This window comes from Labeo rohita, chromosome 6 (assembly GCF_022985175.1).
Source record: "Labeo rohita strain BAU-BD-2019 chromosome 6, IGBB_LRoh.1.0, whole genome shotgun sequence".
In the NCBI taxonomy this organism is placed as follows: Eukaryota; Metazoa; Chordata; class Actinopteri; order Cypriniformes; family Cyprinidae; genus Labeo; species Labeo rohita.
Window position 1 is genome coordinate 17,400,499 of NC_066874.1, and position 115,632 is coordinate 17,516,130.

Sequence of the window (115,632 nt, forward strand, 5' to 3'; positions counted from 1 at the left end):
TGCTTGTTTTAGCAGGCTTCCCAGGCTCCCCAAATATCAGTGGAACCATCAGGGTCTTAGTCCATTCCAGAAACATCTGCAATTCGAAAATGTAAAAGCGTTGAAGACATCTGCAGTTTCTTCAGATGAACTTGTAATGCAATTCTATTGCTACAAGTGGTGTTCAGGGGTTGTCATAATGAATAATGTGGTTTATGGTGTCAGGCGATAAGTGACAGTTGACCCAAAAATGAAAATTCTATCATTACCCTTGTGTCATTCCAAAACTATCTCACTTACTTTCTTCTGTGGAACATATTCTAAGAAATCAATACACTGGAGGCCAGTGGGCTCCAACGTTCTTTAAAATATCTTCTTTTGTGTCCCGCAGAAGAATGAAATGCATTCATGCTTTCTCTTTACGTGATTAAGTATGATAGTCATCATGAAAATGGCTCCCTTCAGTGTTCAAAATAGTTTTTTCCAGTGATGCCCTTACTGACTCAGCAAATGAAAAGCACATTGTTAATACTGGCCTTTACACGTTCCAAAGATCTTAGTAACATGTTCTTGGTCAGCGACCTTAGTAACATACCTAGAAAAACAATTTAATAAGTCAAATGTTGTGTTTTCCATCAGTATCCATAGAGACTCACTGAGATTCCAAAACCTCCAGGCGTGTGGATGGAATAAATTTCCCTCACCGGCTCTTTCCCCTTTCCTTTCCAAAGAAGGTTATGGCTGTCTAATTTTGAAGGGGCCATATTATGCCTCTTTTACAAGACGTAATATAAGTCTCAGGTGACCCCAGAATGTGTCTGTGAAGTTTCAGCTCATAATACCCCACAGATCATTTATTATATTCTCTGATTGGTGAAATTTCTATACAGCATCATGGGTAATGTAGTTTTCACCACGTATTCTGCTTTTAAAGACAATTATTTTAAAGGTTCTACCGACCCAGAAAACATGAAAAAGGTTAACCCAGTAATTGTTTTGGTAAGCTTTTTTTCTGCAAGTAATTTCCCATGATTTTTTTTTTGTAAGCGACAGTGGTGTACCAGTTCTAACACCATGGCAAAAATTCGAGCGAAGCATGCTAACTGTTCTGTCGTTGGCTGCGCAGACGAGCACAGAACACTATTTAGAGTCCCAGCCTCAGAGGAGACAAGAAAGCAGTGGATTTATTGATTTATTTACTGTATATTACGCTGCTGTCACCCAGATCTAAATTAAACATGCGATTTCTTTCCCTGTCGTGTACTGTAACAGACATATCCGACTGTTTTTGTAACTCGTGTTTTTGACATAAACTTGTGTATTTGACAATTTAAGCCAGGGGTGTCAAACTCTGGTCCTGGAGGGCCACAGCTCTGCAGAGTTTAGATGCAACCCTAATTAAACACACCTGATCCAACTAATTAAGTCCTTCAGGCTTAATTGAAATCTGCATACTATGTGTGTTGGTGTAAGGTTGTAACAAAACTCTGCAGGGCTGCGGCCCTCCAGGAACTGAGTTTGACACCCCTGGTTTAAGCGCATGACAGAGAACTTACTTTAATACTCACGTGCCAGATGACGGCTGTTTTCTGTGTGCATGCTTCGGATGTGTGCGATCAGAAAATTCTAAAATAAGAAGTTTAAACAAATATGGTTTAAAAGGCGTGATTTCAGCATGATAGACATGATAATCAAAACCAAACAGATGTATTTAGCACAGTATCTGAGGTACGAGCTGTAAAGGCACAGTCCAATTCTGCAAAAGGTAGGGAACAGCAGCTTATTTGCAATTAAAGAGACATGCACGAAAACTGTGTGTTTCTGCTTTTACTCAAAATGTGCATTTTCAAAATGATATAGGCCTAATAAAAGTAATAAAACAGTTAAATTACTGTGAACGAGCTCAACAAAAGCATATAGAATCGAATAACAACCTCAGAGCTCACAACAGGGCTGTCTTTAAAGAGTTTATCAGTTACTGTTTAAAATCAAGATCCCTGTGGAGAAAATGTATGCAGTTTTATTTCTGGAACCAGACTGTCGCACTTTATAGCTCATGCTCTATACAGCAACAACAAATCTGTAGCTACTTTTTATTCTCAAACGCTTGTCTTGCCTTGCAGTCCTTGAACTCTGTGTATTCTGGCTCAAGACAGTTAGGGTATGTTGAAAAACTCCAATCGTATTTTCTCCCTCAACTTCATATACCTCAAATACCTCAAAAATCATTTCAAAATCATCCTAAATCATTGCAGAAATTCCAACCGAGTTTTTGCAAAGTGAACATGCAAAAAAGATCAAACACCTTTAACAAAAAAGGTAAAACAGCGATATAGGGCGATTTTGAAGTTGAGGGAGAACATGGGATGGGGGTTTTTGACATACCCTAACTGTCATGAAAGGGAACAAAAACAGTCCAGCCAGAGTAAGACAAGACGAGCGTTTGGCGTTAAAAAGTATATAAATTGTATTATTTTTATTAAAATAACTGATTGTTACACTAGATAAGACCCTTCTTCCTCAGCTGGGATTGTTTACAACCGCATTTGGGATCGTTTGAAGCCGCATTTAAACTGCATTTAGGTTCAAAATCGGGGCACTGTATCAGTCCATTATATGGGGGAAAATGGTGAAATGTTTTCCTCAAAAAAAAAACAAAAGAAAGAAAGAAAGACCTGAACATCGTGGATGACAAGGGGGTGAGTAAATTATTTGTAAATTGTTGTTCTGGAAGTGGAGTTCTTCTTTAATTATGTCACATAATTTACCGGTACACTGTAAAAAACAATTTGTTGAGTCAACTTAAAATAATTTGTAATCTGGCTGCCTTAAAATTTTAAGTTCAGTCAACTCAAAAAAAGTTTATTCAACTTGGAATGTTAAATTATACTAAATGACAACTTAGATATTTGAGCTGGATCAACTTAAAATTTTAAGGCAGCTGGGTTACTTACCCATCTGTTAAGTTTAGCAAACACAAATATCTAAGTTGTTAACTAGTACAACTTAACATTTCAAGTTGACTAAACTTATTTTAGTTGACTGAACTTAAAATTTTAAGGCAGCGGGGTAACACATTATTTTAAGCTGACTCAACAAATTGTGTTTTTTATTTTTTACAGTGAGTGATGTGTGAATGGGGTTTTACCAGTAAAAAGATGGCACACTGTTGCCTGTGTGTACAGCGCATTTTTGTATTTACTGGTAAAGTTGTGCCAGTAATTTTACAGCAATTTACTGGTATTACTGTATGAAAGGGGCTTTTGCCAACAGTTTGAAGCCCATCTATAATGAATCAGAAATCACATAAATGTACCGTTTAACAAAATGTAAAATAATTTCAACTTAAATACAGCTGAACAACCGAAACTAAGAGGGTGTAAAATTCATTCATAGAAATTGAAATTAGAAAGCTAACATACCAAATCTGCCTTGAAAGCAATTAGGCTTTTGACCAACCTGACAGCACAAAAGGGCACCACAAATGGAGGGTGTGGTGTTACTGAGTCAGGATAATCTTTTCAGACAGATACATCTCTCCTATCTGCTATTTGAAGGTGAGGGCTGAAGGTGGAGCAACAGGAAGTGGCAAAAGTATCATCTTCCTGTCGTAGGGATCTGAATCTGACACCCAGCTGTTTCATCATGTTTAATGCAATGTTCAGCTCAGAATGGAAAATCTTATTAGTCAGAGTGAGGTGTATTAGGGTGAGGTAAGTTTCTGTGCAGTCAGCTGTGATTAAAAATCTTTATGTATTAGGTTTATCAGGTGTAAGTGAAATTACTTATGAGTCAAATTATGAACATTTCAACCCCAAAAGAAAAAACAAAACATAAATACAAAATGTCATATCCACAGTCTCCTTTGGATACCTTAAACACCTTAATTTTTTCATAGTGCGGAGTTTGATCAAATTACAGCTGCTTTATTGGAAATGGTGCACAATATTCTCATTACTCAAGTGATGTTTACCTTGATTTTGTCTTCTTTTTTCCCCCCCACACATTACATTTCACAGAACATACTTTTATCTCTGGCATGTTCTTTAATGACAGGTTGACAAAGACGAGGCCTTACGTAAGATGGACTCAAGACTAGATGAGGCAAATTCTGATCTCTGTGACTGTGACTTTATTCTAAAGATAGCCTAATTATGATCTGTTATTGTGCCTCTAGTCTAGAGAACATCCAGCGACTTACATCAAGAGCTCCACAGGAAGGTCAGACATGCCTGATGGATGCCAGAGTGATGAAGTGTTCAAATTACCTGGCAAAAGACTTAAAGCTTCTATGTTGCAGCATTGCAAATATGAATCAGTCATTGCAACGTATCCGTCACCTGTATTTACGTCCATGCCTGTGTGTTATGAAATGGCTCATGAAATAGCAATCGGTTTTCAAATGTTTTCGTGTTTGTCAACAACCTCTTTGGAATTCCATGCTTTCACTGAAACATGTTTATTCACAGATACGGTTTGATTTACCCAGCATGTGATGATTTTTTTCCCAGTAACGCATACCGTGTTAACCCAGATAAGGCCCTTGCACTGCTATGTAATGCATGCTGTAGACAGGAATGTTCACTATGCTGTTTCACAAGAGCTCAATCCCAGTCACACACTGACAGGTGAGGATGGACAGTGTCACTTATTTAGTAATGCACATGTTCTCGTCTCATGTTTGAGCATGGCATGGACAGAAAATGTGGAGAAATGGTTGTTTCTAAGTGCCCTCTCAGTTTAACCTTTGGTATGAACACATTAGAAGGCACATGCACGTGTTGGCAGGAGTTGGATGGATATTTATGTCTTGTTGCCTGTTTGCTTCATATGAGCCCGTATGAGCCACAACAGATGATTCTAGAATGTTCTGTTGGTGGAAAAAATTGTTGTTTTCATATTTATATGTATATAAATAAGTGTTCATATTTAAGTGGCTTAAAACCACTTAGCCTTTTCAAATAATGTCCCCTTGCCTGTTTTGTATTAATTTCGGCAGTGCTACAAAAGTCACAGAGTTTCATTCCGATTAAAGGCACAGGGTTGCCAGGTTTTCACAATAAAATCCACCCTGAGCTGAAGCGAACTCCGCGACAGACTTCTGCCTGAGAGTCAAAGCAGCATTATGTCACAAAAGAGTGGGCTCAGAGGAGGATGCAAGGGTTTAGGGTGCAATTTGGGACAGGGCCATTTTAGCTTTTCAAAAGAGTGCTTGCGAGCGCCCCCTTTGTGGCCGCTATGCACCCTCGATGCCCACTACTGCCGAGCCTGCGCTGATGCGACCTCTGCGGCAGACTTCTAGCTGAGAGTCAAAGCAGCATTACATCATGAATGTGTGGACTCAGAGGAAGACCACGAGAGTTTAGGGTGCAATTTGGGACAGGGCCATTTTACCTTTCAGAAGGGTGCTCCCCCTTTGCGGCCGCTATGCGCCCTTGATGCGCACTTCTGCCAATCCCAAACTAAAGCAAACTCCGCGGCAGACTTCTACCCAAGAATCAAAGTGGCATTACATCACAAAAGAGTGGACTCAGAGGAGGACCGCAAGGATTTAGGGTGTGATTTGGGACAGGGCCATTTTAGGTTTCACAAAGGTGCTCACGAACGCCCCTTTTACAGCTGCTACGCACCCTTGATGCACACTGCTGCCGAGCCCACACCGAAGCGAGCTCTGCGGAACTGCGGACTTCTACCCAAGAGTCAAAGTGGCATTACATCATAAAAGTGTGGACTCAGAGGAAGACTGGAAGGGTTTAGGGTCATTATAGCTTTCAGAAGGGTGCTCACAAGTTCCCCCTTTGTGGCCACTATGTGCCCTCAATGCGCACTTCTGTCGAGCCTGCAATGAAGCGAACTCCATGGCAGACTTCTACTCGAGAGTCAAAGCGGCATTACGTCACAAAAGTGTGGACCCTGAAGAAGACCGCAAGGGTTTAGGGTGAAATTTGAGACAGGGTCATTTTAGTTTCAGAAGGGTGCTTGGGAGCGGCCCCTTTGCAGCCGCTATGCATCCTTGATGCGCACTCCTGCCGAACCCACACTGAAGCAAGCTCCGTGGAAGACTTATACCCAAGATTCAAAGCGGCATTGCGTCACAAAAGTGTGGACTCAGAGCAAGACTGCGTAGGTTTAGGGTGTGATTTGGGACAGGGCCATTTGAGCTTTCAGAGGGGTGCTTGCAAACACCCCTTTTGTGGGCACTATGCGCCCTCAGTGCGCACTTTTGTCGAGCCCGCAATGAAGCAAATGCCATGGCAGACTTCTACCCGAGAGTCAAAGCAGCATTACATCACGAAAGTGTGAACTTAGAGAAAGACAGCAAGAGTTTAGGGTACGATTTGGGCCAGGACCATTTTAGCTTTCAGAAGGGTGCTCGCGAGCGCCCCCTTTGTGGCTACAACGTGCCCTCATTGCGCGCTTCTGCTGAGCCTGCACTGAAGCAAAGTCCACAGCAGACTTCTACTCGAGAGTCAAAGCAGCACTACGTCACAAAAGTGTGGTCTCAACGAAAGACTGCAAGGGTTTAGGGTGTGATTTGGGACAGGGCCTGAGTCCACACTTTCAAGACTTTCTGTTGCTTGAGTGCGGGCTCGTCAGAGGTGTGCATTGAAGAGCGCATAGCAGCTGCAAACAGGATACTCCCGGGCACCCTTCTGAAAGCTAAAATGGCCCTGTCCCAAATCGCACCCTGAACCCTCGCAGTCTTACTCTGAGTTCACACTTTTGTGACGCAATGCCACTTTGACTCTCTGGTAAAAGTCTGCTGCGGAGCTCGCTTCAGTGTGGGCTTGGCAGAAGTGCGCATCAAGGGCACATTGCAGCCACAAAGGAGGTGCTCGGGAGCACCCTTCTGAAAGCTAAAATGACGAATGGGACACCCTTGTGGACTTAACAGATACATGTACGTAATGCCATTGTAAGTCCGCAAGAGCACAAGTGCACATGAAGTGTGCCATTCGGGACAAGGCCGCACAGACCAAAACTCAACAGACATTCCGCACGGAATACACATTTGAAAGTAGAATAACTGGCTCTAGCGTTGTGTTTTGGAAAAACAAATTAGTGCGCTTAGCATGTTTTCTAAATACCTGTGAATGTGTTATGGTGTTTTTATGCTTTGGTACAGTCAGAAAATTACATACAGCACCTTTAAATAAAAACAATGTAAGAAATCAAGATGTAAATGCCCATAAACTACACAAGGGTTAATTTAGTAATAACTAAATGACACAAGTTCTTTTTTTGATATATCATACAATGCATAAAGTAAACAACACTTGGTCACACATTCTTCTAATGCATGTTTTGCTTCTTACTAAAGTAATGAAAGCAATGTGCAATCTTGATTTCTGCAGCTGCCAGAATTCTTAGAACCCAAGAACAAACAGAGACAAAGATTTTGTGATATCATCCCTTTTCTGACGTTGATTCCGAACACATTGCCATTGTAAACAGATGAGGAAGACAGAGCTCATCAACTATAATTTCTCCTGACAGAGCATTTATGAATCCCTATACAAAAGCTGCTTTTTAAGATCAGATATACTTTGTTTTTATCTCAGGGTTATGTACGTTTTAAACCTGTTAGAAAATAAATGATTTTACTCTTGCATAACCTCTGGGAAAGTTTGCACTCTAGCATGTGTAATGCATAACCTAACCCCCCCTGTCCTCACTCCATGCTTGCATATTTTAGATTGTGATTTTTGCCTTCTCCAGGCCTGTTTAGAAAAGTAATTGAATTCATTAATACAGTACCTTCACCCCTGATAACAAAAGGGCAAATTAAGTCATGAATGTTTCAGTAGTGACACAACAGTTTTTAACGGTTTAATTGTGCAGGATCTTAGTGGATTTTTTATGCAATCAAGTTTTGCGCAAAAGGCAGACATTAAGCAACACTACCAGCAGGAGCTTAGATAATAATTCATTCATAGATACTTAAACACAGCCAGTAACCTCCCTTTTTGGCTATTTTGCTGCAGCTTTAATGTAAAGGTCATGGAAAAATCCAGAGATTACACCCCGATGGGAAACTGTGTGAATGCTTCAATCTGAATGTGAAGCTGGTTATTTGACCTAGTAGTTTTAAATGGCAAATCAGTTTTTTTTTAGATTAAGAGAAGGAGATTCCATTGATCCACATATAGTCCCAACACATGCCTGAGATTTTGCAATAAGCACCTTAGTTGACTGACAGAAATAGCCTAGGTCTCATCCAGGAAAACCGTTTGAGAGCCGAGCAGTGTTGCCAAACATCCTGGGTATCCTGTGATGTAATGCCCCATATGTGTGCTAGTAACATGAAGCTAAAGCCATGGGATTGTTATCCATGCGCTGAGACTTTTCAGGTCTAAAACAGGCTGTTATACCCCCTAAACCCCATCCTGGGCATTTGCTCATGAAGACTTTATTGCCTCTTTCTAAGGAGGATAAAATAACATGAGGCATCGCTAGAGCCTCAGACAAATATATCAAGAGATTATAGCATGAACAGTTCAGATGGGGCAAACAGCTTTAAGTTCACTCCACAACTGTTAAATTGCATGAGGTAAAAAGTGACATATCTAAGCTTTAGGATTCAAAGGTTTAAAATTTGTTGTGTTTTAGGTCCATAAATTTAACAGATAATGTCCTAGCAGAAAATTTGCCAATACTCCATTTTTTTCTTGAGTAACTCATATGCAAACAGTAAGAACATGTAACTGCAAAATATCTGCTCTGTTGCAGTTTGAATATTGTATCCTAAAGTCTGCTGAATAAAGACTAATCATAAGCAATTACATTTAGGCCACATTAAAGAACAATAGTATTTTATATAGAGTTTAAGTGGCCCTCTTGATAGTTTATACATGGCATAACCCCTTTTGTTGCAATACTTGATGCCAAAATCAGACTTCATTACCAAAAAAATATCTGCATATCTTGTAAGTTGTACTGGAAAGACTCTGGCTGCACAGAAAAATAAAAGCTTGGGGAGAAAAAACAGATAATAGTTGTTTAATCTGTTTATTTTGTAATATCCTTCTAAGGGAACAGTGAATAATTTCAAGAAAACCAGCAGAAGTGTAGCAGCATGTGTTGCTGTTTGTCAGTCTTATGCTTTGTTACACCTGTTTTTTCATAAATGAAATAAATGGCTGATGTGGTTTTATTCTGAAAGGTTGTTGGAAATTTTTTTTTTTTTTTTTTGAACTGGGGCCAGACAGGAAACCTGAAGCATTTGTTTGTCTGCTCCAAATTTTCATCACTGACATTTTTGGAACACTGAACATTACTAGTGTGCCAATGACACTCACATGTAAACATGTAAACATGTAAAACAAACAAACAAACAAACAAACAAACACACACACTAAGTCAAAATAGAGGTTAATTTTATGGAGTAAATCTAAAATGAAAGTCTTTCAGTTTGAAAGTTTGTTTAGAAATTGCGCAATATGTAATGGTTTATGTAATCTGTAAGGTAAAAAAAAAAATTCTTTTTAGCTTGTTTTGACATTGTTATTGAAATGACATAAACAGGGTCATTTACTGCTGAATTTTAATTACCTCACAAATTTCAATCTGCACTGTTTACTTCTGCAGAGTGAGTTCAAGCATTTATTTTCTTCTGAATGCACAGTTGTGTTTTTTTTAAATATATATGGTATATAGATCTATGTATGTATGTGATTTTAATGATCTTGATGTTTGTAGATGTTTAAATGTAGTGTTGAGTAATTTTTGATTATTCAGTTTAGTTGTGCCCTCTAGTGGACAGCATAAAACCACTTTCCACGAATAGTGGTCGTACATTGGCCTTAAAATAGGGCCTAAATATACAGTTGAGGACTTTTTACATACACCTTGCAGAATCTGCAAAATGTTAATTATTTTACCAAAATAAGAGGGATCATACAAAATGCTTGTTATTTTTTATTTTTTTATTTATTACTGACCTGAATAAGATATTTCACATAAAAGATGTTTACATATAGCCCACAAGAGAAAATAATAGTTCAGTTTATAAAAATGACCCTCTTCAAAAGTTTACATACACTTGATTCTTAATACTGTGCTGTTATTTGAATGATCCACAGCTGTGTTTTTTTTTTTTTTGTGATAGCTGTTCATAAGTCCCTTACAAATTCTTAGTTTTTTCAGCATATTTGTGTATTTAAGTCACTGATGCTTCAGAAGGAAAAACAATTGCATTAAGAGCTGGAGGGTGGAAACTTTTTGAGTTTAAAGATCAGGGTAAATTTAACTTATTTTAGCTTCTGGGAAACATGTACATATCTTTTGTAGCTTCTGAAGGGCAGTACTAAATGAAAAAAATAAATGATATTTAGGCAAAATAAGAAAAATGTACACATCTTCATTTTGTTCAAAAGTTTTCACCCCCTGGCTCTTAATGCGTCATTTTTCCTTCTGCAGTATCAGTGAGCATTTAAACCTTCTGCAATAGTGCACATGAGCACATGAGTCCCTCAGTTGTCCTCAGTGTGAAAACATGGATCTCAAAGTCATACAGTCATTGTTGGAAAGGATTTGTGGGACTTGAAGGATTTTCTGAAGAACAACAGGCATAAAAATGGGAAAGCAGAAAAAACGCAGGTATGAATCATTCAGGTAACAATAGTATTAAGAATCAAGTGTATGTAAACTTTTGAACAGGGTCATTTTTATAAATTCAGCTATTATTTTCTTTTGTGGACTATATGAAAACATCTTTTGTGAAAAAAATCTTATTCAGGTCAGTACTAAATAAAAAAACAACATGCATTTTGTGTGATCCCTTGTATTTTGGTAAAATACTTAACATTTTGCAGATTCCGCAAGGTGTATGTAAACTTTTGACCTCAACTGTATGTGAAGCAGACAGCTGTGATCATCAGCTTGTCAGTTTGTACAAGAACACTACTTTACTTTACTTCCATTGCTTTTGATAATAACATTTGTACCTATACAAAGTCACTGTAAGACTGAGTTTGCGCTTTGTGATTGCTAAAATTAAACACAGTTAAACTGCCTAGGTGTTTGTTGTTGGCTGCTTTGTTGTCCTGGACCACATGGCCTTTTGTTTTGATGGCTCGCCATGTGCTCTGCTGTTATCGTGGTGTCTAACATCAAAATATGTGACATTTAAGATGATGTGCTGCTCTCCTGTTTCATCTCTGATTAGTGTCTCTGTGTGTGTGCAAAAACAAATGCCTTGTGAACAGCGCATGACATATACAAACATATCACAGACATATTATTATATGTATTGTATTACACAAATTCAAAATGGGAGAGAATCACATAAACACCACATAAACATCTATAGCAACATCAGTTTTAACTGCTATTCATTTCCAGAGTGTTTGTTCATCTTGTGCTCTGTTTATGCTTATTAAGAAAATTCACTGATTAAAATAATGAAATTGTTGCATTTGCAGTCAGATGGCATTTGACTTCCAGATTTTGCTTTATATTGGCTTTGATAATGTAAATGCATTTGTGTGTTTTTTGTTTGTTTCACACATCTTCACTGTCTTACCTTGTTTTCTTCTCCTTTTCTTGCTCTTTGAAGCTCATTTTGTCATGTTCTCTCTCTTTGGTTCTGCAGAATATGGCTGTCTATATCGGTTGTCCTGGTTTCCGACTGGTGTTTGATGTCAGCAGCACTCTGCAGGAGTCTGTACATCTGAACAAAAGGATCTTCAGCTGTTTAAATCCTGACCCAGTTACACCCTGCTTTCACTGTGAAAACTGTAAAAGCCTGCTGCCAAAAATGATTTAAAACAAGTACTTAATCTGGCTCTGTACAAAATTAAGCATGCAAATCAGACATTTTGACCTTGAAGTACACTGGTGTGATTTGTCAATATAACCTATGCAAAAAGCTGGTGACGGCCTGTGTTCAATCGTGCACTTGCAGTTCTCAAGTCAAGCAAGAGGAATCACAGGGAATTAAATGACCACACCTTTAGATTTATCGAAAGACAAAAGAACTTGTAGTGTTCATTTACACTCAAACAATGAATGATCCATGGTTTTCAGTCTCAGAGCAGCTAATATGCAAATCCTGCTCCACACAAACTCCATCTCTGTAAGTGCTGTGATTGTGGGTTACGTGCGTATGAACAAACGAACCAAGTACCAGCTTCACAAATTTGTAATACGAATCGTTTAAAAAATGTTGTCACAATATACACATAATATGTTTAAGGTTTTTCTCCTGTTAGCAAATGTTTGAAAACTAAAAAATGAATAGAGCCATGAATATTAATGTTGTCTTTTTACTTTTCTGAAGGGAAAAAAAAAAACTATAGATATATAAAATAATCATTTATTATTTTCACAAAAAAATCTGTGTTCTTTGTTGTTTTATGTAACTCAACTATTGCTTAACTATTGCTTTATTAATATGGTCAATAAATGAACATTATTGATAAGTTAAATCAATAATAATTAAATAATGAAGTTTTTTAATATATATATATATATTTAGTTCTAATTAATAAATGTGCACCTTTTAATTATTGCTGATGCCTCTTGTAATTATTTCACTGATTTTTAATTTACAACCTATTTTGGGATTTTTTTTTGTAAGCCAGCCATATAATAATATTTAAACAATAGTGGAGTTAAATAAAACTACCCAGTAGGTTGGGTTAAACATTTAACCCAACTGCTGGGTCAAAACAACCAGTTGCTGGGTTTGTCCATATTTCCCCAAGCATTTTTTAGAGTGTGGAGATTCTATATTTGAAGAGTTTATTTGCAAAAACAGATAACTCAGTTTTTAACAATTTTCAAAAATGATGTTTTTTTTTTTTTTTTTAGTTATGCATTCCAATTAATCTCAATTAAACTGCAATTGGTTTATTTTGATACAAATTGTACAAATAACATAATAGGCTACAGCTAACTAACACAATAAAACACAATGACATCATAACAAACATGATTTTTTTTTATAATTCAACTTTTTTATTGTTCAACAGTCAAAACTTTGTACATTGTCACAGTATTCAATATTCCCCTTCCCAATCAATTAGCCACTAGTCACCCTCAATAAAACAAAACAAAAATAAAAGTACATGGAAATTAAACAGTGGGGGTCCTGATCATTACACCATTTTTATACGCTGCCAAAAATTATCCCATGCTTTCTTAATTCCTCCCTCATTTTGCAGTCTTCCCAACATGCACTCATATGACGCAATTTCAATCATCCCATCAGTCCAATCTTTCAAATCAGGGGTTTTGGGGCATTTCCAATTTCGTAAAATCATCCTGGCAGCTGTGATGCAACCAATCTTAATAAGGGTAAATGTGTTTTTGTCTACATTAGGTACAACTGATTTATCTCCAAGAAGGCATAATTGTGGTTCTACAGGTATATTAAAGCCCAAACACTCTTCAAGTATTCTCACAATTTTATGCCAGAATTGCTGAACAAAGGAGCATTCCCAAATCATATGTAAATAAGTGCCCTCTTCTTCCTTACATTTCCAACATAGACTATTTCCAGCTATCCCCATCCTGTAAAGTCTAGATGGTGTATAACAAACATGATTTGTTAAAAAATGTAAAAAACAGTTTTTAAACTCTTCATTTCTATTTGTCTTTAATAATTCGTTTATTCGTGCAATTGTTCTTATTTTTCCCCTAAAGTTGTGCAAGAAGCTAATAAGAGAAAGAGAAAAATGAAATAAATAAAATATTTTTATTTATAAGAAATGATTGGAAAAAAAATAAAAAAATAAAATATGGAATTAAAAATGAACTTGCCTATCCCCAAACTCATTCAAACTTCATTCATTCATTTCCTTACACGTTTCATTATTTATATTCATGTAGAACATTGTAGATGTATGTATTATTTTGTCGTGGAATTGTGTTTCTTTCTTTCCTTTTTTTTTTTTTTTTTTTTTTTTTTTTAGAAAGACAAAAAATGTGCCAAGAAAAATGAAGACAAAAACATCTGCGAGAAAAACAATAATTTGAATACTGTGGCATACATGGAGCTTTTATTTTGAAATCGTTTGCGCCGGTCCGCCATTTCGGGCTTTTTGGTTGATGCACTGTTCACACTATGGAGTGGGAATAGCTTCAGAGAGAGATACGGTAGTATTTACAATGTTTCTTATCTTTTTTGTGAAAGGTTCTGTTTGTGTTTGTAGTACTTTCCATATTGTTGTCTTGCAAGAACCCCCATACTTCCTGCATATAACCTGCACTTCATAAACAGATTCACATTAGCTTTTGCCAACCAGCAATAACGCCTCTGTTTTGATCTGTAATATGTACTCTGTTATCATGGCTTGTTGATTGTTGTATGATTTACTCTCGCAGCCGTTTAATTCCGTTTATTGAGGTAAACATGAATGCACCAAAAGTGACAGGTATTGCCATCAGCTAACGTTAGTGCTTATCGCGCCTTAATAAGAATATTTAAAGTGTTGGTAGATATTACTTGGTAAAAGAGAGCGAATGGACATTAATGTGTGGTTTGTTCAGTGCATCGATCGTAATTTGCTTTGGTTTGGTTCGATCATGTGCTTTGTTTACAAATAATCCGTGGCTAAACATTATCATACATGTGCCATTTTGAACTGAGCTGGGGTCTCAAACCCTAACGTTACTCCTTAAAGGGGCCACCATCGTGCATTTTACATTTAGCCCTTAAGTTAATGTGGTTAGACGCACCATAATCATCTATTCTAAATCTCTGTGGTTGCTGGAAAAGTACAGATCAGCGTACAGTTGTAAGTAAACTCTGCTGCACAGTGGCCAGAAGCAGGATTTCACAGACTTCTGCTCTAAAGTAGTCTGCTCTCCATTTATTTTTGAAATGTGGTATTTATCTTTGCACTTCAGTATAGTAAGATATTAAAACTGTTTAACTGTAATTGATCTTTTTTCACAGATAAAAGACACAAGATGAGTTCTCAGCAGTTTTCCAGGGCTGCACTGCCTCCTTCTGGAGCTGGACCGGGTCAGACGCCTACTGACAGCAGCGGTCTGGGCACACAGTCAGGTACGAGTGTGATACCACCAGTCTAGACTGTTTAGTTACAGATGGGGTTGTCACTATCAATATCAAAGATCCAGTACCTGATAACATAGCCAAAACTTACAATTATTATTAACTAATGCTGTTGACCAACCCCCTTGTTACAAGGAATCCATAACATCTTTAGTTACCATGAAAAAAAGTTTTTTTTTTTTCCTAATAAAAGTTGCTGTTGCAATTTAAAATACATAAATCAGTACGAAAGTTAAGGTTATGGCTGTAAAATAATACAATAATTATTACTCAATAAAAATATATTTAAAAAAATACTAAATAAAAACAAAAGAAGTATTAATATTGTAGCATTTCACTGCAAAATAAAATGAAGTGTTTAAGAAAAAGTACATTAAAAATTACAATAATGATATGTACCATCAAAGTTTTTTTCACTGTAAACTCCAGAGCTCTTAAAGCTTCTTTTTGTTAATAAGTGCTTCTCATTGTAAGTGTATGAGAAGATGGTTGGCACATATTGCATAGCCAAATGTGTTTTAAAGTGACCCAAACTGAGAGCACATATATAGATTGAGCAAATTTAAGTCCCGTCCCACTATAAAGCTTTCATTCAGACATTTTTCAAATTAGAAAAGATAATTGGCTTTATATAGTTATATATAAAAATGGTTTCTTAGTTAATTTTTTCTTTTGTCTTGTTTTTTTTTTTTTTCTGTGGCGCAATATTTTTCCATTCTGTCTGTTTTTATGTACATACTGTGTATGCATGTCATAATTTTATTTTATTTATTTATTTATTTATTTTTTGAGCATCGAACAAGTCCACATAAAATCATAATCGACTGTTTTGGCCTTTTGTCTTGGCCGTGGAAGCAAGCAGCGGGCTTTGTCTTGAACGCACTTCAATCCACGAATGGTTTATTCATTATTTTTGTGTATTTGATAGATAATTTACCAACAAAAATTATATTAAAATTAAGTTTCCAATTATACCAATTGAAAAGAAGGAATTCAACGAAAAACAAAACGCATGAAGTGGTCAAAAAATTATATCTATCCCACTCCCTTTCTTCCGGCGTACTGCCGTCCAATTTTCCACGCCCTTATGACGCTTACAATTTTCTTTCTTAATCAACAAATTGAACTAAACCAAACATAAGTAATAATATAATATAAAAACGCTTTCTTAAATGGCTCCAACATCAACTCTTTTTACTTTGTTAGCACACATTACTAGTCTTGTTGTGAACAGTTATTCTGGGCAAGTTAATCCATCCACAAAAAATGGGTTGTCTTTGTAATCTTCAGTCAAAATATGAACATTTGCTTCCTGCTGTAACTGGTTTAATTTTAATATAAGCTTGGTACTGAAGTACCTGTACTTTTTGACATCTCAGGTATGGACATGACATATTGATGGCTGATGAAATGTGATAAATAATGCTTTGCAGCAAGTAGTGAGGACAGCAGCCGTGAAGTGGATCACTCTCAGGATCCTTCTGGCAGTGGCAGTGCAGGTGGAACTGCATCGTTCCGTGATGATAAACAGGAGACGGTGGTGGTCAGGCCCTACCCACAGGTCCAGGCTCTCGGCCAGCCTCCTGCTCTGCCCCAGCATGTGGCTATCCAGCCCAGCCCTCCAGTAACTGTGCCCACCCCATCAGTACAACTACTGCAGGGCCAGCAGTCTAGCGTCAGCGAGGGTTCAGTTAAGGTAACTTCATTTCACTTTCTACGCTCCTGGGATTTTGTTGGAATATGAATTATTTATGTGTTTGCCTAAAGCAGTACGGGTGTGTATCAACAGTTGCATTGATTAAGAAGTAGGGATGGGGACAAAGTTAATTCTGCTAATGAAATTACAATCCACATGCATATTGTCACATTTATGAATCGTGATATATTGTGGTGTGGTTAATTTTCCAGGCTACCCTGAAGTCACCTATGTCCAGTCGTCTTATAGCACCCGCTCCGGCTGTTAGCCAAGGGCATATTTCTGTTCCAGCCAAAGTGCCTGGACATATCACGGTTCCCCTTGAGAGCAGCATTGCTCCAGCGTCTATACCGGTGGCAACCATCAGCGGTCAACAGGTATGGACACTCTTACAGCTATGAGCTACTTTTGGACCTGTTTCTTTAGATTACACAGTGTACGTATTGCAACAAACATTATGCATTTGAATAATATTTCTCCAGGGACAGAGTAACCTGCATCAGCTAATGGCCACTAACGTGCAGATCTTCAGGGGCAGCGCACCTGCGCTACAAATTGGATCTGCTGCTCCTCCCCACACTTTCACCTCCCATCTGCCCAGAGGTCAGCAATTTCTTTAATACACAACTGACACTATTGTATAAAGGGATAGTTCACCCAAAATGAAAATTGGTACATCATTTACTCCACCTCTTGTCGTTTCATACCCGTATGACACAAAAGAAGGTATGTAAAGATGTGATACCAGCATTCAAAACATCTTTTGTATTTTGCAGGATAAAGTAAGTCATACATGAAGATGAGTAAATGATGACAGAATTTTCTGAAGGAATTTCGTGTTTATTTAAAATATCACTTGCTTATTTTACATTTACATGTAGAATCTAGAAGGAATGTGCATGACTAGTCGAATACTGGTACTGCTCATGCTGATTGTCATTTTCTTTTTTTCTTTTCTTTTTTACAAAATTGTATTAATATTTTTATTATTAATGAATTAAAAAAACAAAAAACTTTAGAAAAATGTATTATTACATTAAGCAATACATTTAGTCAATATAAAACATATTCAGTTCACTCACCAAGAGAGAAAGAGATTGTGAAAACACATGGAAGTTTTTACTATGTAAAGATTGTAATTGTTTAATAAAAATTGAGGTGTTCCTTGTTGTTTTTCGGTCAAAATGACAAAGTGTTCTGAATTTCAGTACTTCTTAATTTGGTTAATGTTGCAAATTTTTCAGTTTACCCAACCTCTGGTTATAATATATTGACTATTGTATTTACAATAGGCTATTAATTTTGCTCCTATATGAGCTGACTATTCATTCAGGGTTTTTTTAGTGAATGTGACTCTATTGGCTAACACTGACTCGTGTTTTATATGACAGTCTAATGTACAATGATTAAAATGCATTGCAAACAAGTCGCAAGTATATGACCTGTTTTTCAGCTGTATTTAGCATTAAATTTGGCTTTTGAAATACCTGACTGTGTATTATTATAATGGATTTCCTACTTTTACAATAATTGACTAGTCTATTACAAAATGTCCTTTTAAACATCAGTAAAACTAGTTGCTAATTCACATCGCTATGCTAAATGGGATTACATCACAAGTTGCTTTTATGCAAAAATAGATTCCAGATGCTATTTTTGCACTTGTTTGGCACTATAAATGACACGTGTCACCTTTATGGGGTGAATTTGAATTTCTGGTGTGTTTGTGTTTGTTTGACATGAACTTTAGTCTACTGTAATAGTGTAATATTTGTGCCTGTGTTTGGCGTTTTAGGCGCAGCTGCTGCAGCTGTCATGTCCAGCACTAAAGGCCCTACTGTTCTCAGACCAGCCGGAGGAGGAAACACAGGCCCTAGCCAACCTGCAGCTGTGCAGCACATTATACATCAGCCTATTCAGGTGCAGAGACTTCACAACTTAGGCTACGTTTACACAACAACGGTGTATTCCCATGCAATTTTAAAAACGGTTTCAAAACAGTTTACGTTTACACACATCCGCAAAAACTGCCAAAAAACACTGTATTACATATGCCAGCCCAGTAGTTGGTGCACTGTTTGTTTGCTCTTGCCATTAAAATTGACATGTACTGCGTATGTCTACATACCTAGCATGTACTACTCACGCATGACGTTACCGTTTTCAAAGGTTCCCGTATTGGGTGTTGCACTTTGAAACCTGTTTTCAAAATTATGCGTTTTCAGTCCCCAAAACGCTGTTGCTGTGTAAAAGTACATACAAAATGCGTAAAAAGTTTCCCGTTTATGGCTGAAAACTTTGTTGTTTAAGCAGCCCCTAGCTAATCACATACAACTAGACACAACAGTCTGCTCAGATCTAAACAGCACTTAAAGTAAATGTCATGTTTAGAGCAGTGACCTTTTGGACTTCAAAGCCCCCCTTTGACCACAACAATATTCAAAGGCCCCTTTGACTATTACAGTTGTTCAAAACATATTGAATAATATATATATATATATATATATATATATATATATATATATAAACTTTAACTATTAACTAATCACACATTTTTTTTCTGAATTAATCGCAATTAATTTTTATCTGACATTCAATCTTCAAATTAATATAGAAACAACATATTGTATATTTTTCATGTTTGTTTAATGCCATCTTTTTTATGACTGAAGGCAAGCATCACTGATACCAACTGATGTCTCTGTGATTTTTTTTTTTTTTTTTTGTTTTTTTTTTTCCTCCCCTATTATTTAACCATTGACTACAGCCATTCAACATTACAGTCTAATTTAAGTGAACTTAAAAAAAAAAAAATCTTCAAATAAACCCATTATAATAAATGTCATATAGGCCTAGCTACCTGTGCCTTTCAGCAAGAAAATATAGCCTAATGTAATAAAGTTATCAAACACTAAATTCTAAATTACATAAAGATGAAGCTTAAAATCACAGAATTTATTGATTTCATCTCATTTTAATTAGTTCTTTGATTAACAGACATCACAGCAGCTGGTTATTAGGGTATTTTGGCTGCTGTTACTTTAAAAGCTACCGCTGATGAACTTGCGGATCTGATACTGCTTTAAATGTGACTCATAAATGATAAATACTTACATGCACAGTTTTAAGGCAGCTTTAATCGCTTTTTTGTAACTTCTTGACTTAACTGATGGCATAGCTACTACATTGCATCCTCGTAGTATCATTTGGGTTTATAATACAGCACTTTAATATAGCCTAATACAGTACGCGCCGGCACATTTGTTTGTGCACTTGAAGAGCATGCGCTATGAGCACAGTATTATGCCTGACAGGAGAGGAAGATCCGTTTTTACTGACTTATGGCCTGACAGCATTTCATCTGAATGCAGTTCCCTCTTGTTCTACTGAAGTCACTATTGTTTCGGTATCGGTATTGTTTCCACGCTCTTTTGACTCATGGCCGGCGTTGATGTGAAGTGCGTGTCTGAAATGTCTCCTCCGTTTGATGCTCTCGTAAAGACATTCCACGTCTAAATAAAATTGAGATATATATAGTGCCAAAAACATGTACAAGGAGGTCCTATTGTTTAGTAGGTTAACTGTTGCTGCCTGTTTGAAGTTGTTAAACGGATATTCAAAAACTCTGGTTTATAGATTTGGAACATGTATTGTTTGTATTGTATTGATCTGCAGCATGTGTCTGTATTCACAGTCTCGACCTTTGGTAACCACCTCCACGGCTGTTCTGCCCACTATGGTGGCTCCCATCCCAGCTGCTAGAACCCAGTCCCCAGTCATTAACACCCCTGTCACACATGCTGCAGAGATGGTTCATGGGTAAATTACTGTATCCATCTCTTTGCTCTTAACTCATAATACCGTAATATTGTTTGGTGTTAATTTTATGAGCTTGAATTTGCGTTTTTAGGCGACCAGTAACCATTCAACCAACCACCATCAACATCCAGCGTCCCCCCACACCGCGGGACACTGCCACACGCATCACCCTTCCCTCCCACCCAGCTATAGGAGCCCAGAAGGCCCAGCCGCCTCACACTGTCACACCGGTCAGTCCAACTATAAGCCTATTGATCTAAAGTTATTTATGTAAATAGGCTTAGGTCGCTCAATATTCATTAAACAATACATGGTAGACGGCGGTATGTGCTACTTCATCTGACAGTCAACCGAAGAAGAATTTTTTTTTTTTTTTTTTTTTTTTTAAAAAAAAAAAAAAAAAAATTATATTTTTTAATATTTATTAGATCAAGGTGTATGCCATGCTTCCAAGCCTTCTTATTCGTTTTGCTAATAAACGTTCTACGTTTCTTTTTTATTTGGTTACAGTGTTTAATGATTTTCAGTTTTGTGTACCTATTTAAACTGTGTAAGTTATTTTATATTAGGCATATAACATGGTGTATTTTTATTAGTTTTGTTAATAAAAGTTATTATAAAAGTTATTATAACATAATGTTAATGCCGCTAATTTAAAAGTGAAAGTAAAATGCACACAACGCTTTTACAAGCTACTTAAAACCGAAGGAAAGTGAAGAAAAGAGGGAAAACTCAAACTAAAAACTGATGCCGAATTGCCGCTAATTTGAAAGTGAAAGTAAAATGTGCATGGCGCTTTTACCAAAGGAAAGCGAGGAAAAGAGGGAAAACTAAAACTACCTAAAAACAAACAATTGCTAGATGCTGAATTGCTTCTAATTTGAAAGTGAAAATAAAACTCGAACTATATTTGGATAACATTGCTTTCCCGTCATTTTTTTTTTCCCTTAAATTTTTTTAAGTTGGTCTTAAAAAAAAAAAAAAAGTCTTAAATTTGCCCTCATAAAACCTGCAGAAGCCCTGTATAAATGCAGCTACATATTGGGTCAAGTATATACATATTTTTATACTGTATTAGAAAAGATATAAGGCATGATATTATGAAGACAGCATTTTTTTTTGTTCAAAAATTAAATATTATTATAGTAAGTAGAGTAATGAAATATAACTCTTTAAAATAAAAACAGTACATTTGGTACTTTTGGTAAAAATGATTGTTAAACGTTTTTAATTAATGTCTTAACATGTTAACTTTCTCATTCTTAACGCATTTTGGAAAAAAAAAAATATTGCATGAACCCTCTTGTGGCCAGGTCTTGTGGAGGTCCCTGGTCTCCTGTCTTAACATATTTCTAGAATCCGTTAGTTCTGTATGTCCAGATTATATTTTAGCCGAATATTCAAAGCTTTTTTATTAGAAGATTATAGAGTGTTGTTTCTGTAATATAATGCCGCAAACTTTCTTTTATTCATTTATGAACTTCTGGGGTTTGTTTTGTCTGCAGAAATCGATCTTCAGCGCTGTGACTCCTGTTGCGGCTGCCACCGTAGCTCCTATCTTAGCTACCAACACTGCTACTTCAGCCACCACTACAGGTAACTTTTCTTCCCAAGGTTTATTCACAGAGACAAAATGTTTCATTGCGTTTCATAACTTTGTGTAAACCGTGTGTACCCCAAAACAGGCTCTTCACCACATACCCAAATGACGAGTAGCACTATTGTCACAATGACAATGGCCTCGCACTCCTCCCATGCTACAGCTGTGACCACCTCTGCCATCCCTGTCGGTAAGCACAACCTGTGCTTATAGCATGCAACAACAACAGGTGCTCACATTGACAAGTGCTTGTGAGTGAGAGGGTCCAAGAAAGCTCAGCTTTGGTTTAAAATGGTTTAATAAATAGTTATCATCAGTCATAACCTATAGGAGAATATAGAGCAGACACTGGACATGGATGAAGCTTTCTAGAGCGCATGAGTCGACCATCCACGTTTGCACACATCAAATGGAGTATGCTTTGAAAGACTACGTGTTCGGCTGTACACATACGCTAGCGTACGCATACAAAAGCGAAGTATACATTGGGCTTTAGCGGGCAGCCCTTGTCAGTTATTGTAGTGAGGCAAATGTGATACCGATTTAAAGGATTAGGTTATTCCAGAATAAAAGTTCCTGATAATTTACTCACCCCTGTCATTCAAGATGTTCATCTCTGTCTTTCTTCAGTCAAAAAAATTAAGGTTTTTGAGGAAAACATTCCAGGATTTTTCTTCATACAGTGGATTTCAGTGGGAATCAGCGGGTTGAAGGTCCAAATTGCAGTTTCAATGCAGCTTCAAAGGGCTCTACATGATTCCAGCTGAGGAATAAGAGTCTTATCAAGTGAAACGATTGGTCATTTTCTAAAAAAAAATGTATATGCTTTTTTGCACCCAGTGTTTACAAAGCAAAGGTGCAAAGAAAGTCAAACACTCTACAAAAAAAGGTAAAACAACAATGTCGGATGTTTTTGAAGTTGGAAAAATCCTGGATTTTTTTTTTTTTTCCCTTAAACCTACTTTTTTTTTTTGACTGAAGAAAGGAAGGCATGAACATCTTGGATACATGGGGGTGAGTAAATTATCAGGAAATTTTAATTCAGGAGTGAACTAATCCTTTAATTCGTAGTTGATGAGTTGATAGTTTGTTTAAATGTGTTGATGGGTTGATAGTTTGTTTAGATAGATGGATTCATTCGTTCAGTCTAAGATTAGAATCTTGGGTAGATTAGAACTGACTCTGTTTTTCATTCTTGTTTAATGTTTCTGGCCGCTCCAGCTAAAGTGGTTCCTCAACCAATTGCCCACACTTCCCCACGCATCCAGCCAGAGTACCCAGGGGAAAGAACCAACCTGATTCCCATCTCAGGTCATCGCTCTTCTCCAAACCCTGTCACCATGGAGGCTCGCAGCGATAACAGGTGAAACTGCTCTTAAAATCTCTCTTGTGATGGTAAAGCTCTAGCAGTCAATCGTGAATAAAGTCCATGGTGTCCAATCCTGCTTCTGGAGGACCACTGTTCTGCAGAGTATAGCTCCAGTAAAGGTCTTCAGGAAAATTGTGCAGGATGTTGGACCTCCAGGAGCAGGATTGGACACCCCAAATAAAGGAGAAGTCCACTTCCAGAACAGCTATTTACAGATAATGTACTCACCCCCTTGTCATCCAAGATGTTCATTTCTTTCTTTCTTCAGTCGTAAAGAAATTGTGTTTTTTGAGGAAAACATTTCAGGATTTTTCTCCATATAATGGGCTGATATGGTGCCCCGAGTATGAACTTCCAAAATGCAGCTTAAATGCGGCTTCAAATGATCCCAAATGCAGTTGTAAACCCAGCCAAGGAAGAAGGGTCTTCCTTGGCTGGAAGACCCTAACATTGTTTCTTTACGACTTAACATTATTTCTTTACGACTGAAGAAAGACAGACATGAACATCTTGAAATGACAAGGGGGTGAGTACATTATCTGTAAATTGTTCTGGAAGTGGACGTTTCCTTCAATCCAACTAAAGCAATCAGTGAATTGAAGCTTGTCATTTTAACCATTTGTGTTCTTCTGCAGGCCGTCAGTGCCAGTGCAGTTTCAGTACTTCTTACCCACATACCCCTCATCCCCATATCCTCTGACCCACACCTACACCCCCATTACCAGCTCGGTCTCCACCATCCGCCCTTACCCAGGTAAACACAAGACACCCGAACCTCTCCTTTAATATCTAAATGTTTCTTAGACCTCCAACCTAAACTCTGTGCTTTATTCATCAGTCACGGCTCCAGCTCAGAGCTCAGCTCTTCCTGCTCAGGCTGGTGTTGGTGTGGCCACCACTGTGCACTTGAACCCCATGCTGATGGCAGTGGATCGCATCGGCCTCCAATCTGCCCAGATCAGCACTCAAAACATCCAGCCAGCCTCTATGACCGCTCAGGGTATTCAACCTGCACCAATAGGAGTTCAGGGGCTGCATGCCACTGCACCAATCAGCACCCAGAGTGTACAGCAGGCTCCGGTTGCTACACAACAGCCACAATCAGAAGCAAAACCAGCGGGTACGTTTAGCACATTCCTTTCAGAGATATTCAATAATTTTGATTGGAAAATACTCATTGTGCCTTATGAAATCTGTTTTGTTATAAAGGTGTCGTTTTGGCTGAAAGTCCTGCTTTTGTCACTAATCCAATCGGGAGCACTTTTAGTGGCACGCAGCCCGTCACTACGATGGTGCAGACACACCCCCAGGGGGCGGTTACAGGTGCACCCACACTTGTCTCCTCCCCCCGTCCTAGCATCCTTCGCAAAAAGCCTGTGAACGAGGGGTGAGTCAACTTTCACTCCACAGCCTGTATTAATGTTTCATAGCATATGTATTTATAGTATGGTAACTAGGCTGAGGAGCCAAACTATCTACTACTAATTCAGTCGCTTAGTAAATCAGTATAGTGTGCTTGCCTCTTTAAAAACAGAGATGTTGATAAAGTAGTGTAAGACCACTTTTGGGGTGTATTTCTAGGGCAGTGCGTAAAAGTCTGATCCCAGCGCAGCCAAGTGAGCATAACGCTGGCCGAGTGGATAGTGGGATAAGGCTCTCGGGATCCCCTCGCCCAGCGGGGTAAGCCCTGCCTGAAAATCCTTCGTTATTCTAATCAAAATAGGACAAAAGACAATGTTCCTGACACAGGGTTCCCACAGTCCTGGATAATGTGGAAATAACTGGGTTAAAGTGTGATTTTAAGGCCTGAGAATGTTAAAGAAATGAATAAAAAAATCTTTAAGATGGCATGGAATGAAAATTCACCCCATTTATTTTCCAAATGCATGTTATAAATCTTGTTAATGATTAATCCATGTGTATTTTTAACATGTTTTGACTTCTTAATTTTTAATTTCAGTAAAATTACACACTTTCCCATGAAATATACATAGGGCCCTATGATTTCCGCGATACTGAAAATGCAGACGGAATCCACTCATAAAAATGGAATTTACTGTAAAACATGGAATGGGCCAAATTTTGAATGAATAAATCAAAAGTAGGTCAGTACTCTTAAATCAAAGCACGATATGGACTAGTGCCTGAATATTACAATAAAACATGAAAATATGAATTTCATTTACTAGACACTTTATTTTTCGGCCTCTGATGCCTCAGTATATCAGTACATGAACGCATAAACATAATCTCTAAAAGTGCTCTTTTTGGACCATTCTTTTAAAAAACAAACAAAAAAAAACAACAATAAAAAAAAACAGTCATCATATACAAACAGGTCTTTTGTCAAACAGCAACACGTCAAAATAAAAGTTAGGTTTAACTTGAAACTATGACAGAAATATATTCCTTAATGCAGTTATAGTACTACTACTAATAAAATGATTGTTAAAACATTATTTTGAAGTATATTTACCAAAAAAAAAAAAAAAATTAGAGATGCTTTTGATTATTAAAAATTATGAAACCATAAAATGGAATCCAAAAAATTAATGGAAAAGTCAAATTTTGGTAAAAATAAAATGTATGTAATAGGGCCTTAATCCAGTTTTTGTTAAAATTTTAATAAATTGCTGTTAAATTGTGTAAGTTTCATTATTTCAATTAATTAGACATGCTTTGTGATTTAATGTGTTTTTTTTGTTTTGTTTTTAACCATTAGTTTGTAGAAAAATGAAAACAGAAAAAAATGGAATCCAGAAAAATTTAAATGGAAAAAAATTGAATTTGGAAAAACATAAAATGGAATTTGGAGAAAATAAAATGATTTCATAGGCCCTTAAAATGTCATTTTTGTTTAACTTTTAATAGATTGCTGTTTAATTGAGTAAGTTTCATGATTTCAATTAATTTGACATGCTCTTTGATTCATATATATATATAATTTTTTTTTTTTTTTTTTTTTTTTTTTTTTTTTTTTTTAATATAGCAATATTGGAAATGGAGTGTCGAAAAATGTAAACAGAAAAAAATTAATTTAGAAAAACACTAAACGGAATTTAGAGAAAACAAGATTTCATAGGCCCTTAAAAATGTAATTTTTGTTTAACTTTTAATAAATCGCTGTTGAATTAAAACAAAAAAAGAAAAGTGCCTTAAAAATGAACTCTTAATAAACTGCTGTTAAATTGTGTACGTTTTTATTATTTCAATTAATTAGACATGCTTTTTGATTAATGTTTTTTACTTTAACCATTAAAACAGTTAGAAAAATCAAAACAGAATAAAATAAAATCCAGAAATATTAAAACTGAATTTAAGAAAAAATAAAACTTATTTAATAGGGCCTTCAAAATTAAATTTTTGTTAAACTTTTAATAAACTGCTGTTAAATTGTGTTAGTTTCATGATCTCAATTAACTAGACATGCTTTTTGATGAATGTTTTTTTACTTTAACCATTAAAACGGAATAAAATAAAATCCAGAAAAAATTTAAACGGGGGGGGAAAAAATGAATTTGGAAAAAAATAAAACTGAATTTAAGATAAAATAAAACTTACTTAATAGGGCTTTCAAAATGTTTAATAAATTGCTGTTAAGTTTCACGATTTCAATTAATTAGACATGCGTTCTGATTAATGTTTTTTTTTTTTTTTTTTAACTATTAAAACAGAGTTGAGAAAAATTAAAACAGAAAAAAAAAAAATTAAAAACAATTATAGGCCTTTAAAAATGTAATTTTTGTTAAACTTTTAATAAATTGCTATTAAATTGTGTGAGTTTCATGATATCAATTAATTAGACATGCTCTTTGATTAATGTTTTTAATTTAACCGTTTAAACAGAGTATAGAAAAGTTCAAACGGAAAATAAAAAATAGAAATGGAAAATAAAATGGAATCTGAGGGAAATAAAATTGTTTTATAGGGCCCTGTATACAGGACGTTCCCAATTGTTTAGTCTGCTTAAACCCCATCCCTGCAAACATTCATCTGCCTGTTTTTGAGTGCAACAACCCACACCTCAAAAATGTAGGAAGTGGCCACCCTACGTGTTTTTTCCCCCCTTTTTTCATCAATCTGTCAAATTCTGTTGTGATTTAAATGATCTTTGAAATTCCTGCTGGAAAAACCAAATGTGGGAACCCTGTTTGCATGCATGTGATCTGATTGCGTAAATCTGGTTTTGCACATTCAGATCTGAGTGTGTAACGTATTTCTGCTCTTTCTGTAACTAGAGTGAAGCCCAAATCTGACGTTCATGTAGCTATGGCGCCCCCAGTCATGGCAGCCGTGGAGGCTCTTCCGAGTCACGGAGGTGAGCAGCAGACGCTGTCCACTCCTGCCCAGCATCATTCACAGGCCATTCCCACCCTTCTGGCTCCCCCAGCTCCAACACCTCCCTCTCAGCCCACTGCCGTTCTTTCAGCCCTGCCGGCAGCCATGGCTGTCACTCCCCCTGTTCCTGCTTCCATGGCCAATGCAGTGGCTTCTCCCACTCAGCCAGCGGCCACCAGCACTGCTTCCCTGAGCTCCACCCTTCCAGAGGTTAAAGTGAAACAAGAAACTGAGCCAATGGACACTTCACAAGCAGGTGGGTGTGCTTGTCAAAACGGGAGTCTACATATTCCTATACTGTCATGACAGCTATAAACAAATGACTTTAAGACATGCTTTATTTAACCATGCCTGCTGCTTTTTAAGGGTGGGTACTGCCAACAACTTGGTGGGTAGCAACAGCAAGGCTATGCAGCTCAGCAGTTTAAATAGCTATTCAGGTTGTTAGTCATTTATCAGAATGAGGTCGATTCTATATCCAGTTCAAGTAATGTGTTAGCACATCAGCTGTTTTACAATATCTTTGAACATGTTAAACGATAAGATAAGGCTGGAGTTTGGGTACTCCGTATGTTTATGAGTTCATTTTTCCAGTGCCCTTAGCTCCTTCTTCAGCGGGTCCAGCTCCATCCCTCTCCTCCCAGGCCTCCACCCTGGCCATATCTTCTCAGCCCGGAGACCTCCTGCCCGGAGCCTCTCCAAGAAAGAAACCCCGCAAACAGCAACATGTGATCTCCACTGAGGAAACTGAGATGGTGGAAACCAACAGCACAGATGAAGAGAGAGCTAGCAGCCGAACTCCAGGAAACAGGCCTGAAAGACATGAATCTCCACCTAGGGAATATGTTGGTGAGATTATCCATGGATATATAGCTTTTGGAAATGCAGAAAGTCTGCACCACACAACAAAAGTCAGAAAACTAGTTGTCGTCAATGTCAGAATCATAAAAATAACTGATTATGTAAAACTCCAATAAACAGTTAATCCTTTCTGATAAATGAAATGGTAACACTTTACAATAAGGTATCATCTGTTAACATTAATGGACGGAAAAATTAACAATACATTTATTACACTATTTATTAGTCTTTGTTAATGTTAGTTAATAAAAATACAGTTGTTCGTTGTTTGTTCATGTTAATTCACAGAGCATTAACTAATGTTAAGTTGAGATTTTAATAATGCATTAGTAAATGCTGAAATTAACGTGAACTAAGATTAATAAATGCTGCAATAGTATTGTTTATTGTTAGTTCATGTTAACTAATGAACCTTGTTTCCAGTGAAAAACTGTTAATCGTTAATAGTAATTATCAAACCAATTTAAGTCATCATGATTAATTGCACCTGACAGTAAAGGATTTTGAAAATAACAGTTGACTATGTTTACATAGACATCAGTAATCTAATTACAGTTCCGCCCAATAATATTGGCACCCTTGGTAAATATGAGCAAAGGTGGCTGTGAAAATAAATCCGCATTGTTTATTGTTCATTGTTAAGCTTCATTTTGTGCTCAGTGACACATTTTTGTGTTGATTTTGATCACTGTCTTCAAACATGGTCCATTATAAGATTTCTTACAAAGGCAGTGAGGTTTTGATTTTTTTTTTTTTTTTTGATCTGTTGATATTTGATAGAATCCATGATTCCATGTATCTGAACAAGACGTCCAGGACCTCCGGCAGAAAAATAGGCCCACGGCATTAAAGATCAATGGGCACGGGGTGCTTTTTATCCTTGTTTGCACCAAACCCATCTGGTGGGTTTGCTGCTTGAAAGCTCATTTTTATGTTTCATCTGACCATAGAACCAGTCCTAATTGAAGTTTCAGTCATGTCTGACAACTGAGTATGCTGGAGTTGTTTTTGGATGAGCCAGGAGTTTTTTTTTTCTTGAAAACTATTGGAACAACATGTGGTGATGTAGGGGCTGTTTGATATTTTTTTAGGTTTTCTGAACCCAAGATTCACTAATCTTTGCAGTTCTCCAGCTGTGATCCTTGGAGGGTCTTCGGCCACTCAAACTCTCCTTCTCCTGCTTTAGAACAATATAGACACATCCTCTTCCAGGCAGATTGGTAACATCTTTAGTTGACTGGAACTTTAGTTGAAAGGAGAAGTCTACTTCCAAAACAACAATTTACAAAATAATTTACTCACCTCCTTGTCATCCAAGATGTTCATGTCTTTCTGTCTTCAGTCGTAAAGAAATTATGGTTTTTGAGGAAAGCATTTCAGGATTTTTCTTTATATAATGGACTTTAATTGTGCCCCCAATTTTGAACTTCCGAAATGTAGTTTAAATGCAGCTTCAGAGGAATTTAAACAATCCCAGCTGAGGAAGAAGGGTCTTATCTAGCAAAACGATCTGACATTGTTTTTGAAAAATAAAAATTTGTATACTTTTTAAGTACAAAAGCTTGCGTAGCACAGGCTCTCGGATGCGCGTCCACGGGTCGTTCTTGAATGATTCGTTCATTATGAATGAATCTTTAAAGTGACTCATGAAGAATGAGTCATCTCGGAGAGTGATTCGTTCAGTCGCGCATGTGCAACACCCTATTAGGTTCTGTACTGGAATTAGTTCGCCTGTTTCGAGTCTTTGGGTTTTCCGAGACGTTCGTTCATCATATGGGGCTGTCACGTGATGCTGATTTTGCTGAAAAAGTATACAAATTTTTATTTAAAAAAAGGCAGATCGTTTCGCTAGATAAGACCCTTCTTCCTTGGCTGGGATCATATAGAGTCCTTTGAAGCTGCATTTAAACTACATTTTGGAAGTTCAAAATCAGGGGCACAATTGGGGGGGCATTATATGAAGAAAAATCCTGAAATGTTTTCCTCAAAAACCATAATTTCTTTCCGACTGAAGACAGAAAGACATGAACATCTTGGATGACAAGGGGGTGACTAAATTATTTGTAAATTGTTGTTTTGGAAGTGGACTTCTTTAATTATTGCTCTGATGGTGGAAATTGGGATTTTCAATGCTTTAGCTATTTTCTTACAGCCACTTTCTATTTTGTGAATCTCAACAATCTTGTTCTGTACATCAGAATTATGTTCTTTGGTTTTACTCCTTGTGATAGCTGATCTGAAGGGAATTTGACCTTTGTGTTCCTCATATTTATAATCCTGTGGAACAGGAAGTAATGGCTGGACAATTTCAGTCACCCTGGTGTACTACAAAATGTAATAATGAGTGAATATAATTAAGAGATATTTTACTCATAAGAATTTCTAGGGGTGCCAATAATGGTAGCCAATATGCATTGGAGAAAAACATTTATTTCATAATGCGAGTCCCCCCACTTCAATTGTTCAACTTCAAAGAAAGTTTAGAATTATGTGGATTTTTTTGAATGAAAGATCAAAAACACAAATGATGCGGTTTTATTTTCATATTAGTGGGCAGCACTATATTTAGTGCTTAATTTAGAATAAATTCACTGTATTTGTTTACATGTAATGCTTTTAGAATGCTTTTTTTTTTTTTTTTTTTTTCAAAAAAAAAAAAACTTTGTCTCACAATTCTGAACTATTTTCTTGGAATTGCATGATATAAACTCAGGATTGCAAGTTAGAAGGTCAGAATTGCGTGGTATAAACTTGCAACTGCGAGTTCTAAAGTCAGAATTGCAAGATATAAACTCAAAATTTTTACTTTTTTTTTTTTTTTTTCTCAGATTTGCGTGATATAAACTTAGTTGTAGGAAATAATGACTGTTTCTTGCAAATGCAAGTTTGTATCTCTCCAATTCTGACTTTTTTGTCATAAATCTGACCTTTTTTATCAGAATTGTGAGATAAATTAGCATTTGTGAGTTATAAAGTCCAATTTTGAGGGGAAAAAGACTGTTCCCAGAATTGCGGGTTTACGGTATATCTCACAATTCTGACCTAAGTCCAAGTTGCATGCTATAAAATCAGAACTGCAAGATGTAAACTCGCAATTCTGAGTGGAAAAAAAGTCAACTGATTTTTATATCACAATCCTGACTTTATAACTCTCAATAGCGAGTTTGTCTCACAATTTTGACTTCATTTCTCAGAATGGCAAGTTTATATCTCACAGTTCTGACTTTATAACTCACAATTGCGAGTTTATATTTCACAATTCTGAGAAAAAAGTCAGAAATGCAAGATGTAAACCTTTTTTATGTTTTATTCACTGGTGGAAATGGGCTTTCATATTTTTTCCATATTTTTTTTTAAACAAAGCTGTTAACATGAACATGTTATTTAATGTATGATCTGTCTACTTTAGCATTAGACATGGCTTATAAATATGTCACAATTTGGACTGCTGTCAAAAATCATAAATGAGACCCACTATTTCCTTCCGAATGTTTACTTGCAACAAACATTTATTTGTATGTTGTGTTATTTTTGTGCTTATTTTCAGTTATCTTATGATATTGGTTAGCAACGTACATTTGTAATACCCCCCAAAATAGTTATACACTTGTTCAGTTGTGGCATTGATTGTGTTAATGCAGATGAGGATGGTGTTCGTTACGTACCGGTCCGCCCAAGACCTCCCCTCACTCTGCTGCGCCAGTACCGTAACCCATGGAAGGCTGCCTATCACCACTTCCAGAGGTACAGTGACATCAGAGTCAAAGGTAAGTAACTTTTGAACATTGTCTGCTTGCTCAGTTTTTTCCTCTTTTTTTCAGTATGATTATAGTATTGATTATAACCATATGAGTCAAAACCCTCTTGCTTCTGTCTCCTCAGAGGAGAAGAAAGGAAGCCTTCAGGACATGGCCAATCAGAGAGGAGTAGCATGTCGAGCTCAGGGCTGGAAAGTGCACCTGTGTGCTGCACAGCTGCTGCAGCTGGTGGGTTTTGCAGCTGATGGTGTCATTTCCACCAGAAGTCTCTACAGTGGCTTACTTAGTTTCACTGTGTTTTATATAAAATATATTATGCTCACAGCCTGTTATTGAGGCAGTTTAATGAATAGGTAACATTTTAATTAATTCCTTTTTTTTTGTTTGATTACAGACTAACTTGGAGCATGACGTGTACAGCCGGCTGACCACTCTGCAGGAAGGCCTCATCCCAAAGAAGAGAGCTGGAGCTGACGACGACTTGCACCGCATCAATGAGCTCATACAGGTTAGCATCTCGTCTAGGGCTGCCATGATTCCTCGATTCAGTTAGAGTACTCAATTTTAAAATATCCTCGATTGCATTATGCCCGTGTTGAGTAATCGGCAAAATACCGGAAATGTACCAAGAATCCATGAAACGCATTATTAGACAATTTTCCAAGGCTGCATGATATATTAAACCCATTTAAAATTCATAACTCCGTTCACAGTAAATGCTGCTCCACACAAACTATTATCATTTACATGTGTTGAGCATCTCAAACTCCATCTCTGCATATTGCTGTGAGTTGGGGTTTATTATAACGTTTATCTGGAAATGCAGCGTGTGCCATTTCATCAGATTTGTAAGAAAAACATAATCACCTTAAAACATAAGTCATTTATAAACCTACACAAACACAGGAGAATACATCAATATCTTCCTCTATATGCTAACTGTTCATCGCAATTTCAAAATACTTTGAGTTTACACGTTTTGATTTCCTCATATTCTAGAAATTGCAGTGGCTGTAACATCTCTGTAATACAGAAATGGCCAAATATTAAAGATTAAGTGGACATTTGAATTAAATGTTCTTTAGTCAATATTAAACAAGGATTAGATCGCACAGTAAAATCGTTAGGCTATTGGCGCCCCCTGCAGTCATTTGTTATAATGCGTAATGTACATTAGTTTTGTTGTTTAAAATGCATTATGTATTTTAACAGTTTAGTTCAATAAAACCTTATGATTACTTGCTTTTGATACTTTATTTGAACTAATTATTACTATCTCATTGCTATTATATATAGGGATGCACCAAAATGAAAATTCTTGGCCGAAGCTGAAACTGAACAAAAGGAAACACTAGATCAAAAGCCGATTACTGAACACGGGTTTTCGTGTGTTTTTTTTTTTTTTTTTTTTTTTCCCCATGTATTTTTAATTTTTTTTCATTATTGCATAAATTAAATAGCCAAAATGTGCTTTTTACAGTTTTGTCTTGCTTTTCAAATAAAAAAATCAATTACAAAAAAACTATTTAAAAATATTTACTTAACACTGAACATTTTTAACATTCTAGTAGACATTATAGGCTACCAACAAAGTTCAATTTAACTTAAAATTAAGTTAGTAAAACAATATTATTCAGCCATTTTAAGACCCCCTTCTTGAATCAGGCATGTGTTTTTTTTAATTTACAAATAAATGCAGCCTTGATGAGCTGAAGAAACTTCTTTTAAAACATTAGAAAATATTACAGATCACAGTTTAAACACTGTTTTATCTTTACAGAACAACAGTAAAATTACAATACTTTTATTTTGGCGGAAACCCGCAAGAAGACCTCAGTACCTCTTTTTGTTGACAGCAGCAGATTTATGAATGACTCTCATTACGCTGTTTTGGCGCAGATTTTCCTCGCCCTTTGAACTTTGAACTCTGGCTAATGAGCTTGTGCAGCGCTGTCAGAATACATACATAATAATAGTAATAAAAAAATAAATAAAAAAAGGAGAAGTCCCAAATATGGTTGTAAACAATCCCAGCCAAGGAAGAAGGGTCTTACCTAGTGAAACGATCGGCTCTTTTCATAAAAATAATACAATTTATATACTTTTTAATGTCAAACGCTCGTTTTGACTTGCTCTGCCTGAACTCTGTTTTTTACGGTTCAAGACAGTTAGGTTATATCGATTAAACTCCCATCTCATGTTCTCCCTCAACCCCTATATCGCTGTTTTACCTTATTTGTTAAGGGTGTTTGTTGTTCTTTGCATGTTCACTTTGCAAAGACTGGGTCGTTAAGACCCTTCTTCCTTGGCTGCATTTTGGAAGTTCAAACTCGGGGCACCATGGCAGTCCATTATATGGAGAAAAATCCTAAAATGTTTTCCTCAAAAAACATAATTTTTTTACGACTGAAGACAGAAAGATATGAACGTCTTGGGTGACAAGGGGGTGAGTATATTATCTGTAAATTTTTGTTCTGGAAGTGGACTTCTCCTTTAAGTATGGCTTAATGTAACATAAATGATGTCTCTTACTAAAATACGTAGTAGAAAACCCATGAAAGATTTATGTTATTTAAATAATCCACATCTTTGTATACATATTTTGGACTATGGAGGGCGCCATTATTCAGATGACGTGAAATGGTTGCATTCGGTGAGATTCTGGCGGTACCTGTTCCTATTTTTACCGCAATACAACTCGGGGAAATATACTAATACGATGCCATATTGTGCGGCTTTTGGTTGTAATTTTCAGTTGAAGGGCAACAAGAGAAGCAATGTAAGTCTTCACTGCTTTCCTAGCAATAAGAAGAGAAGAAAAGAATGGGAAGATGCCTGTGGACAAATAAAACTTCATAAAGACTCGCCTCTTTGTTCTTTCTAATTTAGCGCTGATGCCTTTGAGGCTTGTAGTAGACCACAGTAGACTGAAAGAGCTTACAAACGGCTGTGGTCATCGTATTGGTATTTTATTTTCAGAGTTGTGTATAGAGTTGTGTTATGGTAAAAATACCAACAGACAGCACCAATAGCTCACTGAGTGCAACCATTTTGCGTCAACAAAATAATGCCCCCCCCTCCGTAGTCCAGAGTATGTATAAAACGATGTGTATTTTTTTTTTTTTTTTAATTATGTATTTTTCTACTATCTACTATCTTTTCTACTATCATTTACATTATATTAAGCCATACAAGTCTTAATAACCAGGGTACTCTTTAAATAAAAAATTAAATTTAGGTTTGTTTCTTACCAAACCAAACCCCCAAGCCCTATCATATACCCCAAGAACAGCTGGGATTTCTGCCATGTGTCGCATGAGGCCATTCTGTGATACTTGAATATACATTCATGACCTTTTGATTTGACTCTGTCCAGGGCAATATGCAGCGCTGCAAGCTTGTGATGGATCAGGTGACTGAAGCCCGAGACACCATGATGAAAGTACTGGACCATAAGGACAGAGTCCTGAAGCTGCTCAACAAGAACGGAACTCCCAAGAAGAGCTCCAAGTTAAAGCGCAAGGAGCGGGCGTAGATGCCACTCTATGGTCTTAATCTTTGTCCTTCAGAATAGTCAAACACAGGAATGCTCTTCAAAAGCTGGACCTGTAACGGTTTTTCAGGTTGCTGTGCACAATCATCTACTTTCTTTTACAGTCTCAAAGAGAGAGACAGTCATAAACCATTAAACTGTTTTTTTTTGGAACTGCTGCTTACTGTGGACCGTCAGACTGTCCATTGGGTATGAGGCAGCCTGGTTAACCAATCCTATTTGGTTTTCCCACTAAAGAATTTCTTGAAGTATTTCATTTAGAAGAAACATTTTGTTTAGTTGTAGAGGCAATGCTTTTGCTGTAATGGACTTTAAAGATCTCAAAGGTTATGTTTGCTAGATGTAACACCTGTATTTAGTTTGATTCACACCAAGTACTCACTGCACACATGCTCGTACGTGTGTGTTAACTTTCCATGTTTTGGTGCCTTGTAACATGAGTGAAACTGTGGGATTTTTTTTTATTATTTTTTGGAAGTTAATCACTCCCAGATTAGTCAAAAATTAAGTCCACAATGAAAATATAATAGTCTTGTACTAACCAGATATAAAGCCGTCTAACTTTTTTCCATCACTGTAAACATTCAAGCGCTATAGTGCTTTCAAAGCAGTGAAATGTGTACTTGAAAGAATCAGTATAATTATGTGAATTTATATTATAAGAATGTGTGGATTGTTTTATGTTTCAGTGTAAGAAAACTGTTCTTAATGGAAGTGATGTGGTTTTCACGGAGTCATTTTTGTGCCGTTTTACAGATATGTTGTTCTGCGTTTGAATAATAATTTGGCTATTTTGTACATTTTGTTTTATTCTTTCTTATTTTTCTGTGTGTGTACTCTATTATGTGCTATTGCAGTAAAACTGGATACATTTACAAAGCATCTTGTTTAGCAAGTACATTTGGTCCTGAATGCACATCACAAGACTTTGCAAGTGAAAGAACTCAAAAGGAGTTATATTTTAGATTTTTGTTTTTATATTTGATCTACAGGAAGTTGTTGGGGATCTTTCTTCAACGGAACTAATGAAAGAAACAAATACGGTTCTAGTTGTGCAAATACGTGTTTCAAATGTGAAGATGCTAGTAAAATGTCTACCATTTTCATAATTCAGAATTGACTAGTAGTCTTTATAAATTACTCTTAAGCTAGCAAGGTGTTTGCAGACAGATTTGATGTTTTAAACTAGCTTAAAATAGCTTAGTAGTATTTTAATTTTGTTTTGTAAAATTAGTATTTGTTACAAAAATAAATTGTCACTCTAATGCTTTGAATTTTATTCTGTGAACATACTTAAATGTTCTTAATCTTTGTCCCTAGAGTTAAAAAAACAAAGCAAATTGATGTATAATCGATGTAATGTTTAACTAATTAATGACCTTTATGGTGTGTGAAAAAAATTACTGTAAGCAGTCCTGCGTTAATTGTTAGTCCAACAATTTTATCTCCTCTTGTTCTTGTAGGTTAAGGTCAAATGTTTCCATTTGATAAGGATATGCATTTTTTTAAATTTATGTAAGGTTTATTCTATAACTCTGTTGAGGGAAACTGTTCTGTAAACTCCCTGTAACCTGGAAACACCACACCGTACCACATAAACTCTGACCATTGTGAGTTCTCGCAAATTAAGTTTAGTATTGCCCGATGCAAATATGACTTTCCAGAATGGCTCCACCCTGGGTAACTATGACACTATGCTATTTACGACTTGATTGCCCCCTCATGATCAGAGCTCAACCCTCCATATGTTGTCACGCGGGTCCAAAGTTTCAGAGTATTACTGTTAAAAGGAAAGAAACCTTATGTAAAACAAAAAATGTTCAAATCAATAATATTGTATTTATTATTTATCTGTCTTAATTTTGTTCTGTAGATTGATATTTACATCACTGGTGCGTCTTTGCAGGTCCACACTGCCGTTCTATTGCAATTTTATTGTAAAAGACGCTTTATTTTGAAGCCCTATTATCTTAATATTCTCTAGTGTGCTTTGTGGTATTTATAATGTAGTAATAACTGTTTTTTTCTTACTGTTCTTGATTTGTTGGACGTAGCTTCCTTGTGTTTATCATTATGGATGTGGTCAGGGTGCAAAGTCAAAGTATCATAAACACCTGTTGTTCCCGAGCAGGCACCTAAGGACATTTCTTTTGACTGAACACTCTGCGGGGATCTGTTCTGGCCTCAAAGAAGAGCGACAAAACCTACTTATAGATCAGGAGACTTCAAAAAAAGATATCCACCGGTTAAGGTAACTCACAATGGATTTGTTATGGTTGATTTTTATTATTTTTTTAATTTCGTTGGTTTGGTTTTGTTATTTAGTACTTAAATGGATGAAACTGTTGTATGATTTACTTTAGTATATATGTTCTTCATTAACTCCGCTAATTAATTTTTTCTTGGCAGTTTTTGATTATAACATTTGTCCTTTTCCTCTAACGTTCAGGCTGGGGGACAGAAGGACTCAGTCATGGTGGTTTTGAGGAAGGTAAATTACTTGAAGTATCTCTTGAGACTTTCACCGTACAGGAATTTTTATAAATTTATCTAATCATGTTTTGTCCTTTAGTTTATGGTCGAGCGACATGTTTTATATATATCAAAGTACACGTGTATATATACATTCAGACAGTACCGTGATTGTTTAGTACATGCATGTATAAATAAATAAAGTTGCTTCAAAGGAAAACCAGTCTAAAAGGTGAAGTCCACTTCCAGAACAAAAAAATGCAGATAGTGTACTCACCCACTTGTCATCCAAGATGTTCATGTTTTTCTTTCTTCAGCCATAAAGAAATTGTGTTTTTTGAGGGGAAACAGTTCAGGATTTTTCTCCATATAATGGGCTGGTATGGTGCCCCAACTTTGAACTTCCAAAATGCAGTTTAAATGCGGCTTCAAACGGCCCCAAATGCAGTTGTAAAGGATCCCAGCTAAGGAAGAAGGGTCTTATCTAGCGAAACGATCGGTTATTTTAATAAAAAAATACAATTTAAATACTTTTTGATCTCAAACGCTCGTCTTGTCTTGCTCTCCCTGAACTCTGTGTATTCTGGCTCAAGACAGTTAGGGTATGTCAAAAAACTCCAATCGTATTTTCTCCCTCAACTTCAAAAATCATTTCAGAATCATCCTACATCACTGCAGAAGCTCTTTGCAAAGTCTTTGCAAAGTGAACATGCAAAGAAGATCAAACACCCCTAACAAAAAAGGTAAAACAGCGATAAAAGGCGATTTTGAAGTTGAGGGAGAACATGAGGTGGGAGTTCTTTGACATACCCTAACTAATCATGAACTGGACAAAAAACAGTTCAGTCAGAGCGAGACAAGATGAGCGCTTGACATTATAAATTGTATTATTTTTATGAAAATCACAGATCGTTTCGCTAGATAAGACCCTTCTTTCTCGGCTGGGGTTGTTTGAAGCCGCATTTAAACTTTGGAAGTTCAAAATCGGGGCACCATACCAGTCCATTATTTGGAAAAAAATGCTGAAATGTTATCCTCAAAAAACATAATTTCTTTACAGCTGATGAAAGAAAGACGTGAACATCTTGGATGACAAGGGGGTGAGTACGTTATCTGTATGTTTTTGTTCTGGAAATGGACTTCTACTTTAAGTAGCATGGGCGTATTTGTAGCAATAGCCAAAAACACACTGTATAGGTCAAAATTATCAATTTTTATATTATGCTGAAAATCATCAACGATATTAAGAAAAGAATATGCTCCATGAAGGTATTTTGTAAATTTCCTACCGTAGATGTATCATTATTAATGTGCATTGCTAAAAACTTAAAGGAGATTTTCTCAATGTTTCGATTTTTTATTTATTTTTATTTTTTTTTATTTTGCACCTTCACATTCCAGATTTTCAGATAGTCTCGGCCAAATATTGTCATATCCTAACAAACCATACATCAGTGGAAAGCTTATTTATTCAGAAAAAAATTTAACCTCACATATGGTATTAGCATGGTCTATGTCCAGAAGGACATCATAGTATGAACATTTTGTCTTATTATCTTCATTTAACAACACATTAATTAATGTTAATGGTTTAATTCGGATCTTAAAATATTAATTATCCCCTTTAGGGAGACTATGTGTGGGTGGACTGCAGTGACGGGGTCCAAATCGGAGCTGAAGTCAGACTTTCAGACACTGGGCAGCTTCAGCTCATCGATGATGAGGGAAAGGTAATGTGTATATATAAGCATCTAGTCTTAGTTACCTTCTGCTCTTTAAGGTAGAAATGTAGCTGATGTTTTCTATGGTGTGATTTCCAGGAGCACAAGATTAAAAAGGACAACTCCCTGAAGCCCATGCATCCCACCTCAGTGAATGGTGTGGATGATATGATAAGGCTCGGTGACCTAAATGAGGCCGGACTGTTACGGAACCTTCTAGTGCGCTACAAGGAAGGAACAATCTATGTGAGTTTTTAACCACAACATTAGATGCTTTTAAATATATACAGAAATATATTAATTAAAATACTGTGAACCTAAAATGACCAGAATAGGGATTGAATTGTCATCTTACTTCACCAACTTCAGTTCACTCGTCAGCTGTTTTTTGCTCTTCCTGTTTAATAACATGATTGTTTCTATAGTAACAGCCTGTTCTAAATTTCATGAGCGGATCATTGTTATGCAACACTGACGTACCCATTATGTAGTAAATCCAACATTACAACTTGAACTCCAGCTATATAAAAAGGCAGTTTATGCACTGAGCAATTACATACAAATGTGTTATTCTTTTAACTGCGAAAGCTTAATAGCTATTCATCACAGGGAATCAATATAATCTTGTTTGAAGACCTTGAAACAACTTTTTGGTTTGTTTGTTTTGACAGACATACACAGGGTCGATTCTGGTGGCGGTGAACCCTTACCAGCTGCTGCCAATCTACACTCCAGAGCAGGTGGAGCAGTACACAGATCGGCGGTTGGGCGATCTCCCCGCACGTCTTTGCCATCGCAGACAGCTGTTTCTTCAACATGCGACGAAACCGCAAAGACCAGTGCTGCATCATTAGGTCTTTCAGTCAATCATACTTGGGTGAAACTGACATTTTGTAGTTAGGGTTGTTGCAAATCCATTTAACTTTTTTTGTCCTTGTCTTGATTCAATAATTTCATTATATTGAAAAAATGGCCTGAGTATTCTTTAAAAGTGTACTTGCAAAAGGTATAGTCATTAAAGAGTGAACCATTTCAATTCGAAGCAATATTGTACTGTAAATTGCAGGTTTTATGTGTTATAGGCAGCTGTGCAAACACCCAGAGCAAACTGGGCTTGTATGTTGGCGACTCCAACATCTGTCATACATTTTGTTAGCATTATCTGTTTGATATGTTCTGAGAGCGTCTGTATGTGTTTTGTTTGTCAGTGGGGAGTCTGGTGCGGGAAAAACAGAGAGTACCAAACTCATGCTGCAGTTTCTTGCGGCAGTGAGTGGGCAGCGATCCTGGATTGAGCAGCAGATTCTAGAAGCCACCCCTATCTTAGAAGGTATGGATGTTTATAAAGAAACATATAGGTTGCTTCTGCATCACTCATCTTTTCAGTATTTACATCAGGTCTTATTTTGTAGCTTTTGGCAATGCAAAAACCGTCCGCAATGACAACTCCAGCCGCTTCGGAAAATACATTGACGTCCACTTCAATAAAAATGGAGCAATTGAGGGGGCGCGCATCGAACAGTACCTACTAGAGAAATCACGTGTTTGTCGACAGGTAAACCATCCTGATATGCGATTAGAATTAGACTATATAATGTGAAAGTTTTCAGGTTAAGATACAGCAAATTAAATTAAAACTGCTTGTTTTCCAAAGAAATAATGGTATGTTTTTGGCACAGGCCTCACATGAGAGAAACTACCACATCTTTTACTGCATGCTCATGGGAATGTCTTCTGACCAAAAGAAGATCCTGTCGTTAGGAAGTGCTGCAGAATACAGCTATCTCACCATGGTATTGTTCATTGTAGTCTGTCTTGTCTGCTTCTTCCACTTTTCAAGTATATTAACAGGTGCATCTCAATAAATTAGAATGTGGTGGAAAAGTTAATTTATTTCAGTAATTCAACTCACATTGTGAAACTCGTGTATTAAATCAATTCAATACACACAGACTGAAGTAGTTTAAGTCTTAGGTTCTTGTAATTTTGATGATTTTGGCTCACATTTAACAAAAACCCACCAATTCACTATCTCAACAAATTGGAATATGGTGACATGCCAATCAGCTAATCAACCCAAAACACCTGCAAAGGTTTCCTGAGCCTTCAAAATGGTCTCCCAGTTTGGTTCACTAGGCTACACAATCATGGGGAAGACTGCTGATCTGACAGTTGTCCAAAAGACAATCATTGACACCCTTCACAAGGAGGGTAAGCCACAAACATTCATTGCCAAAGAAGCTGGCTGCTCACAGAGTGCTGTATCCAAGCATGTTAACAGAAAGTTGAGTGGAAGGAAAAAGTGTGGAAGAAAAAGATGACAACCAACCGACAGAACCGCAGCCTTGAGAGGCTTGTTAGGCAAAATCGATTCAAGAATTTGGGTGAACTTCACAAGGAATGGACTGAGGCTGGAATCAGGGCATCAAGAGCCACCACACACAGACATGCCAAGGAATTTGGCTACAGTTGTTGTATTTCACTTGTTAAGCCACTCCTGATCCACAGACAATGTCAGAGGCGTCTTACCTGGGCTAAGGAGAAGAGGAAATGGACTGTTGCCCAGTGGTCCAAAGTCCTCTTTTGAGATGAGAGCAAGTTTTGTATTTCATTTGGAAACCAAGGTCCTAGAGTCAGGAGGAAGGGTGGAGAAGCTCATAGTCCAAGTTGCTTAAAGTCCAGTGTTAAGTTTCCACAGCCTGTGATGATTTGGGGTGCAATGTCATCTGCTGGTGTTGGTCCACTGTGTTTTTTGAAAACCAAAGTCACTGCACCTGTTTACCAAGACATTTTAGAGCACTTAATGCTTCCTTTTGCTGACCAGCTTTTTAAAGATGCTGATTTCATTTTCCAGCAGGATTTGGCACCTGCTCACACTGCCAAAAGCACCAAAAGTTGGTTAAATGACCATGGTGTTGGTGTGCTTGACTGGCCAGCAAACTCACCAGACCTGAATCTATGGGGTATTGTCAAGAGAAAAATGAGAAACGAGACCAAAAAATGCAGATGAGCTGAAGGCCACTGTCAAAGAAACCTGGGCTTCCATACAACCTCAGCAGTGCCACAGACTGATCACCTCCATGCCACGCCGAATAGAGGCAGTAATTAAAGCAAAAGGAGCCCCTACCAAGTATTAAGTACATATACAGTAAATGAACATACTTTCCAGAAGGCCAACAATTCACTAAACGTGTTTTTATTGGTCTTATAAAGTATTCTAATTTGTTGAGATAGTGAATTGGTGGGTTTTTGTTAAATGTGAGCCAAAATCATCACAATAAAAGAACCAAAGACTTAAACTACTTCAGCCTGTGTGCACTGAATTAATTTAATACACAAGTTTCACAATTTGAGTTGAATAACTGAAATTAATGAACTTTTCCACCACATTCTAATTTACTGAGATGCACCTGTACATTTGTTACAATAAAGTCAGTCTGGAGTGAGAATATACTTGTAGGATAAACTGACATTAAAATGATAGTTTGCCCAAAATGTAAAATTATCAGAATTATCAGAATTTCTTCTGTGCAACACAAAAGAAGATATTTTGAAAAATTTCTCACTGTTGTTACTGTTGTAAATAATAATCAGTGTAGTTCTGACTCTTAAAACTCTTTTGTGCTTCTTAGAAGAAACTTTTTTTTTGGGGGTGAACTATTTTTCTACGAATCATTACATTAAACATGATTATGTTGGATTAGGGTCAGTGCACTACATGTGAAGGACGGGATGACATAAAAGAGTATGCCAGCTTTCGCTCAGCAATGAAGATCCTGACATTCACAGAGAATGACACGTGGGAAATTAACAAGCTACTGGCTGCTATCCTACACCTGGGGAATGTAGACTTTGAAGGTAAGTAGTAATAAAGAGGCAATAAAAAAGACATAAACTAAAGTAAAACTTTCATTTTTTTAAGGGAAATGCTTATTTGAGCTGTATTATCATTTTCAATATTTAAGAAACCATTAGGAACAACCTCGAGGGCTGCGATGTTCTCACCTCTACACATTTCAAAATGGCTGCACAGTTACTGGAGGTAATTAGAAAAAAATTACTTATTTTAGAAACCGGTTTTAATCATGCTCAAGCTTATAGATCTTATGGTTTTTGCAGGTGGCCCCAAATTCCCTGGATGTGAGCTTGACACAGCGCTCTTTGATGACCAACAGGGAGAGTGTATCTAAACCTCTGACTTCAGCACAAGCAGTGGATGGCAGAGACGCCTTTGTGAAGGTTGTGCTCTGAATGTAGCTTCATGACGCATCTAATATACTCCAGTATAGATTTCTCACTCTCTCTCTGTGTGCAGGCCATCTATGGAAAGCTGTTTGTCTGGATTGTGGAGAAAATCAACAGTGCCATTTACAAACCTCCTTCTGATGACCCCAAACACGTCCGACTTTCGATTGGTTTGTTGGACATTTTTGGCTTTGAAAACTTCACCAACAACAGGTTTGTAACATATGCACAACGTCTTTCGTGTCACTACAAAAATGTATGACTTTCTGTGTTTTTTTGTGTAACACAAAAAATGGATTTTTGAAGAATATCTAACCTGCTTTTTTTCCTTTAAATAAAAAATAATTGAAGACTGGGGAGGTTAAATCAATAGTTCACCAAAAAATTTAAATGAACGCATGATTTACTCACTCTCAAGCCATCCTAGGTGTATATGACTTTCTTCTTTCAGATGAAAACAGTCAGAGTTATATTAAAAAATGTCCTGGCTCTTCCAAGCTTTATAATGTCAGTGAATGGTGGTTGAGATTTTGAAGCAATAAAGTGCATAAATCCATCATAAAAAGTACTCCTCTCCATTTCTGCATTTATCACCGGAGCTTACGGTACGCCTGCATCCTACGTTATTTGTGGGGACCCCACACTTTTGTGAATGCGCAGATGACAGGTAGCACAAGCTAGAGATTATGGTTTGTAAAGTTTTAAATGTGGATATTTTTCTTCCACAAACACATCAATTCACTTTAGAAGGTCTTTGGTATATGGAAAACCGGTCAGTATCTGGTGTGACCACCATTTGCTTCACACAATGCAACACATCTCCTTCGCATAGAGTTAATCAGATTGTTGATTGTGGCCTGTGTAATGTTTGTCCACTTCTTTTCAATGGCTGTGCAAAGTTGCTGGATATTGGCAGGAACTGGAACACGCTGTCGTATACGCCGATCCAGAGCATCCCAAACATGCTCAATGGGTGACATGTCTGGTGAGTATGCTGGCCATGCAAGAACTGGGATGTTTTCAGCTTCCAGGAATTGTGTACAGATCCTTGCAACATGGGGCCGGGCATTATCATGCTGCAACATGAGGTGATGGTTGTGGATAAATGGCATAACAATGGGTCTCAGGATCTCGTCATGATATCTCAATAAAATGCACCTGTGCTCATTGTCCATAACATACGCCTGCCCATACCATAACCCCACCACCACCATGGGCCACTCGATCCACAACATTGACATCAGCAAACCGCTCACCTACACGACGCCATACACGTTGTCTGCCATCTGCCCTGGACAGTGAAAACCGGGATTCATCCGTGAAGAGAACACCTCTCCAAAGTGCCAGACACCATCAAATGTGAGCATTTGCCCACTCAAGTCGGTTATAATGACGAACTGCAGTTAGGTCAAAACCCCGATGAGGACGACGAGCATGCAGATGAGTTTCGCTGAGACGGTCTCTGACAGTTTGTGCAGAAATTCTTTGGTTATGCAAACCGATTGTTGCAGCAGCTGTCCAGGTGGCTGGTCTCAGACAATCTTGGAGGTGAAGATGCTGGATGTGGAGGTCCTGGGCTGGTGTGGTTACACGTGGTCTGCGGTTGTGAGGCCGGTTGGATGTACTGCCAAATTCTCTGAAACACCTTTGGAGACGACTTATGGTAGAGAAATGAACATTCAATTCACGGGCAACAGCTCTGGTGGACATTCCTGCAGTCAGCATGCCAATTGCACGCTCCCTCAAAACTTGCGACTGTGGCATTGTGCTGTGTGATAAAACTGCACATTTTAGAGTGGCCTTTTATTGTGGCCAGCCTAAGGCACACCTGTGCAATAATCATGCTGTCTAATCAGCATCTTGATATGCCACACCTGTGAGGTGGATGGATTATCTCGGCAAAGGAGAAGTGCTCACTAACACAGATTTAAACAGATTTGTAAACAATATTTGAGAGAAATAGGCCTAGATCTTTGAGTTCAGCTCATGAAAAATGGGGGCAAAAACAAAAGTGTTGCGTTTATAACTTTGGTCAGTGTATGAACACATGAACATAATCTCTAGAACTGATCAGAGAGTCACTTAATGAGCATTTTACCGTTTCTTTTGTGGAAAACTATTGTCATATAATGAGGACCCTGAAGGTCTTCACAGCAACCCGTCAAAATAAAAGTTTGTTTTAACTTGACAGTCAGAAATATATTAATATATTACTTAATGTAAACATACTACTACTAATAATAAAAATATTATTAAAACAATGTTTAAGGAATATTTACCAGAAAAAAAATATTTACCAGAATTTATTTACCAGAAAATTATAAATACACAACACAGTATTTCATTAAGAAATAAATTAATAATAAGTTAATTCTTTATTAAATCTAATTATCCTTTATAAATTCATTAGACATGCTTTTGATTATTAAAACGTAATGAAACGATTAAAATAGAATCCAGAAAATTAAAGGGAAAGAGACTCACAAACAAAACTGAATTTGAGAAAAATAAAAAAACATTTCATAGGGCCTTAAAAGCTTAATTTTTTGTTAAACTTTTAATAAAATGCTGTTAAATTCTGCAAGTTTCATGATTTCAGTTAATTAGACATGCTTTTTGATAAATCTTTTTTTAATGTAACCATTAAAATAGAGTCTAGAAAAATTAAAATGGAATTTAGGAAAAAATAAAACCCTCTTTATTTCGTTTGTGTCTTTGTTTTATTGTAGCTGTCCTTTAGTTTGTTACTTGCATCTAGGTTTTTATTATATTTACCATTTTTTTTTTTGTTTACCACTTACCAATATTGCAAAGATCTGTACATACCTGTAGGCATGGTAGTTGTTCACCATAGTCTTGTGAAGTGGCGCTGGCTTGTGATTATTATTATTATTTTATTTTATTTTTTTAAAGCAGACATGAAATGCTTTAATATATAAAATTAGTATGATTTCCGTTTGGATCATCTATTATTCAATTACTTTTCATAGTATCGGTTCAGTAGAGGTATCGGATCAAAGTAAAAATTTTCAGTGTATAAACTATAGGGATTTACAACATGACTCCACTTCTATAATGTTTTATACTCACTTTTATTATGGGGAAATGGCAACAAGGATATTCTTCAAAAATTCACAGGATTTGGAACTACATGAGGGTGTGTAAATGATCGCAGAATTTTTATTTTGAGGTGAACTGTCTCAAAGGAGATAGTTCGTCCAAAAATGAAAATTCTGTCATTAATTACTCGCCCTCATGTTGTTCAAAACCCATAAGACCTTTGTTCATCTTTGGGACACAAATTATGATATTTTAATGTAATTCGAGAGATTTCTGACCTTGCATAGACAGCAATGCAACTGACACAATCGAGGCCCAGAAAGGTAGTACAAGGAAAAGTGACACGGAAGAGAAGAAATTGTTGAATAAAGTCATTTCTCACTATGTCTATGCAGGGTCAGAAAGCTCTTGGATTTCATCAAAAATATCTTAGTTTGTGTTCTGAAAATGAACGAAGGTCTTACAGGTTTAAAACGATATGAGAGTGAGTAATTAATGACTGAAATTTCATTTTTGGGTGAACTGTCTCTTTAAACTTGTCTGTGATTCTTGCAGCTTTGAACAGCTCTGCATCAACTTTGCCAATGAGCAGCTTCAGCAGTTCTTCGTGAAACACGTCTTCAAGCTTGAACAACAAGAATATGCCCGTGAAGACATCATCTGGGACAACATTGAATTTAACGACAACCAGCGCACGCTGGATGTGCTGGCCGTAAAGCCTCTCAACGTTCTCTCTCTTATTGATGAAGAGAGTCTCTTCCCTAAGGTTCTAAAATATACTTATTTTTATTTACAATATAGGCTTTCCTTTGATCATTTTGATATCTCAAAACCACATATCTGTACATGTACATACACTGTACAGTTATGAAAAATTGCATTTTCTTTCCAGGGCACAGATGCTACCATGCTTCACAAAATGAATCAGGTTCATGGGAAGGGTGAAATCTACTTAGCCCCCAAAAATAATCACGACACAAAATTTGGAATCCAGCATTTTGCTGGAGTTGTCTACTATGACTCCAAAGGTAATACAGGCCATCAGACTTCCTCACAAAGTACTTTCACAATAGCTTCTGACTTTAAAAGTATCTAAAAATGTTTTATGAAATTTCTGTGCATATAGGTTTCCTTGAGAAGAACAGAGATACTTTGAGTACTGATGTCATCCAGCTGATGCAAACATCGACCAATAAGCTACTAAAACAGATATTTCACACTGAGCTCAGCACCACAGAAGTAAAAAGTAGCTCCAACCACACTATCATCCCCCCAAAAAACTCACTCCGGGTATGTTAACACCAGCTAAAGGCAAATCGTGTACAAACGTGTGCATTTAGCACCTGTAACATAAAAACTATAACAGCAACCCCCACTCTTCTGATAATTCAACCTGGTAAAATGATTTTCATTTGCTTTACCTTTTATTTGCAACTCCTTCAGCAAACAGCAGACTCAAAGAAGCGTATGATTACGTTGTCCAGTCAGTTTCGACAGTCTCTGGACTCTTTAATGAAGACTCTAACTTCCTGTCAGCCTTTCTTCATTCGTTGTATTAAACCCAATGACTTTAAGAAGCCTATGGTAAGTTTAGTTCATTTTCTCCATCCATGGACTAAGTTTTCTCTCCCTGACCCCCTTTCCATCTTTGTGTCAGCTTTTTGACAGGGAACTGTGTATCCGTCAACTTCGTTACTCTGGAATGATGGAGACTATCCGCATCAGGAAGGCCGGATATCCCATTCGTCACACTTTTGATGAGTTTCTGGAGCGCTACCGTGTGCTGCTCAAATCCAGTGTTTGTGACCCCAAAATTGTGAGAGATGCTTCTGTGTTGTTTTTGACATAAATTAAGTGTTGCAGTGGTTTCTGTAGCATACACTGGAACAAGTTTTAAAGGTTCTAAGCGATTTTAGCCATTTTGCAAACTAACATGACCACTGAACACATCAGTGGCCACCAAAAACCCATCCACAATTGCGAGTTTATATCACGTAATTCTGAGAAAAAAGTCAGAATTGCAAGTTTGTAGCACACAATTCTGACTCAGAATTCTCAGAATTGTGAGTTTATATCTTGCAATTCTGACTTTGTTTGCAGTTGCGAGTTTATATAAAAAATCTGAGAATAAATATCAGAATTGCGAGTTTATAATTCATAATCCTCACTTTATAACTTGCAATTGTGAGTTTATATTGCAAATCTGAGAAAAATATCAATTGCAAGTTTTTATCACACAATTCTGAGAATAAATTTCAGAATTGCAAGTTTATAATTCGCAGTTCTCACTTTATAGCTTGCAATTGTTTATATTTAAATGAGTTTATATTAAAATGAGTAAAAAAAAAACAAATCTGAAAAATATCAATTGAGAGTTTATAACAATTCTGAGAAAAAAGTAAAAATTGCGAGTTTGTATCACGCAATTTGACTAACTTGCAATTGCAAGTTTATATTATGCAATTCTGAGAATAAACTTGCAGACTTTTTATTACATCATTTTGGCTGAATTTCTCAGAATTGCAAGTTTATATCACAAATCTGAGAAAAGGATATCAGAATTGCCAGTTTATATCATACAGTTTGTAGAAAAAAAGTCATAATTGCAAGTTTATATCATACAGTTTGGACTTAATTTCTCAGAATTGCGAGGTTATATCACAAATCTGAGAAAAAAAAATCATAATTGCGAGTTTATACAGTATCTTGCATTTTCACTTTATAACTCGTAATTGCGAGTCTATATCACAAATCTGAGAAAAATATGAGAATTGCAAGTTTGTATCACACAATTTTGAATTCATTTCTCTGAATTGCGAGTTTATATCTTGCAATTCTGACTTTATAACTTGTAATTGTGAGTTTATATTATAGATCTGAGAATAAATATCAGAATTGCGAGTTTATATAATGCACTTCTGAGAAAAAAGTCTGGTGGTTTAAATCTCACAATCTTGACTTCACAACTTGCAATTGCAAGTTTATATCACACAATTCTGAGAATAAACTCGCAATTTTGACTTTATCACGCAATTTTGGCTTAATTTCTCAGAATTGCTAGTTTATGTCTTGCAATTTTGACTTTATAGCTCACAATTGTGAGTTTATATTACAAATATGTATCTAAATATGTATCTATATATCTCGGAATTCTGAGAAAAAAGTCATAATTTTTATCACAATTTTGACTTCATTTCTCAGAATTGTGAGTGCATGTTACAAATCTAAGAAAAAATATCAGAATTAGGAGTTTATGTGATGCACTTCTGAGAAAAAAGTCAGAATCGGGAGTTTAGATCTCACAATTCTGACTTTATATTTTGCCATTGGAAGTTTATATATCGCAGTTCTAAGAAAAAAGTACGAATTGCAAGTTTATATCTGAGAAAAAGAAAACATCAGAATTGTGAGTTTGTATAATGCAATTCTGAGAAAATTTTTCTCAGATTGAGAGATGTAACTTCACAAATGCGAGAAAAAAGACGTTGTTGACGTGATTCACTACTTTTTTCATTTTGTGGATGAAGGGATGTGGGTAGCAGAAGTTTGCAAGTCTATTAGAGCATCTTTTAAATGTGTGTATTTTGCCATAAGACAAAAGGAATTTGTATTAAAGAAATTGAGGTATATGTTTTTAAAAATCAAGTCTAAATATCTTGTAGCATTTCTTAGGTAAATTGATCTTGTTTCAATAATTATGGAAAATGAGTTAAAAAAACAAACAAAACAAACAAAAAAACATTAAAAACATACATAGTAATTCAAGTAATTTTTTGCATTATTTCACCTATTTAATATTAATATTACCTGTAATATTAAAGGAGAGTGCCCAGAAGTGCTGTCAAAGCATCTGTGAGAACGTTCTGACTGAAGAGGACTGGAAGATGGGCAAGACTAAAGTGTTTCTGAAGGTACTGAGCTGAATTTTCCAGGTACCATTACTGCATTTTAAGAGAAACCCATTCTAACGTGATACTTACTTGAATCAGGATTTCCATGATACCATTTTGGAATTGGCACGAGACAAGGCTCTCAATGAGAAGGCACTTATTATTCAGAGAGTCCTGAGAGGATATAAACTCAGGTAAAAGACTGAGGATAATCTCTTACATTTGAAGAGAAAATCTCCACACGTTGGTTTACCAGTCGCCATTTTGCTTTCTCGCAGGAAGGCGTTCCTGAGAAAGAGAAGAGCAGCTGTGACCATACAGAAAACCTGGCGTGGACACAAAGTCAGAAAACTTTACAGAGTGGTACGTTGTTAGACTGTGCAGACTGAAAATTCAAAAAGTTGATAGTCATTGCTTGTACATATATGTAGTGTCACTTTCTGCATGTGTTTCTGCAGGTCCAGTTGGGTTTTGCCCGTCTGCAGGCTCAAGTACGCTCCCGTCAGATGGCCTGGGATTATAAACAGAAGCGTCGAGCTGCTGTTCTGCTTCAGGCTCAGATTCGTGGCTACTTGGCGAGGAAGGCGTGGAAACGAAAGAGAGCGGCAGTGATCCTTCTGCAGGCTTACACTAGAGGAACTCTAGCCAGAATAGCTGTCAGGAAGATGAAGAGAGATGTAAGAAGTTTTCTGATGGATGGATCATGTTTAAATGACAGTTTGCTAAAGATCTCAAGATACATGTCATCTTCATCTGTTCGCCGTCTCTGTTGTTTGCAGGCTGTCCTCTCACTTCAGGAACGTCAAGCAGCAGAGCGTGCTGCTCTGGAAAGACAGAAGAGGCTTGATGAAATTTTGCGGCAGCAAAAAGAAAGAGAGGCGGCTGAACAGTTGTCAAACATCACAGACCAGGAAATGGTGGATGATATTTTTGGCTTCTTGCCTAGCATGGTTGGTGGACAAGAAGGCCAGGCACCTGTGGGTTTTGAGGTGAGAGATCAAACTTCTCAAAGAAGTCTGGATAACAATAATGTTCAAACCAAACAACTTCCTGGAAACGGTGTGTTTCTGTGTTTAGGACTTGGAGGGAAAGCGAGCAGTGCTTGAAGAAGTGGATCTGGATGATACTCCAATGATGGCGATTCCAGAGGAAGACTATGATGATTTGGATGAGTACTCGTTCAACAAGTTTGCTTCCATGAACTTCCAGGGTGCTGCAACGCCCACGTACATTCGCCAGAGGTTACGTCAGCCTCTGCTGTACCATGAGGATGAGAATGACGTCCTGGTAAAGACACCTTTGACTTTGACCAGCATTTGATTGATTTATGAAGTTCTTCTCTCTGCAGCATCATTTCTGATGTGTCGCATTAAAAATAAGTGCTTACTACTGCTGTTCTCCACAGGGTTCACTAACAGTTTGGTGGATGATCTTGAGATTTATGGGTGATCTTCCCGAACCAAAGCCTCAGGTGGTCTCAAGAAGTGTACCAGCCTTTGCTGACCACTCTCTTCAGAAGGAAGTGGCCTCCAGACAGGATAGACGTCTCAGCCATATGGTGGGCTTGGACCAGGTGAGGAAAAACAACAGCTAAGACTAGCGATACAGGTCTTTTCAGTAAGGTTATAAGTGAAATACTGCGGTCTTTTCTTGGAATGCACTTCCAACACTGAAAGTGGTGTCTCGTTTCAGAGAATGAGAAATACAAGAAACTCTCCAAACAGGAAACTCAGTACACTACCAGAAGAGGCTTCCCGCAACAGAAAATCATCAACTTTTACAGACATACTGGCCCGGAACAGAAAACCTGTCCAAGATTATGGTGTTCCAGGCCGCAAGCTATCTGCCATACCAGAGCAGGGTCAAAGAAACAGAAAGACATCAACTTTTTCTGATTTAATGTCCCGAAACAGAAGGACCTCCACAGCTCCTGAGGGACCTCAATCAACCAACAGACCCGGTAGAAAACCATCTGTTATATCAGAAGAGGTGAGACACATAAATGCTGCAAATTGGCCAATGATGTGACACTCAATATATTATTTGTTAACTTTGATTAATTTAAGTGTTAGTTCACCCAAAAATGAAAATCCTGTCATTACTCACCATCATGTCGTTCCAAACTCGTAAGACCTTCGTTCGTCTTCGGCACACAAATTAAGATATTTTTTATAAAATCTGAGAGCTCTCTGACCCTCCATAGACAGCAAAGGAATCACCACATTTAAGACCCAGAAAGGCAGTAAGGATGTTATTAAAATAGTTCATGTGACATCAGTGGTTCAACCAGAATCAGTGGTTCAGTCGTTATTTTATGAAGCTACAAGAATACTTTCTGTGCCCAAAGAAAACAAAAATACAGACTTTATTCAACAATTCTTCTCCTCTGTGTCAGCCTAACGCCATTTTGAAGAGTATCATGATACATGCGGGCACTTTCCTCTAAATGTAAACAAAGCCCCATGCACACGTGCTCTACATCAGCAGCATGCACTGGTTACATGCGAGGAAAACGTGCACATGCGTCATGATACTCTCCAAAATGCTGTTAGAAGGAAGAGAGGAATTGTTGAATAAAGTCGTTATTTTTGTTTTCTTTGCGCACAAAAAGTATTTTTGTAGCTTCATAAAATTACGATTGAACCACAGATGTCACATGGACTATTTTGTCGATCTTGGTATCTTTCTGGGCCTTGAACATGGTAGTACCCTTTCTGTCTATGAAGGGTCAGAGAGCTCTTGGATTTCATCAAAAATATCTTAATTTTAATATCTTAATATCTTACTTTTCTTTATTGTGTACACTGTTGTTTGTTAAAATAAAAGCAACATTAAAACAGCTGTTTTTAAAGCTAATTCATTAGTGTATTGTGGCACATTAAAATCATTGTTAAAGGGATATTTCACCCAAAAATGAAAATTGTGTCATTAACTACTCACCCTCATGACGTTCAAAACCCGTACATGGGTTCAAAAAAACGTAACTTAAAAACGTAAAAAAAAGTGTTCGTACTGCCTTAAAATATTAAGTTTAGTCAACACGAAATGTTAAGTTGTACTTCATGAAAACATGGATATTTGAGTTGAGTAAACCAAAAATTTTGGGGCAGCACAAACACTTTAAGTTGAAACACCTTTTTTTTTTTACATTGTAAGACCATTTTACATCTTGTAAGACCATAATTTGGAACACAAATTAAAATATTTTTGCTGAAATTCAAGAGCTCTCTGACAATATATAGACAGAAATGCAACTGACACGTTTAAGGCCCAGAAAGGTAGTAAACACATTGTTAAATAGTCCATGTGACCTCAGTGGTTCAACTGTAATGTTATCGAGCTACAAGAACATTTTTGTGCGCACATAAACAAAAATAATGACTTTATTCAACAATTTACTGTAAGCTTCATAACCGTACGGTTGAACCACTAATGTCACATGGACTATTTTAACAGTGTCTTTACTACCTTTCTAGGCCTTCAACGTGGTAGTACCGTGCTTTGCTTTATGACCCTACAGGTAAGTAGGGTCATAAAGCATTTGGATTTCATCAAAAATATGTACATTTGTGTTCTGAGGATGAATGAAAGTCTTACAGGTTTGGAACGACTTGAGGCTGAGTAATTTATGACAGACTTTTTGGCTGAACTAACCCTTCAATTGCAACAAACAGATAAATGTATATTTATAATCTATTAATCTACCCATTAACTCTTCATGTGAAGGCAGAGGATGGGTCTGAAGTTTCCAAACAACCCACTGTGCAAACTATTAGCGAAGAAGATGAGATGAACGCAGACGGACTCACTCTGGACCGGCCAATGAATTCTCTTGAAAAGTTGCATATCATTGTTGGATATGCCATTGTCAGACGCGACCTCAGGTTGGTAATTATTTAAAACCACAAGTAAAATATTGCTTAGTGGTCGTATGTTTCTGCTTCGAAGGCTTTAATGTTGTTTATTGTTAGGGATGAAATTTACTGCCAAATCTGCAAGCAGCTCCAGGAGAACTCAAACCGTGGTAGCTTCTTCCGTGGCTGGATCCTCCTGTCCATCTGTTTGGGCATCTTTCCTCCTACTCAGAGCTTTTTTAAGGTGAATAAAGGACAGTCTTCCTTATTAAACTCTTTGATGCAAATTGATGAAATTGTTTCTTCATTGTATGTTGTCTCATCTGATCTTGTTCTTCTCCTCACAGTACCTCCAAAGTTTTCTTCGTTCTGGTCCTGCGGGATACGCGCCTTACTGCGCCGACCGACTAAGACGCACTGTCGCCAATGGAGTGCGTGGAGAACCTCCCAGCTGGCTGGAGCTCCAGGTAAAGTCAGTTAAGCTGCTGGTAAAAATGTCAGTTTGAACAAGGAATCAGATTTCTTGCTGTTTAAAATGACAGGGGAAAGCATTTGTAAATAAATTGCAGCAGTATATGATTATATGATATGATCATACTGTATAATGAACAAGATTAATGGTTATCGATGAATCATACTCACTTGGAATGGCTCACGCTTTTCCGTCATTTTTTATTATATGGTTATTATATGTTTGTTTTGGTAACACTTTACAGTGTGTCATTAACATGAATGAACAATGAACAATACATTTATTACACTGTTTATTTATCTTTGTTCATGTTAGTTCACAGTGCATTAACTACTGTTAACAAACACTTGTGATTTTTAATAATGCATTAGTAAATGCTGAAATTAACATTAACTAAGATTAATAAATGCTGTAGAGGTATTGTTCATTCTTAGTTCATTTTAACTCTTGTAGTTAACTCATGTTAACTAGTGAACCTAGTCCAGTGTTACCCTTGTTTTATTATTATGTTTATTGTATGGGCAAAGACAAAATTATTTTTGACAAAATTAAACACTTATAATGATGGACGGCTCATTGAAACAAATAACTTCCGGCTGCATTGTTGCTGTAATTTGCTTATGGTCCAGTACAGATATGCGAAATGTACCAAAAGATTTGAAACTGTAATTCATGCCCTCATTATTTTATCACAGGCTACCAAGTCTAAGAAGCCCATTGTCATCTCAGTGACTATGATGGATGGCAGGACTATCAGTATGCCTGTAGATTCTGCCACCACATCTAAAGAGGTCTGCCAGATGCTCTCACAGAAAGTCAAACTTCAGGACACATTTGGCTTCTCTCTTTACATAGCTTTATATGACAAGGTATGAAGCCCTTACACTGGATTAAGAGTTTAAGTCAGATTTTCAGTATTATTAGAATTTAAGATGTGGTATTGTACTCCCTGTTTTTAGGTGTGGTCCCTAGGTAGTGGGCGTGAGCATGTTATGGATGCCATCTCTCAGTGTGAGCAGGAAGTGAAGAGGAAAGGTGGGCAGGAGCAACATTCCCCTTGGCGTCTCTACTTCCGTAAAGAGATCTTCGCACCTTGGCATGACTGCAGCCAGGACAACGTCAGCACAGAAATTATCTACAGACAGGTCATCAGAGGCCTGAAATATGGAGAGTACCAGTGTGAGAAGGTGTGCTTAAGACCATTTTTAGTATCAGTTATTATCAAAAATAAACATTTTAATTCTTTAAATAGCAAACTGGTGTTTCAGTGACTTTTATATTTACTTAAAGGCATAGTTGTTCTGTTGTCATTTAATATTGTTATTACAAACATTTCTTTCTTCTGTGGAAGACAAAAGAGATATTTTGGGAAATGTTGTTAACCAATGGTTTTGTGTTTGTTTAAAAAAAAAAAGAGAGAGAAAAAAGAAACAAGAAAAAAATGGAGAAATGACTATGAAAATCAGTAAGACCTGAAACCGTTTGGTTACCAACATTCTTCAAAATATCTTCTTTTTGTGTTCCAGTCTATCAGTCATTCACCTTTATTTATATAGCACTTTATACAATACAGATTGTGTCAAAGCAGCTTCACAGTGCCAAACAGAAAAATTGTTTGAGAAATGCAAGAGGATACTAACAGAAGTCAGTTTTTCAATTAAAGTCAGTTCATTGTTGATTCGGTAAAGTCATCATTCAGTTCAACTCTCTTTCAATAGTGTCTTTACAGTCAAGCTGACAATACTGCCAAAAATTAAACACATTAGCATTACAGTGAACGTTAATACCATGTTTCCTGATGAGGGTAACATGTAAAGCGTGAAAAGCAGCAGTTCTATTACTGAGCCTTGTGGTACACCATACTGTACATGTGATCAATGTGATACCGATGATATCTCCCACATGTAAAGCATGAAAAGCAGTGGTCCTAATATTGAGCCTTGTGGTACTCCATACTGTACTGCTAAATAGTATGATACTGATGATATCTCCTAAGGGTAACATGTAAGGCATGAAAAGCAGCTGTCCTAGTATTGAGGCTTGTGGCACTCCATACTGTACTTGTGATTAATATGATACCGATGATATCTCCCAAGGGTAATAGGTAAAGCGTGAAAAGCAGCAGTCTTAGTACTGAGCCATGTGGCACTCCATACTATACTGTACTTGTGAACAGTATAACACTGATGATATCTCCCAAAGGTAATAGGTAAAGCGTGAAAAGCAGCGGCCCTAGTACTGAGCCTTGTGGCACTCCATACTGTACTTGTGATCAATATGATACCGATGATATCTCCCAAGGGTAACATGTAAAGTGTGAAAAGCAGCAGTCCTAATACTGAGCCTTGTGGTACACCATACTGTATATGTGATCGATATGATGCCTCATCGTTCACTGCTACGAACTGAGGACAGTCAGATAAGATTTAAGCCACAGAACAAAGAAAGTCATACAGGTTTGGAATAACATGGTGCGTTCAGTGGTTTATTATGTTGCGCTGATTGTAATGACAGTCATCATGGACTTGGACTTTCTAGCAGTATGGATTCACCTTCAAGCAACCCATTCAACCTGTTACCTTTGTCGTTATAGAACTGTGTTATTCATAGTCAGACATGACTACTTTATGCAGTGGGTAAAAGTGTCCAATAAAAGCAACCTGTTCTCATGACGAAAACGTACCTGTGGGAACTTTTTGCAAGACGCAAAATACGTGCTTGCGTGTTTGTTTCGTGACATATTCAGTGTGAAAGAGTGTTTGGTTTTTTTCCCCTGAACAGATGAATGTATATATGGTATGTGTCAGGTGATGTTGGTTTTGCAGTTCTGACTTGAAATGTCCATTTTAAAATAACAAACCATATGCACTACACCTAAACTTACCTGATAGTATGAACAAAAGTGAATGTCATGTAAAAACGCAATTGCAAGCAAGAATCTTTTAGCCTTTTCATCACAAGTCATGTTTTTCACAGGATTCGTACTCTAGGATTCCACATCCTAAGTCCAATTCCATGCCAGCTAAGCTACCAAGCAAGCATGTTACGTCAGGAAAGCAAAACAAATGGAGCTGTAATCATAACTTTAATAATTTGACCTTTGCGTTTCAGGAGGATGACACTGTTGCGCTTGCAGCAAAGCACTTCTTTGTGCAGTTTGGATCAGACATGAGTATGGAGAATACTAGGACTGTAGTTAAGGAGTGCATTAACTCCAAACTACTTGAGGCCAAGTCAGAAGAAAAGTGGGTCCAAATGGTCAACACAGCACATGCACAGGTACTGATGTTTCTTTTATTGCTTATGTTAAAATAAACATAATGAAGCTTTCCACCTGTGTGAAAGTCAAAATATTTTACAAGCATTTGTCTCTTTTTGTTAGGGGCCATTAATAAACTCTCGGACCAAGCCTGATAAAGTCAAAGCAGAGGTGGTTGACTATGCTCGTCAAAAGTGGCCAATGTTCTTCTCCAAGTTTTTTGAAGTTGCCAAGTTATCTGGTATGCATCATACACTAAGATAAGCTTTGCGTTCACTACCATTCAAAAGACTGGGGGCGGTAGGATAATTGATAGTTTTGAATATTTTTAACTATCAAAAATAACAGATAAGACATTTACAAAATGTTATAGAAGCTTCCTATGTCAAAGAATCCTGAAAAAAGGCATCATGATTTCCACAAAAATATTAGGCAGTACAACTGATTTTAACATTTAATAATAAGGAATATTTCTTGAGCACCGAAACAGCATATTATATGTAAATTGTAATAATATTTTACAATATTCCTGTTTTACTGTGTTTTTGATCAAATATCAAATATAGCCTTGATGAGAATAAGAGACTTCTTACCAACCCCATTCTTTGAATGGTACTGTACATTTAAAATAATGTAATTTCAACAAGAATATGAGCAAAAATCTTTATATAATTTGGTAAATAAGATTAAATTTGTGCCATTTCAATATTCAGGTCCTCCTCTACCAAAGAGCAGGTTCATCTTTGCCATAAATTCAACTGGAATAACATTCCTAGATGAACGAGAAAAGACTCTCCTGGTGCTGTCTTACCCAGAACTCACCGGGGTCAACACTGTCAGGTGGGTTAGACACATATAGTATATTTTAAAAATTAAAAATGATGTAAATTCCCTAAATTCTCCCTGCATCGTCTCCTCCCAGAGATAGGAAGTGTGTGTGTTTGCTGACTCTGAAAGGAGACTTCACACTGAATGCGATCATGGCCAGTGACATTTCAGATCTGGTAGCCATGTTTCTGGCAGGCCTGATACAACGTTCCCAATATGCCGTCACTGTACAGGAGGTTAACAGACAAGGTCAGAGGAGGAAATAAGCTGCATATATATGTGTATATGTGTGTGTGTATATATATATATATATATATATATATATATATATATGCAAACAGTCATGGCCATAAATATCACCCTTGCAATTCTGTCAGAAAATGCAACCCTTCTCAGAAAATTTTTGTAGTTACAAAAGTTTTGGTACTCACGTTTTTTTTTTTTGTTTTGTTTGTTTGCATTGGAACAACACAAAAAAAAACAGAGAACAAAAGTCAAATCTGATACAATTCCACACAGAACCCAAAAAATGCACAACATTATTGGCACCCTTAACTTAATATTTGATAGCACCCCCTAAAAAAAAATAACTGAAATCAATCGCTGAATGAGTTTCTTACACCTCTCTACTGGAATTTTGGACCATTCTTCTCCAGGTCATTCAGATTTGAAGGATGCCTTCTCCCAACTGCTGTTCTGAGATCTCTCCACAGGTGTTCTGTGGGATTCCGATCTGGACTAATTGCTGGCCATTTCAGATCTCTCCAGCGCTTTGTTTGTAACCATTTCTGAGTGCTTTTTGAAGTGTGTTTCGGGTCATTGTCCTGCTGGAAGACCCGTGACCTCTGCTGGAGACACAGCTTTCTGACACTGGCCACTATGTTGCGCCCCAAAATTCTTTGGTAATCATCAGATTTCATGAGACCGTTCACACAGTCAAGGCATCCAGTGCCAGAAGCAGCAAAGCAACCCCAAAACATCTTTGAACATCCACCATGTTTGACTGTAGGGACTGTGTTTTTTTCTTTTAAGGCCTCATTTCTTTTTCTGTAAACAGTGCCATGATGTCCTTTACCAAAAAGCTCTACTTTTGTCTCATTTGTCCACAGTACGTTCTCCCAGAAGGGATTGTGGTTTTGTCACATAAGTTTTGGCAAACTTGCTGTGTTTTGTCTTGCTTTTTTATGCCTTTGTGTCAGCAGTGGTGTCCTCCTGGGTCTCTTACCATAGCGTCCCTTTTCATTCAGATGGTGACGGATAGTGCGAGCTGACACTGTTGTACCCTGTGTCTGCAGATCAGCTTGAATTTGTTTGGAAGTTAATCAGGGTTCTTTATCCACCATTCAAACAATCCTTTATTGTAATTTTTCATTCATTTTGCTCTTCCGTCCACGTCCATGGAGGTTAGCTACAGTGCCATGAGCTGTAAACCTCTTGATGATACTAAGCATAGTGGACGCATAAACATTAAGATCTCTGGAGATGGACTTGTAGCCTTGAGATTGTCCATGTTTTTCCACAGTTTTTTCTCTCAAATCCACAGACAACTCTTTACACTTTTGTCTGTGATCTGTGTGACACCCAACACAAAGGTTAAGTCAACTTTTCTCCATTTTAACTGGTTGCAAGTGTGATTGCTGTATTGCCCACAGGTGTGTCTAAATACAAATTACAGGAGCATCACGTGCTTGAAAAGCAATTATTTCTTACAATTTTGACAAGGTGCCAATAATTTTGTTCAGTCCATTTTTGAGTTCTGTGAAATTTGATAAAGTTTGACTTTTCTTCTCTGTTTTTTTGTGTTGTTGCAGTGCAAACAAAAACAATACGCATTGTGAATACCAAAACATTTGCAATTGGAACAAATTTCTGAGAGAATTGCAAGGGTGCCGATATTTTTGGCCAAGACTATATATGTATATATTTTTTTTTTGACTGTTCAGAATCTGTGATTGACTTGTTTTTTTGTAATGAAAAATGGTTTGTATGTTTTTCAAGATGATCGAACGTTTCTCAGCTTTAAGAAGGCCGAGCTCATCTACATCATTAAAGATGATGAGTATTCTGTTGCCCGTGGCTGGTTAAAGGGCAAGAATGAGCGGACAGGAGACATTGGTGCAGTCCCTGTAGATGCTATCTTGATTCTTCCAACTCTTATGAAACCGACAAATGAAGTCCTGGTGAGAACTTAAATATATGTTTTTTTCATGCTGTTCTATGGAGTACTTTAGATCTGTAAAGATCTATATATTTGTCTGGGTTTGGAATATGTGTCAATCACATTGGCGTTGAAAAATATTGCAAAAAACCTAACATGTTCTGACTTTTTGCTCTGCTTTTTTAGAGCCTGATCAGCTTGTCCCCAGATCAAAGAAAGACTATTATAGACAACAGTGTAAAAGGAACCATGACGGAAAGAGTGGCTCTTTGGACTCTAAAAGATTTCTCCGTCGAATATTTCAGGTCCTTGCAGCAACTGATTGACCACATTATTATTGCACTTATTTAAACCATACTACATTTGGAAGTGTTTCAGAAGCGAACATGAATGACCTGTTGTTCTTCTGTCACAGGCAGCCCATCAGAGATGTGAACAGACAGGTGATCTCTAAGAATGTCGCACCTGAGAAACTGTGGGCCAACTCCAGAGAACCCATCAGACAACCCCTGCTGAAGAGACTGGTGGGAAATTCAGATTTAAGTCCACTAGCCTGCCAGGCCTTTACTGATATCCTTTGCCACACATATTTAACTCACTATCATTTACTGCAATATCTTTGAACATTGCTAATTGCCACAGTAGCAGTTGACCCCTTATGTTTGCGTATCTAAATGTAGTAATGCATAAAGCTGTAGAACATGGCAGCTGTTGTAGTTTGTGATCCAGGTAGGATGCGACCCAGGAAAGTTCTGATTCCTTGACTAAATGATGTGCACCTATTCTGAAGTACATGGGTGACTACCCCACTAGACAGATCCAGAGCCCCCTGGAGCTCACAGACCAGATCTTTGGCCCACCTACAGAAAATGAGGAGCTCAGAGATGAGATCTACTGCCAGATCATGAAACAAATGACCAGCAATAACAATCGGTAAACAGCATTACATGGTCAACGTCAATATTGCATTGCCTTTTGAATACCTGTACACTACCACAAACGTTTGGGTCTGTAAAATATTTATTGTTTTTGAAAAAAAGTCTCTAATGCTTACCAAGGCTGCATTTATTTAACAAGAATACAGTAAAAGAGTAATATTGTAAAATATTAGTACAATACATACAGTTGAGGTCAAAAGTACATACACCTTGCAGAATCTGTAAAATGTGAATTATTTTACCATAATAAGAGGGATCATACAAAATGCATGTTTTTTTTTTTTTTTTTTTTTTTTTTTTTTTTTTTTTGGTACTGACCTGAATAAGATATTTCACATAAAAGACATTTGCATATAGTCCACAAGAGAGAAGAATAGTTTACATACACTTGATTCTTAATACTGTGTTGTTATCTGAATGATCCACAGTGTTTTTTTTTTTTTTTTTTTTTTTGTTTGTTTTTTCTTGTGATAGATGTACATTAGTCCCTTGTTTGTCCTGAACAGTTAAACTGTCTGCTGTTCTTCAGGTCCCACAAATTCTTTGGTTTGTCAGCATTTTTGTGTATTTGAACCCTTTTCAACAATGACTGTATGATTTTGAGATCCATCTTTTCACACCGAGGACAACTGAGGGACTCATATGCAACTATTACAAAAGGTTCAAACGCTCACTGATGCCTCAGAAGGAAAAACGATGCATTAAGAGCTGGGGGTGAAAATTTTTGCACAGAATGAAGATGTGTACATTTTTCTTATCTTACCTAAATATCACATTTTGTCATTTAGTACTGCCCTTCAGAAGCTACAGAAGATACTTACATGTATCCTAGAAGACAAAATAAGTTATTTTTACCCTGATCTTCAAATTAAAAAGTTTTCACCCCCCAACGTGTTTTTTTTTTTATTTTATTATTTTTTTTTTTAATGTGAAATATCTTATTCAGGTCAGTACAAAATAGCATGCATTGTGTGATCCCTCTTATTTTGGTAAAATAATTAACATTTTGCAGATTCTGCAAGGTGTATGTAAACATTTGACCTCAACTTTTATCATTATATTAACATTATAAGCTTCTTTACTGTCACTTTTGATCAATTTAATGCATTCATGTTGAATAAAGGTATTAATTATTAAAAGTTTGAATTGTAATATACATGTAAGCAATGACTTGAAGAGAGTCATGTCTGTTGAAATCGTAATCACTTGTGAACTTGGTACAAAGATGTGACAGACACAGTTTCACAAGAGTTCTGAAAAGTTTTCCTTTTGGGATTGTAGTTGCACCAAAGGCAGCTTGCCCTTTATAATGGTGAGGGGAAACTATGAAACCTTTAACTTCTTTATCCATGTTTTCTTTTAATAAGCTTCTTTAAAAATCTGTCAATAATTACTCACCCTCATGTTGTTCCAAACCCAGAAGACCTTTGTTCATGTTTGGAACACAAATTAAGATATTTTGATGAATTTCAAGAGCTTTCTGACTCTGCATAGACAGCAATGCAACTACCACATTCAAGGCCCAGAAAGGTAGCAAGGACATCATTAAAATAGTCCATGTGACATCAGTGGTTCAACCTCAATTTTATAAAACTGCGAGAATACTTTTCATGTGCAAAGAAACAAAAATAATGACTTCAACAATTTTTTCTCTTCTGTGTCCATCTTCACAAGAGTACCGTGTTTTTCTGTTGCCAGTATATTTAGTTTTAGAACATTGGTATATAGTTAAAATTTCCTTTCCAGGACAGGACCAAACAATCATACTTTAGTTTCAGGTGTCTGCTCTGTCTGCTGTGTGAATCAACAAGCAGTAGGGTTATTGAACTGAATCAGTTTTGATCATTCTTATTTAAATACATTGAAGCCACTTTTAAACATCTGATCTGTGAAGCACAACGTTTATTGTATATATGCCATTTCAGATGCTGTTTGTAATTCCATTAATTTATAGTAATTAACATTTACAAATGTGCTTTCTCAATCAGGTACAGTGTGGAGCAGGGCTGGCAGCTGCTGTGGCTGTGCTGTGGTCTCTTCCCTCCCAGTAACTCTCTGTTCAAACATGCTCAGCGTTTCATTGAGACACGCAAACGAGAGCCATTGGCAACAGACTGCCTTAAGAGACTGCAAGGGGCTCGGAGGTATGGCCAGTATTTCTAGACATATGTTTAAACATATTTTTGTTTCAATCCAAATGAGATTCCATAGCTTAATAGCTTTAAGAAAAGGAAGAAATCCATTGAATTACCATACTTTAAAGTTTAAATGAATTGATCAAACTAAGCCGTCCTATCATGTGAATTCAGTTATGGAATCAGTAAAAGCTAATGTTTAAGTCACTGTTAAAAGCTTATGAGAACAAAGCCTCTGTTGTTTTTTACTCTTTGAACTTTGGCTGGCTTACCTGAGAGCCATAACCTATTGGAGCTCATCACAAACAACATGTGTGTTATAGTACTGGATTGATACACTGTAAGTATGAAGAGATAAACACCATATTAGCAGTTGCTTACAGTTGAAAACAAGCTTGGGTAATTGCCATGATGGCATATGATTGCCGCTTAACACAAATGCTTTAATATTTAATATCAGTTAATCAAAAATGATTGTTTGTAGGTACTAGTAATTCAGTCTTTTAAAAGGACGCAATGTTACACACTGTTGGCACAGCAACACCTCTCTTTTTAGCATGGTAACCTTTGCCAGACTGGAGCAAATGCCAGGAAAGTGTCAGTACTGTGATAAAATAGTACAGAATTTACACCAGCTTCATCTGCTACTGCAACTATTCAAAGACTGCCACATTTGGGAAACACGACTGTGGCCTTATAGTTGAAATGACTCCACAAGCTGGGTCACAGATGATGAGAACTGCATTGGTGATTTGGTGTGAAAGAATAGCAGCCATATGTTTACAGTGTGAGAGATGACATTTGTCATTGTTTCTATGCTAGAATGGAGTCCAGAAAGCTTCCACCTCACCAGGTAGAGGTTGAGGCAATTCAGCACAACAGCACCCAGATCTTCCACAAAATGTATTTCCCCAATGACACTCAAGAGGTAATTTAACACAGTCAGATACTAGCGCACCATTCATTGTTTGCTTCCTGCAGTAGTACTTTGCACCTCAAGAACTTTTACAATGTTCATAATGGTGAAAATAATTGTAGTTGAAAAAACATTAAAAATTAACGGTCAGTTTGATGGCATTACAAGTCATGCATTTTATTAATGGAATATCATTCAATTTTTTTTCTTCACCCTTCTGGACAGAATTTTGAGGTGGGATCCAACACCAAGGTAAAAGACCTGGTCCTGACCATTGCTGATAAACTCATGTTGTCCACAGCTGACGGTTTCAGCCTCTTTGTGAAAACTCCTGATAAGGTTTGTACCCTTGCAACTGTGATTTATAATTAAAGGAATAGATCTTCCAAAAATGAACATTCTGTCATTAATTGCTCACCCTTATGGCGTTCCAAACCCGTAAGACCTTTGTTCATCTTCGAAACGCAAATGAAGAAATTTTTGATGAAATCCAAGAGCTTTCTGACCCTGCATAGACAGCAACGGTACTACCATGTTCAAGGCCAGAAAGGTAATAAAGACATCGATAAAATAGTCCATGTGACATCAGTGGTTCAACCGCAATGTTATGAAGCTACGAGAATACTTTTTTGTGCGCAAAGAAGACAAAACCGTGCCTATGGAAAATCATCATACCCTGTGAAAACCTTTACCTTTTGTCACATTACCTGGGAAATAAAATAAATTAACTAACTAACTAACATTGTAACTTTCATTAAAGTAAAAATATCATTAAAATTTTTTTTGGAGGATTATTAAAAATTAATTAGTGAAATGTCTGGTTTGGTGAAGTAATCAGCCCATTGTTTACCATTATAAACTTGCTCAGGTGCAAGCAATCAACTTCCAGATTAAACACAAGGCTATTTGCCCCACCTGACGTCAATAATAGCGGTGTTGATTAATTCAGAATAAAACAAGCTGTTTCTTGAAGACTCCACTGTTAGTAGTGCATGGTACGGCAAAGAATTTGCCATGGTTGGGAAGGTGCTTTCAAAAGACCTCCAGGATAAACTTGTAGAAAGTCACAAGTTAGGAGAAGGCTACAAAAACATTTCAAAGGCTTTAGCTATTTTCGGATGTACTGTTCAGAACATCATGAAGAAGTGAAAAGTGTATGGCACCACCAGCACATTGCCTAGATCAGGCTGTCCATCCAAAGTGGATGACAGAGCCAGAAGGTCATTGATAAGAGAAGCTACCAGGGGGCCAAAAGCAACTTTGAAGGACTTAAAAGGCTTTACGACTGGGTCTGGTCAGTCTGTGCATGTGACAACTATCTCCTAAGCTTTACACAAAGCTGGCCTGTATGGCAGGGTGGCATGTAAGAAGCCTTTCCTAAAAAATTGTCAAACTCTGTCTCATTTGCGCTATGCAAAAACACATTTGGAAGAGTCTGATACCTTCTGGCAAAAGGTGCTATGGTCTGATGAGACCAAAATGGACCTTTTTGGACTGAACTCCAAGCACTATGTTTGGCGAAAAGCAAACACATCCCAAAACACACCATACCTACTGTGAATCCTGGTGGTGGCAGCATTATGTTGTGGGGGTGTTTCAGGATTATGTTTCAGGGCGTTTGGTCAGGATTGAAGGGAAAATGGATGCCGAGTACATCCAAATTTTGGAGAAAAACCTGTGCCCATCTGCTAGACGGCTGAAGATGGTCAGGTCATTTACTTTCCAACACGGCAATGACCCTAAACATACTGCCAAAACAACAACGAAATGGCTTAAGGATAAGAAGGTGAATGTCCTTGAATGGCCAAGTCAGAGCCTTGACTTAAATCCAAACAAAAATCTGTGGATGGATTTGAAGAGAGCAGTCCATTGCCTCTCACCACAGAATTTGACTGAACTTGAGCAATTCTGGAAGGAAGAATGGGTAAATATTCCCCAATCAAGGTGTGCAAAACTAATAGACACATCCAAGACTGGTGGCTGTAAGAAAATCAAAATGTGGCTCTACGAAGTATTAAAGGAACACTCCACTTTTTTTGAAAGTCATTTTCCAGCTCCCCTAGAGTTAAACAGTTGAGTTTTACCATTTTTGAATCCATTCAGCCGATCTCCGGGTCTGGCAGTAGAACTTTTAGCATAGCTTAGCGAAGATCATTCAATCCGATTAGACCGTTAGCACCTCACTCAAAAATGACCAAAGAGTTTAGATATTTTTCCTATTTAAAACTTGACTCTTTTATAGTTACATTGTGTACAAAGACGAACAAAAAATGAAAAGTAGCGATTTTCTAGGTCGATATGGCTAGGAACTCTACTCTCATTTCGGCGTAATAATCAAGGAACTTTGCTGCCATACCATGGGTGCAGTAGGCACAATAGGGTGCGTAATTAATGACAAAATTTTAATTTTTGGGTGAACTATAGTAAACAAATATTTAGGATCTATTTAGGGTAGTTTAAGAACTGACCATTTAAAAATCATATATCGTTAAATAAGTAAGTCTGATTATTGGGAGAGATATTGCCTCCTCAGTGTCTACAGTAGTTACAGTACTGCCAGTGATCCCATGTCCTTTTACTAATTTACAGCAACATTTTTACATAGCTTTTGTCTGTATATTAATCTAGCATATTCCTTCTCCCAGGTTCTAAGTCTGAATGAAACTGACTACTTCTTTGACAGCTTGAGACAGATTACTGACTGGTCCAGGAGAGCAAAGAGAGTGAATCAGGGTAAGTCTGTTTTAAATTTTGGTGGAAACTTTATTAGAGCCCAGTTTCATAGACAGGGTTTAGCCTAAACCAGGATTAGGCCATAGTTCAATTAAGACATTTAAAGGGAGAAGTCCACTTCCAAAACAAAGATTCACATATAATATACTCACCCCATTGTCATCCAAGATGTTCATGTCTTTCTTTCTTCAGTCGTAAAGAAATTATGTTTTTTGAGGAAAACATTTCAGCATTTTTCTCCATATAATGGACTGATATAGTGCCCCGATTTTGAACTTTCAAAATGCAGTTTAAATGTGGCTTCAAATGATCCCAAATTCGGTTGTAAACAATCCCAGCCAAGAAAGAAGGGTCTTATCTAGTGTAACGATCGTCATTTTCATAACTTGATACAATTTTCATAAATGATACAATTTATATACTTTTAATGTCAAACGCTCGTCTTGTCTCACTCTGCCTAAACTGTTTTTGTTCTGGGTCATGACAGTTAGGGTATGTCGAAAAACTCTCCCTTAACTTCAAAATCGTCCTATATCGCTGTTTTACCTTTTTTGTTAAGGGTGTTTGATCATCTTTGCATGTTCATCTTGCGAAGACTGGGTCGGTAGTTCTGCAGCAATGTAGGATGATTTTGAAAAGATTTTTGAAGTTGAGTTTTTCGACATACCCTAACTGTCTTGAACCAGAATACATAGAGTTCAACGAGAGCAAGGCAAGACGAGCGTTTGAGGAAAAGTATTTAAATTGTATTTTTTTTTAAAATGAAAATAAACGATCGTTTCGCTAGATAAGAGTCTTCCTCCTCAGCTGGGATCGTTTACAGCCGCATTTGAGATCGTTTGAAGCCGCATTTAAACTGCATTTTGGAAGTTCAAAATCGGGCCACAAATGTTTTTCTCAAAAAAAAAAAAAAAGTCTTTACGGCTGAAGAAAGAAAGACATGAACATCTTGGATGACAATAGGGTGAGTACATTATATGTGAATCTTTGTTTTGGAAGTGGACTTCTCCTTTTAGAATTTTTTTTTATAAACATGCCTTAGAAAAAAACATTACTGGTGTGCCTCTTGAGACAAAAAGGCACTGATATATTTTAAGATTAGTCAATACAATCTTTTTTTCAGTTGAAACAGCTCAGACTTACATTTTAGTAGGGATGCACAACAACATATTGCATGTATAGGCAAATATTATGCGTATAGGCAAGGTAACATTGCCAGCTACTGCCCTGTCATGCGTAATACAGAGTTTTAGCCATTTTTGCGGCTTCGTGTGAACTTTGTGTGAACAACTGCTACTCTTTTAAACAGCGGGCGGACCAGTGAGTGTATCTTACTCGGTTTTCTTTATGAGAAAATTATGGTTCAACATTGTTCCTGGTAGAGATGTGGAGGCGGATCTCATCTTTCATTTCCCACAGGTACTGGCAATCAGTGGAATGTTCTTAAAAAATAGCAGGAAATTTGATCATATAGCTTCCCTGTAAGCATAGAAGTTCTTCATATTTTAAGGTACATGGCATTTTTTCCATATTTGTCACACTATCTAGGAGTTGCCCAAGTACCTGAGAGGTTATCATGTTTGTAGCAAACAAGACATGGTGGCGCTCGGTGCTCTACTCTTCAGAGTGAAAGTGGACAATGATAAAACTCAGTTTACCCAGATTCCTAGAATGCTGAAAGAACTAGTGCCTAATGACCAGCTTAAAGTCATGTCTACTGATGAATGGAAAAAGGTCAGTTCCAGTACACTGCACTGTTTAAATAATACGCGTCTAAAGTGTTTCTTATAACGTAAGCATTTTTCAACAGCAAATTTTAGCTGAGTACAACAAGCAAGCAGGCACGAGTGTGGAGCAGGCAATGATTGGCTTTTTAAAGATTGTCTACAAATGGCCCACATTTGGCTGTGCCTTTTTTGATGTGAAAGTAAGCAGTTTGAGTTTCCAGCAAAATAATAATTTTGATAATATTAGTTTAAAAACTGTGTATAAAAAGACTCTTGATTTTACAGCAAACATCAGAGCCCAATTTCCCTGACATCGTAAGGATTGCCATCAGTAAACAGGGCATCAGTATCATTCACCCCAAAACAAAGGTATCATCAATTGATAACTCTTAAGCTAACTTATCATGTAAGACAACTTGTATGTTTTTTTGTCTCATTTTAACTGCTTTGCATGTGGTTTTCCTAAACAACATTTGTACAACACCTCCTGTAAGCGTGTTCCTGTAAACATGAATGTAAAATTACAATGTCTACTTAAAATATGAATCATGTATCTTAATTTTGTGGAACTAATTCAGTTCAACTTCTGTTTAAGGACACTCTGGCAGTGCATCCATATAACAAGATTGCAAGCTGGTGCAGTGGAAGCACATACTTCCACATGACTGTAGGAAGCCTTGTCAGAGGGAACAAAATCCTGTGTGAAACTTCCCTGGTAAGTGACACAGATGTGGCTTTTTCCAGTTTCAGTGTCACATGATCCTTTAAAAATAATTCCAATATGCTGTTTCTTATTATCAGTGTATCAGGGTTTTTGCTGCTTAATATTTTTGAGGAAACCATGATACAATACCATTTAAAAGTTTGAGGAAAAGAATCAGCATATCAGAATGATTTCTGAAGGACCGTGTGATATTGAAGACTGGAGTAATGGCTGAACAAAGGAATTAAAAAGAACATTTTTGTCATTTTAAACTATTTTTCAGATCTTAAAATAATAGAATTTTATCCTGTGTTCTTAAGGGCTATAAAATCGATGACCTGCTGACTTCCTACGTCAACATGTATCTTGTTGAGAAGAGAGGACAAAGACGAACTCACTATGACTAAAACTAACAGACCAGCAAAGACTTTACAGTGCTTTTCTTTTAAAGACACATTCACACATACAATAAAAACAACCAATGAGAAATGTTTTAAAAAAAAAGCATGAATTTATCAAAATAAAGAATGGTGTAGATTTATGTTTCAATGTGATAAGCTATATATCCTGCAAAATGTGTGATGCAAACTGTTAAAGATCAGTAGTTTTTCGCAATATGCTACCAGACTGTGAAGACTGACTAATATTTAATGACACAAATTAATCATTAAAGTTAATGGATCATATTATGTTATTTTTGAGTGAAATTGTCAAATAAATGTCTATGAGGTGTAACTCGCAGCAGTGTAAATTGTGATTATTTTCATTCCATAAGCCTTATGCTTATTAGGGAATTGCTTGGATTCTTCTCCAAAATTAATTGCATTTTTAAGGGGCCTAAACATGCTCAAACTCATAAAACTTTGTACACGCCAAAAGTGGTGAAAATTTACATCTGATATGAGTTTTAGAAGTGGGTGTAGCAAAATGGCTCGATAGCGCCACCTATAAAATTTCAACGAAGTGCCCCTTGAGCTATGTAACACACCAACACCTACGGCCTGACAAACTTCGACTGTTTCGCCATGGAAAACAAAGTTGTTATGATTCAGGCATACAATGTCTGCACCAAAACTCACGTTTGAAAAGAGTCCTGTCCTGAACACATGCCCATGACCATATTCCGTTACAGCCATAGCGCCAGCTGCTGGCAACAGGAAGTGGTATGTTTTATGCTCTAACTAACTCTTCATAGGCAACTTACACACTGTAAGTTTCAAGAGTGACGACCGTATCTAAATGCTAGAGTCCTGTAAATTGTTTCGTGTGTGTACGGAAAAGCATTCGCTCCTGCATTTGTAACCATAGCAACATTTCAGCGTGTTGTGGGAGTAAATAAGAATTTGGCCGTTTGGTTTAAGCCATTTTTTGGCTAAAGACTCCTTTTGTCTGTCGATTTTAACTAAACTACCACTGATAGACGTGCTGTGTTTTGTTTATGCTCAGGAGGCTGCTTTAGAGAGAGCTGTTTTGCAGCGTTGCAATGTCCTCATATTTACGAGCACTTTTAGGCGTGTTGTTTAGGGCAGTGGTTCTCAACTCCAGTCCTCAGGGCCCACTGCTCTGCACATTTGCACATGTTTCTGACGCACCCAGTTCAGTTCATGGATCTTTCTCCTAACAAGCTGATGATCTGAATCAGGTGAGTTAAATCAGGGAGACGTGCAAAATGTGCGGAGCAGTGGACCTTGAGGACTGGAGTTGAGAACCACTTGTTTAGGGTGACCAGACGTGCTACTTCCTTGGGATACGTTTAGCACAGGTTTTCTGCATTGCCTGAAATAACCAGGTGTTGGTTGTTTGCGCTGCGCCGATCAATCGTTGTATATCAAAGTACCACGATAGCTATAGAGAGCAGAGCAGACACTTCATGCTTTTGAATTGCTCTCGCAGTACTTTGCTGTCATACAATGATTGATCAACGCAGCACAAACAACCAACAGCTGGTTCTTTTAAGCAGTTTATAAATCCTGTGCTGAACGTGTCCCTGGGAAGTGGCATGTCTGATCACCCTAATGTTGGTTGGTCTTACTTTATAAAGCTAGGCACTTTATGGGGTTAATAAAGTGGTCTGTTGAGGATTTATGATTTTTTTTTTTTTTTTTTTTATAAAACAAAGCATTTGGGTGTTTTAGTGTTCTTTACCACAGGGCTTGTGAGCACAACTAGCTTTGTGTAAAAATATGCTAAGGGTAAGACTTCTTTCACTGTTACTTTCTTGCTTTTCACATACAGACGAAGACATGTCTGATGTGCGTTTAAATATGTCATTAAAGGAGAAGTCCACTTCCAGAACAAAATTTTACAGATAATGTACTCAACCCCACTGTCATCCAAGATGTTCATGACTTTCTTTCTTCAGTCGTAAAAAAATTATGTTTTTTGAGGAAAACATTTCAGGATTTTTCTCCATATAATGGGCTGATATGGTGCCCCGAGTTTGAACTTCCAAAATGCAGTTTAAATGCGGCTTCAAACGATCCCAAATGTGGCTGTAACCAATCCCAGCCTAGCAAAATAATTGGTTGTTATCATTTAAAAAAATACAATTTCAATACTTTTAATTCTCAAACGCTCATCTTGTCTTGCTCTCCCTGTGTATTCTGGTTCAGGACAGTTAGGGTATGTCGAAAAAATTCCAATCGTATTTTCTCCCTCAACTTCAAAAATCATTTAAAAAGCATCCTACATGACTGCAGAAGTACTGACAAAGTCTTTTCAAAGTGAGCATGCGAAGACGATCAAACACCCTAAACAAAAAAGCTAAAACAGCGATATAGGAGAAAGTTGAGGGAGAACATGAGATGGGAGTTTTTCGACATACCCTAACTGTCATGAACTGGAAAAAAACAGTCCAGGCAGAGTAAGACAAGACAAGCGCTTGACATTAAAAAAATATATAAATTGTATTATTTTTATGAAAATAACCGATTGTTTTGCTAGATAAGACCATTTTTGCTCACTGGGATTGTTCCCGTATTTGGGATCGTTTGAAGCCGCATTTAAACTGCATTTTGAAAGTTCAAACTTGGGGCACCATAGCAGTCCATTATATGGAGAAAAATGCTGAAATGTTTTCCCTCAAAAAACATAATTTCTTTACCTGAAGAAAGAAAGACATGAACATCTTGGATGACAAGGGTTTTTTTTGTTCTGGAAGTGGACTTACATCCTTCAACCTCTAGCTTGTTCAGCTCAGTTCTGTACACACTGCGTAGAACTTCTGTAAATGCGGTTGTCACTACCTGTATTTTTCGGGAATTAATGCAGTTGTCAAATACTCTTGTATTTAAGTGAATTATGTGTGTACAAAACGCGATAAAGGAGTAATAGGTGAACTGACAACCGAATTTAGCTGCAGTGTGTATATAGCCATATAGATTTAATCAACAATATATTTGATCAGTCTACTCTAAAGGCCGTTGCAATGTTAAATTGCGAAGATCTTTAATTTTTGTTAAAGGGCGTGTTTTTGGCGGCCATACAGTGTCCGACCTGCCCCAAACTTCACGTTCGATAAGAATCCTGGCCTGAAGACATCTAAAGGCCAATATTCAGTTATAATCATAGCGCCACCTGTAGGCAATAGGATGTCATGCTTTGCACTAACTCAAACATACCATGTTCAATCTGCACCAAACTTCATATGTTTGATAAAAGTGCTGGCCTGAAGATATCTACATGCTAATATCCAGTTATAGTCATTGCACCACCACCTGGTAGCAGGAAGTTTGGCACATACAAATGACTTAGTCATGTTCCTTCTATATTTACAACTTTAAATGCATATTGCCCAGTGTTTGCAGTTTTTCTAAAGCCACCGGGTGCAAGAGCCCTTTCAACGATGCTTGCAGCTTTAATGTTGTTTTGTCATGTTTAACAACAAACTGTTTTAGCTCTTGAATCTGACAGAAGACGAGTTCTTCTCTGGTTAACAGTCACGTTACGCTGTGTTTTGCCCCAGGGCAACAAAGTCTCGAGGGGCAGCATATAATGAGGCTTGGAGACGTCCCAATTAAGACTTGGCACTGTATTATTTAGCCTATTCTGGTAGCATAGATAGTGGGCTCATTGAGTAAAGCGAACTATATTAGCATATCGTTGAAGACGTGCCCAGACAGAAGAAAAAGAGATGATGTGTGTCCTACACAGCTGTGATCTTCCAGAATGAAAGACAGATTATTGCTCTTGCTGTTCGCTTGCGGCTCCACATCTGTCTGAGGATCACATGCCCTTATTTTTGCCCTCTGCTGCTCCAATGTACGATGCCCCAACAGTCCACAGCAGGGACCCGAGAAACAAGGACCCCAGTCTGTTATCCTCTGTCCCTTTCGCCCTTGTGATTTCAACTCAGATTTCTCCTCTGAGTTCCAAGGGGCCTCGTCCGTCTGGCTTTCCCCAGTCTACAATGGATAATCTCTGGTCTTTATTCATAAACTGCCCCATTAAATGCTCAGTTCATCTTCTGTTTATTGATATGGTTGAAGGAGTGGGGTGGGGGGTTTGTAACCTAAAGGCACGCTAGTCCCCGTTGCCATGGAACCCCACCGGCTCCACATTGCGAGCAAGGCATGCCATTATTCTCCCCCTGTCGAAATGTGCCGCTTCTTCTGACTCGGGTTATTGTGGAGCGCACAAGTGGCCCTCAGAAGAAAATAGCATTGCAAAGAAAGGCTGAGGTCAAGGGTCACATTAGAGCCTTCCCATCGCAAACCACGTTTTTGTGATCAAATTTGTTGGCGCACAAAAAGAGGCACAGTATCGTATCTCAGCCTGAGAGAGTCGAGTCTCAACTCCATTAAACTCCACTGCCGCTCAACAGAAGCTGCTGGTTCGCTCTCGCTTTTCAGGCAGCTGTAAGAAAGAGCAGGCAGCAGAACCAACTCTCCTCTGCTCTGCTCAACTACTTCACTACTGCACAGGCTGTCGAGGGATCAACACTTTGGTGAGTCTCTCATTGATTTCATTTACTTTCTCTCAGTGTCTGCTGTCTAGATCAGTTGAAACTTGTTTGCATGGATTCTTTAGTATTATTATTATACCTTTAATTATGTAAATTTAGTTTTCTTAGTTTAAATGCAACCTATTTTATCTTTTTTATGTGCTTTTATTTTTGATAGCTTTTTTTTTTATAATAAAAATGCATTGTTTCCTAGTTTTACTTTTTTATTATTATGCAGTTTTTTACGCAATAAAATGATGCTGTTTAAATTATTTAATGTACTTTTATAGGCTTTTCTGCAAAATGTAAAACAGCTAGGAAACAAATTTTGACCATATTGTTTTCTTAGTTTATGTGCATGTAATTTTAACTATTTTGCATAAATATTTTATTGCATCTAAAGTGAGTTTATTGGTTAAAGAAAAAGTCTTTAAAAGGTCATTTTACCTCTACATTATAAAGTAAAAGGTTTAGGATTATAGTTGGACAAGATTTGCTTTGCTTGAATGAGCAAAGTCAAAATCACTTCAGGGAATTAGGTACAAAAAAATGTAATACAGTGAATTTTGCTTTCTTCTGGTCATATTTTACATATTTGTGTATTACTGGAAAAGAAAAGAAGGGTTTTCTATGACTGTTTTACCTTGCAAAAAAGGTAAAACATCTCTCTAGAGAAAAATCTCTTTAGAGAATCAGATATAAAAATTAAATACAGAAAATTCTGCACTGCACTTGCTTTCTTCTAGTCATATTTTACATTTGTGTATTACTGTAAAAAAGAGTTCGCAAAGTAAGTTAAAATCATTTTAGGGAATCAGATACAAAAAAATGTAATACAGTAAATTTTTTCGCTGCATTTATTTTCTTCTAGTCATATTTTACATATTTGTGTATTACTGTAAAAAAAGAAGGGTTTCCTATGGCTGTTTTACCTTGAGTTTGCAAAGCAAGTCAAAATCACTTCAGGGAATCGTACAAAAAATGTAATACAGTAAACTTGGCACTGAATATGCTTTCTTCTAGTCATATTTTACAAAAATAGAAGGGTTTCCTATGGCTGTTTTACCTTAAGTTCGCAAAGTAAGTCAAAATCACTTCAGTGAATCATACAAAAAATATAATACAGTAAATTTTTTCGCCGCATTTGCTTTCTTCTGGTCATATTTTACATATTTGTGTATTACTGGAAAGGAAAGAAGGGTTTCCTATGGCTGTTTTACCTTGAGCTTGTAAAGTAAGTCAAAATCAGTTTTGGGGAATCATACAAAAACTGTAATACAGTAAATTTTACACTGAATTTGCTTTCTTCTAGTCATATTTTACATATTTGTGTATTACTGTAAGAAAAAAAAGAAGGGTTTCCTATGGCTGTTTTACCTTGAGTTTGCAAAGTAGGTCAAAATCACTTCAGGGAATCGTACAAAAAATGTAATACAGTAAACTTGTCACTGAATTTGCTTTCTTATAGTCATATTTTACATATTTTCGTATTACTAGAAAAGAAAAGAAGGGTTTCCTATGGCTGTTTTACCTTGAGTTTGCAAAGTAGGTCAAAATCACTTCAGGGAATCGTACAAAAAATGTAATACAGTAAACTTGTCACTGAATTTGCTTTCTTATAGTCATATTTTACATATTTTCGTATTACTAGAAAAGAAAAGAAGGGTTTCCTATGGCTGTTTTACCTTGAGCTCACAACACAAGTCAAAATCACTTTAGGGATTCAGATATAAAAATTTAATACAGAAAATGTTGCACTGCATTTGCTTTCTTCTAGAAAATATATTTTATGTATTTGTGTATACTGTAAAAAGAAAAGAAAGAAAGAAGTGTTTTCTATGGCTGTTTTACCTTGAGTTCTGATAGCGTGTCGGTCCACGCTGAGCTGTGGTTCAGCTTTAGTTAATCTGCAGTGTGCCTCACGCCTGTGATTACTTCTGCTTCTTTTGTGTGATGTGGTATATAGGAGCATTAGTGTCACATTGCAACCCTGGCCTGACCCCCACTTATTTCTTTAACACAAAAGTGATTTTGTATTGTTGCCAGCCTGTGGAGAAGCCTTGTTCTTCAAGACTTTTGAGATTGGGGCATGTTTTTTCCAAGCTAACCACGGAACACTTGGACTGGTGCTGCTGGATCATAGTTTTTCATTGGAAATTTTCATATTTTGTAAGACTAAATGTGTTTTTCCTGGACCACAAAGTATAGTTTCATATCACATACCAGAGAAGCACCAGGATCATTTATTAACATCTGGATTTCTTAGTCGCAAATCACGCCTTTTGGTCTCTAAGCACAGCTTTTTTGTTTTGTAGTTCTCTGCTTTTATCTGTTTAAGTTACTGGAGGGTTTGGCATGTTCTGGGACTTGAAGAGATTCCTCCCCCTCAGTTACAAATCCTGCAGCACTTTCCTATGGCAGGATCTTGAGACACTCCTTTGTACACACCCACTTTGTGTTTGTCTGTAGTGTTCTCAAAATATTGATTAAAATGTCTCTCTATTATTCCAACTCCTGTGAGAGGATATTGTGAAATGTTTTGGTAGCATATTTTAGTCATGAAGAAAGACTCTTTTAGTGCTTAACACAAATGGAAACATATTTTTTATATCTTTCGGAGAATTCCAGAGGGTATGGAAGTGAAATTCAGTAAGCATTTGTTGTGCTTTCAGTGAGCATTTGAACTATTTTATCCACTTTATTTCTCCCCTAAGAGCAGGTGCACCCATTTGTAAATTTTATGGCTCTGGCTTCCAGTCTTAATAACGTTCAGCTATTTTTAGTATAAAACAGCTTGTTTTGCTGCTTGATATTGCAGATTGGTGTGTCTTATCATATTATTTTATTACAACACACTGGTTTGTTTTATCAATTTGTAAATATCATTGTTTTGTGGAAGTTGCACAACATGACATTTAAACACCTGACCTGGGGTCCTCTCTCAGTTTTTTTTTAATTAAATAATTGATTAATTAATTTATTACCTTTTTTTTTTGCATGTTTCTGCACATTTCTGCATGTTAGTTGTACCACATGAATGTTATTGGGCAGACGCAGGTGCTTTTTTTAATATATATTAATATTTATTACAAAATATTATTAAGCAGTGAAGCAGTTTTGTTGAAGTATTAAACATTTAAAAATATTTTTTTTGAAGTTGCACCACATGTTGCACCACATGACATTTAAACACCTAACCTAGTCTGGGGTCCTCTCTCAGTTTTTTTTTTAATTAATTAATTTTCATTTTGCATGTTTCTGCACATTTCTGCATGCTAGTTGCACCACATTAATATTATTTGACAGACACAGGTGTTTTCTTTATATTATTAAGCAGTGAAGCAGTTTTGTTTTAGTATTTAACATTACAATTTTTTTTTAAAGATTATGCCAAAATATTATGTTCCTTATACTTATTCTTCGAGTTTACTTTCAATAAAAAAGAATTATTAATTTGTAAATATCACTGTTTTGTTGGAGTTGCACCACATGACATTTAAACACCTGACCTGGCCTGGGCCCTCTCTTGTTATAGTATTAAACATTAAATATATTTTTTTAAAGATTATGGCAAAATATTGTTTTCCTCATGCTTATCCTTTGAGTTTACTTTTTTTTTTTTTAAATATTAATTTGTAAATATAGTTTTGTTGGAGCTTCACCACTGGGGTGCTATCATTTCACTGCTTAATAACATATATATATATATATATATATATATAATATATTATATGTATATGTATATGTATATAATTTTTTATATATATATATATATATATATATATATAAATTTGTAAATTTCATTGTTTTGTTGGAGTTGCACCACATGACATTTAAACACCTGACCTAGCCTCAGGTCCTCTCTGTTTTTTTTTTTTTTTCTTTTTTTTATTAATTGATTAATGTTTTTGCATGTTTCTGCATGTTAGTTGCATCACATGAATATCATTTGGCAGACACGTGTTTTTTTCCTTAATATTATTAAGCAGTTTTGTTATAGTATTGATATTAAACATTTTTTAAAGATTATGGCAAAATATTATATATAATCATATATTATTCATATTTATTAATTTTATGCCCCCCAATGAATTGTAATTACAAAATAATAATAATAATAAAAAAAACTCATCATAGATGTTGGTATTTTATTTTATTTTATTTTATTTTATTTTATTTTAATCCACACTGTCAGCTACAGCCCCAGTATTAACAGGTGAACTTTTCCCCAATTTGAACCTTTCTTAAAAAGGTTATCAGCTTATCCCTGCAGATGCTTCATTCGGCCTGGTTATTAATAGAGCAAGTGTTATTGGATGGCGCGCTAAAATGAATGCCTCTTCCAAACAGAGTTTGCTCACTGAATCTGAAGCAGGCTGCCTGTGCACACGCCAATGATTTGACAAAGCAGAATGCCACGCAAACAGCTGCTCAGACTGTAAGCAGATATCCGGGAGTGGCTCTGGTGTGGCCACCGGATGCACCAGCACCTTCATGCAGTGCAACGCATGTGGAGGTGCAATGAGTGTGTAGTCAGCTGCTCCGCAGGGACATCTGCTCACACTCCTGAGACACACAAATATCTACAAATCTGAATTGCTGCCAAACATCCAGACAGCTGTAACACTCCCTCCCTCACTACTCAAGTAAGCGGAGAGGATAAATATTTACTGCTGCTGGAATAAAACATACTTGGTTTATCACTGCTATATCTTTGCTCCATTTCTGAAAACATGTTTGGACACTAGGCAAATTTGGGAACATATTCCCAAAAGCAGATGTGATCTTGTTCTTTTCTGTTGCGCTCTGAGTTTTCATTTTGATTCCTTATTTAAAGGGGTCATCGGATGCTAAGTTCACTTTTTCGTGTTGTTTGAACATTAATGTGTGTTGGCAGTGTATGTACAAATCTACCCTATAATGATAAAAATCCATGCAGTGGTTTTTAATTAATCTGTAAAAATAATATCCCCTTTTTCAAATCGAGCCGTTCTCAGATGCCTGTCGTTGTGGCGTCACACCCACAGAGGCCGCTCCCACAATAGTTGATTGACATGAGCGTCTTACCTCAGACCAGCTGTCACAGTCCAGTAAACTTTCCATGTTTTGATGCCAGAGCAGGGATGTAAGTTAGACAAGAATATCTCCGATTGAGTGATCGAGGTGTTGTGTTGCTGGATGTAATAATGAACATAGTGGTCGTCATTTACTCCCGACATCTGAGCCGCTGAAGATGTAGTAGATTACGTTTGTTTGTGAACGGAATGCGCCTCCCGATCTACATATATCCGTCTATGTTCATGCGAATCATTCATGAGCTTCATTTACAGCAGAAGTGAGTATAAGCGTTTTTTTATGAATCTTTGCGATCGCCTTTCCTTATAACTTGGTAGTTAGGAAGTTTACCAGCTAAACGCGGCTAAATGCGGCTGTAAACAAGACCGTCTTTCCACAGAGAGAAGAAAGGGGCGGGGTGAGCAGAGCTCATTTGCATTTAAAGGAACAACCCCTGAGAATGAGGTGATTTTTGCAGAGCTGATTTTGGCAAGGTAAAAAGGGTGTTGTTTTACAAAACCACTGAGAATTTTTAATCAAAGTATATTAGAGACTTCTCATTAAGACCCTAAAGAATCATATCAACTTGTGGAAAATGGGCATCTGATGACCCCTTTAATTACATTTTGATATTTTTGGGTTTCATCAAATGAAAAACCTGGATGCAGCATAGTTTGGTTTGGACATGTGATGGAAGTGAGTGCCAAGCATGGACATTTTTGTTTATCTATCAATTTTTAATGTGTTTTGTAGAAATTTTAGTAAATAATTTATAGCTAGCATGGTTGCTATTCCCTACATGGAAATTATGCAGTCTGTCAAGGGAACAAGCTCTCTAGAGGCTCCATCTCATACATACATACATACATACATACACACACACACACACACACACACACACACACACACACACAAAAATGATTCTTCAGAGGTTCTTTGGGGTGGATGAGGTGCTATATAGCACTGCTACCATATAAAGAATCTGTTAAAAGGGTCATCGGATGCAAAGTTCACTTTTACATGTTGTTTGAACATTAATGTGTGTTGGCAGTGTATGTACAAATCTACCCTGTAATGATAAAAATCCATGCAGTGGTTTTTAATTAATCCCCTTTTTCAAATCAAGCCATTCTCAGATGCATGTCGGTGTGACGTCACACCTCAGACCCGCCTTAAATCAGCTGTAACAGTCCAACCTCCATTGTTTTGATGCCAGAGCAGGGATGTAAGTTAGACAAGAATATCTCAGATTGAGGTGTTGTGTTCCTGGATGTAATAATGAACATAGTGATTGTCATTTACTCCGGACTGCAGAAGATGCAGTGGATTACGTTTGTTTGTGAATGGAATGCGCCTCCCGATCTACATATATCCGTCTATGTTTGCGCGAATCATTTGTGATCCAGCTTCACTTACAGCAGAAGTGAGTATAAGGGGTTTTTTTTATGAATCTTTGCGATCGCCTTTCCTCATAACATGTTAGTTAGCAAGTTTAGCAGCTAAATGCGGCTAAAGTAAACAGGCTCGTCACACCACAGAGAGAAGAGAGGGGCGGGGCGAGCAGAGCTCATTAACATTTAAAGCAACCTCGACCAGAACAGGATGATTTTTGCAGAGCTGATTTTGGCGAGGTAAAAAGGGTGTTGTTTTACGCTACCATTGAGAATTTTTAACCAAAATATATTATAGACTTTCATTAAGACCCTAAAGAATCATTATATTAACTTGTGGAAAATGGGCATCCGATGACTCCTTTAAGCCCAGTTTTAAAGTTTTACCCCTTTTCACTTCTTTGTCTTTCAACACCCAAGACACCAGCTGAAAAGTGGTTCGTAAGTAGCACCAAAACATTGCTGGTCTAGAAGTAAGAACCGCTTGACCAACAAGATTAACAGAAACTTTTGACTGGGCTTTTTTTTTAAATAGCAGCTAAACACAAACACATTGGTTTCACTGTGTTTGGATGCCAATGTAGGTTTGCAAAGCCATTGCTGATATTAGGCTTGTCCAGGATGTGTTGGTGCTGAGCGGACCTGTCAACGTGTGGTGTAGAAGTACGAGTCACTCTCACCGGTTGGTTTGTGCAGCGCCAATGCATCTCAAGCAAACCTGGTGTGTCTGTGTTTGGCACTGCCACTCTAGCATTGCTAGGAAAGATGACAGTGGAATCAGCGGAACCAACACCGAACCGGCAATAGCACTGGCTCTGAACTAGCACCTAGTTCCTGCTGGTGGAAAAGGGGCCTGTAGTTTTTCAGCAGTTCTTCTGGGTGGTTGATGTTCTACATAGTTCATAGTTTTTTTTGTGATTCTTTGGGGTGCTATATAGCATCGCTACCATATAAAGAACCTGTTAAGCTCAGTATGCTCCTTCAGCAGTTCTTTGGAATGGTTGAGGTGCTATATAGTAAGACCTGGCTCTGTGGTGGCTCTCTAGCCCGTGGAAAAGTAAACTGGTTCTTAAAGGGCTTGCCAGTTGAACAAACTCCAAACTGGCAATAGCATTAGCTCTGAATTAGCACCCGGTTCCTGCTGGTGGAAAAGGGGTATATAGTTCTTCAGCAGTTCTTCAGTAGTTCTTTGGGGTGGTTGAGGTGCTACATAGCACAGCTACCATATAAAGAACCTGTTAAGCCAAGTATGGTTTTTTAGCGGTTCTTCAGTTGTTCTTCACGGTGGTTGAGATGCTATATAGCACCGCTATCATATAAGGAACCTTTTAAGCCCAGTATGGTTCTTTAGCAGTTCTTAGGGGTGGTTGAGGTGCTATATAGCACCACTACCGTATATAGAACCTGTTAGACCTGGTATGGATCTTTAGCGATTCTTCAGTGGTTCTTTGGCACGGTTGAGGTGCTATATAGCACTACTATGGCATGAAGAACCTGTTAAGCCCCTGTATAGTTCTTTAAAGATTCTCTAAATCTTTTTTAGTCTTTTAGTTTAGTTGGGGAAAGGATTAAAAAACAACATTATAGGGATTATAGGGCCTCCACACAAGACCTTTTTGACCTCAGAAAAGCATAAAATTAATTAAAAACAGCTTTTGCCATTGTAGTAAATTCCCATTCATAGCAAACATATGAGAGTGGAGTAACGTCTAAAATCTGAGAAGAATGGGGTTCCTCTTATGATTCTACCTAGCACCATTTGACACAGGTGCTATATACGTAAATGTAGGTTCTCTTATTATTACAAGTCAATGAACCACTTTTAGTGCTATTTAGCACCATTTTTAAAAATTAATGAGGAATGTTATTTTATACTCCAGCGAAATATATCAAATGTGTTATAAGTGCTCAAGTAACATTTCTTATTATCATCTGTTTATTGTATATCTGTATTTACTGTCATGTTTATTAGTTTAATGCATCCTGAAACTATCCTACAGTGTATTTTGTTTCATATAGCTTCATATATTTCGTTTACTATTATAAAATCTATAACTCAAACAATTAATAAAAATGTTTTTCTTTTCCTCTGTTTGCAGTTACAAAAATGGAGTCTCCCCTGACAGAACTTCCCACCTTGATGCCCAATGGATCCATGGAGAGCTGTCCACCTGTGGACAATACAGTGGAGAACATGATGTTTGGATTGTACTACATCATAGTTTTCCTCCTGGCAATGAACGGCAATAGCCTTGCCCTGTGGATCTTCGCTCGCCAGAGAGGCAACTCTTCTCCAGCCAATGTCTTCCTGCTCCATCTTGCTGTGGCTGATTTGTTTTACATCTTCGTTTTACCCCTCAGAGCCACTTATCATTTAACCGGGGGACATTGGCCATTTGGTGAAATCCCTTGCCGTCTCGCAGGATTCTTCTTTTATGTCAACATGTATGCCAGCTTGTACTTCCTGGCCTGCGTTGCAGGTGATAGATACCTCGCTGTGGTACACGCCGTACGTTCCCTCAAGGTCAGACGCCCTCGTTATGCTCACATAGCCAGTTTTGCACTATGGGCTTTGGTGATAGTGTCTATGGCGCCTCTACTGGTCACCAAGCAGACTGCAGAAGTCAACGGCTCCACCGTATGCTTGCAGCTGTACAGAGAAAAGGCTTCACAACGTGCTCTCGTCTCTCTCGCCGTAGCCTTCACACCACCTTTCATTGCCACACTGTCTTGCTACCTGCTGATAGTAAACAGTCTGCGAAAAGGTTCAAGGTTGGAGCCGGCACTGAAACTCCGAGCTCTCCGCACCATTGGTCTGGTCATGCTCATCTACATAGTGTGCTTTTTGCCCTATCACTTAAGCCGTGCAACCTTCATCCTGGGTTATGAACATCCAGACTTATCCTGCCAAATTAAAAGAGGACTAGCCCTGGCTAACCGGCTCACCTCCTCTCTAACCTGTCTAAATGGGGCGTTGGATCCCTTGGTCTACCTGTTTGCGGCTGAGAAGTTCAGAGGAAGCGTTCGCAGGATCTTCTGCAGAGACAAATCAGGGGGTTCCGGCGCTACAAGCGGGGACCTGAAAGGCACACATGAGAGCTCTCTGAGCGCAAAGTCTGAGTTCTGAGCAAGCAATTAAAATCGTACAGATGGTATGAATATTGGTTTAAGTGATTCGGCCTACACTTCATGTATGGTGTATGGTCAATTAAAATCAGGAACTTTGAACAGCCTTATGTATAACCAAACATGTGATTTGGACATGTTAAAGCAACTGTATGTAAGTTTAAAGATCAGTTTCAAAAACACTGATGGTACACTTACTTCTAATAAGGCAATGGCTTCTGTTTTTTTCCCCCCAAACATCTGTTCTAGGAGTTTTGTGAGTTGGTACGAAGGCCGGATTGCTTTATGGCAACAACAAATGCATGTGCAGAGCTTTCTGCTGTAATTACCACAATGATATATTTATGATGGTAAATTTCACTCACTTAAAAGGGATATAAATAAGAATTTTTAAGTGTAAATCGCTTTTCTGCCAATGTCTAAACGGCTTGTAATGACATTTAAAAACGAGACCTTCCCCAACTTTGTCTACTGCCTCGTTTAAGATGAGGTTGGAAGTGCCAACATCTGAGTTGAAATGTCCCACTTAATACTTCTGAATTTGAGTCAATCATATGTCACACTAACATATTGACCTCAAAATGTCGCCATGACGCAACAAGAGCATTTTGAGTTTTCGTGTCAATTAGGGCTAAAACAGAAAAAAAAAATTACATAAAATGCTGCCCTTAGTTTTGAAAACAGCTGACGAAATGGAAAATTCAAGTTATCATTTTATAAACCTAAAGTTCCACTGAAGGCTTATTCTATGTGTTGACGTAATTTTAAATTAAATAGGAAGACAGGGCGGGACATATCCACCAGCCCCGCCCCCCTTTTTAAAATAACCAGTTGCGTTTTGTTTATATCACAGCTTGGGCCAGAGACGTTGAGCTTGACAACCACAATGTCATCCATATCGCATTACCTATTGATAAAATAGCATTATGTGTAGAATTCAAATGTGTCCGATACGTTTTTGTGGTCTGCGCCGACTTGCGCATATGATCCTTAATTCACCTCAATGAAATGCATGTTTACACTGAATCGTTCCCTATCCCCTATGTAATGCATGCACTACGTGGCATTTACCGTACAGAAACTACAAATTCCGTGAACAAGTGACTGATTTCAGACGTTGCTTCAGCGTCTATTTATATTTTAGGGGCGGGACGTGTCGGATTCTAGAGGGAATTTAATTGGACGTGAAAGTTTGATGAGAAGCTGAAGTGCAGGGTGATGTCATTAAAATCGTTGATCCATATCGGCGGAAGTTAGAGACTGTGAGTTTCGAATGCTTATATCTTCTAAATGTGAATTTTGTTATTGTTTTGGAGCACACTAGCTTACAGATAACTTTAAGGCTAACATTTTCATACTAAAAGCCAAAAAACATTTTTAATTTCATGGGGATATTAATGTGTAATGTTTTTAAGTTTGATACAGTGTAGCTTCACACTATGCTCTTTGCAAGCAGTGATGTCAAATGACACATCTTGCTGAAGTCAGGGTTGATTGATCTGCCCCGAGTTCACAGGTCGGATGTCCCATTTCAAACTGCGTTCTAGACGTTATTTCCAAGTAAGAGGTGGGGCAAAATACGAATTTCAAGTTGTCTGGAATGCAGCATGTGAAAGCCTGTGTTCCCGGGAAAATCAACAGGATGTGACGTTTTCACGTGCTTCAGTTCCATGACGCATGAAATGAATACTTATTCAGGTTAATACCAAAAGAGCTATTCTATATTGTAATGTCAATGTGTCATGCAAAAAAAAAAAAAAAAAAACTAGACTAGTCTCACATAGCCAGACTACTTATCATACAGGGTAATTTTAAATACCTCTTTTGTTGACAGTAAGCCGGTGAATTGCAGAGGTGGTGAAACTATCCACATCGTTACAGTCATATGCTTTCTTAACTGCTGTTTTCTTTGCGCTGTCATGTGTTTATTTTGTTATTGAGAGGAAAGTGTGCAGCACATCATATATTCGTCACAATGTCGTTCTTAGCAGCGTCAGTGGTGTCTAGATATTCATTGCAAAGGTATTTCCAACTTTTTAGTTCTAAGCAAAAAATTAAAATAAACTTTGCCCTGAGTATACTGGGGTAATTGTGCATATCCACCCTTACAGTCTCAATTCAACTATTTTTAGCCGTTTTCCTGCTCAAAATTGCAAATTGGTGTGTTATACCATATTATTTTAATGTATTATCTTCGTTATGAACACATTGGTTTGTAATGCAAACAGTTTTACTGTCTGCTGCATGTTTTTATTCTTCTCATTATTTTCTTATAGCAGCTTATAAACCGGAAGCCTTGCACATAGGCTTACTTCCATGCTGAACAATAAGTTGGATAGCCTATAGGGGGCTCCTAAGTCACAAAAATACGCAAAACTACATACAGTTGCTTTAAAGTGAAAGCTATTTGAAACAGTAGGCTACATGTGAGTGTTACATATCAGTCAGTTGCCAGAAAAAGGTTGGGAGCTAAAGACATTGAGGCTAAAGAACACATAAATTGTGTATAAGACTGTGTGCTGCCTTTTAAAAATTAATGTTGTGTTTTTATTAGCATATTACCTGTTTGCTAATGACATGCTTTGACTTAAAGTTTGTAAGCACTTCCTTAGTGCACATCCTTAATGAAAGCAGTGTGAAACGGACTAATGAATTTCATACTTTGTGACAAAACTACACATATAATCCTTTTTAATGACCCCCAGGGGGATTTTCTGGTTATAGCACTCTCAAGCTGTGGTAAGAATGTGTGAAGGTTAACAAACCAGTGAGGAGTCGAAATGAATACTACTTTTTTACATTCCTTGAGGGCTATTTGTTGTTATGGCTATTTAGATGCATGTGTACTTCTCACAATGTAGTCAATTAATATTTTTAATGTACCTTTTATAGTTTAAGGTATACAAGTACACTTTTTTTTTTTTTTTTGGCATAAAAGGAAGTTGATATGCATCGTTATTTATATTATTTTTATAACTGTAACCGGCTGGTATAAATACATTTTATTTTTGCTGTTATCATAATTCTTTGATTAATTTTTCTGTATTTCTCAAGTAAAATCCATCCATGGGTCAATTTGTAAATGCATTTAAATCAGCTGAATAAATGTAAATAACTTTAACATGAAATAGTTATTGGTGTTGTTTTGTTTGTTTGTTTGTTTTAAATAAAATACATTCTTAGGCATCAGATGCATTTTGGTGATTGCAATTACATACCCCCTATTCTCACACCCACCGAAGTGACAAAGGAGTTTGTCACATCTTTCATTAGTCTTCATAACACTTGACTTTTGAGTATCATCTCATGTGGCATCTGCTAGTGACAATAGGCAGAATCTTGTGAAAAACGTACGCTATCTACAGAATGCATCGCACATGCTCTGTCCCACCACACTGTGGCCGTCACCGCTTAGCTCTTATTGACAGTAGAACATAACCGCTTTCTTTACTGCTCTGTGCATGCGAGAAAGACGCAAGCTGGAAACCACCAGGCTAAAGCGGCTGTGGCACTATTCAGGTTCTCTTTCACATCATGTGACTCAAACTGTGAGCTGTCAGCAGATTATTTTCTCTCTCTCTGTCTGACTCGCTCGGTCTTTGCTTCTCTTTCCTCATATTTGTGCAAGGCTTCCTGTCCATTAATGTAACAAGGCATCTTCACCGAGAGTGAAGAAAAGAGAGGAAGGGACTGTAATGCGTCGGTGTAGTGTATTACTCAGGATTACTCAAGAGTTCTTGGCATTACGATCACAAAAAAAGACAAAACGTTTACAAATTAAACATCTGATTTGAAACAAACATACTTTAAACATTTTAACAATCTAAGGGCTTGGTCTGAAGTGCATGGCACATATGCACTTAGGGTGTGTACAAATCAACTTTTGCTATGAAAAACAATTATTGGCGCGCCAGGCGCATGGTCCAAAAGGGTTGTACCCAGGGTTTGAAATCAACTTTTTCACTCACCAGCCAATTTGGCTACTAAATTTTTAAGTTACCAGCTATTGATAACTTTTACTAGCCAAAAAAATAAATAACCAAAAAAGCAAACAAATTTTTTTTTACACTGCATCTGCAAATGGAATAAATAATGTTACAAGATTACTGCTTAAATATAAAAATTGGAATATAGAAAAATGAAATGATAGAGAAAAATAGAATTATACTTTTAAACAACGGCAAGCCACTTTTTTAATAAGCAAGTGACTGAGTCATTTATTCAGTCGACTCTTTCAAAACGAATGATTCATTCAGGAACAAAGTAAGAAACGTTTATGAATGGTTCAGGGAATCACTGACTCACTGGAATTTGTTCGAAAGGCAAATTCATTTGGTAAGGAAACACTGCTGTGTTTTGTTGCAAAGATGTTCAGCATGGCTTTGTTTAGAACAGTTTTCTTTAGCGAAATAGAGCAAAAAACCAATATTGTCTCTACAATTTATATCACTTGTTTATTTCTTGTTCATTAAACTGTTGCCCATGGTCTGCTACAGACCATGCTAAACAAACGGTTCATATACCTACTCTAAATGCATGTGTGTGTCCGAAAACTGCATATAATTCTATGATTAAATATATTTGTTGTTTCACAGTCACAGTGCTCAGTAAAAATGACCTAATTTCACAAATGGCAAAACTGGTATTATATTATAGTAGTAGTGGTTATAGTAGTTAAGCTACAGACAGGCTACCTAAAGCAGCGGCTGCAACTTTTTATAGATATTTGGACAGTTCTTGTGAGGAGTGAATGACAACGTAGGTAGACCCTGTAAGATGTGCAGAGAGCAAATCTGCGTGATTTGTTGCGTAGTGACAGGTATGTTAAAGTAAGCTAGATATGCGCCGATGCTGCGCAATTAAGCTGTATTTAACATAGATATGTATACTGTATTTAATATATCATGATGAGTCACAAGTTCAGTGTTTGCGCTAAATCTGTGCAGATTTTACTTAATTTCACTTCCACAAGAAATTATTTAGTGAATATAATTTACAAAAAGTAACCATCAAATTGTCTAGTGATTTGACATTGTTACCACCACAGCTGATTTTACCTGCATTTGGTAGGCTGACGGGTGTTAGTTTCAAACCCTGGTTGTACCTATTCATATTTATGAGTCAATAGGTGTGTTCTAAAGACCAGTGCTGCGCAGATCGATCAAGGTTTGACATCAAAGTACCGCAAGAGCGTTTTGAAGGCATATAGAGACGTCAGCTCTCTTATAGCTCTTGTGGTGCTTTTATGTCAGCACAGTTTCAAGTTGAAAACACCCACTAGTGTGGGTGTATTTAGTGCTCGATCCTGTTCCTGGAGATCTACCTTCCTGCAGAGTTCAGCTCTAAACCTGATCAAACACACCTAAACCAACTAATTATGATCTGAAGGAGCACTTGATAATTACAGACAGGTGTGTTTGATTGGGGTTGGAACTAAACTGAATGCTTTTCCATGTACGTAATAGTAGTAATAAAGGCCTGAGCATTGATGGTGTGAGAACCCTATTGGATTTGCTCAGATTCTTCTTCTTCTCCAAAATGAATCACATTTTTGAGGGCATAAACATGCTCGAAAACTCATGAAACTTTGCACATGCCAGAGTGGTGAAAATTTACATCTGATATGGGTTTCAGAAGTAGGTGTGGCAAAATGGCTTGAAGTGCCCCTCGAGCCATGTTTCACACACTTGTACGAAATTCGGTAGACAACACCTACAAAAAAGTCCCTTGGTACGAAGTCCGAAACCCATTAGGAAGTCTGTTATATTGAATTTTCTTTGCAAGTTTTGTGTCGTTTTTGCCATTTTCAGGCGATGTATTTAAACAAACTTCCCCTAGAGATTTAAACAGATTAACACCAAATTTTGCCCTTGCACGCCCATGGGCGAACATAAGGGCACAAGTGCATTGGCTATATAAACAATGTGGTGCTGGACGTAAAAAAGATAAGTGTATCAGGCTGAAACTAGCAAAAAACACTTTGCGCCAGGTGTATGATAGGGCCCATATATTTTTTCTTTCTTTCAAAACAAGTTTACCAGTACATTTAAATGGCTCTTTTCCATACAGTGTGAAAGTGAATGATGACCAAGGGTTTGTCAAGCTCCAAAAATGACAAAATGTACCAGAAAAGTGGGCCATATGAAACTGGGTCTTCTGAGGTTACAATATGCAATAGTTTTGCAAGAGCAACAGACCAAAATTTAAGATGCTATTCGCTGATAATCTTTCCCCCCATGCACTTCTCAAACCTCATTTACTGTTTACGTATATTCAAACATGGCACATCAAACCCAGGTTTAAGTCTACGATGCCATGTTTGTGTTATTTTCCCTCATGTGTCTCACATTTGCATGGAAATAAGTAGCGTGAACATCTTGCTTAACATCTCCTATTGTGTTTGATGACTAAATGATGATATAATTTTCATTTTGGAAGAAATGTTTCTTTAAATACATCTAGAGTAACTATGCAAAGTCAGAAAAAATGTGCCAAGATTGTACCTTTAGGAGTACAACAGCATGATTCTAGGGAGCTGTTTTACCCCTAATGGTACCTTTTTTTTTTTTTTTCTGAGCGTGTATTACTGTATTCAGGGTACAGCTGCATCATAAGGGAACATGCTCCATCACGTCACGTTTTAAGAGTTTTCATGTTCTTGTGCCATCAGTGTACATATAATATACACCCAAATGCTGACACATAACTGAAGATGTTACAAGTGTGCTCCACAAGTCACTTCCCTTTCAGCACTAGTGGTTTGGTCAAAAAGAAAAATTCATAATCTTCCTCTCAGCAGAGCCTTTCGTACTGTAAATGTTTATCTATGTTTCTCTGCTTTGCATATTTGTCATTAAGTACACACTTGCATCGCTTGTCCTCTTCATAGTTTTGGTTAGCAGGGTTAATCATTGACGTTGATTGCATACTGAAAACTCCTACAATACCACATACACCTTTTTTCATTTTCTCTTTTGTGGTGAAAAAAAAGGTGTTGGAGCCGTGTGAACAAGCCTGCCGTTCGGCCTCCTCGCTTGCTCACTCTCTGAGTTTTTAAACTCTGTGTGCACAGAATGAGGAAGTTCACCCTTGTGTTTGTGGCAGCTTCCTTTTTGCAGCTTTCGCCCCTCTAACAGGAAGAGAGAGAAACAGCGAGCCTAGAGCCAGACAGAGCAGGAACGGCTATCAGTTCTAACAACGCCATGAAACAAATCGTGAGACTCTGAAGGTGGCCTCATGTTGATCTGCTCTTGAAAACTTGCCGGGGGACAAAATAACCTGGGTGTCTTCAGACTGAGGAAGAGAAGAGTCTTTGGAAAGGATGTTTTCTCACCAGCCATGGTACCATGGCAATATCACTCGGTCTACTGCAGAGGACCTCCTCTCCAAAGCAGGCAAGGATGGGAGCTTCCTCCTGCGGGACAGCGAATCCATACAGGGAGCTTATGCCCTCTGTGTTCTGTGAGTATTGCTCTGGTTAAAAGGTGCATATGCTGTCACTATTATTGGAAATTAAAGTTTCTGCTCTTTAAGTGTGTTTGAGTAGGTATGCAGTTTAAATTTGCAGTGTTTTGGATGATTTGCATGAGATGACAATTGAGTCAGTCATAAATACATCATATAAAACATGCTCGGCTTTGCGGCACTGGCCGTGCAAACTTATTTGGGATCATATATACAAAAACATCACAGTTTTTGAAATCGCATATTTTAGAAATGGCTTCCTTCTTCCTACTGTTGGTGCATATTCTCGAATCAGTCACCAGGTGAAATGTTATTCAATACAAACTGTATTACCGTCACTGGTATCAATATACAAAACAGTTTGCAAACTAGATTCCTTGTACGCAAGGTTTGGGTAAAATGTTTTGCAAATGTTTTTTTTTTTTTTTTTTTTTTTTAAATCATGCAGTGGAAAAAAAGTTTGTGTTTATGTCCAGTGTGATTCCTCGTACAGTGAAATATTAACAAACAGTGTTGACTGAGACTGAAGGAAGTAGGTAAGGGGTTTCCCATAATTGCTGCTGTTTGCAAAATGGGCCGTTTCATTGTTTATGTTTAAGCTTTGATATATAAGTGGCATGTTATTCTTGCGTTATTTCTGTTGCAGTTATGCAAATTAATGTTCTGACCTGCTCATTCATTTGCAGGTTCCAAAACTGTGTGTATACCTACAGAATATTACCAAATGAGGACAAAAAACTCTCAGTCCAGGTAAGAAATTCTCTATTTTGTACCTGGTTGAAGTTACTGACCTCTGGTGTTTCATTGGCTTGAAGTTTCCTGCAATTACTCTGCTTTCACACTTGCGCAGACAGGTGTTGCGTTTACTGAAGGTCTATTTTGAGACGTCCACCGAGGCACTTCTGCTTGTGACGTCAAGTATTCGAAAGTTGTCATAATGGTGTGTTTAGTTGTCTTAGTGAATCCAAAGCTTCTGTGGTGGCACTGAAATGTATTTGGACACTTTTGGAAGTGTAACCCTAGTAAAAAAGTAATATCTTTAAAAAATACTAGGTATATTTCAAATCTATTAACGTATTTACTGACATATCACTCAACTTGCTGGTATAAAAATTATAATTAAACTTTATTTGGAGTAATACTTGTACACAGAGCACATTTTTTAATATTAAGCCTAAAATGTGTTTTAATGTCACTATTGATGAGAACTGTGAGTTAAGGAAACCCCTGGTATTAAAGGGGTCATCGGATGCAAAGTTCACTTTTTCATGTTGTTCGAACATTAATGTGTGTTGGCAGTGTATGTACAAATCTACCCTATAATGATAAAAATCCATGCAGTGGTTTTTAATTAATCTGTAAAAATAATATCCCCTTTTTCAAATCGAGCCATTCTCAGATGTCTGTCGGTGTGCCGTCACACAGACACAGGCCGCTCCCACGATAGTTGATTGACATGAGCGTCTTACCTCAGATCAGCTGTCACAGTCCAGTAACCTCCTTGGTTTCGATGCCAGAGCAGGGATGTAAGTTAGATTGAGCGATTGAGGTGTTGTGTTGCTGGATGTACTAATGAACATAGTCGTCGTCATTTACACCCGACATCTGAGCTGCTGAAGATGCAGTGGATTATGTTTGTTTGTGAAGGGAATGCGGCTCCCGATCTACATATATCCATCTATGTTCGTGCAAATCATTCGTGATCCAGCTTCACTTACGTATAAGATTTTTTTATGAATCTTTGCGATCGCCTTTCCTTATAACGTGGTAGTTGTGAAGTTTAGCGGCTAAACATGGCTAAACGCAGCTAAATGCGGCTAAAGTAAACAGGCTAGTCACTTCACAGAGAGAAGAGAGGGGCAGGGCAAGCAGAGCTCATTTGCATTTAAAGGAACAACCCCTTAGAATGAGATGATTTTTGCAGAGCTCATTTTAAGAAGGTAAAAAGGGTGTTGTTTTACACTACTATTGAGAATTTTTAACCAATATATATTTTAGACTTTTCATTAAGACCCTAAAGAATCATATCAACTTGTGGAAAATGGGCATCCGATGACCCCTTTAAGATTTGTATGGGTTAATATAATGTAAATGATGTCTTTTATGGAAATTTCTAATAGAAAACCCATTATAGATTTATGTTATTTTAAAAAACTCGTCTTGTTTTATGCATATTTTAGATTATGGGGGCGCCATTATTTCTGATGACGTCAAATGGTTGCACTCGGTGAGCTACTGGCGCTATTTGTTGCTATTTTTATCCCAACACAACTTGGAAAATAAAATGAATAATGAATAAAAATAGCAAAAAGGGTAAAAATAGCTAAATTTAGTGCCAGTAGCTCACCGAGTGCAACCATTTTACATCATCTAAATAATGGTGCGCCCCATAGTCCAAAATATGTCTAAAACAATGTGGATTTTTTAAAGTAACGTAAATCTTTTATGAGTTTTCCACTACATATTTCAGTAAGAGACATCATTTATGTTACAATAAGCCAGACATGTCTTCATAACCAGGGATTCCTTTAAAGGAACACTCCACTTTTTTTGGAAATAGGCTCATTTTCCAACTTTAAAGTTAAAACAGTTGAGTTTTAATGTTTTCAAATCCATTCAGCCAATCTCCGGGTCTGGCTGTACCACTTTTATCATAGTTTAGCATAGATCATTGAATCTGATTAGACCGTTAGCATCTCGCTCAAAAATAACCAAAGAGTTTTGATATTTTTCCTATTTAAAACTTGACACTTCTGTAGTCACATTTTGTACTAAGACTGACTGAAAATAAAAAGTTGCGATTTTCTAGAGCAATACGGCTAGGAATTATACTCTCATTCCGGCGTAATAATCAAGGAACTTTGCTGCCGTACCATGGGTGCAGCAGGCGCAATGATATTACGCAGCGTCTGAATGGATTCAAAAACAGTAAAACTCAACTATTTAACTCTAGGGGAGTTGGAAAATGAGCCTATTTTCAAAAAAAGTGGAGTGTTCCTTTAAAGTGTACCTAAATACACACAGTAGTTCCACTTTGCCACAATCAAATATACTTTAGTGTGTCTTTAGTTCACCACTACTTCCGCACGATTAAAGAACATCAAGTGCAAAATTAATTGTTCCAATTTAGCAGACTTTACGTATACCAGCTTCTTATACTAAAAGTATGGTTGCAGGGTATTTTTATTAATCACATAAATAAGTATATTTATTTTTCACTAGGGAGATTACAGTTCGAATTATGCAATTTTCTTCATTAGGTACAAAATATCAAGCCAAGCAGCATTTGAAAACATCTAGAGATTTTCTTAAATCTAACGTCACTTCCATTTTTCTGCTCAATTTTACAAGTAAACCACAGGTGTGGTTTATCACCTCTATGCTCTACTAAAATTTGACAAATAGAAAATGCTCACTTTTGTCTCCAATTTGAAAAAAAAAAACATTGTTTTAATTATTATTATTAAATATGTTAGTAATTTGGAAGCTTCTTGTATGAAATGTTTTGCTTAAGAAAAGTATGTTCGTGCTGTGTTTCAGTCCAATTAATGACACTTTTTATTTTCAGAAATGTTACATATCACAATGAAATTTAAACCTTTTTTTTTATTTGACTTAAGTGTTTAGTATTTTTATTTATTTGGTCACACTATTATTGGCATATTTTAATTTTTCTATACTGTCTGCAACACCATCTATTTCCTGGTTGCACTAAAATGGTGGTCAAGTGAAAAAAATAATACAATAAAACCACAAAGAGACAAAAAAGTCAAGGTAAATATAATCAATCCTCTGCTAATTATGTCTTGTGCACATAGTCTGCTGGTCACTTGACAAAACACTGTCCATCTTTATAATTAGCTGCATAGAACATCTGGCATCCTACAAACCATTTACTATCATGTGCTTGGTAATGAATGCGTGACCTTGTGACAGTTGACTCTTCAGCTGCCGAAGACTCCCCGAGACCGTTGTGTAGGCGTCTTGTCTATCAGCCTAGTATCTATTATGTCCACTGCATTAAAGCAAGCATTGGTGACAGTGCAGCTGCAAAATCAATTGGTGGTTTTATTCGAGCTGTTATACTCGTGACAAATGCAAAATGGGTGACCTTTGACTATAATTTGCATTGTTCTCTCTCAGCGTTACATTTCGAAGTAACCTGCACTCAAGGGACGGGGCTAAACCGAAAACTGTAGAGTTGTACAATGCCCTTCAATGTCTTTCTACCACAGTTCTTCCTCTTTCAAGCCTGTGTTGCAGCACAGCCTCAGTTTTAAATTATCCATCAGCGTGGGTGTTAAGCAAGCCACAGGGTTCCTCTTGCACCCCGCCTTGAATGGAAAGTTTCAAAAAAGTGTCATATTGTTGAATTAAATTTGATAAATTCAATTTTAATACACTATTTCTGCTGACCTTTATACTGTAGTATGAGAGCGTGGGAGGTTTTAATGCTAAGATCGCTTGTCGACTGTTGTCAGTCGGACATCTTGTGATTGGCCATGCTAAGATGGATGACATGTTTAAAGTAGTTTGCGCACAATGCTAAAAACACTGCCATTTTCCCTAACATTTCTTCCTCACCAAATGTATGAAAAGTTCAAACTTTCATATTACAGTTAGGGATGCCAGAAGACAAAGTATGTGCTGAATTTTGATACTGTGTAGCTTTCCACATCGAATACCAGTCATTAGATTATTGTTTTTGGTATTTGGTGTTACTTTGCATATAACTGGGTTATTTGCTGAGCATCAAGGCCTACTTTAAGCCAAATCAGGTGACTAAGAGCTTATACTCCAAAGTCCTTTGAAAACAGTGGCTTATAAAACCTACTTGGCACCAACTGAATAGAAACCATGTAAAATGAAGAAAAGCTACGTACCGCTGCATGTTTTTAACAAAGGAAGAGCAGCTAAGAGAGCCACTGGAAGTATTACTGGGAGTTTTGTGCTTGTTTAAGCAAATAAGGGTTTTGGATATCTTAAAAGTCCATAAATCTTGTACATCTTGTACAGTCTTCAGAATAGCAGATCTTGTTCATCTTGTTGCAGGCATCAGAAGGTGTGCCTATTCGGTTCTTCTCAGTGCTACCTGACCTGGTGGAGGCGTATTATAAGGAGAACATGGGTCTGGTCACACACCTTCAGTATGCTGTGCAGAAAGAGGAGGAGCCGGAGGAGGAACCAGGTGAGTGAATCACAATAAGGTTTACATACTATTACAGACAATATTATCAGCAAAACAATTTGAGTAAGAAGCTTTATCATATTTTTTTTTAACCCCATTGTACGTTTGGGTACTATTTCAGTAAATGCAAGCTTTGAATTTAAATGGATTCATTCAGTGACACTATTTGGTCAAATCTCCGTTTCCACAGAGCCACTAAGTTTGCCGCCTCAGTTGCCACCCAGGAATATCGCAAGTAATGAATCTAAAGACAGCCATAGTGACTCGTCCAGAGGAACCGATAGGGGAATGGAACTTGCCCGTCCCTGCATCACAGACACCTATATCCAGCGTTTGCAGCAAATCGATATCACAAAGTACAATGAGATTTATCTATCTTACTTTCAGTACAATTTCTGGTTAAATACAGCTTTATGCAAAAGTTTGGGAATCCCTTGCAGAATCTGTGAAAATGTGAGTAATTTTAACAAAATAAGAAAGATCATACAAAATGCATGTTAATTTTTTATTTAGTACAGATTGTTTAGTTTTTCCAGCATCTTTTGCATATTCGAACCCTTTCCAGCAGTGGCTGTATGGTTTTGAGATCCATCTTTTCACACTGAGGACAACTGAGGGACTCAAACACAACTATTAAAAAGGTTCAAACATTCACTGATGCTCCAGAAGGAAACACGATGCATTAAAAGCTGGGGGGTGAAAACTTTTGAACAGGATGAAGATGTCCAAATCTTTCTTATTTTGTTGAAACATCATTTTTCCCAAATAGTAATGTCCTTTGGAAGCAACGGAAGATACTTGCATGTTTCCCAGAAGACAAATTAAGTACAATTTTCCTTGATCTTCAAATTCAAAAAGTTTTCACCCCTGGCTCTTAATGCATCGTGTTTCTCTCTGGAGCATCAGTGAATGTTTGAACCTTTTTAATAGTTGTGTTTGAGTCCTCAGTTGTCCTCAGTGTGAAAAGATGGATCTCAAAATCAAACACACACTGCTGGAAGTGTTCAAATATGCAAAAGATGCTGTAAAACTGAAAAATCGACCGAACCTGGAGGATTTTTTCGAAGAACAGTCCTCAGTTTAACTGTTCAGAACAAACAAGGAACTCATAAACAACCATCGCAAAACAAAAAAACAGTCATGGATCATCCATGTAACCACACACGGTATTAAGATCCAAGGGTTCCCAAACTTTTGAAAGGGGTTATTTTAATGAGCTCAGCTATTTTTTGGTCTTGTGGACTATATGTAAACATTCTTAAGTAAAATATCAATATTAGTACTAAATAAAAAAAAAAAAACATGCATTTTGTATGATCTGTCTTATTTTGATAAAATTATTCACATTTTCACAGATTCTGCAAGGGGGTCCCAAACTTTCGCATAAAACTGCACATTATGATTTATTAGTGAGTAGCATTGTTCTAGGGTGCTAATGATTCTGCTGTTTGATATCCAGTCTACCAGAGGACCATCAGAAGTTCATCCAGGAGTATTTCCGCTCATCTATTTGCCTAGATGCGGAACAAGTGCAAAATGGCAACCCGACTCTTCCCCACTTTAAAAAGCTCACACAGAGTATCTGCAAAAACTTAAACAGGTATAAATAGTCTGAAAAATATGTGTGAATCTTAAAACACTTGCATGCCCTCATGAATTTTATCCATTGTGCATTTAATCGACTTTTATTGACATTCCTGTTTTTTATATAGTGAAATTGCACGCACACTTCCGAGTCTTGAGGCACTGCAGAAAGTTTTGGATCAACCTATGTCTCCTGGAGGGGGGAGACTAAGGAGTCAGGTGAGTGGAAATGAAGCAAACCAAGAAGGATTGTTTTTGATTTCAAATGACAGTAGATGCTGTAAGTCTCTGTGTAAGAATATAAAGAATTTACAGGACAAAAAAAATTAATTGGAGGTAAGAAGTGCATGTGTGATTTCATGCACAACTTTTTTGTTTTCTTTTGTGTCAAAACTCACTCTGGTAGTGGGATAGCTTGTAACAACAATACTGTTTGTAATTGACCCTTCGCGAACAGCTTGACTGACAGGCGATCTGACCAGTCATAATGCTGAATCTGCCATTCTGTCTGATACACAAATCAGACAGGAGAGTAGATTAACTTTGGTGGACTTAAACTTGAAACATTATGTGTATTAACGTCTTTCCGTGGTTGAAATAAAATACGTCCTGATGTTAATTAGTTTTTTATTTCAGTGCTTTAAGTAAAGAGGAAAAGCCGATCAGTTCATGTGTCATAGATCTAATTAAAGAGCCACAAAATGGTATTTATTGTTTGTATTTTATATAAAATGACAACATTTTAAAGCTGAGACCTTGTTTCATACCAGAAGTAACCTGCTCTGTCTTGTCTGTCGGCGTGTTGTCAGTTTACTCTTTGCGCCGCAATATATTTTTCACTGCGTGAGAACCTGTAATGTGAGAGTGGCATTATCGGACAGCAATGAAGGAGGGCGAGTTTTTGCAAATGCTCAATTGACATTTTACTGATTTATATGATTTCGAGGTTAAAAGTAGATTACAAAATAAGGTTTGTTTGTAGATGATGAATATTTGAATATTACGTCCAATTTTGAGACACATTGCGCAATATAAACCACTAAGTTACAGACGTTAGACCCCAAAAAAAGTATTACAACACTGTCATTTCCCCTACAGACAAGTAAAGAAATAACGCAATGAGGGAAGACAATCAAATATGTAAAAGTGATTTGTTTATGTATGTATTTATTTATATAAGAACAATTTTTAAAAATATATCTGTTGGTTTTACTTTCAGCTTTCAGGAGATGCAAATCAGTCTGTGGCTTTCAAACTGGAGCAACTGACTAAGCTTATATATTCAATAGAAGACAAGGTATCGCTGTTCTTTGTTTATGGATCACAGCAAACATGACCATATATATTGAGAATTGTAAACTTTATTGTGGACTAACATCACTTTTTATTTACAGACCAAGAATGCTGTGTTTGAATCTGTTGGATATGATGGAGGGCACAGAAGGTCACTTATTCCTCCTGTGACATTTGAAGTAAGAAAGTCAATTAAACAATATATATTAAATATAAAGGATTTACCCTTGCTTAGTAGATATATATTTAGTAGATATATATTTAGGTGTATTGTTTGATCACTGTACATATTCGAAGTGAAAGTCATAACCCGTTACCTCCTTCCTGCTGCTCGTAATGATGTCATAAAAATGAAAGCATGGACGTTTTCACTGCTGCTGCTTTGCTCTCCAAAACCACATGCAAATTAGAAAGAGTCTAGTTTGCCTATGTACTAGATAAGCGATGACGCTTGGGTTTGGTTGCCTCCGCACACAGTCACCTTTGTAACACTATTTTAGGTATGACAGAAATGCTGCACTTCATTTTACTGATGTGTTTCATTGTCCTTTTCTGTGCTGACAGGTAAAAAGTGACTCCCTTGGTATTTCAAACAAAATGTACCTCAAAGTAGATGTGGAAGGAGGGAAGGTTTACTTCAAGAAGTCCAAAGATGGACCTGAGGATAAATATTTTGTGCACAATAAAAGTATGCAGAAACATTTCCTCACTATAATATAATCACACACAACTGAATTTAATGAAAATGTTTCAGTATTGATGGGTCAGCAGGCCTTTATCATGAAATTAACTTTGAAGGAAAGAACGGAGACACAAAGTGCGAATATTTGACTATCCTGCTTACTTTAACTTACTGTTTTATATGAGACGAAAGAAATCGCAAACAGAATGTTGTGATGGACCAATCAGAATGTAGTATCCTTGAGTTGTGTAACCAAAATGTGTGAAATTAATAAATAATTTTTCATTTTCAGTCTTGCAGTTGGTGAAGTCACAGAAGATGCACAACAGACTAGTACTGGTGGTTGAGACAGAGAAGGAAAAAACTCAACGCAAAGACTTTGTCTTTGATGACACAAAGGTAAAAATCCTATTTCTAAGTTATATAATAATGTTAAAGTAGCATTGAAAAGTTTTCACGTGGAAGGCAGACACGAAAATGAATACTATGAACCATAACATACTGTTTTCCATGTATTTTGAAAGTGTCCTTGTGTGTAACTATATATCTCCAAACACATTTTTAGAAAAGAGAAGGCTTCTGCCAGCTTCTACAGCAGATGAAGAACAAGCACTCGGGAAAACCTGAGCCGGATATGATCACCATCTTTGTTGGCACCTGGAACATGGGTAATATACATTTAGCTTATAAACATTTACCCTACCTTTAAAATTTAGTAAGTCCAAAAAGCTTCTCAAGTTACACTGAATTCAGACTATTTTTGGAGCTGAAGCACAGCATTTTTTGACCAAAGTGCTGTAACGCTTTTTTTAAATCTCACTAGCCTATCTCTGTAAAAGGAAGAAAACTTTAGCACATTTTTAAAAAATAATTAAATAATAATAAAATGTTGTTTTTTTAACAAATAAACAAAATGAAATTTATATCGAATTACTTCTGTTGTTTTTGAAATATAGTTGGTGTACTATTAAATGTACTGAAATATATATCATATATTTAAATATTTGTAATTACACAGTTGCAGGTTAATACATTTCAAATATAGAAACTATAAATGTAATATTAAATAACACTTTAAATGGACTTAAGTGTGTTTGTCAACATTTTAATTACGTGTACTTCTTTAAAGGGAACCCCGGGTATTAAAACATAGTGAAATACGTTGTAGAAAAGACATGAAATATTCATTCCACATTGTTTTATATCACATTTTGTCATATTTTTGACTATGGGTGGGCACCATTATTTGATGTTGTGAAATGGTTGCACTCAATGAGTTACTGGCGGTACCTTTTGCTATCTTTACCACAACACAACTCTGAATACACAATTTGGAAAATAAAATAGCGATACGATGCCATATTGTACGGCTTTTGGTTGTAATTTTCAGTCGAAGGGCAAGAAGAGATCCAGTGTAAGTCTTCACTGCTTTCCTAGTGATAAGAAGAGGAGAAAAGAATGGGAAGATGCCTGTGGATAAATAAAACTTTCCAAAGACCTGCATCTTTGTTTTCTCCATTTTAGCCTTGATGTCTTTAAGGCTTTTAGTAGAGCACAGCTATTGAAAGAGCTTGCAAACAGCAGAAACAAGAAACGCTAGATGCCATCCTGGCAGGATGTAAACATGTCGCCGCTTGTCATGACGTCGCAGACTCTGAAGGAGTTTCTCAGTGTGAATTTCACTCAGTATCCAGGGGCGTTTAGACTCCTTGTGGGGGGAAATCGATGGTACGGCATTTGGTGTAGCTTTATATTCATCGCCACCTGTAAGCTCTTTCAGTAGCTGTGGTCATCGTATCAGTATTTTATTTTCTGAGTTGTGTTTTCTGAGTAAAAAAATCAACAGGTAGCGTCAGTAGTGTAACCATTTCACGTAATCAAAATAATGGTGCCCCCCCCCATAGTCCAAAATATGTATAAAACAATGTGGATTTTTTAAGTAACGTAAATCTTTCATGGGATTTCTACTACATATTTCAGTAAGACACATCTCATTTACATTATATTAAGCCGTACAAGTCTCAAATACCTGGGGTTCCCTTTAAACGCATGACGAAAGAATGTTATTATGATTCAAAATTGACCTTTAATTTGATGTTTTTACAAAGTAGACTTTTAAAAAGTGTAAATAAGTTACAAAACAGTAATGAAAGTGTACTCTTTTAAGTACACTTAAGTGGGTTTTTATTTCATTAATAATTAAGATTTGAAACACACTACTAATAAAGAGTAGGCATTTTATACTATGCTTCTTCCTCTTATTTTCAAGTCCTGACATTTGTATGGTACAAAATATGAAGTTTACAGCAACTAGAGATGAAGTGAACTGTAAACTTAAGTGAAGTGAACTGTCCATTCAGGAAATGCGAATCCACCACAGAACATCACTTCCTGGTTCCAGTCGAGGGGTCAGGGAAAAACCCACGATGACACAGCCAATCAAATCCCACATGATATCTATGTGATTGGGACACAGGAAGACCCACTGGGAGAGAAGGAGTGGATAGAAACAGTTAGGGGAGCCCTTAGAGACATAACCAACATTAGCTTCAAACAGGTAAGTGACACAAAACCCAACAGGAAGGCTTCAGGTGCCTTGTGTTGTTTACGTATTACTTTAAATCATTTTACTATGAATATCTACAGTATGTTATAAAACTTGACCATATGTATAAATGTGTTGCATGACGTAGCATATAAGCTAAATGCTGTTTTTAACAGATAGCCACTCAGACACTGTGGAGTATAAGGATTGTGGTTCTAGCCAAGCCGGAACACGAGAACCGCTTCTCTCACGTCTTCTGTGACAGTGTTAAGACTGGCATAGCTAATGCTCTGGGTTTGTTTAAAGCTTTTTTCCATTTAAAAATCATTAGAAATTGTAAAGCTAGTAAGGTAGCAATCTTCGTTGTACATAAAAAGCTGAGTGTGTGTGTATGTATGTGTTTATAGGGAATAAAGGAGCAGTGGGGGTGTCTTTTATGTTTAATAGAACCTCCTTTGGGTTTGTCAACAGTCACCTGACCTCAGGAAGTGAAAAGAAACTGAGGTAAGCCACAACCCAAAAACCTGTTAGTGTGAAAAATGATGCACTGACATATAATACACAAGAATAATAAGCAATTATTATCTTCTTACTGTACCTTTTCTAGACGAAACCAGAACTATGTTAGCATTCTGCGTTTTCTGAATCTGGGAGATAAGAAACTCAATCCTTTTGATATCACACATCGCTTCACACACCTCTTCTGGCTGGGGGATCTGAATTATAGGGTTGACTTACCATCGCAGGTAGGTTCAAATGAATGTGCATCAAACATGTAGAAATGTTGTAAATATTTTGCATGTTTTTTCCTGTAAATAAACTCATGCATGTTGCATGTTTTAAAAATTTTGCATGTTTTTTTTCTTTTTAAATATATCAAATAGAGAAAAACTTATTTAATGCCTGTCAAATGCAAACATGAGACAAATGATCTTTTCATAAAAGAAATCACTTTTCTGTTTTGTGTCAGATACTCATAATAAGCCACTGCAGAGCTAATTTTACTACTTATATCACAACAGTAATTCATGCTATAAAATAAGTGGCTTGACATGAAGTTGTTTACCAGTTCTTTTATAATTATTATGTATACTTATGTTATAAACTCAAATGAATTGATAGACTACACTACCAGTCAAAAGTTTTTGAACTGTGAGACATTTAATGTTTTTTAAAGAACTCATTTATATTTGATCCAAAGTACAGCAAAAACAGTAAAAGTTTGAAATATTTTTACTATTTAAAATAACTGTTTTCTGTTTGAATATATTTTAAAATGTAGTTTATTCTTGTGATCAAAAAGCTAAATGTTCAGCATCATTACTCCAGTCTTCAGTGTCACATGGTCCTTCAGAAATCGTTCTAATATGCTGATTTGCACTTCAAGAAACTTTTTTCAGGATTCTTTGATTAATAGAAATATCCAAAGATCAGCATTTATTTATACACTATACCATTCAAAAAAGATATATATATATATATATAGGTTAAAATGATACAATTAAAATTTTAAAAATAATACTTTTATTTAACAAGGATGCTTTAAATTGATCAAAAGTGATGCTACAGACATTTATAATGTTACAAAACATTTCTATTTCAGTTTTTCTGAATGTTCTATTCATCAAAGAAACTTGAAAACGTAATAATAATAATAATAATAAATTATTTTTGAGCAGCAAATTTAAATATTAGAAAGCATTCTGAAGGAACTGGAGTAATATTGCTAAAAAATTCTGCTTTGAAATCACAGACATAAATTACATTTTTAAATATATTTTTAAGAAATTAAATAGTAGAAATATTTCACAATATTACTGTTTTTGCTTTACTTTAGATCAAATAAATGTAGGCTTGGTGAGCAGAAGAGACTTCTTTAAAAGACATTAAAAATCTTACTGTTCAAAAACTTTTAACTGGTAGTGCAATGGAATACTTTTACTTTAGCTAATTTGTCTGTCACACCACTGGACTATTTAAAATCATCTAGTGGAGATATTTTTTTATATATTTTTTAACTTCCACTTTAATTCATTCTAAATCATATGCACAAGTGCATTAGCATAATGCTTTAGAATAAAGAAAAGAACATAGTCTGACAAAAATAAGACAAATCCCTGCTACAGCTTGCAAATCCAGTTTTAGTACGATGTTTTTAAACCTTATGCATCAGTTACCCACATTATGATACTTTGAGGCATAAACTGCCTTTGTGGTTTAGAAAGCGTAGTTGTATTCAGAGCAGGCAGTTCCTCTATTAAGACCAGAGCTGTCACGTACAGCAGCTCCTGACATCAACTGACAGGAAAAGACCAAATTTTTGCATAGCTGTTTGCTTTTTGCAGGAAGCTGAGAACATTGTGATGAAGATCAAACAGCAGCAGTATCAGGAACTCTTGGTCAGAGATCAGCTGAACATGGAGAGGGAAGAAGAGAAAGTCTTCTTAGACTACGGTGAGAGTAGTTATGCATAATGCACCTGTTAATTTTAATCTACAATATCAATTTTGACATATTTTGATTACTCAAATACAAAGTTACTTAGAGTCCATCCCTGGTAGCCCTAGCCAAAATTCACACTTGTAGTTGAGCCAATGTTGCTATACGTCTGGGCCGCTCAGACAAACAAAGCAATGTTGAAATTGCCACAAGGCCACAATGTTTACTTCCACCTTCCTCTCTACAAAGATGGGATGAAATGGGAGAGTATTTTAGGTATTTCAGTATCAAACAAACATCATTTCAGAATTAGCTGTTAACTGGAGTTTTACTACTTACTTTAATCCAAACCAGGATCTGAGGATTTTATTTTATTTGTTTATGATAGTTTGTATTTTCATTAACCACACTACCTAAGATCAAACTACTAGGTACTATAAACCAAATTCAGAAGAAACATACACTAGTTTTGGGTCAGTAAAAATGTTTTGAAAGAAGTCTCTTTATGCATATAAGGACTGCATTTATTTAATCAAAAATACAGTATAAACAGTAATATTGAGAAATATTATAAATTAAATAACATTTTTTTTCCTGTGATGGCAAAACTGAATTTTCAGCAGCCATTACTCCAGGTTTCAGTTTCATATCATCCTTCAGAAATCATTCTAATATGCTGATTCAGTGCAAGAAATATTTATTATCATAAATTTAGAAAACAATTGTGCTGCCTTTGGAAACCATCGTTTTTCTTAGGATTATTTTATGAATAGAAAGTTCAAATGAAATCTTTTGTAACATTAAAAATTAGTTTACTGTATCTTTTGATGCATTTAATGTATTAATAAAAGTATTCATTTCTTTTAATTTTATAAACATGGGTGGTATATATGGTATATATGCCACAAAGGCATATTATGCCACATTTGGTGTAGAAGCTTGCTTAGTTTCAGATTGCTTGGGTGCCCTAAATCTAAAGTGATCATCTTGTGCCACTTTATGCACAGTGTTGCCAGGTTTTCAGAACAAAACCTCCCACCCCAATTGCTACGTGTTCTGGGGGTAAAATACACATTTTTTTTTCAGTGGGGTTCCCCTGGTAAAATTCACATTCCAGTGGCTAAATATCACGTCATTAATGTTGCTTTAACCCGTGCACATAAAATGCAACCCACGGCAGCAGTGTTAAGAAGCTTAACTCCACGGGAAAACCACGGACCACAGATGTTTTTCTATTTATTGAGCAGCACCTTCTCCTCTTTTAGCATCTTTCAGCATCTTCGTTTTTATTTTTGACTTCCCCCATTTTCCATTCTTCATGTTTTTATTCCAGCATTTTAAATCCTTGTTTAATATGTTTTATTTTACAGTGGAGGAGGAGATCACATTTGCCCCTACTTATCGTTTCGAGAGAGACACACGGGAGAAATATGCCTACACTAAAGCCAAAGCCACGGGGGTACATTGTGAAAGCCAATACATTTCAACAACCTTTCTCATGGAGTAGTATTTGTATTTTTCTCATTTAATAATGCCAATTCTCTTTACATAAATATTTGATCTCACAGACAAAATACAACTTGCCTTCATGGTGTGATCGCGTACTTCGCAAATCCTACCCTATGGCGCATGTTGTTTGTAACTCGTATGGTTAGTACATGTAATATACAATGCGAGTTCCAAGTTCTAGTAACAGACCAGTGCAGTTAAAACGTCCTTACTTTAACCAACTTTATTCTTTGACATTTTAGGGTGCACCAATGACATCATGACAAGTGACCATTCCCCTGTGTTTGCCACATTTGACGTTGGTGTGACTTCACAGTTTGTCTCAAAAAATGGTATGACTGTGACACTATGATAGCAATCCTCCCTTTAGATATAAAACTGTTGCATCCTGTCAGCTGTCTTGTGCATTGTGTTGTTTCACTTATTAACTTATTTTTGCTCTGTACAGATCTCTCAAAGGACGCTCAGGGTGCTATAAAAATCATGAACTGCGTGGCTGTTCTTTTGACTAAATCAAAGACCAAGTTCTTCATTGAGTATCACTCAAGCTGCTTGGAGAGTGAGGAGCTATAACGATTATACTTTCACTTATTATATCACAAATTATCACAAATTGCTACTAAAAAAAGACTTGCAATTCATTTTCTAGAATTTGTAAAGAGTCCTGAAGGAGAAAACCAAGAGAACACAGAGGGCTCGATAAAAGTACGATTTAACGGACAAGTTGAGGTAAAAAATCTTATATGATAAAACATTGTATATTTAAAGCTTATTAGCAATGTTTACATTATCTTTGTAAAATTGCTTTGCAGCTCACGCCCATCATTGCAGACCCTGAATACCTTCTTGATCAGCACATCCTCATCTGCATTAAATCTACAGATTGTGATGAGTCATATGGTATGTTTACCTAAAATGTGTGAACTTATGCCTATAATATAACCTGACCTAGTAGTTCTCATTATTGCTCATTGACCACATTGAACATCATTTTCTGATTATTGTTCGTTTTCTGTTTAAAATAGTCGAGGGTGGCGCTAGTCCAAAATCGCTCACTTCTTCACTTATTCTCCAGTCACTTGGTCTCCAAGCGCTAGGCTATATCAGCTGGAGTGAACAAAATGAGATGCTGATGTATTACACCGTTCACTAGAATGCTGGGGCTGCTGCGACAGCATTCACAGAGTTTTATCCTACTTTAGAAATAATACAAGTCTAAACCATATACATCATAGTAATGAGCCTTTAATTGCCTACAGAGCTAAAGTGCTTAAGCGCAAAGCTTGCCACAGTGCACTGGCAAATATAATAAATATGAATTTGTTAGGGAAAACCGCAAGGAGACTACATTAACGTTTTAAAAATGAATTGATAAACTAGTGTTTTATTTGTTTTCAGCTTGAGAGATAAAGTCAACGACACTGACTTGTCATCTTTGCAGTAGTGATACGCCTGTTTGCATATTTCATACGGATTACATAATATGAGAGCTTTCTATTTGAACTGGTTCATTTAAAAGTAGACATTTCACTCTCTGTAGTGTAGATATATTTTTCATGTCTGTGATAAGACAAGAATACAGTTTCGAAGTGGCACGCTAAGTTCACAGAGAGCAAGATGACAGAAAAAAAGCGTGCTGTTTGCGTTAATTATTTTACAAAAGCACAACGTTTCATTGTTATTCTGAGTGCACGCAAATAAACGTAGAGTCTTTACAGATACAAAAGGTGTATTACTTTTTCTGTATGACTGAAAATGACAGAGTATTTTAAGGGCAAGTGACCGCACCGGCGCCTCCATCTGTAATGCAATAAGCGCCCTACTATTCAGTTTCTACACTTAGCACAGACACTTAAATAGTGCGCATTTTTTTAGGTTAACATTAGTTTGAGCTGCCATGTAAAGTTGATGAATGATAGATGAGCGTTTGGATGTCCTGCCCGATGTACTATATTACAACATAGACCAGCCGTTAACGATCTGTCTGTCAAGGACTGCGAGATTTCGCCACTTCGTGTGGATGTTTTTGCGACTAATAAAATTTTGGTCGACCAAGCCTAATGGTTAGTCGACTATTAGGGGCCAGCCCCACATGAGTCATAGTACTTTACATTGTAATTACGCATACCCTGTATGTACACATATTATTATATATAGTTTTGTATGCAGTGTCTTTAACTGTACTTTCCAAGCAGCTGTTTGCACCTAAAGCTAGAGAAATAATTAAATAATATTAAAAAATAAAATCTAAAATAATATTCAATCAAAGCTGTTTCTTGTTACCTTTACCTCTGTAATTTAGGTATTGGCAACAATGAGGTAGCGAAATTGATAGCTACTTATCATTTCAAGGTAATGTTATTTTTAGATATGACTAATTGGATCGTCATGCTAAAATTGTCTTAACAACAGAATTTAAGGATGCCAGGAAAAACAGCACAATTTTAGTGTGTAATAATGACTGCAGTTTTGTATTCTATCCATGACCTGCTTTGATGTAAAAAAAAAATATGCCAAGTTCTGTCATGAAACTCTAGATGGCGCAGGCTGATGGGTCAAAAACAGAAACTGATTGTATTCACAGTGTAAAACTACTTTGCACAAGATGATTGGTTCATGTTGCATATGCAGCCAATGAGCTTACTGATTTACATTTAAAGGTGCAATAGGAGAGCTGGGAAAATGCTAACTTTAGCTGGATAGCACTGAAAGCAAATGTTCTACCCTCCCCAATAAATCATATGTTTTTTGTTTTATTCGGATTTCAAAAAATTGGAATATTGGTTTCATCTGATTACAGCATGTGTGTACATGATTCTTGCATAATTGGAATATGGCAATGTTCTGATTAGTATTGGAATATTCCTATGCATGTAAACAATCACGATGTGCTCTGTCTGTAGGTGAGGGTTGTGTGGCTCTGCGTTCTGCTGAAAGCTCTTACACTGAGTTCTGTATCAAACTCACACATCACGGTGAGCACACAGGCCGGCTAACAGGTGGCATTCAACTTCCTAAATCTGACGGCAAACAGACAGAGAAGCTGTATGGTGAGTGCACAGTTTGTTTCTGTACTAGAAATGTGATATAATGCTTTTTTCCCTGATGCCAGTCCAGAATTGTGCTATAACAATCTTCTCCCAGAGCAGCTTTCTTCAAGATTATGTTTCTTTATTTCAGATTTCATTAAAGTTGGTGATGACCCAGGAGCTGGCAAAGGCAAATCAGGAGATATTACCAAAATGTAAAAAAAAATTTTTTCACTTTGACATTCTTCGCAAAGCTTAGATTTGATGTTTGTAAAAGTAAATAATTTTGACCCTCTTTGACAGGTTTTCTGCAGTCCTCGCCACTGATATTAGTAACCCCAGTTATATGGGTGTAGGCTACAAAAGCAATAACCAGGTGGACCGGGGCCCCGGCAGCATTATGTCCCCAAGAACAGGGCCATCATCAAAGGACATGACCCATGGCAATCTCTCCCCAAAAAAGACTAGTTATGACCATACTACATGCAGCCCAACTACAAAGACATCAAACCCTATGTAAGTATCCGCCTTATTTTTATTGTATGAGCCGGTGCAGACATTTATAACTTGAATGTGCAAGGCCTCCGGTGTCATTTGCTTCCAGTTATTTTTAGCACAAAACAGCTTGATATTGCAAACTAGTATTTTTTTATCGTATTATTTTAACGTATTGTCGCAATTGTAAACACTGTTTGTAACGCAAAATAGTTTTACTGTTTACATCACTTTGATATTCTTTTAGTTATTTATCTACAGTATAGTGACTTCTGTGTTGAAAAATAATAATGTGGATATATAGAAATATTTATATCTCCTTTATCTCGTCAATATACCTTTTATGTCATCTGACAAATGTTTAGACAAATGTAACATTTAAATTATTTTTGTAATTATGTAACACTTACTTATTAAAGTTAATAATTAAATTAAGTTACATTTACTTAAAATTAATAGTTTAATTACGTTTAGATTATCTCTGCCATTATGTAACATTGATTAGTTAATAATTAAATTAAGTTAATAACGCTCACTTAAAATTAATAATTGAAAACACTTAGTTTAATAACACTGTAATCTTTGGCAAATCCAAAAATGAATTCCCTTGTAACATTTATAACCAAATAAAGTGTTTTATTTTTAATTTCTTTGTACAAAATAGTATAGAATTTGAATATTTATTTAACAAAAAAAAAAAAAACAGTTTATGGTATAAGAAACAACTAATGAATCTCTAGTATTTTTGATACATTTCAGTTAATGTTTATACAATTTTATTTGCTCTGCTACTGATACCAATTAAAATATTATTTTTGATGACTAAAAAAATGTGTACGCTACTTGTTATAAGAACAGATGTCAGTTTGCATCAGTTAGTGATTCTAGATTAATCTTCTAAATTCAATTTTCTGTGGTTATTTTTGGTTTAGACCTGAGGATGGGCAGCCTCCAGAGATGTTTGACAATCCCCTTTACGGCTCAATGACTGGATCACGAGGAAATAAAGACCATCTCCCTTCTCCCGATGCTCACTTTGCCTTTCCCAAAACAGACCTTGATGTGGACCGTCAACCCCCTGTTCCAACCCCTCGCATCCGCTCTTTCACTTGTTCAGAAACCAAACCCCACTCAGCAATAGCCACAAACACCATAAGCAGTGGTCTACAACCCCAGAACATCACCAAGAAGCCAGTGGTGCCTTCTCGCTCTGAAGGGGGCATGATTGGGCCTAATAGACCTCCGGTGCCTATGAAATCCCGCCCTGGTCAGCCACAAGAGCTTCAACCAAAGCCCAGAGACTACAGAGACAGCGCTGAGCTTCCATCTAAAATTCGACAACAAAACAGAACAGGCCAACCCAAAGATGGTATGGTATAACAACAGTATATTCTCCACATTCCTTCTTTGTGGAAAACAGTAGATTTGGGGTCTCAAACTCATTTGTCCACTCAAAAAAGCTGTATTGTTTATAATGTTAAGCTCAAAAATGATCACATTTAAATATTCAAACAACAATCAGTATTTTGCTGTATATAGTAGGCCCATTAACTACAGTACTCTGCAAAAGGCGACTAAAAGGATGAAGACATAAACATAACATTATGATTTTCTGCTAAGCTGCTTTAAAACAATGTGTATTATAAATATAGTGCTATATAAATTTGCCTTGATATTAAACGTTTATTAAAATTTCTTTCCCTTCTTTTTCAATTGCAATGTCTGTCCTTAGGGCATCATGAGACGCCACAATCTGTGAAGATGGGTCGGCCTTTAAAATGATTTCCTTTTGGTGTGCCATGGCAGGAGAGCTGTCAGCGTCGGTGTGAGCTTCATATCTGATACTTGAGACTCTGTAGTACTGGGCATGAGACATACGTTTCTTAATCTGTGTACTAAAATGAATAAATGTATAAACAATAGCAATTCAAAGAACTTGGATATTGATTTTAAATTGATGAATGTTTCACAGTTTGAATGTCACTGCATTTAGTCATACAATCATTTGTGTCAGCCTGTTTAAACATTTTACGTTGCTTAAAATATTTTTATTAAAAGGCAGAGTGAAAAGTTATAATCTTCTAATAAAGCCAAGTGTTGTACAGTCATTGTTTTTTTTTTTTTTGTTTTGGATCTAGAAAAATGCACTTTACCAGTCAGTTTTACCATAAGCCACTGACAGTTGTTGTTAGAAATCCAATGAAGCACTTTTCAAAATTATTCATGCTTCCATTTTTCAATTTTTTCCCCTGGCATTGTAGAGCTCATACTGTAAATAACAAAGACTAGTTTAACCAGTTAACAATTAACCAGGGGTAATCAGCAGTGTTGGGCACGTACCTTTAAAAAAGTAATTAGTTATAGTTACTAGTTACTTCTCACAAATAGTAACTGAGTTAGTAACTGAGTTACATCATTATAAAAGTAACTAATTACCAGGCAAAGTAACTACTCGGTTACTTTAAAAAAAAATCTAATTTAATATAACTATAAAATAAATATAAAACATTGTACACTAATCTACACTATTTTAATGTTGTTGTGGGCAGTGTTGGGAATGTTACTTTGAAAAGTAATTGTTATAGTTACTAGTTACTTCTCACAAATAGTAACTGAGTTAGTAACAGAGTTACATCATTATAAAAGTAACTAATTACCAGGGAAAGTAACTATTGTGTTGCTTTTAAAAATAAATAAATAAATAAATATATTAACTTGGATGACCCCAATATTAAATATGTTAAATGAATGAAATTTTAATGAAATTAATTACATTTTTAGTTTACTCACCAGACTAATATTAAATATCTGATATAATATTATAATTATAATTAGCATTCAACTTTAGCCATTAGAACTTTAGTAATTAGAATAACCATGTATGAATGCATGTTTGTCATGTTGACTGAACTTAGGACTGGTGGAGATGTTGTTTGTAATTTAGTGCTTCTATGAACGTCTTGTTACTACCACGAATTCTACTATTAATAACAATATTAAACACACTAAGGTTTAATGAGCTGCTGGGTTTATGAATATTAATCACGTTGTCTGCGTTCGCTCGAACTGATTTGCTGTAATCAAAACAGGGACGATAATAGGTGAGCGCCAGCCAATGAGATTGCTGTTTGGACATTAGTTCCGCCTACTACCGGAGAAACCAGCAGTTCTTAAAAGTTTTCCAAAGGAGCTCCGTTGTTTTGAGAGGAAAATACAACAAAGAATATCGTTTACACGTAGCGCGTCAATTCTGCATGGTATAAGACTCTGTCGCTCTGTATCTTTCTTTGCTTGTGTGAGACAAAGTGACGGCTAGTCGTGTGCCTTCACACTAGAGTTTACAGCTCGTCAAATACAGGTACGCTGCGCATCCATTCAGATGAACTGAAAAATAAAATTATAATAAAATTATAATAAATGATAGTAACGCCGTATTTTATTGGCAGTAATGGTAACGGCGTTCTAACGTAGGAAACAGTAATTCGTTTGATTACTCGTTACTGAAAAAATAACGCCGTTAGTAACGCCGTTTATTTATAACGCCGTTATTTCCATCACTGGTAATCAGTCTTACTTCTCGGATTCAAAATAGACCAAAATATTATATTACCTATATGCCTTTAAAAAAAGTAGTTCTGAACAGTGTTGAAGAAAAAAACAAAAACAAAAAACAATAGAAACCATCACAAAACGTGTAAAATTTACTGGTTAGAACGGGAAACTCTAATGGTGCCTCTTGGTCTCTACTGATAATTGGTCGCCTTCTGTTGGTGGTTAAAACCAC

At 36.8% G+C, this 115,632-nt stretch overlaps 4 protein-coding genes across 5 annotated transcripts; all 4 read left to right on the forward strand.

Annotated features, from left to right (window-relative positions):
* Positions 1-14,013: 14,013 nt before the first annotated feature.
* On the forward strand, positions 14,014-36,793 carry sap130a (Sin3A-associated protein a). Of its 2 annotated transcripts, XM_051112283.1 has the most exons (21): positions 14,014-14,079; positions 14,882-14,992; positions 16,435-16,697; positions 16,910-17,074; positions 17,180-17,300; positions 18,493-18,617; positions 20,392-20,516; positions 20,608-20,746; positions 22,022-22,112; positions 22,202-22,306; positions 23,338-23,479; positions 24,121-24,239; positions 24,324-24,605; positions 24,695-24,872; positions 25,067-25,165; positions 27,724-28,079; positions 28,418-28,672; positions 32,326-32,451; positions 32,567-32,670; positions 32,837-32,950; positions 35,819-36,793. In XM_051112283.1, exons 2-21 carry the CDS (start codon positions 14,896-14,898, stop codon positions 35,975-35,977), a joined length of 3,165 nt encoding a protein of 1,054 aa, XP_050968240.1. In that variant the 5' UTR covers positions 14,014-14,079; positions 14,882-14,895; the 3' UTR covers positions 35,978-36,793. The 2 variants fall into 2 exon arrangements, with proteins under 2 accessions (XP_050968240.1, XP_050968241.1); XM_051112284.1 differs by lacking the exon at positions 25,067-25,165.
* A 1,303-nt stretch (positions 36,794-38,096) lies between these two features.
* Positions 38,097-71,845, forward strand: LOC127166753 (unconventional myosin-VIIa). The gene is given in 49 exon segments (XM_051112280.1): positions 38,097-38,246; positions 38,445-38,486; positions 40,096-40,197; positions 40,288-40,434; positions 40,860-40,963; positions 40,965-41,042; positions 41,397-41,518; positions 41,601-41,743; positions 41,868-41,981; positions 43,893-44,046; positions 44,154-44,230; positions 44,308-44,427; positions 44,504-44,646; positions 48,049-48,259; positions 48,386-48,521; positions 48,620-48,783; positions 48,937-49,077; positions 49,151-49,309; positions 51,315-51,404; positions 51,483-51,577; positions 51,662-51,746; positions 51,842-52,060; positions 52,163-52,372; positions 52,461-52,670; positions 52,789-52,956; positions 53,076-53,372; positions 55,110-55,267; positions 55,355-55,481; positions 55,585-55,704; positions 56,405-56,578; positions 56,669-56,896; positions 58,821-58,988; positions 59,092-59,209; positions 59,682-59,808; positions 59,891-60,045; positions 61,795-61,976; positions 62,141-62,259; positions 62,370-62,524; positions 62,734-62,887; positions 64,881-65,036; positions 65,850-65,955; positions 66,169-66,282; positions 68,589-68,676; positions 69,986-70,095; positions 70,225-70,410; positions 70,487-70,603; positions 70,689-70,772; positions 70,999-71,118; positions 71,427-71,845. Coding segments are annotated over 48 exon segments (6,660 nt in total). The 5' UTR covers positions 38,097-38,246; positions 38,445-38,468; the 3' UTR covers positions 71,514-71,845.
* A 3,876-nt stretch (positions 71,846-75,721) lies between these two features.
* On the forward strand, positions 75,722-87,198 carry gpr17 (G protein-coupled receptor 17). Its single transcript, XM_051112295.1, has 2 exons — positions 75,722-76,051; positions 84,594-87,198. Exon 2 carries the CDS (start codon positions 84,602-84,604, stop codon positions 85,619-85,621), a length of 1,020 nt encoding a protein of 339 aa, XP_050968252.1. The 5' UTR covers positions 75,722-76,051; positions 84,594-84,601; the 3' UTR covers positions 85,622-87,198.
* Positions 87,199-92,626: 5,428 nt separating this feature from the next.
* inpp5d (inositol polyphosphate-5-phosphatase D) lies at positions 92,627-113,956 on the forward strand. Its single transcript, XM_051112282.1, has 27 exons — positions 92,627-93,081; positions 93,771-93,834; positions 98,137-98,272; positions 98,463-98,628; positions 99,732-99,872; positions 99,985-100,075; positions 101,076-101,153; positions 101,251-101,328; positions 101,714-101,837; positions 102,124-102,230; positions 102,397-102,499; positions 104,192-104,388; positions 104,553-104,670; positions 104,784-104,880; positions 104,984-105,122; positions 106,722-106,830; positions 108,186-108,274; positions 108,384-108,465; positions 108,567-108,656; positions 108,773-108,883; positions 108,974-109,053; positions 109,137-109,224; positions 111,228-111,374; positions 111,505-111,568; positions 111,657-111,869; positions 112,781-113,217; positions 113,581-113,956. The coding sequence occupies exons 1-27, from the start codon at positions 92,942-92,944 to the stop codon at positions 113,628-113,630; spliced, it is 3,339 nt and encodes a 1,112-aa protein (XP_050968239.1). The 5' UTR covers positions 92,627-92,941; the 3' UTR covers positions 113,631-113,956.
* The last annotated feature ends 1,676 nt before the right edge of the window (positions 113,957-115,632 follow it).

What these genes read in the sequence shown, in the direction of transcription:
- sap130a (XM_051112283.1), top strand. Translation starts at nt 14,896, where the DNA reads ATGAGTTCTCAGCAGTTTTCCAGGGCTGCACTGCCTCCTTCTGGAGCT. An exon ending in GGATCCCCTCGCCCAGCGGG is followed by an intron (nt 25,166 to 27,723) that starts GTAAGCCCTGCC and finishes TTCTGTAACTAG; the next exon opens with AGTGAAGCCCAAATCTGACG. An exon ending in CTGCACAGCTGCTGCAGCTG is followed by an intron (nt 32,671 to 32,836) that starts GTGGGTTTTGCA and finishes GTTTGATTACAG; the next exon opens with ACTAACTTGGAGCATGACGT.
- gpr17 (XM_051112295.1), top strand. Translation starts at nt 84,602, where the DNA reads ATGGAGTCTCCCCTGACAGAACTTCCCACCTTGATGCCCAATGGATCC.
- inpp5d (XM_051112282.1), top strand. Translation starts at nt 92,942, where the DNA reads ATGTTTTCTCACCAGCCATGGTACCATGGCAATATCACTCGGTCTACT. An exon ending in TTCCTCCTGTGACATTTGAA is followed by an intron (nt 101,329 to 101,713) that starts GTAAGAAAGTCA and finishes CTGTGCTGACAG; the next exon opens with GTAAAAAGTGACTCCCTTGG. An exon ending in TGTTGGCACCTGGAACATGG is followed by an intron (nt 102,500 to 104,191) that starts GTAATATACATT and finishes CTGTCCATTCAG; the next exon opens with GAAATGCGAATCCACCACAG.